Source organism: Eleutherodactylus coqui, chromosome 6 (assembly GCF_035609145.1).
Source record: "Eleutherodactylus coqui strain aEleCoq1 chromosome 6, aEleCoq1.hap1, whole genome shotgun sequence".
Classification (NCBI taxonomy): Eukaryota; Metazoa; Chordata; class Amphibia; order Anura; family Eleutherodactylidae; genus Eleutherodactylus; species Eleutherodactylus coqui.
The window spans coordinates 14,223,814-14,367,992 of NC_089842.1; the positions used below are offsets into that span (position 1 = coordinate 14,223,814).

Genomic DNA, 144,179 nt, shown 5'->3' on the forward strand with positions numbered 1-144,179 from the left:
GCGGGATGAATTGTCAGGAAGGGCTTAAATATATAAGCCCTTCCCTGCAATTCATCCAGAAAAGTGTTAAAATAAAAAATATATATATACACTCACCTGTTCCCGGCAGCCGGAGTTCTGTGCGGCCGGCCTGCAGTGGGTGTGAAGGGGGTGTGAGTCAGACCTGCCCCCTGATTGGCTCAGCGCTGAGCCAATCAGGGGGCAGGTCTGACACACCCCCTTCACACCCACTGCAGGCCGGCCGCGCGGAACTCCGGCTGCCTGGAGCAGCTAAGTATATATATATTTTTTATTTTAACACTTTTCTGGATGAATTGCAGGGAAGGGCTTATATATTTAAGCCCTTCCCGACAATTCATCCCACACTCGCCCGCAGCGCATTGCTTTCAATGGAGCGGGCTGTATTGCCGGCTCCATTGAATGCAATGCGCTGGACAGCTCCGGCCCGTTTCTAATGAAACGCGGCTAGGAGCAGATTTTCGGGCGATTTTCGGGCACCGGTCACGCGATTTGCGGATGCGCATCCGTCATGCGATCTGCAAATCGCGCAAAAAGCGCCCGTCTGACTAAGGCCTAAGTAAGAGTAGAGGGGGATAATTACCTCATGTGATCTAGACTCTATGCTTCTCCTAATACATCCCAGAATTGTGTTTGCCTTTTTGGCTGCTGCATCACATTGTTGACTCATGTTCAGTCTATGATCTATTAGTATACCCTAGTCTTTTTCACCTGTGCTGCTGCTTAGCCCAATCCTCCCATTCTGTATGTGCTTTTTTCATTTTTCTTGTAGGACTTTGCATTTCCCCCAAACCTACTTTCTGATGGATTACATGTGTGTTCTGTTTGTGGCGCAGTAGGTTTTTCTCCAGAGAACAGACATAAAGTGATTACTTTCACTATTTTGAAAGCTACAAAGAACGGCCTTTAATCACATAGTCACCAAGCAGGCAGATACAGTTGTACTCAAAATGATTCAATACCCACTGCAAATTTGGTTTATTTTCTAAATGTACAAAACTTTCACCTTTGTGCAAATAAAAAAAAACAAAAACAAACAAAAAAATTTAAATAGCTGACCACAGCAAATATAAGAAGTGGTTTCCCCAAATTCGCCATAAAATGCTACATTTAATGAATATTGAAGTCTCATAATTATTTCTCCACTTCATGACCGATGTCTTTAGTACGTAGTTTTGCTGTTATGACTGGCTGCAGACATGATGTACAGCCAGACAGCAGCTTCTGACAGCAGTCCTGAGGAATCGTACCCCGTTCCTCATGGCCAGTGGCCTCCAGTTCACTATATTTTTGTGTTTGGGGGCTTGCAAATGACTTCTTCAAATCAGTGCCTGCTGCTACCAAATCTTGCTGCACATTTTTGCAGTTACTCAAGGGTTTTTGACTACCTGCCTCCTCAGGAATCCGGTGGCAGCTTCTGCCACGTCCAGGTTATGCAGCCAGTGTTCCTATAACATTGAGATTGTGAATTGCTTGCAGCTGTATCACTAGGAACATTCAGCACTTTGATATATTTTTCTACCCTTATCTTGTTTTCTCTTCATGGCTAAGGGCTATTTCAGACGACCGTATATCGGCTCGGTTTTCACGCCGAGCCGATATACAGTGTCCTTGTCTGCAGGGGGAGGAGGATGGAAGAGTCAGGAGCAGGAACTGAGCTCCCGCCCCTTCCCCGCCCCTCTCCACTATTTGCAATGGGAGGGGTGGGATGGTGCGGAGCTAAGCAGCACTTAGTTCCGCCCCGTCTCACCCCCTCCTATTGCAAATAGTGGAGAGGGGCGGGGGCTCAGTTCCTGCTCCTGGCTCTTCCATCCTCCTCCCCCTGCAGACAAGGACACTGTATATCGGCTCGGCGTGAAAACCGAGCCAATATACGGTCGTCTGAAATAGCCCTTAGCCATATTTCTAACACAGTCACAGTCAGCAAAGCCCTAGCCAATCAAGGCATTTGATGTGTTCTATCTCAAGCACACCTGATGCAACTAATGAAGCCTTTGAATAGTTACATCAGGTGTGCTTTAGACAACAACGGATTTGAAAATGTGTACTCTTAGGAGGAATTCTATTCAGGGGGTTGAATAATTCAGAGATTGCAGGAGTCATTATAAGTGTCATTTTGTGGTGAACTTGGAGAAACCGCTTGTTATATAAGTTGTGTTGAGCTATTTAACTTGTTCTTTTTCGATTGCTTTTTTGCAAACAGCTGACAGTTTGTAAAATTCACACATAAACCTAATTTGCAATGTAGTTAAATAACTTTGATTGTAACTGTAAGGGCCCTTTTACACGTGACAACCTATCAGGCACAGATGCCCAACAGGCCGTCCTGACAATGATCGTTCTTGTGCTTTTACACAGGAATGATCATCGCTGAGTGAATGGTGGTGGAGCTGGCTGGATATCGTCCCGGTTTACACGGACCGATCGTCATTCAGTTTTTATGCATGCATAACCTGAACGACAAAACAATAACAAAACGAATTACTGTTCGTCATTCAGTCGGCGCACGCATTTAACTGAACGGCAGTCATTTCCGATTCTCGTGGGATCACTGGGAATCTGAATGATTTGTGTGCCCAAATAAAAAGGCCCTAAATGTATACAGGAATGTTTCTGTTCTTCCTCCCTGCCTTCTAGTCTTGTCTCCAGGTCTTGTAAATCTTACTCCACACTGATGTTAGAGCCCACATACACCCTGTGAGGTAGCAATGGAAATCATTCCCCAAGGGTTCCTAATAATTTCATGGTGTGAGCACTTAGTTTTAATAATACAGTAATCCGCGCACCCTGAGGCACAGATCTGTAAGAAACTTGGAACAAATAACCAAAAACTAGTTGTTCTTTTTTCACATCACGCCCTGTGAGGCCTGAGAAATAATTGGGAGACATGGATCTGACGGAGATTTAATTACACGGCACTGTAGAGCTATATACAGAGTTCTCTGTGACTGTTCCATGTCTTGTGGTTTAAGGAGACTCATGTGATATCTTGCTAATTATATTACACTATTATGGTGTCTCTAGGGGGTTCAGCCCACCCAAGATGGACATGATTGGCCGGAATATTTCATCCTTTCAGTACTGGCAAATCCTTGGCACTTGAGTCACTATCATGCTGCTCGATTAATTTCTCTGGAAGATAATGGAAAAGTAGTCCTCAGGCGCCATAACATGGTGGCTTCTGGTTACTTTTTCCTTCCTTGGATCACGGGAAGCTTTCTGCAGCAGTCCTATGCGACAGATTGAGGTGCCACCTATAATAGTCTAAGGGCTCCAAATACTGGGGGCCCCATGAGCACACAAGTCCAACTACAGGTAGTCTGCTGAAATGTACAGGAAATTGAAATGTTCTCTTCTGTGGACCACGACCCCCACTTGGACAGGCCAGTGAGTGGTCTCTGGGCTACGGGGGTTTCATCTCCAGTTTGCTAGTGGCGTGCTTGATTCTCTTGTTTTCCCGCAGATTGCGCAATCGGGCGTTCTTACTGGTGATTTCCTCCACATGAATCGATGGCATCCAGCCCCTCTCTCCATCAGAAAGCCGAATACCTTCCATCCATCCTGTCAGAGAATAGAACATACATTATATGATTGCCCCAGGCCAGGAGACGCAGTCATGCAAATGTCAACCTAGGACACCGGCAACCCTGCAGCTTTTTAATATTCACGGGATAGTTATAAAAATAAAGTGTCACTCCCAACATTCTTCAGGACTGAGAACATATTTCATACTTCCTTTACCTTGTGCACCTAGTCAGCCACTTTCGAAAAGAGCCACTATAATTCTGTCCCCTGTATACAAGAATACAACTACTATAATACCGCCCCCTATGTACAAGAATACAACTACTATAATACTGCCCCCTATGTACAAGAATATAACTACTATAATACTGCCTCCTATGTACAAGATTTACTATAATGCTGCCCCCTATGTATGAGAATATAACAACTATAATACTGCCCCCTATGTGCAAGACTATAACTACTATAATACTGCTCCCCATGTACAAGAATATACCTACTAGAATACTGTCTCCTATGTACAAGACTATAACTACTATAAGGGTCCCTCCTATGTACAAGAATATAACTACTATAATACTCCCTCCTATGTACAAGAATATAACTACTATAATACTGCTCCTATGTACAATAATATAACTACTATAATACTGCCCCCTATGTACAAGAATATAACTACTATAATTCTGCCTCCTAATGTACAAGAATATAACTACTATATTACTGCCCCCTATGTACAAGAATATAAGTACTATAATACTGCTCCTATGTACAAGAATATAACTACTATAATACTGCCTCCTCTGTACAAGAATATAACTACTATAATACTGCCCCCTATGTACAAGAATATAACTACTATAATACTGCCCCCTATGTACAAGAGTATAACTACTATAATACTGCCCCCTATGTACAAGAGTATAACTACTATAATACTGTCCCCTATGTACAAGAATATAACTACTAAAATACAGCCCCCCTATGTACAAGAATATAACTACAATACTGCCCCCCTATGTACAAGAATATAACTACAATACTGCCACCCCATGTACAAGAATATAACTACTATAATACTGCTCCTATGTACAAGAATATAACTACTATAATACTGCCTCCTAATGTACAAGAAATATAACTACTATAATACTGCCTCCTATGTACAAGAATATAACGACTATAATACTCCCTCCTATGTACAAGAATATAACTCCTATAATACTGCTCCAATGTACAAGAATATAACTCCTATAATACTGCTCCTATGTACAAGAATATACCTACTATAATACTGCCTCCTAATGTACAGGAAATATAACTACTATAATGCTGCCTCCTATGTACAAGAATACAACTACTATAATACTCCCTCCTATGTACAAGAAATATAACTACTATAATACTGCCTCCTATGTACAAGAATATACCTACAATAATACTGCCCCCTATGTACAAGAATATAATTACTATAATACTGCTCCTATGTACAAGAATATAACTACTATAATACTGCCTCCTATGTACAAGAATATAACTACTATAATACTGCCCCCTATGTATAAGTATATAACTACTATAATGCTGCCTCCTATGTACAAGAATATAACTACTATATTACTGCCTCCTATGTACAAGAATATAACTACTAGAATACTGCCTCCTATGTACAAGATTTACTATAATGCTGCCCCCTATGTATGAGAATATAACAACTATAATACTGCCCCCTATGTGCAAGACTATAACTACTATAATACTGCTCCCCATGTACAAGAATATACCTACTAGAATACTGTCTCCTATGTACAAGACTATAACTACTATAAGGGTCCCTCCTATGTACAAGAATATAACTACTATAATACTCCCTCCTATGTACAAGAATATAACTACTATAATACTGCCCGCTGTGTACAAGAATATAACTACTATAATACTGCTCCTATGTACAAGAATATAACTACTATAATACTCCCTCTATGTACAAGAATATAACTACTATAATACTGTCCACTATGTACAAGAATATAACTACTATAATACTCCCTCCTATGTACAAGAATATAACTATAATACTGCCCCCTATGTACAAGAATATAACTACTATAATACTGCTCCCTATGTACAAGAATATAACTACTATAATACTGCCTCCTATGTACAAGAATATAACTACTATAATACTGCCCCCTATGTACAAGAATATAACTACTATAATACTGCCCCCTATGTACAAGAATATAACTACTATAATACTGCCCCCTATGTACAAGAATATAACTACTATAATACTGCCCCCTATGTACAAGAATATAACTACTATAATACTGCCCCCTATGTACAGGAATATACCTACTATAATACTGCCTCCTATGTACAAGAATATAACTACTATAATACTCCCTCCTATGTACAGGAATATACCTACTATAATACTCCCTCCTATGTACAAGAATATAACTATAATACTGCCCCTATGTACAAGAATATAACTACTATAATACTCCCTCCTATGTACAAGAATGTAACTACTATAATACTCCCTCCTATGTACAGGAATATACCTACTATAATACTCCCTCCTATGTACAAGAATATAACTATAATACTGCCCCTATGTACAAGAATATAACTACTATAATACTCCCTCCTATGTACAAGAATATAACTACTATAATACTCCATCCTATGTACAAGAATATAACTACTATACTACTGCCCCCTATGTACAAGAATATAACTACTATAATACTGCCCCCTATGTACAAGAATATAACTACTATACTACTGCCCCCTATGTACAAGAATATAACTACTATAATACTGCCCCCTATGTGCAAGAATATAACTACTATAATACTGCTCCTATGTACAAGAATATAACTACTATACTACTGCCCCCTATGTACAAGAATATAGCCACTATAATACTCTATGTACAATAAGACAACTAATCAGCGTTGCTCTCGGTTACCATCACTGGTCTTGGCCGTGAGGCGTAGAATGTCGGCTTTTTCCAGGGTCAGCTCGTCGTGCTCCTGTGCGGTGTAACCCTTGATACATTGTACTTGTGGGGCATCTAGGGGGAGATAAAGTTGATAAGACTCAAGTGAATATTTGGCATGTTAAAGTGGTGCAGAACAGATATATTATTGGGGCATCATGAGACAGAGATGAAGAACTTGAATTTTGTTTTATTATAATTATTGTTTTTTGAAATGTCAGGTTGGTGGTCTTTAACCCCCTTCCGCCTCTTGATGTGTACACGAGATAACTCCAATACCGGCCATTAACCCCTTATATTCTGTGATCAGTGCCAACTATGCCATGTAATCAATTAACAGAGGGAGGGAGCTCCCTCTGTCACATCATAGGACCTCTGCAATGTAATTGCAAAGTGGTAGTAAGTTGCCATAGTTGTCTGCAAAAGATAGGAAGTAATACAAAGTAATATGTACAAGCATTGTAGTGTATTGTTTAAGTGATTTTTAGATCACCTGACCAACTTCCCTAAAAGGGAAACTAAAAAAGTAAAAAAAAAACAGAAGTGATGGAAAAAAATCTAAGCAAATTAAAAATTTTAAAAAGACTTTATCGCACACATATTCCTATTTTGGTTAAAATAAATACATATGGAATCACCACATTCATAACAACATGTACAATAAAATGAATGCATACTATGGTATCTTGTGTATTGGCGCTTTCAAGGCTTCTGATTAATTGTTGGGTGGGGGGGGCATGCCATTTCACACTTTGCCTCAGGTAGCGTAAAGGCTTGGGGCACCCCTGCTTGTGCCCCCGATCCTTTAGGACCCTAGTAGTAGAGAGCAGCGCTGCAACTCACATTCACTCAGTTCAGAAGGCGGTGCGTACAGACTGCTTTGTTGGTACAATATTTACGCTTTTGGGGCCCCACTTTTAATTTTGCCCAGGGCCACACTTTGTCTAACACAGCCCCTGTCTATCTGATATCACGAGGAGGGAGTTTATAGAATTCTGCCATAATTCCCGATGTTCGCACCTTCACTTTCGGTCAGGTTCTCGAGGTCACTGAGTGGGTTGGAAGGACACATTGCTGAGATCCAGCGCTGCTTCTGACTCCTGCGGGGAGAGATGGGGAGGTCAGCGGGGTCTTGGATCATCATAACAGTATATAATAAACTCTGCATCTATAGATCTTGCTCCGTGGTCACAAACTCAGGAACGCCAACTGTACAGTCCTCCCAGGAGCTGATCTGCTGCCAGCAGTGATGGAGACAGAAATGTCCATTAGGTACTCTAATGAAACAGCTCTGTGTCCGTCAAAGGACGAGAATCCTTCCCGTACCCCACAATAATCCTCCCGGTACCCCACAATAATCCTTCCCGTACCCCACAATAATCCTTCCCGTACCCCACAATAATCCTCCCGGTACCCCACAATAATCCTCCCGGTACCCAACAATAATCCTCCCGGTACCCCATAGCGCAACTCCTCATATACGCACTCGCTCTGTGCCCGCAGTAGAATCTGGTGCTTTGGTTTCTGCTCGTGGCACAGCTGGACGTGGAACACCTCCCCAGGAACCTCCTGCAGCTTCCAGCTCAGATCCGTCACTTTCAGGTCGCACACCTGAGCGTGCGCGAAGACCGCGAAGCGGCCCAACCTGAGGAGAGCAGAGAACATAATCTGATAGTCGAAAACTAGAGAGACACGAAATGGAAGATATGGAAGCAGCACAAATAGGACATTGACCCCAGGACAGTCATCTGCACTGGACAGTCTGTATTCATTCGGGGGTCATTATATGAAGCATGTCAGGTTTCCCGAACGTAACTCTGGTCCAAGCTGCGATCATCGCTTTTCTTATACAGTTAAAGATTTAATTATATCATTGTTGGGTTATTTTTAGCTGTTGCTTAGCAACCTGGGCCTGCGGAGGACACGGAGCGCTGACATAGATGATTACGGCTTCTGCTACTTTTAGCTCCTCACCTATTTATGAACCTGAGCAGAGGAGTACAGTGAAATGTATCACTCTCCCATCCCCCACCCATCTATCAGCCCCGCATCGGGACTACACACGGATTCATACAGCGTGATGTGATTTACATGACTTTCCCTGTGAGTCTGAAAGGCAAAATGGCTCTGTCACCACAGGTGTCATACCTGACATTGCTGTGAGTGATGGAGGTCAGCAAATCTGCTGTTGTGGGTGCATTGAGTTGTGCACTCTATGGGGGGGGAGGGGGGGGGGGGGGACGTTCGTTGCACACCTTCGAAGTCACCGTGTTGTCCCGACCTCCATGTACCACAGTAAAAAATGTGACTATTGTAATTTTAAAGTAATTCAGGGCTTCACCCCATTACTGAGGCTCCTCCCCCTCATTGAAGCTCCTCCCATCTATCTATGTGCAGCAATTTCCAGATGAGTGGGGTATTAGAAGGTTGGGGGCCATTTATCTATTGTAATGGTGCCATTATAGATCCTCCTGGCGTTGCACTTACTCTTTCTTCCTGGAAAGCAGCAGACAGTCATTGAACAGATGAAGGTACACTGGTTTTGGGCAGAGCTTAAAGCGCGATCCGGCCGTAGTTGGGATCTGCATGTCCAATTCTGTCACTTCCCCGTGCTTCACCAACCAGCGAGACTGCGAGATCAGCGGGAAAATCTGCAAATGCACAAGTATATAAGGTGCCATTAATGGTGCAGAGTAATTTAACAGCTCATCCGTTTTACCATTGGAGGATTCTGGACTCTGCGCTATGACATCACCGACCACATGATGGCGCAAGGGCTGATCACGACCCGCAGCGCACTCATCTCTCACCTTACTTTCAAAGTGGATCTTCTTATTGAGATGAATGAGCTCCTCGGTTCTCTTCATGGACTGGACACTGGAATTACACTCCTTCACCAGCTGCGCAAGAAGAGGCCGCCATTAAATAGACTACAGTCACCAGATACAACCTCCTGCTTCTTGTACAATCATTCTGATCAGAAGATAAATCAACCCAAAACCTATAATTCCATCTATTCCCGCCTTAGAAATACATTGCGGGTATGCTATAAAATTCTGATAGATGCAGGTGCCACTACCTGGGATGCACAACACATCAGGGGTCTCCTATTCCCATCCTGATGATGACATCACTGAAGATAATATGAATGTGTTTCTGGTCCTGACCAGTCAGATTATCCATCCATCCAAATTTCACGTTTGTATGAAACCGGGAAATTAGAGAATTAGTGGCGAGTGAGGGCTTTTGCATAATTTATTATATATATATACACTACCGTTCAAAAGTTTGGGGTCACCCAAACAATTTTGTGTTTTCCATGAAAAGTCACACTTATTCACCACCATGCGTTGTGAAATGAATAGAAAATAGAGTCAAGACATTGACAAGGTTAGAAATAATGATTTATATTTGAAATAACATTGTTTTTACATCAAACTTTGCTTTCGTCAAAGAATCCTCCTTTTGCAGCAATTACAGCATTGCACACCTTTGACATTCTAGCTGTTAATTTGTTGAGGTAAGCTTGTGAAATTGCACCCCACGCTTCTAGAAGCATCTCCCACAAGTTGGATTGGTTGGATGGGCACTTCTGGCGTACCATACGGTCAAGCTGCTCCCACAACAGCTCAATGGGGTTCAGATCTGGTGACTGCGCTGGCCACTCCATTACCAATAGAATACCAGCTGCCTGCTTCTGCTGTAAATAGTTCTTGCACAATTTGGAGGTGTGTTTAGGGTCATTGTCCTGTTGTAGGATGAAATTGGTTCCAATCAAGCGCTGTCCACTGGGTATGGCATGGCGTTGCAAAATGGAGTGATAGCCTTCCTTATTCAGAATCCCTTTTACCCTGTACAAATCTCCCACCTTACCAGCACCAAAGCAACCCCAGACCATCACATTACGTCCACCATGCTTAACAGATGGCGTCAGGCATTCTTCCAGCATCTTTTCATTTGTTCTGCGTCTCACAAACGTTCTTCTTTGTGATCCAAACACCTCAAACTTGGATTCATCTGTCCACAACACTTTTTTCCAGTCTTCCTCTGTCCAATGTCTGTGTTCTTTTGCCCATCTTAATCTTTTTCTTTTATTGGCCAGTCTCAGATATGGCTTTTTCTTTGCCACTCTGCCCTGAAGCCCAAAATCCCGCAGCCGCCTCTTCACTGTAGATGTTGACACTGGTGTTTTGCGGGTACTATTTAATGAAGATGCCAGTTGGGTACCTGTGAGGCGTCTGTTTCTCAAACTAGAGACTCTAATGTGCTTATCTTCTTGCTTAGTTGTGCAACGCGGCCTCCCACTTCTTTTTCTACTCTGGTTAGAGCCTGTTTGTGCTGTCCTCTGAAGGGAGTAGTACACACCGTTGTAGGAAATCTTCAATTTCTTAGCAATTTCTCGCATGGAATAGCCTTCATTTCTAAGAACAAGAATAGACTGTCGAGTTTCAGATGAAAGTTCTCTTTTTCTGGCCATTTTGAGCGTTTAATTGACCCCACAAATGTGATGCTCCAGAAACTCAATCTGCTCACAGGAAGGTCAGTTTTGTAGCTTCTGTAACGAGCTAGACTGTTTTCAGATGTGTGAACATGATTGCACAAGGGTTTTCTAATCATCAATTAGCCTTCTGAGCCAATGAGCAAACACATTGTACCATTAGAACACTGGAGTGATAGTTGCTGGAAATGGGCCTCTATTCACCTTTGTAGATTTTGCACAAAAAAACAGGCATTTGCAGCTAGAATAGTCATTTACCACATTAGCAATGTATAGAGTGCATTTGTTTAAAGTTAGGACTAGTTTAAAGTTATCTTCATTGAAAAGTACAGTGCTTTTCCTTCAAAAATAAGGACATTTCAATGTGACCCCAAACTTTTGAACGGTAGTGTATATATATAAAAATATTATAAAATTTCCTTTTTAACCCTTTGCAATCCAATTTTGGATTCAGGGTTTCCTAGGGGGTTTTCTCTTTCTGCAACTATACAATGGTGCCATCTGCTGGCTAAAGCCAGTAATGCGGTATGGGACATGCTGGAGAGGCCCCCGACAACAGAGCAGCCAGTAATATACAGTAAGAATACCCTGCCGGATGTCTTTTGACATCGGAGCTGTACAGCCTTCAATCAGAATGTCTTCAGACGTCAGACAGTGAATTGGAAAGGATTAATACGCAAGCCCTCACTCACTGAGGGCACGACCATTCCACGTAAACAGGAAGTGTAAAGGGGTCACAACTTGATTATTAAATTCTAAGTGCAAAAATAGGTGACTCCCCACATTATGTACCTGATCTAATTCTCTAACTTCCGGTATCGTACAAACTTAATATTTGGCACAATTATTGTTTAGGTCCTAAATAGGAAAAGTAAAGGGGTCGCAACTTGATTATTCAATTCGAAGCATAAAAGTAAAAGACCCGCTATGTAATGTAACTAATAACACATCTGTACCGCACTAACGTGAAATTCGCCACGACCATTCTTTAGGGAAAAATAAAGGGGTGGTAACATCAATTTAATTCTATGCGTGAAAAACTGCGAAAATCCACGATACATGATAGTTATTTTCTCAGAAACCATGAAGCCTAGGGAAATGATTTGTATTCTGAGGCGACCCTACCTCACCTCCATGTGTATCCATACGGAGGCGACCCTACCTCACCTCCACGTGTATCCATACGGAGGCGACCCTACCTCACCTCCACGTGTATCCATACGGAGGCGACCCTACCTCACCTCCACGTGTATCCATACGGAGGCGACCCTACCTCACCTCCACGTGTATCCATACGGAGGCGACCCTACCTCACCTCCACGTGTATCTATACGGAGGCGACCCTACCTCACCTCCACGTGTATCCATACGGAGGCGACCCTACCTCACCTCCACGTGTATCCATACGGAGGCGACCCTACCTCACCTCCACGTGTATCCATACGGAGGCGACCCTACCTCACCTCCACGTGTATCCATACGGAGGCGACCCTACCTCACCTCCACGTGTATCCATACGGAGGCGACCCTACCTCACCTCCACGTGTATGCATACGGAGGCGACCCTACCTCACCTCCACGTGTATGCATACGGAGGCGACCCTACCTCACCTCCACGTGTATGCATACGGAGGCGACCCTACCTCACCTCCACGTGTATGCATACGGAGGCGACCCTACCTCACCTCCACGTGTATCCATACGGAGGCGACCCTACCTCACCTCCACGTGTATCCATACAGAGGCGACCCTACCTCACCTCCACGTGTATCCATACGGAGGCGACCCTACCTCACCTCCACGTGTATCCATACGGAGGCGACCCTACCTCACCTCCACGTGTATCCATACGGAGGCGACCCTACCTCACCTCCACGTGTATCCATACGGAGGCGACCCTACCTCACCTCCACGTGTATCCATACGGAGGCGACCCTACCTCACCTCCACGTGTATCCATACGGAGCGACCCTACCTCACCTCCACGTGTATCCATACGGAGGCGACCCTACCTCACCTCCACGTGTATCCATACGGAGGCGACCCTACCTCACCTCCACGTGTATCCATACGGAGGCGACCCTACCTCACCTCCACGTGTATCCATGCGGAGGCGACCCTACCTCACCTCCACGTGTATCCATACGGAGGCGACCCTACCTCACCTCCACGTGTATCCATACGAAGGCGACCCTACCTCACCTCCACGTGTATCCATACAGAGGCGACCCTACCTCACCTCCACGTGTATCCATACGGAGGCGACCCTACCTCACCTTCACGTGTATACATACGGAGGCGACCCTACCTCACCTCCACGTGTATCCATACGGAGGCGACCCTACCTCACCTCCACGTGTATCCATACGGAGGCGACTCTACCTCACCTCCATGTATATATACTGAGGCGATTCTACCTCACCTTTATATTTACTGAAGAGAATCTACCTCACCTCTATGTGTATATACTGCAGAGTATCTACCTCACCTCTATGTGTATATACTGAGGAGAATCTACCTCACCTCTACGTGTATATACTGAGGAGAATCTACCTCACCTCTACGTGTATATACTGAGGAGAATCTACCTCACCTCTACGTGTATATACTGAGGAGAATATAACTGACCTCTGTTGCATATACTGAAAGGCAGTAAAGTACATAAGGAAGCTGCCATGGACTGCAGGAATGGAGCCTTTAAGGCCAAGAAGGGGCAGCAACCTCCAGTCTGGGGGCAAATTTGATTAAAAAGGGGCATAACTTTTAAGGGGAAAAACGTGAGGAGAGGGGGGGGCACATTTTGGAAAGGGACATCGGTACATGCAGCCTGAGGAGAATCTAACACTCCTCTATGTGTATACGTATTTTATTCCTCGGCTCCTCTGAAGTAATCATGACTTCATAAAAGTTTCAATGCAAACAGGTAAACACCTGGGCCAAATTAACTCGGATGAAGCTGGGTATATCAGCTAGTAATATATAAATTACGGTCCACTCCCCATCCTTCAGGGTCCATCAGAACAGAGGAACAAGAGACAGATATTGGAGAAGATTTAGCTCATTTATTACACTCCTGCTATACCTTATATATCGCCATTATACATAAGGCACCAGCTCCCTCATCATACAGAATCATCTGGTTCCTTCAGGTACTGCCTTTCTAGACCTTTCAATAATAGGACAGCTGTATAATACATGGTGAAAGCTCTCCAAAAGAAAATCTGCCTCTGTTGCCCATAGCAACCAATCACAGCGCAGCTTTCATTTTACCTCAGCTATATAAGAAATAGGAACTAATCCCAGCAGTGCCTTCATTTCTTATACTGCTGAGGTCAACTGAAAGCTGCGCAGTGATAGCTTTCATAAGAGTGTGGTGCCGGCCTTCGTCTCTGTGGCCCCGGCCTGCGTCTCTGTGGCCCCTGTACTATAACACTCAGGCTCCTCATTTGCTACACACTTCTCATTCATTTTCGCTTCTTGTTCGGGTTAAACAGCGATCGTTCAGCTCCTCTCAGTCATTACAGCGAAGTTGAAAGACGGAACGATTCTCGTTTCAACGAGCCAACAATGTATCTGCCCGTCTAAACGGGCTGCATGAATGTGAACGAGTCAGCGGTGACATCACTCGCTTGTTCAAACGATAATCAGCTTGTCTGGAAGGACCCTTATATTGTGATCATTGGTGGGCAGAGGATATATTATACAGGAGATAGACGGATTAGATTGTAAGCTCTTGGGGATAGAGCTGATGCTACATGCATTGCTCTGTCTGAGCTGCATGCATGAACATTGCTGTGTATACAGACCACTTGTGCTCATCTTGGGGGCCGCAGTTTTTTACATGGTTGTCTATTATTTAGCAGAATTTATAATTCTGTGCATCGCTATTAACCCATAATGGCCCGCAGCCGATTTCCCTCTTACGGCCCTGGCCTTGGTATGTTCTGGTTACCTTCTTGAGCCCACTGAAGGCTTGGCTCGCCGTCTCTTCATTATGGGATCCGGGGGCCGTGTGTTTCAAGATGTTCTGCGGAGATGGAGGAACAATAACTCAGACACAAATGTGGAAGGTGCTGGGGGGGGGGGGGGTCCTGTGTTAAATCTCTGCTAAGAACAGTATGGTGGAGGGAAGCTTTTTTCCTGAATACTCCGTGTATTCCACAGGAAAGGGGCACATATGAGGCTGCCCCTGGCGTGGCACATACCCGGGTACACCTGATCACTTACCTCCACCAGCATCTTGAGACGCATGATCCTCTGGAAGGGCAGGATGAGGAAGGACGTCAGGGGCAGCCGCTGGCAGACTTGATCCTCTTCCAGTTTGACCAGAACCCCACGGAAGCGAGTGTTCTCCTGTCTATAGAAGCGATGTGTAAGGGAAATGAAAACGTTACCTTAGCACAGTCCAATATAGGTTAAGGCATATACAGTACTCTGTAAAAGTTTTAGGCAGGTGTAGAATAAGTGCTACAAAGTAAAAAAAAATTTCAAAACTAGAAGGTGTTTGACTGACTCAGGATAACGACTCCAAACATACAACCAAAGGCGGTAAGAACTATCTTCAGTGTAAGAGTGCTTCTACACGGAACGAGCTGTCAGGTACAGATGCTTGACCGGTGGTCTCGGTGATGATCATACCTGTGCTTTTACACAGCAACGATCATCGCTAAGTGAATGGAGGCCAAACAGGCTGGGGATCATTCCGTCCGCACTCCTCCATTCACAGTAGATAGGTAGTCGTTCATAGATGAACTGCTGCCTGTTTACACGGGCCGAATCATCGTTCAGTTTTAGGGCAGTCATGCAAGCATTTAGGCTTATCGATAACATTCAGATTCTCGCTGATCACAAGAATTTGAACGACTTCTAGGACCATGTAAAAGGGCTCTAAAGAAGAACAAGGAGTCCTGGAAGTGATGATGTGGCCCCCACAGATCTCATAATCCAGTGTGTCTGTAAATACATGAAGAGACAGAAGGATCTGAGAGCGCCAATATCCACACAAGATCTGTGCTTAGTTCTCCAAGATGTCTGAAACAACCGCCCTGCCGAGTTCATTCAAAACTTGTGTGCAAGTGTACCTAGAAGAATTGGTGCTGTTTTGAATGCAAAGGTGGTCACACCAAATATTGATTTGGTTCAGATTCCTCTTCTGTTTATTCACTTTGCATATTGTTAATTGAACAAAAAAAAACTATTAACCCTTTCCAATCCAGTTTTCCTGCCACACGCCCCCTCCCCAGCTCGTATTTATTTTGGGTGGAAAAGTGCGTCGTGGGTTCCTTGGAATTACTCAACAGAAACCTAAAAATGATCATTATGATTTTATTAGCAAGATTTTCAAAATTAAACGTGAGTTAATATGTATATTACACTATATGTATGATATGTATATTACAGTATGCAGGGGAGAACTCTGATGACGGACCTCTATCCTGCATAGTGTTAGATACAGGTATCGGACTTCAGCTGACATGGGATCTTCAGGTGACATGGGATCTTCAGGTGACATGGGATCTATCCGACTTCAAAGTCGGATGAGGTTCAACACTGGATTGGAAAGGGTTAACACTTCTATTTTTGCAAGCATTCTTCCTTTACAAGATTTTTTCCACACCTGCCTAATTGCACAGTACTGTAAATGTTAACATAATGTTAGAGGTTAGGGTTTATTGTGTGTCATTAATGTGTATTACACAACTGATCCTTGTAACAATCTCTGTTGTGACCCCCGTGGACAGTACCTGAGTGGTCTTGATCCCAGTTACAATGGTCATTAGAAAATGTGCATCCCTAGCTACTGTGCTGGGCAGGGCCCGCGCGTCGGATGGACGGCGGCAGGGCAGGGCCCGCGCGTCGGATGGACGGCGGCAGGGCAGGGCCCGCGCGTCGGATGGACGGCGGCAGGGCAGGGCCCGCGCGTCGGATGGACGGCGGCAGGGCAGGGCCCGCGCGTCGGATGGACGGCGGCAAGGCAGGGCCCGCGCGTCGGACGGACGGCGGTAGGGCAGGGCACGCGCCCTGCAGTTTGATGCCTGTGCTTGACACCCAAGTGGTCGCAGCGGTGAAATGAGCAGCAAGTATGTAAGGTCCGGGCAAGGTTGGGTGTGACCCACGTCATGGATCGTGAAAGAAACCCTTAGAGACCACTATGGAAGACATTGGGTGCAGCTTGAAAGCTTGGGCTGAGAAAAACCCTGGAGCCTCTTGGTTGGAGTTAAAGTGCCCGGACAGTTATGGTCCTTTTACACGGGACAAGCTGTCTGGCAAATCATGTCCGACACTCGTTCCGGTGATGCTCAATCCTGTGCTGTTACACAGTAGCGGGCATCACTGGCATTGCTCATAGCACTGCCGGCATGGAGGCCGAGCAGGCGGGGAACGTTCTCCTCCCGCCTGCCTCCATTCACAGTCAGAGTCAGTCAAAAGTGACCGACTGCTGTTTACACTGAAGGACACGTTGTTCAGTTTTTTGTACATAACATGTGCTCCTTCTCGTAATCCAGCTGCGCTGGGGGACCCTCCACAGGTTGGTTAAGGCGAGTTATTCTATTGTATCCCGTCATTTCCCTGGAATTACAGTTCACCATATTCCTATTATCCTGATTCACATTTTAGGTATTGGGACAATATTGTCCAGCTCCTCAAGAGGAATTACAGATTGTCACGGCTCTGTCTCATACATATCGTGATGTGATCTGCTCTGCCCCTACAAGGACTGGCGGTGGCACTTACAGCAGCCGCTGGTAGGTTTGTTCCTGATAGGCCTGGTTGGTAACATATGGCAGGTAAACTCTACGCAACTCCGGACAGTGACATAACACAATGTCACACACGTCAAATCTCAGGATGTCTTCCTCCAGCCTCTCCTCCAGGTCTGCCAGGAACCTGTTGTGGTGCAGGAAAGAAGCACTTTAACTCAAAGCTCAATAGTTGGATTTAATCTTCTGCCCCCTTGTGGTTACAATGGAGATAAAAAACAATCAGTGTTCTGCAGGCTGATCCACACTTTACATGCAAAGAGGAGAAATAGAATTTAAAGCTTCATACATCTTTATTTATTGGTCTGGAATTATTTCATTTACCCTATGGGCATAAGCTCATGGTTAACGTGCCATAGGCAACCCCAGGTGCCGCTCGTCAACGATCAGCTTCTCTGCTCCAATTACTGAGCAGAAAAATTACCAAACAAGCAAAAAAGATCCAACAGATGGAAAACTAGCGACCTCTGTGACTCTCCATAATCAGTTACGCACAGCTGTTTGAAATGAGGGTGAGGGGATAATAAGAAAGTTAGGGCAAAGCGATGAAATGTCCTCACCTCTCACTGATTTCCTTCACTTCTGGGAGTTTCGAGAATAGCCACTGCTTCTCCTGCGCCCCGAGACACTCGTTCAGCTCCGGGGAGTTCAGGAAATGATCCACAACTATGGACAAACTGTTCACGTATGAAGCTTCTGAGGTCACTAACTCGAATTTAGCCTGTGGAGACATAAAGGCGGTGAATGTCGAGGAGAGACGGGGAGGACAAGTCACAGATAACACATGTACAATGACAGACCAAGTGATTGTTACACCATCATGGGAGGGGGGGGGGAGCAATACTTAGGCTCGGGGACATAATGTCACAACTTTGGAGTTATTTTTGAGGTGCAGCATGGCATTTTATAGAATCATTTACTATACAGATATGTTGATTACTAATAGTGCATCATGCCTTGTGCTTTAGACCCATCCGAGCCTGCAGTCATGATTCCGCAGGGCATTGCCTCTTACTATGGCGCTCGGCTTTCTTTGTACAGAACACACTCTGATATGCTACATTGTGGGAGATGCAGTATTTTCACACGGCACATCATGGTTTTGTAAAAATTGTACTATTTCACCTACAATGCAATGCAGATGACAATATAGGATGCCAGCTAAGCTGTTCAGGTGCCTCTGCCAGCACGGTGCCTATAGATTTTCAGATGGCAGGTAGGGAATTCAGCTCCAGATGTGACAGATGGCACAACCGCAGTTTTGCCCTTGGTGTACATGTAATAAGTGTAGACAGCTGTTGTGCCATCATATATCTTGTGCCTCTCTGATGCCACCCTGTTTCCCTGAAAATAAGACAGTGTCTTATATTAATTTTTGCTCCAAAAGATTTCACTTTTTTTACATGTATAGCTGCCTGGACACTATTTAAATTGCCTTTTTTATTAACTGTAACTAGGGCTTAGCTTTGGAGCAGGGCTTATATTTCAAGCATTCTCAAAAAGCCTGAAAAATCATCCTGCATCCTCAAAAATCCTGAAAAATCATGCTGGGTCTTATCCTTTTCAGGGAAACAGGGTATGCTGCGTCTTGTACTGTTGGATCCATGGCCTACACGCATTAGCTAGACAGGACATGATCTAGTACCTCTTGCAGTTTCCTCTCCTGGATGGTCAGTGTGTTGAGCAGGCCGCTGCCCCTCACATCTGGGATATCCTGCCACAGGGAGAATGTGGAACCTCGAGACGAGCGCTGGGAGCGGAAGGAGCTGCTGGGGGATAAGTTGCTCTTGGGACTGGCGGACACATCATCTTCCTCTCCGGTGAAGTCCTCTCTCTTCTGCCTCTGTAACTCTCGGTTTATGGCCACATCGCTGTACTCCTGATACAGGATTGCTGAAGACAAGACAGCACCAGGAATATTACTGGGGGGCACATAAGGGGGTGTATCATCAGCTGGGGATAAAGATGGAGTCACAACAGAAATAGGCAGCTATGGCTGGCCAGGATCTTGAGGCCATACAAAAGGCGAAAATACCATAAAAGCGTCAATAGGTTTGCAATTCTACCCCAAATCAACCACAAAGACACTGCTTAATTTCCTAGTTTCCATTGCATAGAGGAGTGCATTATGTATTATACTCCAGAGCAGCACTCATTCTGCTGGTGGAGTCACTGTGTACACACATTACTTATCCTGTACTGATCCTGAGTTCCATCCTGTATTATACTCCAGAGCTGCACTCACTATTCTGCTGGTGGAGTCACTGTGTACATACATTACTTATCCTGTACTGATCCTGAGTTACATCTTGTATTATCCTCCAGAGCTACACTCACTATTCTTCTGGTGGAGTCACTGTGTGCATACATTACTTATCCTGTACTGATCCTGAGTTCCATCCTGTATTATACTCCAGAGCTGCACTCACTATTCTGCTGGTGGAGTCACTGTGTACATACATTACTTATCCTGTACTGATCCTGAGTTACATCTTGTATTATCCTCCAGAGCTGCACTCACTATTCTTCTGGTGGAGTCACTGTGTGCATACATTACTTATCCTGTACTGATCCTGAGTTACATCCTGTATTATACTCCAGAGCTGCACTCAATATTCTGCTGGTGGAGTCACTGTGTGCATACATTACTTATCCTGTACTGATCCTGCGTGACATACTGTATTATACTCCAGAGCTGCACTCACTATTCTGCTGGTGGAGTCACTGTGTACATACATTACTTATCCTGTACTGATTCTAATGGCCCATTTACACATAACGATTATCGTTCAAACTTCATTCAAATGAACGAAATTTGAGCATTATCATGCAGTGTAAATACAAAAATTTTTTTTTTAAATCAGTCGCTATTTGTTTGCAAGTCATTATCGCTGACTATCACTGGATTGCTGGCTTCTCGTTTAGTGTAAATGCTCCCCGCTCAGCGCTTCACTTAGGAGGTGAAGCGCTGAGCGGGAAGCCTGCGATCCAGCGGCGAAGTCTGTCTGTCTAAAAGCTCTGCATGAGCTCTAAAGTCCTTAGCGATGACATCAGTGCTCGTTCAGTTGTTTAGCCAACTGTTGCTCCATGTAAAAGGGCCATGAGTTACATCCTGTATCATACTCCAGAGCTGCACTCACTATTCTACTGGTGGAGTCACTGTGTACATACATTATATATCCTGTACTGACCCTGAGTTACATCCTGTATTATACTCCAGAGCTGCACTCACTATTCTGCTGGTGGAGTCACTGTGTACATACATTATATATCCTGTACTGACCCTGAGTTACATCCTGTATTATTCTCCAGAGCTGCACTCCCTATTCTGCTGGTGGAGTCACTGTGTACATATATTACTTATCCTGTACTGATCCTGAGTTACATCCTGTATTATACTCCAGAGCTGCACTCACTATACTGCTGGTGGAGTCACTGTGTACATACATTACTTATCCTGTACTGATCCTGAGTTACATCCTGTACTATACTTCAGAGCTGCACTCACTATTCTGCTGGCGGAGTCACTGCTCAGGGAGTTCTCATATCTCTATGGTCAGGAAATGTCCAGACCACTTATGGATGTGTCCCACACACACACAGACAAGAAACAATGAACCCTTACAGCTTAGCAGGAAGCGTGACTGCCTCCTCTCGCAGTAGGACTGTCTCCTGTCTGTCTTCTCTGCATCACTGTGACTTGTGGGCGGTCTTTCTTTACAAGGTGACTGTCTCATGAAGGTGGGACTCTCGGCCTCCTGGCTGGGCTCCCCAGCATCTGTCAATTTGTTCCTGAAATGGTAAAAGAAGACTGGGTGAGGAGGCCTCCAGCCGCTGGGGGAGGAAGGGAGTGGAGGCTGCTGGGAGACAATTGAAGGGCAAGTGCGAAAAATTCTTTTAAATGGAGCAAACAAAGAGTCTGTTCTGTGAGCACTGGGACGAAAGACATTAGGGGCAAATCACCAAAATCCAGCAAACTCTCCCAGGAGCACATGAGCCCTGTGGAGGGAGGAAAACTGAACTGTAGGAAGGTGTAATATGTAGTATGAGAGGCGAGGAGGTGCTGCAGCTAAAACCACAGTCACATACCAATAAGTGGATGTAAGTTCTGCAGTATTCGTATGTATAACCTGTCATCCTATGTCATACAGTACAGAGGCTACACGGGCAGCTTTGTTTGGAGGCGCTGTTGGATGACACAAACCACAGTACATAGAGCTAAAAAAAACCAAAAAAAAACAAAACATGATTTAAGGTTGCCTATCCACTAGCAATATTTTTTCTAGTGATGTGAGAGCGAGTGCCTCGCAACGCAGAAAAAAGCTCTGCAATATTGCGCATTGTCTTCAATGGAGCCCGCGGCAGCAGCGCCAGCCCCATTGAAAACATAGGGATTATATCGTGGACGTCTGCCACAGCTGTCACAGCTATGGCAGAAGTCCGTGATGCTATCCCATTGCTTTCAATGGGGTCGACACTGCTGCGGCCCGATTGAAAGCAGTGGGTTGCAGGCAACCCCTGCACTGATGATTTTTGGGGAAGGGGTTGAAATATAAGCCCTTCCCTGAAAATCCTCCCTAGCTGTAAAGAAAAAAAAAAATTATCTTGCCTAAAAGAGCCTTCCGGCTCTTCTCTCCGACCCCAGCAGTTTTCTCCTGTGTTCTAGAGGCTGGGGATTGAAAAATCCCTGCCCCCAGAAAGCGCTGGTCTCATTGGCTGAGCGCTCAGCCATGGAATGACAGCTAAGCGCTGCCTGTGATTGGTCACAGCGCTCAGCCATTCATGAATTCAATGAAGCTGTGGAGTTCACAGCTGTGGCAGAAGTTCCACAATGTATTCCCTATGTTTTCAATGGGGCTGGTGCTGCTGCCGCCGGCCCTATTCAAAGCATTGAGCGATATCGCTTTTTTTTTTTTATATCTGCACTGCGAGGCTTGAGAGTAAAGACCGCAAATGAGTATGAAACCATTGAAAATCATTGGTTTCATAAATCATCGCTTTCGCATCGCAAGAAAAAAATATTGCTACTGGGTAGGCAGGCACCCTTAGCATACTGCTCCATCAGTGTAACATTTAACCCTTTCCAATCCACTGTCTGACGTCTAAAGACATTCTGATTGAAGGCTGTACAGCTTCCGATGTCTGAAGACATCCGGCAGGGTATTCTTACTGTTTATTACTGGCCGCTCTGCTGTTGGGGGCCTCTCCAGCATGTCCAATACCACAGTACTGGCTCTAACCAGCAGATGGCACCATTGTATAATGGCAGAAAGAGAAAATCCCCTAGGCAACCCTGAATCCAAAATTGGATTGCAAAGGGCTAATACTTCGGCTTTGGGGTTAGTCTCCTCACAGAATTAAAGTTGGCTCGTGCTTGACCACAGACATGAAATAGAAGCTGTCCACTAGATGGACAGGCAATCGTCCATTGTAATATTTGGCTAATTACAGTGTCTGCCTTAGGTTACATGGCACCCTGTGCAGATTTTTCCCTCTCCTTAAGAAAAGAAAATTATGTATATATATATTGCACTTATAGGTAGTTTGTCTGTATTTTGCTTGTGAAGAAAGTAGCATACCCACACCAGAACAGCTCAGTGAAAAAAATACTGTACCAGGACCAATCTAGTAACATAAATATAGCACAGGAACCAAGCTCAGTACATAAATACAACTTGAACCAGCCTCAGTACATAGGTATAATACTAGAACTAAACTCATAACAAATACAGCACCAGAATCAAGCTCCGTATATAAATACAGCACCAGAATCAAGCTCCGTATATAAATACAGTACCAGACCTAAGCTCATAACAAATACAGTAAAAACGAATCTCATTTCATAGATGCAATACAGAACCAAGCTCATACCGTAAATACATATATACAGTACCAGAATTAAGTAATCATACTGAGGGGGTGCCAATGGGCTGACAGCTGTACCTTGGATCATCAGAGGGGGAGGAGATGGAGCCAGAAGGAGGATGATTCATATAACCCAACAAGATGATACCACAAGAAAGAAGATCATCTAGTCGGTGGACCTTAGGAGGGCAATCACTCCCAGCCTAAATCAGCCTGGTGCCCTCCATATAAGCTAGTGACCAGCACTCTGAGACCGCATGGGTGGCACATAACTAAGGCCAGCCATGGCGGGTTACTTTACATACATACTCAATCATGCATAAAAATCTTCAAATGCAAAAACTTCCCTGTGTCCATCGGAAGTAAATTAACCGTTCACAATATCGATTCCAAATGACGACCAACCAGTCCAATTTGCTAGATCATTTGTTTTGATAGGTTGTGGCAAGAACATCATATGTTAATAGCTGACAATTGGGAAAAAACAGTCACATTTATCTGAGCTGCCCGCCTGTTATCCCATGTCGGTAACCGGCTACAATGTCTACCGACAACCAGATCCTGACATTGGATGCAGTGGTCAAGAAAAAGGGTGAACGCATGATAAGACAACATACAAAATCACCAAGTTGTTACAGTCAGAAGGAATTCTCCTGCTGTACTGTCTTCACATGTCTTCTAGTTCAATTTTGGGGCAGTTGCTTTATAACCTGCCCCCAAGGTTGATCCATTAAAGCGGACCTTATTGCTGCAGTTTAGGCTCATTTGTAGAGGGGCTCCTGATTAGTTAACCTCTCTTTAAATATTCCTGGCTTCTGAAGTGTGTTGCGGATTATAGTGTAGACTACATGCATTGAATTCCAGTATTCCTTGTTTGCTTCTAGTATCTTGTCCTAGTCTAGCCTTGTGATTCCTTGTATGCGTCTTGTGTTTTGTTTCCACCCTAGCTTTCTTAGTTGCTCAGTTTACTTTTCTTGTCTATGGGTCTTAGTGCCATTTTATTGTTTGCTAGGGACAGAGTTTCAGATAGGGTTTCCATTATGGATATGCTAGCAATACTCAGTGGTGTCCGGTGTTAGGGTCAGTGTCAGAAATACATTAGGGAAAGACTTAGGAAGAACTAACATTATAGTTAAGCACTGACACGTTGTTATTGCTGTTCCCATCAACCATCTGCTCCATTATTTAACTATTGTCACCATCATTCATCAGCTCCATTATCTGACTACCATCACCATCATCTGTTTCTGTTAAAATCAGATTACCATCACTACCCTGTTCCTGTCATCTATTGGCGAGTTCCTTTTTTTGCATTACCCACTAGTGTTGATACATGCTTTATATAATTGATCGTTTGTGTTACCCAGTTCAGCTCTACTGTAAGTCCTGGGGGTATCTAAGTACTAGGAGTCACTGTTACTACCTGGGAAAGGGGATTGCTACAAGTAAGGTCAAGTTCTATCATCTTGTGTCCAGCCGGCATCCCTACCCAAATATGGATAAAATAATATCTGTCAGTTGCAATAGAGGAGTAAGAGGATCAATGATTCCTCTGACGAGGGATCATTAGTGCATAAGGAGATACACCACCACGATACGAAATGTCCCCTCACTGGACACTGGCCTAGAAAATATCAGGGAGCTGTAGACTCCGAGACCTCATTGGATATGAAACAGAGCTGAACCTTGTACTAACCTGAGCCAAGAAGTGTCCGTGTCCACTGTGGCCGGTTGGAGGAGGCTGGTCACTCCTGCACTGTTGCATCTCCTTTCCCTTCTCCCAGATTTTCCTATAAATTAAGAAACAATTTGTGATTGCGTGTCAGAGAAGCGCACAACACTACAATCCCCATCGTGTGCTGCTGAGTTGGTGAATCTCAGTCTCCCATGTTTAGGCCTCCTTCACACGGGCTACAGAATCATCGCTACAAAATGCATGCATGTGAAGCTCATGGTTTCCAATGGGTTTTTTTCCAGGCTACAAAACATAGCGATGATTTTGTAGCGAGATTTTGTAGCCCGTATGAACGAGGCCTTAATACAATCTTCAAGAAGCTCACATCCTTGCAATGCTGGTGTATTTATTATGTATACCGGGTGTAGTGAAAAGGACGGATCCAGCGCTGTACCTCCATAGTGGTTATATAGTGAAATTACAGTAGCATACTCAAATAAGAAGGCATGGATGTGCTACACTATGGTATGGCCAGTGGGGCCCTGGAACACTGATTTCAATTTGGTGTTGTGGCTCCTGTGAGAGAGAAAAAGTAAAACGCAATTAGAAAGCTGAAGAGTAGTATATGAGAAGCAGGAATCCGCTTTCTGCGTTTCTCCGAGTCTGGTGGGACTGCTGCTATGACAGAAGTAAGGAAATCGTACTTAAAGTGGCCTTCTTCTATGACACATACATGAAGCCGTCGGACAGCGCAGTCCAGGGTCAATGCTATCCTTGCAGGACCCTGTTAGTGAAGCACCAATTAGTCTAGATGCAATGCGAATGACTAATAAGAGCACAACCCAATCAGAAGACAATGCAGATTTCAGAGTGAATGTAGGAGTTGGAATTTGACACAATCAACTTGTTGGACCGGTGTTTATTGAGGGATTCAGGCTGGGTTCACATGGGGCAAAATTGCTGCGGAATTTCCGTGCAGACTTTCCGCATGGAAATTTCCCCTGCAATCTTAAGCCTGAGACTAAAGCCCCATTTACCCGCAATGATAATCGCTCAAAATTCATCCTTCATTCTTCGGCTGAACGATGACTTTTAGGTCAACTTAAAATCCATCATTCAGCTGGAGAAGAGAAAACACAGACCACATGCTGTGTTCAGCATGGGAGCACTGATTACATTGTATTCAGCTGACAGCCCCATGCAAGAACATTGGAGCTGATTGCAGAGCTCAGACCACCTGTTGTGTTTTGCAAGCAGCTCCAGAAGGCTCATTTACATGCAAATGAAGCTAATAAAGTGCTAATGGGTTGAAACTGTCAATCTTTTAATTGTTTGAAAGATTATCTTTGCGTGTAAATGAGCCTTGAGCAGCAAAGTAGATGAGAGTTGTAAAAATCTCGTCCACATGCTGAAGACAGTACGCTTCAGCCAAGCTGCACTGAAACTGACATGCCACACGGAATTCAAAGCCGCGGCATATAAATCGTATCGCCGTTTCCGCTGCGGGCTCTTTCCTCTCTATGGAGAGAGATTGCCGCAGTGGAATAAGTCGCTTTCAAAGCACGTGCCAAATGTCTCGGGACTTCAGCTGCGGAATTTCCATGCGGTCCCGCTGCGGACATTCCGCGAGATTTCAGAGGGATTTTTGCCCCGAGAACCCAGCCTAAACACGGATCAGTGTCTGAATCTCCTGCAGACTAAGGACTTCCAAGATGATCTGCCCTATCGTAGCAGAAGGAGACCACTCCGAGTATACTTTCCTTACTTCAGTCATAGCAGCGGTCCCACCAGGCTTAGAGGGGCCACAGCACAAAATTTAAATCCATGTTCCGGGTACCCGGGGGACCGTGCGCCATACCATCGTGTAGCGCATCCACCATATAGAGATAGAGCGCTGGATCGGTCCTTTTGACTGCACTATGTTTAGTAGGATCACATGCTTTCATATAAGGCATAGTATGAGCCCCGTTGGGCCGTGCACATACCCTCCTGTCCAGCGGATGCCCCTCGTTCTCTTAAGGTGATCTTGGTGGACAGGGACTTGCCGAGTCTGGCAGTGAAGTTGTTCCTCCGCTGTGTGAGCTGTAGCTTTGAGATAAGTTCTGTGGCTGAGAATCTCCATCGCTCCTGTTCCACCTTACCAGGGGGCGACGTCACCTCCAGGACCTCCGGAGGCTCTTTCACCTCAGCCACTGAAGGACTGGGGTCTTCAGGCTCAGGAAGCGCTGTGTCCTCCTCTCCTGATGGAGCAGGTAGGGAGGTGCTGGCATCGGGGAGGTACAGACGAAGTTTACGCCCTGTGGAAAATAGGTGCAGTAGTTCTGTCAGCCTGTCATACTAGTCACATACGGTAGCAGGTTGACAGAAAGACTCAAGTCCATCAAGCTTAAAGAGGTTAATAAACTTGCTGGAGACAACACATTTTCCTATATACAGTACTTCTGCCACATTAAGATGCCGTAGAGTAACAGGGTTTAACCTCTTAAGGACGCTGACCTTTTTTTTCCCTCCCATTTTCGTTTTTTCCTAACAACTTTCAAGGAAAAAAAAAAGAAAGAAATCACAAGTCTTTTATATATCCATCGACGTAGCTGTCCGAGGGCTTGTTTTCTTAGTGGGGCTAGTTGTATTTTTCAGTGGTACTATTCAATGTACTGAAAAACGTTTAAAAAAAATTCTACGTGACGGGAGATGGAAAAGAATGCAATTTCGCCATCTTTGGGAAAGTCTTGTTTTTTCGGCATAAACACTACAGCAAAAATGACACAAGAACTTTATTATATGGGTCAGTACAATTATGGCGATACCACGTTTATATAGTTTTAACTTGCTGTACTATTTTTTTGCCGCCATCTTTTGACAGCCATAAACATTTTTTTATTTTTTCAATCTATTTGATCACTTTTTAGAAAAAATACTTTTTTTTTTTTGGAGACGGTGACTAAAAAAAAAAAAAAAATTCTGACATTGTGTATTTTTCTCTTTCTGACAACGTTTACTGTGTGGGATAAATAAAGTGTTACTTTGATAGATTTTACAGAAGCAGCGATAGCAAATCTGTTTTTATTATAAATATGGGAAACGTTTTTTTGAAGCTTTTATTAGCCATTTTAATAATTAATAAAACATTTTAAAACTCAGGTTTACATTTTTTTTAGTCCCCATTGGGTCCGTGAACTTGCGTCCCTGCAGACAATCTTAATCTCAGTAGTCCCCAGGCTGCCATAGCAACCGAATGGCATCCCATGATGTCATTGCAGGGGGTGGGGTGGAGGGACTGTTAGGGACCCCCTTACTCCAATCGGGGCATTTAAATGACGATACCAGAATTGGTGGCAGCATTTAAAGGGTTAACAGCCGCATTCAGTGTTCACACTGCTCGTGACTGTTGTGGGTCGGTGTTGGCTGTCAAACACCTGGAAACTGCATTGTATGGAGCGGGTTTGGCTCCATACAAACCCCCATGACGTAACTGTACGTCCTGAACCATTAAGGGATCATAGGGACCCTATCAGCTCGACCATGCTGTCCAAACTCCAAGCAGCATCTCAGAGCCGGAGGGGCTGAGCAGATCGAGATTTACTTTTATGGGGAAAGAGTCAGTATGGCTTGTATTTTATTCATTTAGATCCCTGCTCATTCTGCGCTAAATGGTCAAGTGGGCGGTCGGGCCGGTGATTCACAGCCACTGTGTCTGCAGGAATAGCTGCCAATTACTTAACAACCGCTCAACTTATACCAAATACTGATAACTTACTACAAGCAATTATCTTAAGGGCTAATTCCCACAGGCGGATTTCCGCCGCGTTGCCCCACAGCTATTAGGTTCTATTAAAACCTAATAGCGCAATGCTCGCACCGTGTAATCACACGTACTCACCCGCGGACGCCCTCCATTGCAGTTAATGGAAGCTGTCCGTCACGCTATCTTCCGCTGTAGCGCAGCGGAAGATATCGTGAAAACGCTTCCCCGCCTACCGCCAGTCGCATCATATGATGCGGCCAGAGCATCATGTGACGCTGTGGGTGTGTCACATGGCGCGTCACATGACACTGCCGACACGTCATGCGGCGGATTCGGAGGCAAGTATTGCGTCTCTGGCGGAGCCCGTCACGTCCGTGTGCACTAGGCCTAAGACAACAAAAGCCATTGAAAAGGCAAGAAAAAGTTCTGTGCTGCAGTTTATTTAAAGTGTTAAACGTCAACTTAAATTTTGCTATATTTGTACACAATGAAATTCATTTTTGTCTGAAGGCAAAGCCTGGAAATCAATACCTGCTATCAAACCGGGTCGGGACGCCAGCTCTGTTTTACAACATTTGGGTTTTGCTAAAGGTAGAAATTTTACATGAAATAATGTGCTGACAGTGAGGGGGATCAATGAGTGGAACAGGTTGCCACAGGAGGTGGTGAGTTCTCCTTTAATGGACGTCTTAAAACAGAGGCCGGACAGACATCTGTCTGGGATGATTTAGTGATCCTGCACTGAGCAGGGGGTCGGACCCGATGACCCTGGAGGTCCCTTCCAACTCTACCATTCTATGAAACACCGTAAATGGCGGCAATGGAAGTACATTGATTTTCATTGTTCCACTCACACTTGCATTTATTTATTGCGTATGCTACACGTGTAAAAAGGAATGCATGTTCTACTTTACCGTTTATTATGCACATAAGAGCCCTACTGTTCTCTATAGCTGCATCGAAACGCAGTGCATTCACAATTACTTTGCGCACGTAAAGCGTTTTTGTACACGTGTTGCTAGGAGACATGAGAAGGAAATTGAGGGGAAAAAAAACCAAGAAACCAGGAAACCAGTGCGTGACAGCATGCGTAAAATATCCTGTACACGCATACGCGAGTAAAAGTGCGCCAATACCCTCGGGATACACAATTTCATGCACTGGTAAAACACTACGATTTGTACGCAGCGTATTACCATATGATCGTGTGAACCCGGCCTTAGGCGGTATTAATATTAACGATTTCTCCTTCCATCTGATTGCGATAAGGACAGAACTCATATGGGAAAACGACCCTTTGACGTACGGGGTTAACATACATGAGCAGCTTTACGACTGCACAGATAGTGCTAGATAGGACATACAGTGAATTTTCAATTTTGGGCTGATTCTGTTCAGAAATTGCCCATTACTACCTATAGCAGCCATACGATGAGTTCTCTCATAAAGCACTGTGCAATCACGGAAAAAATTGCAGGTTTCCAGGTGTAATAATCGGGCCAAGCTTCTCAGACCAACATCGAACTTACCTGAGTGACTACAACTTTAGGTCATATTTACATTAGCCAATATGATGTCAATCCGAGACACTCGGACCCACTCTTCGCTTGTAGAGCAGCAAATTTTCTTGCGATTGCAATGCATTTTGTGAGAAAAATGCATCGTATCACTGCCTAAAGATAGGACATGCAGCGATTTTTAATCTTGCGCTCTTAGTATGAGCAAAAAATCTCATGTAAATTAACCCTTTCCAATGCACTGTCTGACGTCTGAAGACATTCTGATTGAAGGCTGTACAGCTCCGATGTCAGAAGACGTTCGGCAGGGTATTCTTACTGTATATTACTGGCCGCTCTGTTGTCGGGGGCCTCTTCAGCATGTCCCATACCACAGTACTGGCTCTAGCCAGCAGATGGCGCCATTGTGTAATGGCAGAAAGAGAAAACCCCCTAGGAAACCCTGAATCCAAAATTGGATTGCACAGGGTTAATCCACTGAAATCAACGGGGTATTTTCTCGCAAAGTTTTCGATCATACTGCAATTGGATAGAACGCACACGGGAAAATTGTATGTGTAAATAAAGCCTTAGTGACAGGCATCTGCTTTGGAGCATCAACGACATAGTTTGTGTGTTGGCTGATGGCGATCGTGGCCACTTACAGGCTGACTTGGCTCGGTCTGAGCCCTGAGATGTTCTGCACAGAGGTCTGGGATTTTCCTGGTTGGAGACACTTGGAGCTTCAGGATGGTTGCTGTCACTTTCTGGGCTGCTGTTCTTTTCCTGTAGGGTTAGGTCCTCTGAGAGTTGATGTTCGTCTCTAGATGGGATCTGGGACTCCATGATGTGATCCACACCTTTGTTGTGAAAGCCCATGATCCAATGATCCTGTATGTGGTTTGTCACTCCAGGGATCCCGCTGTTGAGAGGACTCTGCACAGTACTGAACCCCAACTGTCTCTCAGTGCAAAGAGGGGGGACACTACCGAAAGCCAAACTCTCCTGCTGGTACATCACCACCCGATGCCTCTCTCTGGGGGGTGGGTCTCCAATGCCGGGCACCATACTGCCTTCACGCCCATATGGTATTGGGCTGCGGTGCGGCTGGAAGTCAGGGAGGGCTTGATAATCCATGAATATTGTGTTAGGGAGCCCGGGCCTGTGAAGAAGACAGCAAGTCAGCTGTGGATAGAACATATGCATAACAAACATACAACATATATAGCCACAATATACAATGACCATATCAGCAACCAATTACTCAACTTTCGTCATTATTCTATTGCTGGGCCACTAAAAATCACACTGACTCCTGGAGTGGTGCAACTAACTCCTATAGTCTACAATATATTAGTCCATACAATGGCAGCATGTGTCCTCTTCAAAATTCAATAGGACACAGACCAGCATAGTATTAGTCCGAACCCATGGGTCATCTATCTGTTCTGGAGTTACTGTTTCATCCCGCACCACAGGGATTCAGTCTAAACTGCTTTTTTTACCCAGCATGTAAAAGGCTGGGATGAAGCAGACTCTATTGTGCTTGTTGCCATAACCATTATCACTAGTGTACTATCCCCTGATAAGAATAAGACCCTCACTGGAGGGATGAAAAGCATTGGGACTCCATAGGCTATGTATAGGGCATTCTTAGTGTAATGGAAAGCCCCGTCCGGGGGCCGTCCTTATCAGGACGGGTGCCCATGTTAGGTTCTTAGGGTCTTAAAGGGTTTGCCAAGAAGGAATAGGAAAAGTATCAAGTCCCCTGTGGCCCTAGTGGAAATCCACTGACCTTTTGGAACGTTCTGCAAACAATACCTGTAATGATTAATACCTGCCATGTTTCGATGCTTTGCTACAAGCACACCTGGATTGGTGAGGTTATTGCATGTTATATTTGTCATCTATTATATATAGCCTCTTATTTTAAATGCATTGATTTAAAAGTTATGTTTTATATCAGACATGTATACATACTGACAGTTTCTCAGCATTTGGCTATTTTGTGAAATATATGCTGTCGCTAAATAAAAAGTAATTATGAGGGAGGATGAATTCTGTGAGATTCACCACAGATTCAGTGCCAGTCCCTTTATTTTCCCATGAAGGCTTGGCAGGCTGATAATCCATCTTGCTGTGGGATATTCGGGTACTGGTGTATCTTGTCTCCACTACAAAAATGGGTGGAGACCTGGGTTTGTGCTGTGGAAGGTATAAGGTACGCCACAGCTGCTGATTGGCTGGGCGATACGCTCTTGTCTCAGGTTCAATCTGCTTCCGCGCTGAGCTCCCTGCAATGGCCCCGGCTGTAATTGTGTCCCAGGCCGGCCTCCATGCAATATGGCATGCCGTCCTAGCTCTCTATGTTAGCGCAGTTGCCTGAGAGGGGACTGACAGTGGTCAGGAGCACAGAGCACCGGTGGATAGTGAGGGAGTGCGGGCACCTGGAGGGGAGACTGACAGCGGACAGGGAGGACAATGACAGCGCAGCCGGACGCACAGAGGGGAAGACAGCGCCGGGGGAGAGTGAGCGCGGCTCAGTCACATGCCACGGTGCGGGGGACACAGTGACAGCAGCAGGGCCGTGAGGAGAGGATGGCGGGGGTTGAGGAGCAGAGTGACAGTGGATATGCAAGCGGGGACACCAGGGCAGAGGAAGCCGAAAGACAGCCGATGGTGGGTGACTGTCACAGCGGCCCATGGAGCGCAGGCAGCAGGTTTGGCATGGGAGACTCACAGCAGCAGTGGGGTGACGCGGAATCGGCATGGCAGATGGGTGCTGAGACACTGACCCCAGCATCTTCGGCAGGTGAGATGGGAGCGCTGTTGTGGGCGTCAACAAGCCCTCCCCTACAACTCAAGCAGGCCAACCTATGTCTCCACCCATTCTTCCGGTGGAGACAAGATACACCAGTATCGGATATTAGAATATACAGACTGCACATCCATGGCAGCCAGGATCGTTCCCTCTGGTAGGGGACCTATTGCTGATAGGTTGGTCACTTCGGTCTTGTAAGTAGCTGGCTGTATCCTTCAGTAAGGGTTTAAGAACACCTTCTACTCATCCAGAAATCTGCCAATGAAGGTGCTCACACATGATGATCAGTCTCCCTGGATTTCTAGGGTTGAATATTTTCGGAATCTTGTAAAATGTCTTGATTCTATGACTTTATGGTGTCATTTAATTTTGTTTTAAAGACCTGACAGACCGGCAACAACCTTTTTTCAGTTCCTTGCAGTCTGTAAATTTGCGTACTAGCAAGTGCCTGTTAGTTGTCTGTCTGCTTCTTCATGTAGTATGAGGTTTTCATCATGACTTTGTGAGATTCTCTTATGGAGAACAAACCAAGTAATCTTGTAGATCTGATACCTTTTAATGGCTAACAAAAATTTCGGGTTCTATCGATTCTCCGGTAGCCTGACGAAGGGTCGATAGAACCCAAAAGCTTGCTGTAACATCATGTATTTTTGTTAGCCATTAAAAGGTCTCATATCTACAAGATCACTTGCTTTCTCTTACTGAGAACAATCACACTTCACTCTACTGGTGACACTGGACCAAACCTTTTTTTATATTACATCATGACTTTTGCACTTCCTTTGTCTACTAGTTTAATTGCTTTCTTCATTACTAGTCTTTTTTTTTAAATATATTATTGCATTTTTTATTAAACATATTTACACTCTTTGCATATTACACTGTCTTCTATGCATTTGTCAATGTCTGTTTGAGCATCATGCACAAACTGTACGAACCGATTGACATGAAATTTTGCACATAGTATAATCTTGACCCAGAGAAGGTTATAGGCCAAAAAAAAAAAAAACAAACAACTAAATTTCTGTTTTTCTTTTTTTGTCTTGGCAATCTTATTTGCAATTTTCTTTTTGCCTTTGGTTGAATTTTAATGCAGCAATCCCTCAAATTGCTTTCACCAATGAATCCTACAAACTCGATTTAGTATTCCAGGTTATTTCCAACAACTAATTCTCATTAGAAGAGTCAGACTGAGCGTTGACAATTTGTGTTTCAGGAATGCCTTTTAGCCCCAAGTCTAACCTTGGTGGAGCCACCAATCATTTGGCCATTTTGTCCTTCCTAATTCCGCCTTGGATGTCCGTGTGGATAACAGTTTGTGCAAATGATCCCCAGACAGGGAGACATGGAGCAAATTGATGAACACCGGCCCTCATTCATCAAAACTGTAACAGTAAAAAACTGTTTTTGGTGCCCATAGCAACCAATCAAAGAGCAGCTTTCATTTTACCTCAGTACTAAGAGGATTAAAAGCTGTTGCCTATAGCAACCAATAGCAACCAATCACAGCATGGCTTTTAATTTACCTCAGCGGTATAATATATAGCAACCAATGACGGCACAGCTTTCATTTTACCACAGCAGAACAAATGAAAGCTGAACTATGATTGGTTGCTATTGGCAACTAAAAAATGCCAAATTTTACTCAAATCGGACCAGAACTGGGGATTTATAAAAACGACAAACAAACAGATTTTGTGTTTTAGATATAAGATGCCAAACAAGCGAAGGACCTGTTTGGGTAGAAGGACAACAGCCACACTTAAAGTAGCAGCCGCTCGAGTAGCTGCAGCGCCGGAGCAAACTAACGCCTGGCACAAGAATCAACACATTCGACAAGCCGCCGCTCGACTAGCTGAGACGCTGCAGCAAACTAATGGGCGACTCGAGAATCAACGCAACCGACAAGCGGCCGCTCGAATTGTAGAAACTGAAAGCAAAGCATGTCCGACATTCTTCAGACCGAGAGACACACTCAATTTTAAGGAGAACAGCTTGGAAATTCTTGGAGGAGGGAAGCTTTTAGATACAATAACTTCGAGTCAGAAACGCTATCTTTCCTCCTTAGGGAGAACACCTAGACAGAGAGTGAGGAGACTCAAAAGGCCATACATGCTCCTCTGGGTAATATGCAAATAAGGGAGATGGAATAATACCTCTGCAGTGCCCACTATTGGAAGGCAGCATTCCTTCAAGCCAAAGTTAGACTTTTTATACAAGCCTTGTAACAATGACTGGCAATTAAAAGCAAAGCCAGACTCCATGCACAGACAGCTGTTTCAGGGTATTTTCCCTTCATTAGAGTACAGCAGGAGTCTGGCTTTGCTAGTGAGAGCCCTGGGACGGGGGTCAGAAACGCTATCTTTTCTCCGAGTGTCATCCCCAGCTTTCTATTGGCTAAATGAACAAACCATGTTCACCATGCAATGCCCAAGGAGACCCCTGAAATATGTCGCTGTGGCGGAAAGGTTTTACTATGAAAGCTTAGAACCCCTCCTAAACCACTAGAGACTCTTATGTCAGGGTCATCTTCCAGATCTGAACACTGACATAGGAGAAAGTACAACTCATGTTTTCAAATGGCATCATCTTTTCTTACTTCAAATGTCACGTTCTGTATCAGGTACCCGGGCTAGTGAATTATATTACACTGCCTCTGACACCCACCATCGGCTCCATTTGCGGTGGTGTTGCGAATGATGAAACTGGACTGCTACTGAGTGGAACCGGGTTGGGGGCCATCACATACAACAGTCGGTCACAACTAGTCGGGGTACGAAGGACAACGATAGCTCAGCAATATGTTCAGGACATCCTGCATCAAGATAATGCTCGGCCACACACAAGGGGCTCACAGGAAGCCCCCACAACATTGTCACCTCCGTAGTCATCAATGTCACACTGGTGGGGCTCCGCTGCCGAGGACCCCTGGCAATCAGCTGACTGAAGAGAGCGCAGTACTTAGGTGAGCGCGGCGCCTCTTCTCAGGTATGTGACGTCTTGTTCATCAGTCACACGGGCTAAGAGCAGCTCAGGCTTATTCAAGTGAATGGGATTGAACTGCTATAAGAGACAGCGGATATGGTATATACAGTGAAGTGTCTGACGGCTGACTGGCGGGGCATCTGAGCAGCCGACCTCCACGGATCTGACAGTGATGAACTATCCTCAAGACAGGTAATCAATACTGAAGACCTGGAAAAGCTCTTTATTATTAGGCTCCATGTTCTCTATTCTCTATTGAGCAGACGTTTGGCAACTCTCGTCTGTACTCATAGACTAATCACAGTTTAGTGTCATGTGTAATACTCTGATCACCCTCCACACACAGATGCCCAGCGTCAGCGCCCAACAAACCCAGGCGGATGTCAAGGCCCACTAAGTCAGGGGAGAGGCACTCCACTTGGTGACCAGAGATGGGGCACAGGGGTCAGGCACAGCAATTGGGCCCCCGTAATGGTTTATTACATGACCGCACAAAGCAGAAGTGAGGAGACAGTGCGCCCATTACAGCTGCCGGGGAGCAATACATTATATACGTAGGGACATTGGGGGCATTATTACTGAAAAGGGGACAAAAGGGGTAAAAAATGAGTATTGAAAAGGGCACGATACTACTAAAATGGCGTAAACTGCAACATTTTTTTCTGAAAGTGAGAATACAGGGACATTATTTTTAAAAGGGGGCATTATTACTGAATGGAGACAAAGAAGGCATTATTGCTACCATAAGTAAGGGCACTTTTACTGTGTAACTAAGCAGCACTTAGGCCGAGTTCCCACCCATTTCGACGCAGGTTTTGGAGCGGTCTGGCCGTCGGCATTCTGTTGCAGCTTTCTCTCCCCATAGAGAGGAGTGAGGCCGCAATGGAAAAAATAAAAGAATTGACATGCTGCAGCTATCAATTCCGCGCTGCATCGCCAGATCCGCCCGGCTTTGCTGCATAGGATTGGCTGTCCCATGTGGACGAGAGTTTTGCAAAGTCTCGTCCACATGGCTGGCTAATCCCGGGATTAGGAGACGCTGGCGGATTTGTCACGCAGAAGTTCCGCACGGAATTTCCACGGCAAATCCGTCCCGTGTGAACCCAGCCTTACTGTGTGGGGCCTGCAGGGGGCACACAAAATGAAGACAGTGCTGCTGTGTGGGGTACTGCAGGTGGCATTATTACTATCTTGCGTGCTATAGAAGGGGAGATTCTGTAAATCTATACAAAAAAAAAAAAATAGGGAGGGTGATGGAAAAGCAAAGAGCCAAAGATCTTCTTTGTCTTAAATTCCACAGAGACAAGTTGTGACCAGGAAGAGATACAGATACAGAAAAGGACATCACCTGTGATCACTGGATATAATGGTACTGTAATTACATATATGGTCTGCAAAACACCTGTGTAGAGCTGATATCTACCGTTATATGGTCACTGTATGCAGTGTGGTAGATTTACTGCTGCATGTGCATTACACATGGCAAAGGGACCCCCTGAGACTCTGTCACCAAGGGCCCACATAAACCTGGAGCAGACCAGGTCCTTGGGATCACTTCTGCGAGGATTCTCTACATTTATCAGGGTGAATTCAGAGTGCAGAAAGTGAGGACACTGCCCCCTCCAGGTCATGGACATTAACAAGATGGCAAAATGGCAGATCAGGAAATACTGGTGCCTGAGGCTGCACTGACTCATTGACTCTATGAGCAGCATCAGCTTCCATTATTATACCCCTAAGGAACAAAACAAAACGCTCTTCTTGTTGTGGCAAGCTCGAGGTGTATTCCCAGGCTCCTCCTGCATGTAGGATGGCAGCTGATGCCTCTCTAGTGTCTGCAGTACAACGATTGCATAAAGGAGCATTTCCATAGAACGTGAGTAAGCAATATAATCACTTCCATTTATATATATTTTTACAGTCATTCTAATGACAGAATCTGTGGCCTTCTTTCCAATGCATGCCTCAGCTTTAAATGGCTGATAACAGAGAGCAAACGCATAGTTTGTATCTGTGCAGCATAATCATAGATTTGATCATCATTAATATTAACATCTCAGCAGAGTATAAGGACAGATAAATACAACTTGCAGTGAAGAATGATGAGGATGGCACCACACATGCCTCGGAGCGGGCCGCGGCTGGCTCCTGTCCCTAGTCCGATGCTCACAATTTCCATCTTAAGGTTTGTAGAGTATGGCCGCTGGCCCGGTACATAGTAATCTCTCTGGCTCCGGCTACTAGTAAAGTGGCTCAGACCCCACACTAAATCCTGTAATTATCAGATCACTTTCCCGTAATCATATATCCAGCAGAAATGATCTGTGTGCAGACACTTATATGTCCAAGAACACATTATATAGGATGTAGCAGCCTCAGAACATAGCAAAGAGCCAGGGATACAACATGGTCACATCTCAGGCTATATTACATGTGTGATATTACACAGTGGGAGCATCTGTATTGCATGAGTGATTACATGAAGACAGTCAATTACATGTGGGCTATCCTAATTTCATGTTTTATATTAAACTGGAGATATTTGTATAATGTGATATTACACGGAGAGTATTTGTATTACATGTGTGTTATTACATGTGATATAACATAGGGAACATCTGTATTAGGCCTCCTGCACACAGGTGGATTTGAATTGTGGAATCTGCAATCGGCACTTATGGAGGATCTGCTGCTAAAAAGTCCCCCGTAGAAAAGCATCAATTCCCGCAGCTCCGTGCGCACATGTGGATTTGAATTGCGGATCTCGCAAGCGGGAAAATAAATCGCAGCATGCTCCCTTTTAGTGCGGATTCCATGCAGACTGGTTCCATTGAGCTCTATGGAAGCGTTTGATCAGTAATGCATCCGCAATTACATGGATTTGCAGGCGGATATTTCTCATGTTGCTTGGAGATCGGTCAGGGAGGTGTGTAAAGGCACCATTGGGCTTGCGATTGTTTTTTCTGTGCATCCGTGTACATCCGTGCAGAAAACTCTCGAATCCGCGATCATCCGCAAGCATTATAAATTCATTGCCGCAATGAATCGCAGGTCTTCCGTGGCGGAGGGCGGCCTTACTTGTGTGGTGTCTTTATTACATCTAGAAACATAGAACATTGGCTGTAGAAAAAAACCCACCTGGTCCATCTCTCCCGCCCGTATATTATATAATATATATTACATTCTTTTTATCCTAATCTTAGGATAGATATAGTTTTGTTCGAGGCTTAAAAGGATTTGTCCAGTTGTAAACTTTTGGTGGCCTAAGCTCAGGATTGGTCACCAGTAGTAGATAGACTAAGGTCTGTCGCCTGGGATCTCCACCAATCAGCTGCTCTTTGGATCAACATGCTCGTTTACGGAGCTCATTTCTGCCAGAAGCAGACAGCTCCATTCTTACAGTAGTGGAGGAAGATACAAGAAATAAGTAACTCCTACACCGCTTCGTGTGCTTGTAAAACTGATATCCAAAATTAATTTCTTACTCTAAAGAGGAGACCTCCAAAACCAGCAGGTCTCCTCTCTGTCCCGGGATGCAGATGGGGAATCACCCGTAGATGAGGCATGTGGGCGGATTTACATTGCGAAATTCGGAGCCGTATTCCGCAGCAAATAGCATGCTATGAGAAAACACGATTTCCTGCCCAAAAGCGGAAATATATCTTGATTTTTCGCTCGTACTGCGATTTTTCTGTGGCCTACGCATGGCCGGCTTCCATTGAAGTCAATGGAAGCTTTCCCTCCCGCGACCATTCTGCAGTCATCATTGCCGACACATACGCAGCAGAGGAGAAGACAGCGGAGAGGTAAGCTGTGGCCACCGGCCGGACACTGAGTCGAACTCCGCTGCCGTAATCCCGCATGCGGGGTCTGACCCGCCCGTGCGCAGGTGGCCTAAAGATGTAACTTCTATGACGTTTATTCCAGAAGACAAAACATAAAAATACAAAACAAAAAACATCTATGCTGTGAAACGCGTTTCAGAAGTTACAAATTGATTCCTTTCTCCAGCACCTCACTGTGTGGTTCAGGTAGATTTGTAAAATCAATACAACCAGGAAGTGACAGTTACTAATTACACTATAATTGGCTGACGAATTAGGTAGGGCAGCCAGAGGGGGCAGTCACGTCGCCGCAGCGCCAGGAAGAGTATTTTGTAACCACAGTAGAGTGGAATTCAACAGGCAGTCGAAAACAGAGGGCCAGGTTTTCCCATTTTGGCCATAAAAATCCAAGATGGGAATACCCCTTTAAGTTGCACTGTGGTAGTTTAGTGCTGTTGGGCTTATATTTTGTGTTGCACGGTGAAAGTTGTTTGGCATTGCCCGGGTAATGCCATTTTGTGCTGCACTTTGGTATTTGGCGCTGTTGGGCTATTTTTTATTGCACTGTAGTATGTGCGCTGCATGGTAACATTTGTTTGCTCTCCTGAGGGTAACATGGGAGCTTCATGGTGGTATTTGGTGCTACTTGGTAGCATTTGTTCCCTGGTGAGGTCCAGTCATCACCAGGGATTGGCTGGTGAGACACACACAGTAAACGTTGGCGAATACCTGGATTAGACCAACACAACAGCAGGTGATGCCATCCTCGTTCCTGGCCTCCTACAGTAAACCCAGGTTCAGACAAGCATATTATGGATGCATCTATGCTCCTGTAATAGAGACAAGTGTCCCGGCCCGACAGCGGGTCTACTGATCCCCATGATACTGGGATTTATGGTGAGTAAAATCAGTCAACACTCGTCCATACGACGGGCAATACGCTCATCTGAAACTAGCCTTAAAGGCAGGGGTGCAGAGCATGCCGCCCACAGTGCCATTCTGTGCTGCCCCAATCATCTGGGCACAAAAATATCTGTATGTGGCTGCTCACATGTCAGGGTGAAGAGGAGTAATACACATAACAGGCAACAGAAACAGACAGGTACTAAGAGTGTCCTGTGTATCCATGTCTGGGTCCCCTATATATTAGGACACGTACAATGGGTGTCCTGTGTAGCCATGACTGGGTCCCCTGTATATTAGGACAAGTACTATGGGTGCACTGTGTAGCCATGTCCCAGTCCCCTATATATTAGGACAAGTACTAGGGGTGCCCTGTGTAGTCATGTCCCGGTCCCCTATATATTAGGACAAGTACAATGGGTGTCCTGTGTATCCATGTCTGGGTCCCCTATATATTAGGACAAGTACTAGGGGTGCCCTGTGTAGTCATGTCCCGGTCCCCTATATATTAGGACAAGTACAATGGGTGTCCTGTGTATCCATGTCTGGGTCCCCTATATATTAGGATAAGTACTATGGGTGCATTGTGTAGCCATGTCCGGGTCCCCTATATATTAGGACAAGTACTAGGGGTGCACTGTGTAGCTATGCCTGGGTCTCTATATATTAGGACAAGTACAATGGGTGTCCTGTATATCCATGTCTGGGTCCCCTATATATTAGGACAAGTACTAAGGGTGCACTGTGTAGTCATGTCTGGGTCCCCTATATATTAGGACAAGTACTAGGGCTGCACTGTGTAGCCATGTCTGGGTCCCCTATATATTATGAGAATAAAGTTTCCTGACCCGTTTGGCACCTATGAGTAAAGGCCCATTTAGACAACGAGAATTGCTAAAGAAAAAAAAAACGCTCAAGGCCGTCTTTTGAGCGATTCTCGTTCTGTGTAAATGCAGGGACATCGTGCAGTTTTCGTGCACGAGTTGTTGATCGCTGAATTCTAGTTTGCTAGAATTGAGCAATCATCTTTTATCAGAAGAGCAGACTTATCAACTGGCTGCGCTGATAAGATTCTCTCTACTAGTTTCATGCAGCGTAGACACACAGTCAGGGCGGAGAAGAATACAACTGTTTGCTTATGTAAAACAGCTGTATTGTTCTATTACAGTCCCAGGCTGTGTCCCGCCCTAATTATATATAGTAGCTACTATAAAGTATGCAAATATGATCGCTCAAAATGGTCAAACTATCCTTTGAGCGAGTTTTGAGAGATTATCTTTAAGTGTAAATGGGGTCTTAGAGGCATCGTAAAACAGTGGATGCTATTATCTGCGTATTGCGCGCACAAACATGCCCATGTGAATAAGCCCTAAGGCCTCATGTCCACTAGAAAAATACAGTCCATGCAGAATCTGCTGCGGATTTCCACAGCAGATTCCGCGCGGATTTGCTTTAAATGTTTTTTTTTTTTCCTTCATGCGGATATCGGCACCCATTGCTAGCAATGCGGCCGATCCACGGTAAATTGAGCATGCCGCGTTTTTTCTCGCGCACGTGAAAAATCGCAAATCTATTAAAATGCCATCCGCGGGTGCAAAATTCTATTTCATTGACCGCGGATGGCCAATGATTATCTATGGGCAAAATTGAACGTGGATTCCGCAATTCAATTCTTTTAGTGGACATGAGGCCTAAGAGTTACGCCGTGCTTGGGCATTGAAAATGCGCAGCATAACTAGATTCCGCTGCAGATTTCTTCCACTGTGAGCGAATGCGGCTTGTTAAAACCTCGTTCACCGAGCTTGTACTGTCATTTGTTGTAGCTTTTTTTAACCGAAATTCTGCAGTACAATTAGGCCAATTTCACACAGGCGAGATGGACATTGGGCCGTGAAACACGATATTGCGATCGCCAACGTGTGAGGTGCCCACGAATGCAAAGCGTTTTTGTTTCAAAAATGCCTCCCGTCACTTTAGTACACTTGCTGAAAGCTGCGCCGGAGGATCGGCAAGTGTTTCCCATTGTTCTTCGCGCCGTGTGATGCGTTTTCTGGCTCCTTTGAAAATAATGAGCAAAAAATAACGCCCAAAGATAGGACGTGCTGCGATGCGCGGGGAAAAAAAACAAATAGCTCATGTATATGACGCCATTGAAAAGAATGGGGTTCATATTCGTCTCGCAACGCGCAAATCTAGCACAGTTTTCTCGGCAGTGTGAAAGTGGCCTTAGGCTGCATCTCAAATGCCACCCGGTAGCGCGGCCGCCACAGTGTGGGAGTTTTAGGCCTTTTTCACACAAGCGTTTTTGCGACGTTTTCTTGCTAGTAAAAGAACACATTTGAACCTTATTAGCAATTTTAATTAGTGTTTGTTTACAGTGCGCAAAATGAACATGCCTTGTTGGGGTACAAAAGTACAGTAAAATACGCCGATGCGCATGCAAAAACACATTGTGCATTCCGCAAAAACGCAGAGCTGAGGCGCACATAAATACGCTGCTGCTTGTGAAGCTGGCCGCAGATACATCAGCCCAGGAGATTAGTTGTACAGAAGAATCCCCAGCGAGCTGCACATCACACTATTTCCAGCGCCGAGGGCCATGAGTCACGTCGGGGTACATTTCCGATGTCTCGCTTCCATGTGGTAACCCTCATTACTCATCCATATTACCGCACGTTCCCCCTTCCGCAGCCTTTCCTGTAGGTTTTGGAGCTGAAGAGTTTCCAGGTGTTGGTGCCAAATTATTTCCTAGTAGGATGCAGAATTCTAGAAGTGACTCCTAAATCACGTGAATTACTCCAAACCCCATCAGCCCGCCACCAGAGCAGGTCTGACCCGCCGAGGCATGGGCTTCTCAAGACCCCAAGGGTCCTGTGATACTTGGCACCAAGACGTCAGCAGCAGATCCTTTAAGTCCTGTAAGCTGTGATTGGGCCATTCCAGCCCACATTGAGATCTGGCAATCTTGGAGGACAATTCATCAGCTCAATCGCTTTGTCCTTATGCTGTTGATAGAGTACCCAGCAGAACATTGCCCCTCACACTGCCCCTGCCAACTTGTCTTCTTCCCATTCTGGTGTCCTCTCTTCTCTATGGAGGAGGTTTTCTGGTTAACCATGATATGTTACAAAGGTCATTACTGGGTACGATGAGATGGCAGAGAGTGAGTTCTGCCCAGTGATGGACTGGTTGGCAGCAGCAGCTGATTGGCTGAAGAAAAATGGCGGGAAAATGCCTGTGGTTGTCAGGCAGAATCATGTGGCCTGACAGTGGCTGGTGATTGGTCCAGAGGAACAAGCTGAGAGGAGCAGCAGTGAGATATGGAGGTGCAGAGATGTGGGCCATCATCATCTAGAAGGGAAGCAGCATCCCGCCCTCCCTCCCTTAGGTTTGTCGCGGTGTAGTTAATGGGGGATGGTCGCCCGCATTAGGCGGGTGGGCAGGTAAACTTGGGGAGAGTTTGGTGGTGGTAAGCTCGTGTCTGTAAGACAGAGTTCACATGAACTGTTATGGTTATTGATTGGTTAATAAACTTGGGTCTGTAAAACAGGTTAATAAACACCGCGGCCTTCTTTATCCAATATTGGGGTCTGTGTCGGGTATTTATAAGAGTTTGGTAAGGTTTTAATAAAGCGTAAGATTCCATGGCTGACACCTTTCTATCATCACCAGCAGGAACTATTCCAGCTGTTTGCACTATCGTCGCTCTTCTTTGGGATCGGACCGATGGGCGGCCTTCGCCCTGCACATATATAATTAGCTTTGGGTGCCCATCATCCTGTTGTCAGTTCTTCCTTGGAACACGTTTGGTAGTTACTGACCACTACATACTGGGAACACCCCACCAAACCGGCCTCTACACATCAAAATTTGGCTTCATTCACACAGGCATATACAATTTGATACGCATGTGCAATTTTGATGCGTATGTGTGTCTTTTTAGGTCTGTGTTGTATCCATAATTACTGCAGTTTTCACGCACGCATTTAAAACAAAAAAAAAAAAACGCGCAAGACGACCCAATAGATGTTACTTTTTCCACTGTTTCCTGGCAACATGAGTAAAAAAAAAAAAAAAAAAAAAAAAAAAACACACAATGAATACACATGTAACATCCATTTTCACAGCTTTTTTCCCCACTTCCATAGACTTTTATGGGCAACTTTGGTCCATGATAAAGACCAAAATAGGACATGCTGCGATTTTCTTTTTTGAGCATAGAAAAAACACATCTGAATACACCAGTTTAATTTAATGGGTCCATTTTCAGTCCGTAAATATCTATCCGTTTAGTCGGGGCCGACTCTCGGACACTGTATGGGCCGTCCCCACGCGGTTCCGTTTTTTACGACTTCTTTCAGTTCCATCATTTGCATGTTGGTGTCGGCTTTGATAGTATCAATCCAGCACATACTTTGGCGGCCGGGTCTTCTTTTGCCGCTCACTCACTCCAAGCATTCAATGTTTCTAGTGAATTAGCTCGGTCAGTCCAAAATTTCATCTTCCTTGGATCCAAAAATCAATTACCATGGGCAATCTGGACCTCAGATCAAGAGACAGATTACACTTGGTAGGATTGCAATGTAAGGAATGGAAAAGATCTGGAAAAGCAAGGATATTAGCATCGCAACAAAAACCAGACTGGTCAACACAATCGTCTTTCCCATAACGACGTACGGCTGCGAAAGTTGGATGCTCAGAAAACCAGACAGAAGGAAAATCGATGCATTTTAATTCTGGTGCTGGAGGAGAATGCTGCGGATACCTCGGACCGCCATGACAATGAACAAGGCAGTGTTAGATCGCGCCAAACCGAGAATATCACTAGAGGGCAAAATCACCCAACAGCCACTCTCTTTTTTTGGCCACGTGATGTGCGCGAACTCTCTGGAAACAGAACTGATGCTTGGCAAGGTCAGTAGGAAGAGAAGATCAGGACAAAGAACAAGATGGCGAGATACAATCAGGGCCACCAACATGTCAATCGGAAGAAGCGGTGAAAGATAGAAACGCGTGGAGAACATTGATCCATAGAGTGACCGAAGGTCGGATGCGACTGCACGGATAATCATCAGCTCACATTATGTGGCCAACGTATGAAAGTCTGTTTCATAATTTTTCCCTCCAATGAAATCTTTGGTTTGATGCGGTCTAGGGCTGTTTTTATCATGTTCTTGGCGGTCCAAGAAATTCATGGGAATTTCCTCCAGCACCAACGTTCCAAGGCATCAATCATCCTCCAGTCGGTTTTCTTCAGAGCCTAACTTTCACAACTGTAAGACCATTGCTTTGTCTATCCAGCATTTCATCACAATTCTCATGTCTTTGTTTTTCCATGTCTTATCCATACTTAACATCGTGCTGCGACTTAGTGTGATTCTGCATTTTATTTCGGGACCTGATTCTCTATTGCAGCTGATTTTCGATCCGAGGAAGATAAAGTCTTGAACTGATTCAGTCTCACAGAATACTGACTGAATATGGACAAAAAATAAATAAATATGCCAGTGAGAATGGGCGCTTATACTTCTCTAATTTTCCTGCTTCCAATGTCAACTTCAAGAACTGACTGGTCCCTTGCTGCATAATACACCCCATTATATATACACCACAAAATATATGCCCCCCGACTGGCACCATTGTTACCAAATGTTCAGTGCTATTCACTTTACCCATTAGTGTTTTTAGGTTACGGCTGATCGCTGTATATATCCGAACGAACAATAGACTGGATGGATTAGACAATTAGACCTCACAACCAATCAGGCACGGATTACATTCTGTCACTCACTGGACACATGTCCTCAGGCAACACTGGAGCCCGTGAGAGAGAATAATCCTAAAATAATACGACTAGGTTCACACAGTGCGATTTGCTGCGGTTTTGCCGCGGTTTGCCGTTGCATATCCGCACTGCGGCAAAACCAGTACTGCAGTGCAATGCAGCACAAATGAGTTTTGGAAAAAAGCTGTTCTCACATGATGGATTTTTTCCGCACAGCCACAGTGCGGAAATGCAACTGAAAGAAGCAGCTTGTCCATTCTTCTGTCTTTTCCGCAGCGCTTTTTTGTCCATAGACCTCTATGGACGCAGCAAAATCTGCACCAAAATACTCGCAAAAAGTAAAAAAGCGCTGCGGAAAAATCCGCAAGCCAAAATTAACCTTTGAAGCAGTTTTGCCGCAGAAGCAGTTCTTCTACGGCATAACCGCAATGGAAAAACCGCAGCAAATCCGCCCTTTGTGAACCCAGCCTACAGGTGCTGCGCAAAGCAACCAATCACATTCTTGCTTTCAGTTCTGTTGCCCACTAAGGGGAAATGAGAATTGAAGTCTGATTGGCTGCCGTGGATCACACCTTAACTCCTAGTCAGGTCAAGGATATTTTTTATAATTTGGTGTAATGTCATTGGGAAGCTCACATTGAGCGGGGGCTTGGACCCGATGACCCTGTGGGTCCCTTCCAACACTGCGATTCTATGATTATGCTTCTTGTTTGTGAAGAGTGCCAATCTTATGATGCCAGTCTTTGGTGTAATGAGTTTTTTTAAACAATTTCCTAGCCCTGCTGCCTTGTTAGACTTTCTAAGCCTCATTTGTGAAATATAGATGTAGGATCATTGAATACAATCTGTTCCCTGTCAGCCACTTCAGTCAGGGGAGAGGCTGACTGTAGTAATCTGTCATGCAACAAGCAGCTCCAAAGGAATTTACATCCATATGTGTGACACTGTTCCAGTGGATAGTGTTACGACCAGCGAGTGTAGACCCACTGTGCCAACCAACCGGTTTGACTTTGAGCTAATCCTGAGGGCGCTATCCTGACGGGTCCCCAGTATTCACCCTTTAACCCCTGTACAGGGGGCCTTCACAGGGGGGCACCGAGCAGGCCGCTACCTTAGGAGTAATCCCGATGTGATTGGCAGCTGACCCACGTGAGCCAGAAACATCGGTGCAAGGCACCGTGAAATAGGCCAACCTATAGCAGGATCTTGTGCAAAGTGAGGAAGCCAGTGAACAAACATATACAGACAAGAGTACAGGATAAAGAGCAGATAATCAAGTCAGAGACAGGAGAGCTATCCTGGATGACAGAGACAAACTCTCACCAAAACTCAGGCACAGAGGGAAGGTCCCCAGCTCAGCTAAATGTGAGTGCAATAGCCATTTACCCTGCAGCTGGGCTAAGAGTCCATTCATACAAGAGGAGCAGAGCGAAGTCTGCGTCTGCCCAGAACGGCAAGAGGGCGGAAGACACAGGTAGCCGACCCAATAGATAGGGGATAACATGCTGAGATGGGAATACCCTTTTAAGGCTGTGTTCACACTTATGATTGTGTCGCCCGATCATTCCCAATGATGTTGCGGGCAGTTTGTCAGCAGAATTATTCCGTATTCTATGCCTATGTGAAAGCATTCCAAGGGCATATTCACATAAATTATATTCTCGCATGGGTTTTGTGTGATGCGATGTACATAAAACTCGTTAGAATAGGAAATCCATTCTTTTGAATGGATTCATTCACTCAAGCAACTTTTTCCTTGTAGCATTGTCTCGCCCATTGTTTTCAATGGGACCTTGAAAGATATCGCATAGCGCTCGCCCATGTGAATGTAGCACAAGGCCACTCTCACACAGGTGTTTACAAAAAAAACTGCGTTTTACAGCTTGTTTTGTGCAGTACCAAAAGCAAGAGGATGGCATTACCAGGTGGCAGAGTAAGCAACGTTTCTAACGGACCCCATTTACATAAATGGGAGATGCAGGGCATCAAAACTGCTGCAATGACCGAAAATAGAACATACAACGTTAATTTTAGCGCACGTTACAAACGCTGTGCTAAAAGGCATGTCTGAGAAACCAACTGAAATGAATGGAGGCTTAGTACAACATTCTACGCTGTAGATAACGCCTGTGTGAGAGAGGCCTAAGGGCGCCTTCACACGGCCGAGAAAAGTGCCTGAGATTTGTGCGTTTTTTTGAATAGGGTCATATACATGATCACAGCATTCCTATCTTTGGGCATTCCCGCAGAATGGGGCCAGAAAAAGGATTGCTACTTCCCTGAAGTGATGCTAGACGTTTTTGACATACAAAAAAATGCCACTTTTAGGGCTCATTCACACAGGGGAATTTGCGCAGCTAACTTATGTTCAGATGAAGGAATTGTAGCTGCGAAAAAAAAAAAAGTGCACTTAACAAGATAGGACATCAGCAACTGAAATTCCCTGCTGCACGAAAATATAGCTTTTGACCTATCTTTGGTGCGTAAAGTGCATAAGCCCCCTATTGGAGACTATGCAAGGCAGCCAGCAAAGGTAGATTAAGGGATTCCCCAGCAGCACGCATGCCGGGGTTCCCCTGCAGGGGAGATTAAGGGAAATCCCTCCATCTCCCCTGCAGGGGGGGGAACCCTGGCATCCGCGCTGCGGGGGAATCCCTCCATCTCCCCTGCAGGGGGGGGGAACCCTGGCATCGGCGCTGTGGGGGAATCCCTCCATCTCCCCTGCAGGGGGGGAACCCTGGCATCCGCGCTGTGGGGGAATCCCTCCATCTCCCCTGCAGGGGGGGAACCCTGGCATCCGCGCTGCGGGGGAATCCCTCCATCTCCCCTGCAGGGGGGGAACCCTGGCATCCGCGCTGCGGGGGAATCCCTCCATCTCCCCTGCAGGGGGGGGGGGGGGAAACTGGCATCCGCGCTGCGGGGGAATCCCTCCATCTCCCCTGCAGAGGGGGGGGAACCCTGGCATCCACGCTGCGGGGGAATCCCTCCATCTCCCCTGCAGAGGGGGGGGAACCCTGGCATCCACGCTGCGGGGGAATCCCTCCATCTCCCCTGCAGAGGGGGGGGAACCCTGGCATCCACGCTGCGGGGGAATCCCTCCATCTCCCCTGCAGGGGGGGGGGGGGACCCTGGCATCCGCGCTGCGGGGGAATCCCTCCATCTCCCCTGCAGGGGGGGGGGGAACCCTGGCATCCGCGCTGCGGGGGAATCCCTCCATCTCCCCTGCAAGGGGGGGGGAACCCTGGCATCCGCGCTGCGGGGGAATCCCTCCATCTCCCCTGCAGGGGGGGAACCCTGGCATCTGCGCTGCGGGGGAATCCCTCCATCTCCCCTGCAGGGGGGAACCCTGGCATCTGCGCTGCGGGGGAATCCCTCCATCTCCCTTGCAGGGGGAACCCCAGCATTCGTGCTATGATAATGGGAGTCCCGGAGATGAAGGGAAGCCCTGGGTGGAACCAGTCATCTCCACAGTGGGGCTTCCCTTCACTGGAGAGAGGGAGAGAGAGATGAAGGGAAGCCCCGCCGTAGAGACCAAGTTGGTTCCCCCAGGGACTCCCTTCATCTCTCTCTCCATCAGTGCATTTTTTTGGTCAGTGCTAGACGTGTGAACAGCCCAGACACTCACTACTAGCAATGCAGAAAATCGTCCATTTAGACTATTTTCTGCAGCGCTGGCTGTGATTTTTTTCGTGCAGCTAGCTTTTGGGTGTTTTTCACGCCCGTGTGAACACACCCTTACTGACTACTGCAGTCTCAGGATGATTCACCCCGAGTCAGGTGAGATCTCAAGCACAGCTGATGCAACTAATCAAGGGTTTCATTAGTTGCACCAGGTGTGCTCGAGTTAAACCACATCAAACACCTGGACTTGCTTGGGCTTTGTTAGTTATATTTCTAACATGCAATCAAACATTACAGTCAAGACAGCAATCCAAAAAGTTAAGGCGGCTCTCACACAGGTGGTGTTTATAAACGCGTTCAACAGCGTTTAACGCACCCCATCATTACAATGGGTGATGAGGTGCGTTAAAAAAACCTGCTGAAACATACTAAAATAGAGCAGACAGCGTTCGAAAATGTCAGCATTAGAAAACGACGCATTTAAACGCTCGTCTAAGAAAACCAATTGAAAAGAATGAAGGCAGCCCTTATTGAAAGCAATGGGAGAACTCTGCAATCCTCCGTTGCGGCTGCGACAGACGCAGTGGGGAAATCCTTCAGCCCTGCATTGATGCGAGACTATTTCCACGTGGAAATGCCTCACATCCAGGGGCTTCACATGGATTGTGAGGGCGATATTGGGCCATGAAACACAATCTATTTTTCGCCCATGCCAGTGTGAAGGAGCCTCAACAGTAAGGGCTCAGGTCACGGGCGTATTTGTTAAACGCTGCGGGTCTTCCCACAGTGAGTTACCTTATGACTGAGCGTGCTTTGTGCATGCGCAGTGTGACTTTTTTTTTTTAATTCTCACGTAAATTTGAAACACATTTTTTTGAATGGGTTCTTTTACATTTGCACAAGAAAATGCTGCCAGTATGCAATGTATTGCGTATGGACATATACAGCCTATACCAATATATAGGTCTCACGATGCAGGGTACACAGAGAAAGAGAGCATGCTGCGATCTATTTTAATGCGTATCGATACGCAGTGTCCACACACACACACGTGCATAGATCAATGAAAGTCTATTGACTTTCATTGACTCCATTCACCATGTATCACGTGTCCGTGGAATGCACGTGTGATACACGGTCGTGGACATGAGCCCTAAGCGGAAGTCTTGATGGAAAAGAAATATGGAGAAATGTAAACAGAACAGGCGGCATTTATGTATAGACTTTCACCATTTTCAAGGCTTAAAAAAGTTGCAATGTAATTTTCGCAAAAAAATGTATGACTTTTTGGCCTTTGTGTGCCCCACTTGTCTCTTTTCTAAAAGTGGGTGGGGCTTATGAAAAGGAGGGGCCTGATCTCCCACACATTTACTAGGATTTACACCTGAAGCTGAATAGATTTCACAGACTGGCCAGACAGGCATGGGTACTTGTGGGTTATCTGTCAGCACTTCTTTGATATAGACCATTTCATGCCATCTTGCAGGCTATTCCACCTGAATAATATTATAAATATTTATGTTTTGGAGAAATAAAAAGACTTTAAGAAATAAATAGTGGGGTTTTTTTTATACATCTGTGAAACATTTGTGAAATTTTAAAAAGTGGTGACCAATAGCCCACAAGTACCCATGCATTGCTTAATAAATTTGGTGTACTTCAGTTCAGGGCACTTTGGACTTTCAGACTAGCATATAAAATACCAGTAGTAGTGAATGACCCCCAAAATCTATTAGAACTCAAAATCATGCAATAATAAAGCTCTATTTACAGAAGACTGGATGGTGGCCCCTAATATTCTATCACTTGCTCCTTATCAAACAGTCTACTGCTGTTAGACCCTACACTGTATATATTATGTTATATACATTGTATCCAGCAGTCGTTCCCTAGATCTGACCGCAGTAACATCCCATATAGCCGCAGCGCAGGACGCCCCTCTGCACGTTGTCAGTATGTATCACTTCTGCCGAGTTTCGCTCCCTGTAACGCGAGCAGCGAGCCTCCTATTCATTGTCCAAGCAGCAGCGGGGAACAAAAGGATTAACAGGGAATAACAGTGACAAGTCTGTCAGGCAACGCTTTCACTTCTCCTTACAAGCAAACAAAAGTAATGGACCCCCCACCCCCATCATTTCATTGCCCCCCTACAATTACTCCAACCATAAGTGCCCCCCTCCATCTGCCTCGGGCTCCAAACAGAACTTGTAAACTCCAGGCCGGGCCTTTCTAACTGGCTGAAAGTTTTTCGGATCAACAAGTGGAGGGTGGGGGTGAGTGTGGGAATCCACTGGACTGCGGCGGGGCCCTGCACACAACAAAAGTATCATTGATGGGGCCCGACTAATGTTCTAGCAGATACACACAGGACACAGTACCTCATTGTGCGAGTCCTTCACCGGCTCCATCTGCTCGTGGGCTCTGGGTCTTCATGGCAGAGGGGCTGCAGGGGGCCACCATCCCAGGGTCTATGGCACCAAGCCCCCGCCTGATCAGGCCTCACTTGCCTGGGGTGTCCCTTCTTTTGGCTTTTCCTTTCCAACAGGTGCTTCCCAGTATCTCGCTCTCCATGTAAGTCCCTCTCACATCCCCTTTGTCTTTTTCCCTCCCCCAGATGCTTATGTGGTTGACCCCTTTTCTTTCATCCTTGCTGCAGAGCTGCTGCACAATCTCAGGCTGAGTTTTCGGTGATTTGCGGTGTCCCCCCCCAGCATCTCCTGCGTCCCCCCCAGCTAGGTCATCCTCAGCACCTGTCGCTCATCTTTGGCCTGTGTGTGCCCGGCCTGGGTGCTGCTGTGTACAGAGTGCGAGTCTGGGAGTGTGTGTACACTGGGGACACAGCGCAGGGGGAGGAGGGAGACCTGACTCCTAGTGTTGTGCTGACATGCCCCAGCCCCCTCCCTTCTTCTCCCAGTCCCTCCAGACATGTCTCTGCTCACAAGCTCAGAACTGGTTTGGCAGCTCCCGAAATAACAGGGAGATTTTGGGAGGAAGAAACGTCTCATCACACAAGAGACGGAGCACTTTGCCAAGTGGAGGGGAAGAAGAGGGGGCATCCCGCTCAGTTCTGGCCAAAAATGGGTTAAGGTGGGTCACGCTGCCAGCAAACCACACAAAGTGGCTGAAACTTTCCTTTTAGGCAAACAGTCTAAAAGCAAACTCAGCAACTCAGACCCCCATCCCCAGAGCGGCTGTCAAATCCTCTCACCCCTTAACCACATAGTGGATTGGACCCGCAGGCCCCGGTGCTATCAGGGTTACTGTTATGGCGTATAGGGAAAGCCTTTCCACTTTACACAGTGATTTGCACTATGACACAATGAAGCCAGATACAAGTTATATACTGCAGGGAAGGCTCGTGCAGATTGGCTGGCCGCATGCTACCAGGGTATATGGGGATTGAGCCTTCTGTGCACTATAGATCTTGGATCTGGCTTCATTTTCTGCGAGTTGTATCTTTGTGCATTTTTTTCCTCATCTCTTTGATTTGCGCTATAGGCCGTCCATGGACACAACGACAAAAGAAGAGAAAGTATATCACCAAATTAATTTTAAGAGGATCACACACAGATGAACAAAGTTTAAACTTGACACTTATAGGGGCTTTCATGATTGTAGGCGCAGCTCTCATTGAAGTAAACAGGAGCTGCGCTTGTAATTGCAGCGCCAGCCACTCCACCGTGGTCCGGGCAGCAGCTTCCACTCCAACGCCAGTCTATCCTCGAATGGGCAGCTGGCGCTGCCTAGAAAACCCCTTTAACGCATATAAATAAACTGGCACTGGACTTTTTCTTGCCTTTTTAATTAATTTCCAGTGCTTTTTGTTGTGTTAACATGACTTGTTGCAATAATGTATCAGTGTTAGTAAATTATAGATGTAGCAAAATTTAACCCAACGGCAATAAAGAGTGATATTCACAAATAGAGAGAATCTCTATAACTAGCGTCCCTCCAGTACTATATTCCAGAGCTGCACTCACTATTCTGCTGGTGAAGCCACTGTGTCTATATATAACTTATCCTGTATTATACTTCAGAGCTGCACTCACTATTCTGCTGGTGGAGTCACTGTGTGCATACATTACTTATCCTGTACTGACCCTGAGTTACATCCTGTATTATACCCCAGAGCTGCACTCACTATTTTGCTGCTGGAGTCACTGTGTACATACATTACTTATCCTGGACTGACCCTGAGTTACATTCTGTATTATACTTCAGAGCCGCACTCACTATTCTGCTGGTGGAGTCACTGTGTACATACATTACTTATCCTGTACTGGTCCTGAGTTACATCCTGTATTATACTCCAGAGCCGCACTCACTATTCTGCTGGTGGAGTACATACATTACTTACAGAGGATTCACATCTGTGCTCGGAATTCCGCTTTTCTTATCCATTCGCGGAGCAGGATAGGGGAATCTCCGTGGCTGTATGGTTCAGTTTCTGGATGAAACAGAACAGCGCCCGACAAGCCCTAACTGTCCGGCTTTTAGATGGATGAAAATGCACTGCGTTCTTTCAATATTTTGAGCTAAATTTGATGATTCTGATCACTTGACCATCTACACATTAGGTCAGATATAAAATCCTAGTAAGGCCGCCTGCGGACGCAGACCCGTGCCCCTGCACAGCCCTGCGGCTCACCCGCTCCCACCGTCTCCGAAACTCTGATGTGCCGGCTGCTGTCCAGCCGGCGCATGCGCAAAGCGGAGCCAGTGGGGGTTTACTGACATTTCTGTGTGGGCCTCTGCGAGACCCACACAGAAATAGAACATGCCGCAATTTGTTTTCCGCGTGTGTTTTCACGCGGATAAGTCGCGGCTGTGTGCATAGGATTGTGTCTTGCAATGCAATCCTATGCAGGTGGGCACGGGCAAAAATTCTACGGGAAATCCCACTGCAGAATTTCTGCCCGTATGCAGCGGGCCTTTCCGATGATGTGGGAAGACTGATAATAAATAGATCTATAGCTGAAAAAAAATCTAAGGATGGCAATAAATGCCCCGAGCATCTATAGTTCCACTAACTATCCTTCTAGGAGGATTCTCCTATCTCTGACGTAACAGTGAATATCAGCCACAGATTTAACGTATAGATGGTCAGGTTATTAGCAGAGTATTTAGACTTACGCCTGACTTATTTAACTTCCTTTTTTAGGAGGGAAACAAATATCACAGAAAGCGGCCATATACTTACTGATATACTAATGGAGGAGAGGTAAAACCAGGACATACCTCAACATGCAGGCAGCCAAACTGCTTTATGGAGGAGCCACCGAACAGGTGAAGGTACTGATGAACACCCACTCACACACCTTGCTTATATTTGGGGGGAGGGCTGTTTAGTACTATTCTTGCACATATACAGGGCGTCAGGGCACGTGGTACTAGAGTGCACTATGCAGGCTTGCAAGCTATTAAAGGGGTTGTCCCGCGAAAGCAAGTGGGGTTAAGTACTTCTGTATGGCCATATTAATGCACTTTGTAATATACATCGTGCATTAAATATGAGCCATACAGAAGTTATACACTTACCTGTTCCGTTGCTGGCGTCCCCGTCTCCATGGTGCCGTCTAATTTTCAGCGTCTAATCGCCCGATTAGACGCGCTTGCGCAGTCCGGTCTTCTCCGTGTTGAATGGGGCTGCTCGTGCTGGAGAGCGCTCCTCGTAGCTCCGCCCCATCACGTGTGCCGATTCCAGCCAATCAGGAGGCTGGAATCGGCAATGGACCGCACAGAAGACCTGCGGTCCACCGAGGGTGAAGATCCCGGCGGCCATCTTCGCAAGGTAAGTAAGAAGTCACCGGAGCGCGGGGATTCGGGTAAGTACTATCCGTTTTTTTCTTTAAACCCCTGCATCGGGTTTGTCTCGCGCCGAACGGGGGGGCTATTGAAAAAAAACAAAAAACGTTTCGGCGCGGGACAACCCCTTTAATGATACCATGTTTCAATCCAGCGGGCTGCCATGCACCTCATAAGTTAACCACCCTGGGCTCCCCCGGCATTCAAAGCCGCACTGCATGTTACTTATTTCAGGGAGAATGAGGTGAGACTAGGTCCTGGTATTCTTTTTTTTTTTCTAGGAGATCTGAATGGTACACTAAAGGCTCCATCACACTAGCGAGCGTGATATCACACTTGCCAACATGCGAAAGCCCTGTGCCTGTGAAAACAGCCTCGCATCACTGCAGGCATGCAGGGAATCCCCACCGCGGCTGTCACAGCGGCGGCAGAGGATTGCTGAGTTCTCCCTTAGCTTTCAATGGGGCCAGCGCTGTGGCTATTGGCCCCACTGAAAATAATGGGCGATCTCGCAGAAGTCCTATCTTTCGGCGATCTCGCAGAAAAACATCGCTAATGTGAATGAACCCATTCAAAAGATTGGATTTCATATTTTTGCGCATTTTGCGATGCACAAATCTTGCACAATTTTCTTGCCAGTGTGAAGGCAGCCTAAGGGCTTATTCACACGAGCGTATATTGGCCGCCATTTTCATGGTTGGCTGATATAGGCTACCATCTGATTCATTGTATTCCAAAAAGACGGCTAAGGGGCGACCAAATAACTATGTATAAATCCATGAGGGAACGATACAAGGATCTCTGCCATGATCTGTTTATACCCAGGACTGCGATGGTAACGAGGGCATCCGCTATCTCTAGAGGAAAGCAGGTTTCATCACCAACACAGAAGGGGGTTCTTTACTGTAAGAGCAGTGAGACTGTGCAACTCCCTGCCTGAGGACGTGGTGATGGCAAAATCCATAGAGGAGTTTAAGAGGGACTAGATGTATTTCTAAAACGCTATGATATTACAGATTATAGACATTAGGTGACCAGCGGAATGGTGATTACTCTGGCTGTCATTATGGTGTCAGGAAGGAATTTTTTCCTCCAAATGTTTTTTTTTGGGGGGGGGGAGGGGGATTGCCTTTCTCTGGACCAACAAGGGGGGTTTGAAACAGGCTGAACTAGATGGACATTGTCTTCATTCAGTCTAACATACTATGTATGTATTTCAGCAGTGTAAAAGCGCCCGGCCGGCAAATATAGCGCCAGGCAGCAAAGATAGCCCTGGAACTTCTTTGTGCCCGAAATATGTCGGCCGCTGCATAGAATCCTATGGGAGCCAATGACAGCGGCCAGAGAAGGGAGGTGGGAGGGAGTTTAGCAGCGTGACTGCTAAACTTCCTCGCCCTTCTCTCCTCCTCTCTCTTCTCCTCTGGCTGTTTGAAATGGGAGGGAGCTCCGCCCCCTCCCATTGCTGGCTGCAGACAAGAGTCGGGAGGGGGTAGGTGCTTAGCTCCACCCCACCCACTGCCATTGCAAACAGCTGGAGTGAAGGAGAGAGGAGGTGAGCCGGCAAGGGAGAGTGAAGGGTAGGCAATGGCATTGCAGTCTCGGCGTATATGCGCCAGGCCCGTGCCATCTGAACGGGCGCACAAACGTTAGATATGTGCGCCAGTTCACGCATTTTTATGGCATCGGCGGGCGCACGTTAAAACGCCTATGCTCGTGCGAAAGAGCCCTTAGGTGGATGTGAGATTTATCAACATCCCCCAACATGCAATAATTCAGACTCCACATCCCAGTTCCCAGTTTTACAGCTCAAACTAGCTGCTCTGGGGGAATAGATGTTCTTCTTTGGAACAGCAGTCTATTATCTTGATCTGTTGTTTCTTTTTTAGGGTTTTTTTCCCCATGTGTCTATCTTTGATAGAGATGCAATACCTTATCTTTATCCTCTCTCTCCATTGGGAGGGTCACCTTATATATTTGTGTTTGGATTATATAGTGTTGGTATTTTTGAAAATTGTCCATTTAGTATTTGCTTCCTTTTTTGTAATTTTATTAAATAAAAGTTAAGTTTTAGAGGAACCCTTTCAGTGATTTCGAGATGTGTTAATTGGTTCTTCACTGCCTTTTTGTGATTAGTTACATGCTATATTATACTCCAGAGCTGCACTCACTATTCTGCTGGTGGAGTCACTGTGTACATACATTACTTATCCTGTACTGATCCTGAGTTACATCCTGTATTATACTCCAGAGCTGCACTCACTATTCTGCTGGTGGAGTCACTGTGTACATACATTACTTATCCTGTACTGATCCTGAATTATATTTTGTATTATACTCCAGAGCTGCACTCACTATTCTACTGCTAGAGTCACTGTGTACATACATTACTTATCCTGTACTGATCCTGAGTTACATCCCGTATTATACTCCAGAGCTGAACTCACTATTCCAGCCTGTATTATATTCTACAGCTGCAGGCATTAGAGTACAAATCTCCTAGGACTCCCTGCTGGTTCAGTGTCTGCACTGAGCTTGCTCTGGTGATCTTCTGGGATGCGAGGATGAATGCTAGTGGCACCAGATGGACTTAGTTGATGCGTTTATGTATATAGTAACCTATGTATTCTTTACTGTGTCCTAAACTTGCATTATGATCCCAGGCTTTATTCTTGCATCCTTCGGCTAGTTGTGCACAGTAGCGGGCTATACTTTATTCTCTTTTATTTGCTGTGAACTTTCTCCTCCCCCCCCCCTTGAACATGGCGTGTAACGTGGCAGACGAGCCAAGGATTCGGGAACTGAACACAGATGAGGGCTTACAGGCTGCAGCTCTGGATGTTACTGAAAGTGCAGAAAGGCGAGAAAATTCTACTAAAGGCGTTTTGACAAGTAAAAGCCGTTAGTGGCCGCAAGAAACATCTGGAGGATGTGGCGGTTACTGAGTGTTCACTGACAGGGGGCACAAACTATCATGCAGGATAAATTAGCATAGATGGACGTATAATGTGCCCCCTGTATTCAGCAGAGAAACGGGGTAACTGGTCGCTTCATCCTACTAGGACTGTTAGCAGGAGAGCGCAGCGCTTCAGATGTTCCATAAACAGTAAGGCTGGGATGACACAGAGAGGAATTGCCGCGGAATTTCCATGCAGCAATTCCGCCCACGGCCCCTAATCCCGGGATTGTCTAGCAAAATTTGCAAAAAATCTCGTCCACACGCTGCGGCCAAGCTGCACGAAAACTGACATGCGGCGCGGATTTGAATTCCACAGCATGTCAATTCTTTTCTCTTTTCCGCAGCGGCCTCTCTCCTCTCTAAGGGGAGAGAAAGCCGCAGCGGAATGCTAATGCCGAAATTGCTCCAAAACCCACGGCTAAAGACTGCGCTTTTCCGTCGGAATTCTCATGTTTTTTTAGTGCGGCCATTCCGCGAGAATTCCGCTGAAATTCCGTCCCGTGTGACTCCAGCCTTAGGCTATGTTCACACTGGCGGTTTCTATCTAGGGGTTCCATTGTGGGAGCAGCTAAACGGAATGAAAACCCTTCAGCTTTTGTGCCTATAGACATGCATTGAAACTGAAGACCTTTACGCCGTTCTCACAGTGCCGCATTTCAATCGCTGCGCTAATCGCAGTATAACACTCCCATTGATTTCAATGGGGCTTCACAGAACAGCGTTCGAACGCGTCGTTTCTAATGCCGCAATTTTCAAGCTCTCTCTACTCTATCTTTGCGCGTTTTAGTGCTTTTTCACGCACCTCATCTCCTATCGCGCTGATATGCTGAGTTAAAAAATACAGTGCAAATTCACGGTAAAATGCTGCAGTTTCGAAAGGGAAAACATGGAAACATTTGATGTAGTTTGATTTCCGTCTTTCTTGTCCAAAGGTTGATCCAGGAACGGAAATCAATAATGCAGTGTGAACAAGCCCTTAGCTGCACTGATACATTGTAGCAAGCGATCAGGAAGAGATTTGTGCTGCTGTTTAATGTCCCTTTCGTACAGGACGACAGTCGTCTGAACGACTACACGAGCGCTAATGTCACCGCTAAGGTCGTCAGCGCTCGTGCAGAGCGTTTCCACCGAGAGACTTCATTGCTGGATCTTGGCCTTGTCGCTCAGCGTTTGACCTTTTACAGGGAGCGTTTACACGGAACGACAAGCGATGGTTTTTATGCTGATTGATAGTCAATGATAACGCACAGTGAACGGATTGTAAACAATTTCATGTATTTACACTGGACGATTATCGCGCAATCTAGTTAGTTTGAACGAATTTTGATACTGGTACACTGTAGCAAACCTGTAGCTGTGAGAAGTACTGGGCTGTATTTACATGGGCAAGTGTGATATTGGTCTGAGAAGCTCAGACTTATATCGCACCCATAAACATGCAATGTTCCCCATGATGGCGATGCGTTTTGTCAGACGAGTGTATAGCACTGCATCTTTGCTCATGCGATTTACACAGATGTTTTTCACACATATGAAAATCACGTTTTAATAGGAAAAATGTTTTTTTTAAAAATCGCATCAGGTTTTCATGAAAATTGGATTTGAGTGCGATGCAATATTTTCTTTGCTCCCATAGAAAATAATAGGCAAAATTGCCCTAAAGTAGGACATGCTGTGAGAGAAAAATTGTCCAATATACAAGTTGTGTGCATATCGCGATCACACAGAACTTGCATGCTTCTCTCATCCATGTAAGTACGGCCTTAGGTTAGGGTGGTTTTTCACCTTCTGGATGTGCAGTAAACTTAAATGTATCCATTCAATTGCAGCAAGCTGAGATCCTGCAAATGGCGAGAAATTGTAATACAAAGGGGCATGTTAATTCTTTTTTTTGCACAACAGATTTTTGGCATAGAAAAGTCCCAATGTTGCGACTTTTTGTGGGTCTACGCCAGGCCTAGGTGCTTTGTTAAAAGTGGGTGGGGCCTAGTGTTAGGGGGCGTGGTCATGCACAGTTCATTGGATTCACTATAATTTATGCCAGAAACAAGTGTAAATCATAGCACAAACCTACTTCAGCTTGTAGCACGGAGGGATGCCACATGCAAGAAATGTGTTAAGAGACTCTTAGACTGGCATATAGTTTACTTAGTCCAGTGTATGGAACGTCGCTCTAAGTAACTATGCCTTATAGACCATTAGAAAGTTCCTGAACCTTTCCTTAAGCAATGATTTGACTTTATTTCCAGGAGAGAAGACCTCGGCCCTTTAAATGGTCTAACATGGGGCGCAGCGGTGATTTCGCATGTAATCCTCCTGCCAGTTTGTGATTCTCACTAGAAAAAACTTCAAGCACCTGAAAAGCCGTGAGATGTGAGGACGCCGGAGCGGCAATTTATATTCAGAAGTTTATAGTATTATTATTATTATGATTTTAGAAGTATGTGCCCGAGGCCGTGATATGAGCGAGGCGCAGCGCAGCACCTGGACTCGGAGGCTCCGCAGGAACATGTTCTCAGTATACTGTTTGTGGACATCACATGGAATCGGAAGTCACAAAACACTCAAAACATCACATGGATACTGAATGGCCCCATTTTTTTAAAGGTACACTGAGCCTTTATTAGATCCCCCGGCTCGCTTACGACTGGCGCTTCCCTGTATGGAAATTCTCCCCGTGACCCCGGAGTGCGGCATAAAATCACGTGAAGTTTTCTGTGAATCAGTTTCAGTTGAATCCACGTTAAATGGGAATCTGAGCGACTTGCAACAAGGCTCAGTCATTGGTGCTAGACTAGCCAGGGCTGGGATGTCACTGCCAACCGTGGGGGGGGGGTTCTCGTGTAACGGTGTTGAGAGTATACAGAGAATTGTGTGATTGAGGAAAAAAGTCCAGCGAAAGGAGAGCCTGTGGATGGAAACAACTCGTCACCAAAAGGGGTCAGAGGAGGATGTCAGGAATCAACAGGCGCTGCACAATGAAGAACGCGTCCGAATGCACAGCCAGCCGTTCCTTAGCACAAATGGGCTATAAAAACAATCTATCGGTTTCACCACCATTGTGTCTTAAGGAAGCAGAAAGGCGAGACTCCAGGGGTAAAAAAAAAAAGATCACTGAACAATAGAAAAACATCGCCTGGTGAGATGGATCCCGATATCTGTTGCACTGTGCAGAATTTGGTGCAAGCAGAATGAATTGTCAGGCTGGTCAGAACATGCCAGCACCTCCATCTAATCAGTGGCAACTACAAGAAACTTCCTGTCCGCAGGGGCCGTAATTCCTGCAGGATGATTTTATCACCGAGTGGAATCTACGTCACACCCAACTGCTGGGGTTCTGTAGGCCAAAATGACCAACGAACTACTAAATGGGGGGATTTAATAAAGGGGCCCTTCAGTGTATGTTATAATGAACTGTGGCTTGGAAGATAATGCATATCAATAAAGACTGGTACAGATCATCAGTGGCAAAATGTACAATATATTACGCAGTAGGCGGAGCCACAACATGTGTGTATAAATGACTCCAATTCTGTAATTGTCACAATTAATTCAGGACAACGTGGCAGACATGACTGCAATCTCTGGCAGCCTCCAGCACCAGGCCTGCTGACGGCTCCCATCCTCCACCACCCGTGATTGATATCTGGGATCTCCGTCACTGTGTGCACTTCATTTCTGTGATTATAGACCTCAGAGAAACATCAATGACATTTTGGGGGGTGAGGGGCACAGCGGGGGCTGTCATAACCTGTTTGTGGCACTCAGGCCGTGCAACCTGCATCAAGATCAAAAGCAGTAAATTGGCCTTGAACGTGTGACAGGGTGTCAGCGGATTACTGGGATGTCTCACTCAGCAATGCCAATCGTGCGCCCTCTCCCTGCGCCTCATGCCAGTAGCTTCTAATGAGCGACTTTTACGTTACATTATATTGCTGAATGGTTCCACAAGACGTGGAAAATAGTAAATAAGTGAGAATGAAAAGAAATTCAACACAGCAAAATAGAAAGATGAAATAAATATTGTTTCCCTTTATTCGCTCGGCTTCCTCTTCCGTCGGGCCGATCTTTCCATTTTTGCTCATTTTCTTCTTCCTCTGCTTATTAAATTACAAGGAGGAGATGTGAAATAGACGACTACACATTAGTGAGATATAACTTGTAATACGCTGACTATACTCTGCATGCCTGAGGGATCGCTACAGCAGCATTCACACGTCTCTTCCAGCAATCGGTGCGGTACGTCGGGGTCAGGTCATGCACTGATGGCTGTAGGATATGCGGACTGTATGGTAGAAATCTACAATGTACCATACATCATTCCATATGAAATGTTCACTTGTGCTTGTGACCTCAGGATGACTGATCTCAAGTCCCGAGCCGGGTTCACATAATTATTATTGCAGATCAGGACTTATGTACTAGTGTAATCCCCTTCATTGTGGCAGCATGAGGAAGTCCATATAATGACGGTCAGATATGGCTTCCCGTAGTTACCAGACTACTCCCATACTGACCGCTGTAGAATCCGTATATCACAGCATCCACATCATGAGACCGGACCCCTCATCCTAAACAGGTGGAGCATCACATCCCCCTTCTTGTGCCGCTCGAGTTTTGATGTAGATGGATGCAAATGCTTAAGGTCTCTTTGTGCTTTTGGTGCCTGCTTGGTAAAAGTTGCAGTACGGCGTAAAGGCATCTATATGTTCAGGAAGCGAATGATTGTCCTGGTCCGTGGCCAGAAGGACGTTGTGCTTTCTACAATGAATCCGTTACTACATTAACCTTCGGGAGGTTGTGATGATGTTCAGCTCGGTTAGTGGAACACATTGTCCTGTGCTTTGGATGGAAGACTTAGGTTTAGCGGCGGTGCAGACAGGTCGTCCAATGACTTCGCTCTGACTCTTCTCTCACCACCAGACCAAAACGCCAATCATAGAAGCCACAACAGATGACTCTGCCCCGTCCACCGTCATCACCGGCGCTCAGATTCTGTCGTTCAGGCCGCAGGGTGAAATGCAACTTGCTGTCAAGAAGGAAAATCAGAAAGGACTGATGAAGGAAGATACAATAACACAGAGTAGCAAATCCCCTCCCCCGATACACAGATCCCCCCCGCAGTGCATAGAACACAGGGGCGATCATTCCCCGTATTATTATAAAAAGCAAAATAGAATATTGATTCGACCGACTCATCGTAATCGCCAACTAATCAGCGACAATGCAATCTAAAACACCACGAAGCAGCAAGACGTCCGGCGATCCCATCCACTTCGCCTCTACTCTAATATGTTCGTATCTGCCGCACGCAAATTCGCATAGGAAAATACGTAGCATATACACTACAGCCGCGGCCGTAAGCTTTGAGACTGACACAAATTTCGGTTTTCAGAAAGTTTTCTGCTTCAGCATTCTTAGATCATTTAGTCTTTTGTTTCCATGGTTACTGAAGTACAATTATAAGGCTGGGTTCACACAGGACAGAATTGCCGTGGAATTTCCGTGCGGAATGTCCGCACTGCAATTCCGCCCGCGGCTCCTAATCTCGGGATTAGCCAGCAAAGTGGATGAGATTTTGTATGGTATAGATTCATGATGTATCTGTGCGGTATAGCGGCACAATGTATGTATGGTATAGATTCATGATGTATGTATGGTATAGATTCATAATGTATCTGTGCGGTATAGCGGCACAATGTATGTATGGTATAGCGGCACAATGTATGTATGGTATAGATTCATGATGTATCTGTGCGGTATAGCGGCACGATGTATGTATGGTATAGATTCATGATGTATCTGTGCGGTATAGCGGCACGATGTATGTATGGTATAGATTCATGATGTATCTGTGTTGCATAGCGACACACTGTATGTATGGTATAGATTCATGATGTATCTGTGCGGTATAGCGGCACAATGTATGTATGGTATAGATTCATGATGTATGTATGGTATAGATTCATGATGTATCTGTGCGGTATAGTGGCACGATATATGTATGGTATAGATTCATGATGTATTGTGCGGTATAGCGGCACGATGTATGTATAGTATAGATTCATGATGTACAGTATGTATGGTATAGCGGCACGATGTATGTATGGTATAGATTCATGATGTATCTGTGCGGTATAGCGGCACAATGTATGTATGGTATAGATTCATGATGTATCTGTGCGGTATAGCGGCACAATTTATTTGTGTGGTATAGCGGCACAATGTATGTATAGTATAGATTCATGATGTATGTATGGTATAGAATGATGATGTATCTGTGCGGTATAGCGGCACGATGTATGTATAGTATAGATTCATGATGTATCTGTGCGGTATAGCGGCACGATGTATGTATAGTATAGATTCATGATGTACAGTATGTATGGTATAGCGGCACGATGTATGTATGGTATAGATTCATGATGTATCTGTGCGGTATAGCGGCACAATGTATGTATGGTATAGATTCATGATGTATCTGTGCGGTATAGCGGTACAATGTATGTATGGTATAGATTCATGATGTATCTGTGCGGTATAGCGGCACAATGTATGTATGGTATAGATTCATGATGTATCTGTGCGGTATAGCGGCACAATTTATTTGTGTGGTATAGCGGCATGATGTATGTATGGTATAGATTCATGATGTATCTGTGCTGTATAGCGGCACAATGTATGTATGGTATAGATTCATGATGTATCTGTGCGGTATAGCGGCACAATGTATGTATGGTATAGATTCATGATGTATCTGTGCGGTATAGCGGCACGATATATGTATGGTATAGATTCATGATGTATTGTGCGGTATAGCGGCATGATGTATGTATGGTATAGATTCATGATGTATCTGTGCGGTATAGCGACACACTGTATGTATGGTATAGATTCATGATGTATTGTGCGGTATAGCGGCACAATGTATGTATGGTATAGATTCATGATGTATCTGTGCGGTATAGCGGCACAATGTATGTATGGTATAGATTCATGATGTATCTGTGCGGTATAGCGGCACAATTTATTTGTGTGGTATAGCGGCATGATGTATGTATGGTATAGATTCATGATGTATCTGTGCTGTATAGCGGCACAATGTATGTATGGTATAGATTCATGATGTATCTGTGCGGTATAGCGGCACAATGTATGTATGGTATAGATTCATGATGTATCTGTGCGGTATAGCGGCACGATATATGTATGGTATAGATTCATGATGTATCTGTGCGGTATAGCGGCACGATGTATGTATAGTATAGATTCATGATGTATGTATGGTATAGATTCATGATGTATCTGTGCGGTATAGCGGCACAATATATGTATGGTATAGATTCATGATGTATTGTGCGGTATAGCGGCACGATTTATTTGTGTGGTATAGCGGCACAATGTATGTATGGTATAGATTCATGATGTATCTGTGCGGTATAGCGGCACGTTTTATGTATAGTATAGATTCATGATGTATGTATGGTATAGATTCATGATGTATCTGTGCGGTATAGCGGCACGATGTATGTATAGTATAGATTCATGATGTATGTATGGTATAGCGGCACGATGTATGTATGGTATAGATTCATGATGTATCTGTGCGGTATAGCGGCACAATGTATGTATGGTATAGATTCATGATGTATCTGTGCGGTATAGCGGCACGTTTTATGTATAGTATAGATTCATGATGTATGTATGGTATAGATTCATGATGTATCTGTGCGGTATAGCGGCACGATGTATGTATAGTATAGATTCATGATGTATGTATGGTATAGCGGCACGATGTATGTATGGTATAGATTCATGATGTATCTGTGCGGTATAGCGGCACAATGTATGTATGGTATAGATTCATGATGTATCTGTGCGGTATAGCGGCACAATGTATGTATGGTATAGATTCATGATGTATCTGTGCGGTATAGCGGCACAATGTATGTATGGTATAGATTCATGATGTATCTGTGCGGTATAGCGGCACAATTTATTTGTGTGGTATAGCGGCATGATGTATGTATGGTATAGATTCATGATGTATCTGTGCTGTATAGCGGCACAATGTATGTATGGTATAGATCCATGATGTATCTGTGCGGTATAGCGGCACAATGTATGTATGGTATAGATTCATGATGTATCTGTGCGGTATAGCGGCACGATATATGTATGGTATAGATTCATGATGTATTGTGCGGTATAGCGGCATGATGTATGTATGGTATAGATTCATGATGTATCTGTGCGGTATAGCGACACACTGTATGTATGGTATAGATTCATGATGTATTGTGCGGTATAGCGGCACAATGTATGTATGGTATAGATTCATGATGTATTGTGCGGTATAGCGGCATGATGTATGTATGGTATAGATTCATGATGTATTGTGCGGTATAGCGGCACGTTGTATGTATAGTATAGATTCATGATGTATGTATGGTATAGATTCATGATGTATCTGTGCGGTATAGCGGCACGATATATGTATGGTATAGATTCATGATGTATCTGTGCGGTATAGCGGCACGATGTATGTATAGTATAGATTCATGATGTATGTATGGTATAGATTCATGATGTATCTGTGCGGTATAGCGGCACAATATATGTATGGTATAGATTCATGATGTATTGTGCGGTATAGCGGCACGATTTATTTGTGTGGTATAGCGGCACAATGTATGTATGGTATAGATTCATGATGTATCTGTGCGGTATAGCGGCACGTTTTATGTATAGTATAGATTCATGATGTATGTATGGTATAGATTCATGATGTATCTGTGCGGTATAGCGGCACGATGTATGTATAGTATAGATTCATGATGTATGTATGGTATAGCGGCACGATGTATGTATGGTATAGATTCATGATGTATCTGTGCGGTATAGCGGCACAATGTATGTATGGTATAGATTCATGATGTATCTGTGCGGTATAGCGGCACAATGTATGTATGGTATAGATTCATGATGTATCTGTGCGGTATAGCGGCACAATGTATGTATGGTATAGATTCATGATGTATCTGTGCGGTATAGCGGCACAATTTATTTGTGTGGTATAGCGGCATGATGTATGTATGGTATAGATTCATGATGTATCTGTGCTGTATAGCGGCACAATGTATGTATGGTATAGATCCATGATGTATCTGTGCGGTATAGCGGCACAATGTATGTATGGTATAGATTCATGATGTATCTGTGCGGTATAGCGGCACGATATATGTATGGTATAGATTCATGATGTATTGTGCGGTATAGCGGCATGATGTATGTATGGTATAGATTCATGATGTATCTGTGCGGTATAGCGACACACTGTATGTATGGTATAGATTCATGATGTATTGTGCGGTATAGCGGCACAATGTATGTATGGTATAGATTCATGATGTATTGTGCGGTATAGCGGCATGATGTATGTATGGTATAGATTCATGATGTATTGTGCGGTATAGCGGCACGTTGTATGTATAGTATAGATTCATGATGTATGTATGGTATAGATTCATGATGTATCTGTGCGGTATAGCGGCACGATATATGTATGGTATAGATTCATGATGTATCTGTGCGGTATAGCGGCACGATGTATGTATAGTATAGATTCATGATGTATGTATGGTATAGATTCATGATGTATCTGTGCGGTATAGCGGCACAATATATGTATGGTATAGATTCATGATGTATTGTGCGGTATAGCGGCACGATTTATTTGTGTGGTATAGCGGCACAATGTATGTATGGTATAGATTCATGATGTATCTGTGCGGTATAGCGGCACGTTTTATGTATAGTATAGATTCATGATGTATGTATGGTATAGATTCATGATGTATCTGTGCGGTATAGCGGCACGATGTATGTATAGTATAGATTCATGATGTATGTATGGTATAGCGGCACGATGTATGTATGGTATAGATTCATGATGTATCTGTGCGGTATAGCGGCACAATGTATGTATGGTATAGATTCATGATGTATCTGTGCGGTATAGCGGCACAATGTATGTATGGTATAGATTCATGATGTATCTGTGCGGTATAGCGGCACAATGTATGTATGGTATAGATTCATGATGTATCTGTGCGGTATAGCGACACAATGTATGTATGGTATAGATTCATGATGTATCTGTGCGGTATAGCGGCATGATGTATGTATGGTATAGATTCATGATGTATCTGTGCGGTATAGTGGCACAATGTATGTATGGTATAGATTCATGATATATCTGTGTTGTATAGCGGCACAATGTATGTATGGTATAGATTCATGATGTATCTGTGCGGTATAGCGGCACAATGTATGTATGGTATAGATTCATGATGTATCTGTGCGGTATAGCGGCACAATGTATGTATGGTATAGATTCATGATGTATCTGTGCGGTATAGCGGCATGATGTATGTATGGTATAGATTCATGATGTATCTGTGCGGTATAGTGGCACAATGTATGTATGGTATAGATTCATGATATATCTGTGTTGTATAGCGGCACAATGTATGTATGGTATAGATTCATGATGTATCTGTGCGGTATAGCGGCACAATGTATGTATGGTATAGATTCATGATGTATCTGTGCGGTATAGCGGCACGATGTATGTATGGTATAGATTCATGATGTATCTGTGCGGTATAGTGGCACAATGTATGTATGGTATAGATTCATGATATATCTGTGTTGTATAGCGGCACACTGTCTGTATGGTATAGATTCATGATGTATCTGTGCGGTATAGCGGCACAATGTATGTATGGTATAGATTCATGATGTATCTGTGCGGTATAGCGGCATGATGTATGTATGGTATAGATTCATGAATATCTGTGCGGTATAGCGGCACAATGTATGTATGGTATAGATTCATGATGTATCTGTGCAGTATAGCGGCACGATGTATGTATGGTATAGATTCATGAATATCTGTGCGGTATAGCGGCACAATGTATGTATGGTATAGATTCACGATGTATCTGTGCTATACAGCGGCACAATGTATATATGGTATAGATTCATGATGTATCTGTGCGGTATAGCGGCACAATGTATGTATGCAGTATAACGGAATGATGTTTCTCCGCAGTATAGCGGCATATTGAGTGCGCGGTACAGTAAAATGGTTTATGTGTGCGGTACAGTCTTGCTATTTGTGATGTAAAATCACTATGAATGTATTATTTGTAATCCTGTATTATTGCTGGAGTCCCGCCCCTTTACATGGGGATGCACGATAACTTTTGTCGGGGGAGGGGAGACACACAATCTTCGCCCCAGGTGAACAAATGTCTGGCTATACAGTAGCTCTGGTATAGGAGACAATATCCGGATCTTAGAACGTCTCTCCTGAATCGTGCACCTGCGAGCGGCCGGGACGCGAGGCGCGTCAGCTGGACATTAGATCAGGAATGTGTAGGGGGATGGAGGAATGCGCTTCCATTATAGGATTTGGAAAGTGAATGTTTAAATTGTTCCAAAACAAAAGAGGAGTCAGAGTGCAAAGTGCACAGCGCACAATGCGGCCGCACAGCCGGCGAGAGGAGCCCTGGAAAAAAAACACCTCAAGTGCGTGGAATAAAACAGCGGCAGAAAGAATAGGATTAGCGGGATAATGCCATTACCCCAATGCTGCGCTCAGCATTCCTGTCTGCTGCGGAGCCCCTCACTGCCTCCATTGTCCGGCCAGCCCATCACATTTAATTTATGTTAATCTGTTTGTCCTAAAAGTGTCTATGAAAGCGGCAAACTGTGACGGGAGGAGGTGACTGCAAGAATCCCACAAAGTTCTGGAGGAAACCCCAAATAATTACTATGGTTTATACATATACTTAAAGGGCCAGTAACCAGTTTTTCTGTAAATATGTAATTAATAGTGAAAGTTCAGTTCTTATGTGCGCTAGAGGGTTCCGTTGTTTGGCTTTATCAGAGGAGCCAAACAACGGGAAAAAAAGCACTGTCAAATCTAGTATTTCACTGACATGAATGGTGCCTAATGGACCTCATCGACTAAAATGGGACCCACTGCATGTCCTTCAAGGCACCTGACATCTTACTGGCATAAATAGCACAGCATGATGCACTACTCTGTCCGGGATTTGGGGCTGGATCTGTGCTGGATGCTTTGAACGAAGCCCCTGACACAGATGTGAACCCAACCTAATAGACTTTCTTTCTAGTTTTTTTTTTTTAATTAATTTTTACCATTTTCAAGATCTCTACTTGCTGTCACTGAATGAAAACATTTGTTGTGTGCATTCAGGAGCTGTAACCTCATCCTGACATGAACATCTTGAAGTTTCCTTATAATCTGTAATTAAGGGCTAACAGCCTGGAGTCCTGCTGATGTGACTTATCTACAGAGAAGTATTAGGTCAACAAAGATTTTTAGCCTCTGGATACAAGCAAGAATGTTCCCAATCACTGACAGCAAGCAGGGATCTTGAAACTGTAAGAAATTGACACAACTTTTCATTGCATAGCAATTAAACTTTATACTCAATGGCCACTTTATTAGAGACCCCAGCCCTCTCACGATTGGCGCTTCCCTGTAGGGAAGTTAGCACCGTGACCCCGGAGTGCGGCATAAAATCACGTGACGAGTTTTCTGTGGATCAGTTTCAGTGTGAATCCACATTAGATGGGAGAATGCAGCAATCTGAGTGACTACCAACGAGGCCGGGTCATCAGTGCTAGAATAACCGGGGTCAGGATGTTAGTGCCAACTGCGTGGGGTTTCACATTGAGAAAAACTATCTAGCGAAAGACAGACGAAACCAACTCATTATTAAAAGGGGTCAGAAGTAGTCTTGTTTGTTGTGATCGGCTGGCCGCTAATAATTGGGCCAATTTTTGCCAAATCGGATCATTCCGATCCATTTTAACAAAAATAGCCAAAATACTTGAAATCTGCTTTGAGCAGAAAGGACAGGTGTGTTGGGCTAACACTGAGCCTCGCATTCCTGGAGTTCTTAGGTTTGAATCTGACCTTGATGGGGATTTGAACCTGGGGCCCCACCACTGCAGTGCAGCAGTGCTAACCAATGGGCTGCTGCCACTAATTCCACTGTTATTCAAGGAGCCAAATTAGAGAACCCGATTTTCACTCCTATTGATTTTAATGGAAGTCGTTATTCGGAGTCCCGATTCACAATAATTTTTTACAATTGGGTCAGTCATTCCCGACCCAATTATTTCAATAACTCACTCAACACTACTCAGAAGAGGATGTCAGGAATCATCCTGACCAACAGGTGCTGCAGTTAGGAGCAGCCATATAGAATGCAGAATTTGGCACAAGCAGCATGAATCGATGAGCCCTTTCTGTCAGCTGGACAGAACATGTCAGCACCTCCGTCTAATCGGCAGCAACTACAAGGAGCTTCTTGTCCACAGAATGATCCCATCACCTAGTGAATCTACACCGCAACAAACTCCTGTGGTTCAGATGGCCAAAAAAAGGTCCGACGCCCTACCAGGGTTTCCAATAAAATGGCCATACAGTGTATAGAAGACTGAACTAGGCCTTTAGGAAACACAAATGGCAGAATTCACGAAAGTGGGGCTGTGGCAAAATTCAAAAAAAAAAAAGAAAAACGCCTTAAAATATTAATTGGATACACAAAAATATATATATTTTTTTGCCATGTCCTGATGATGGATCCTCTTAGGCGCTGAAGTCATGGATCTGAGCTTTCAACACTCTCTGTAATAAACCTTTCCTCCATATACAGTAGCCACAGTCAGTAACACCTCTTTCGTGAATTCCAGGTCCCTACACTTACTGGTAGATACATAATTGTGGATTCCAGTTTCCAGACAGAAGACGTTTTATGAGGAGACTGAATTCCACAACAGAACTCACCTGGATCCCCGGAGACTGCTCTGACCCCTTCTCAGACGTAGAGAAGAGATTCCTGTACAACAGCCAACATAACACAGTGATACAACCACAACACTAGGACACCATCACAGCACCATACCCCACATCACCGTGACACCACCACAACACCGTGACACCATCACAGCACCGTGACACCATCACAACACCGTGACACCACCACAACACCGTGACACCACCACAACACCGTGACACCACCACAACACCGTGACACCACCACAACACCATGACACAAACGGCCACAACACATGCCCAACGTAGGCTTTGACCACACAACACCAACACATCCACGCACATTGTGCTGCTGACTGACCTGGAGAGCTGGAGGACGGACTCACCGTCAGGAGTACCTCCTGGTTATCTGCCAGCGCCTGCTTAGCCAAGTACCGCTCTCTCTTCACTTTAATCTCCACCGACTCGGGAATATCTGGGACCATCCAGTCGATACAACGGAGACTGAAGAAGACCACGTGCTAGAAGGAAAGAGCGAGACAGATACAAGACGGAGTCAGAAGTGCCAGACACTGGAAGATCTTCTTATACTCTTCTGCTGTTACCATAGAAAATGCTGAACGGATTCATTGACCGTCATCGAATGCTATAGGTAGTATCCACACCGTTCTCAGACCTTTTAACATGTAAACAGACCTCATTATCGGACCTTGGTGTCTCACCTCAAACGCAATGATGAATCCGAGCCTCACGGCAAGGAGCTTCCAGTAGAACAGCGTGTATTTGCCATCTTCATCCCGGAAAGCTTTGTACCTGTAGAATAAGGAGCAGGACACTGGAAGAGTCTGCGGTGTTACACGAATTCATCTAAAACAGTATTCCACAGAAACAAAAGATGGCTTCTTCTCACATTTCTTGCAAAGTGTGAGGTCAGGTGTCACGCACCAACCAGTCTCACCTGCACAAAGTGTGGTTTGCCGAAACATAGCTATGTGGGGAGTAGGACAGACTGAAATTTAGGTATCCTTCCAGGTGACTGTCATACTCATACTGATAGAGGAGACGTGGGAGAAAATCCGAGGTGAAAGCAATGAGAAAAGCCTGCAATGAGGAAAGAAAGGCCAGTCCTCCTGATGACCATGATCTTGGTGTCACATGAATCACTACTCCATGTTGGGCACCAGTTACTTACATTGACTATAACAGAAAGTTGAGACAAGGCCTCCAGAATCAGAAACCAGACCCCGATATGCTGTGCCCGCTCTGCCACCGGACGCCGGTACTCACATACAAACTTCTGGGCATCAAGACGAATTTCAACCCAGTTATTGAGCAGGGCAAAGAGAGGAGCCAGAGGGAAGGCAGCCACGAAAATGGTGATAAAACCAAACTGTATAACTGGGACATAGAAATAACTAGCAGGTCAGTTCATCCATATAATAGGTACAGTGGGCATGATGACGATGGCGCCAGTCATGTAATGCAACGCAATAAGCTCTGAGCAGATGCCAACTCCATCCGGTTGGTATCTGTAACCAACTGTGCAGAATAAAACTCCAGCACTTCCTTGGATTCCAGCATAAAAACAGCATTTTATTCAAATATCAACAATTAAAAACATCTTCCCAAAGTAGCGTAATTTTTGGAAACGCTGTTTAATGCTGAAATCCAAGGAAGGGTTAGAGTTTTGGTTCTACTGCTATTGATGGTGCCCCTGCACCTGGCCGTGCACCCAGTGGGCAGTATATCTATGAGCTGGTATCTAGTATTGCAACCTTGCAGATTGTATAAGGCCAGTCTCACACAAGCCAGTGTACCAGCCCAAACACGGGTCTACTGACCCAAACTCAGAGCACCATAGTGATCTAGAACGCTCGACTGTATTAAGGGTACATAAATGCACCTGTAATACACTTGGGCAAAATTTGGCTAAGACTCTGGCTCATTACTCACCCATCTCCAGGTACTCCTCAAAGAGACCCTCACATTCAATGAGCTCATAATCCTCTTCCCAGCGCTGAGGTTCCTCCAAGATCTGGGTTCCTCGCACCTTCGCCAACTGCCTCCTCTGCCGCCAGGATTTCACTTTTCTGTTCAGAGATAGAATGGGTGGGGGGTAATATATAATTAGACTAGTGTGGTATGGGAGATGGAAATGTAGTGCTGTGAATCCCAGCTGACTGGCTGTTCAGGTGTATGGGAAAGCTGTATATTAATTGTGGATCGAGACGCTAGAAAGGCTGGTCCCTGCTCTGGAGGAGTCGCTGTGGCAGTGTAAATTGATGGGCACCATGCAGTACTAGATTTCCATTGCAGCAAAATTTGTGTGAGCATTTTCCAGCGATCCCAGCAGAGGGTCCGTTCTTAGACAAAAGGTTATCCTGATGCGACAAGAGCCACTGTCAAGGGTCTGTCCCACAAAAACAAGTTATCTCCAACATAGGAGATAACTGGCTGATCGGTGGGGTCTGACCATTGGAACCCCCACTGACCGTGGACTTCATCTTAGTTATTTACAGCCATCCCTCTGACATGAATGGAGCAGCGTTGAGCATGTGCAACCCTCGCTGCATTCATTTGAAGGTGCTCCTAATTCACAGGGGTCCCTGGAGTCTGCCACCAACTTAGCCCAATATCTTGTGGGTAGGGGATAACTTGTTTTCATGGGACAATGCCTTTAAGGAACTTGATAACAGAGGAAAACTGCAGATCCTCATGTTCACAGGTATTTCTTTTGCAGGCAGGAAAAGATCAGTATAAGGCCAGACTCACATGTTTGTATGTATTTGCGCCCAAGAGACTTGGGTGTAACGTGTACCAGGCAGCACATGAACACCCGTCCATGTGCTGTGTGATTTCCATGGACCATGCACATTGCATGTCCTGTTCTTGTCCATGAAAACGGATAAGACTAGGACATGCAGCGATATTTTTTCACACTGCCCAAATACATACCCATGTGAATGGGTGGCCAGATGTAGTTGATGGAGGACTGGAAACCTCTCAGTCACTGCCTGGGCCAAAAACATTGAGCAAACTTACGGTACGAGGAATTCTTGCACATTGCTGACGATCTGCTTCCCAACCATTATAATGAAGAGCTGCTGAGCAAGTTCTATGAGACAGCCGCCAGGACCACACTGCACAAGACAAAGACACAGTAAGTAAAAGGACGATCCATGGTTTGGGGGGTTTTTAAACTTGTTTTATTGAACTTAAAGTATACCATACAGTATAAGAATAGAAAACTTGGCATACATCATAGGTTTTTCAAGCGAAGGGATTATTACACTGCTACATTGTTTACAACCGACACATAAGTACAATACATTGTTGCATTAGAATCTGCCAGCTGGCACCCACATTACCGACCAGCCCTAGATACAGCTCTATTCAGTAAACCTTGGAGCAAATCCTGTGTGGAAGTCGTGCCCATCGAGTCACACTATCTCACCCACACCTCATGGAATTTTCCCGGGCATTTTCTATTTTTATAGACTATGTTCTCATACGGCAAAGTGGAATTAACGATTTTCTGCCACATTGAGAGCGTTGGGGAACGCCTATCCATCCAGCGTAAGGCTATTGTTTTGTGAGCCAGGAACAACACCTTAGTAAGGAATAGCCGTTCGTGAAATTGCCAGTGCTCCTCATCCAAAACACCCAACAGGCATATGATCGGGTCAAGTGCAATTGGCATCCCCATTAGCTGGCATAGAAATTCTGCAACCTCCCTCCAGTATGCATAAATATCTGGGCAGCTCCATATTAAATGGTTTAAATTTGCCCCCAGTGCTTGGCATCGATGGCATTGGTTGGTAGATACCCTGTTCATTTCATACAGCTTAGTCGGCTTTAGATAGCACTGGTGAAGTATATACAGTTGAGTTCATTTATTGTTTGCAGCTGGTGATAGCATAGTATATGATGACTTTGCGAAGATAATCCATGTTTAATAGCTTAGCATTAAATATTATAATATGTCCATGAGCCTGGTATTCAAGTGGCTGGGGCCTAACTGCAGTACCAGAAATAGCCAGCAGGGGCGCTGTTTCTGAAGAGAGAAAAAGCAGATCCCTCTCTCTAATCAGAGACAATGAATCATTTGTGAGATCTGTAACTTCCCTTGAAGTGTTACACATCTTGGATCATTTACCAAAAACGAAAGAAATTAAGAAATGGAGGACTTGGTTCCTCCTGTACTCACATCTTCGTTCCTCATGCCCATCAGTTTGCCGTACTCCCCGGGATATCCCACAAATCTGCAAAACACAGACAGACTTTAATGTTTAATGTCATCACATATTAAATCTAGTCCATGTTCACATATTGCAGCAAAAACCATGTGCTGTCAGTGATGCTTTACAGCGTGTAGTGGCGCTATACTGCGTGTTTTGGTGCTACACAGCGTGTAGGGGTGCTATACTGCGTGTTTTGGTGCTTTACTGCGTGTAGTGGTGCTTTACTGCGTGTAGTGATGCCCAGCTTGCTATGTAACAAAGGCTCCTTCCAGCATGGACCTTAGGCCAGAAGCACACTAGAATATTTACAGTTCGAGTCTATAACAGACTAGACGAGGACAGCACAGGGACCCGTAGAAGTCAACGTGTCAAATCACACATCTGTAGTGGCCCAGAACACCATCCTGGTCCCCTCCATAAATATCATACATGTTTGTCCTATGTTGATGCACTGTGCAAAGCTTGTCTTGTCATATCCAGTGTGTATGTTGCACAGCTGTGGCGCTTGAGAGGTTAACTAATAAAATCATTGCCTGCCTGTGAATGTATCAGTCTGTCATGTCATGTGGTATAGGTGAAGTTATAAATGGGTGTGTTGGAGAGCGGGAAAAGGTCTTCATCTTGAGTGCTAACACAGAGCCATATGGAAGCACCATCAGCTTCCATGTAGGCTAGGATGGAGGAAGAGGAGCAACATCCCGTAGTGTCTGGAGAGTGGGTGTGAGAGGAGTGAGTTCCTGCCATAGAGAGGGCGCACCAAACCCCAGTTCCTAAAACAGGTACCTCTACACACCACAGGCCTTTCCCGTGTGGCCGTCCATAACTGTGATCACCGCACAGGGGTACTTTAGGCTTCTCCTTTAATAATTGTTTCTGCCAGAGTGTATGCGGTGTGCCCATACTCCTTTTCCTCCTCCGGAGTGCTCCCAATCCAGGACCGGTGACATACAGATAACGTAGCCTATAGGGCCGTATTAATCCTGTGTATCCTCCCTACCTCTGAGCTTTACCCTGTAACAATTGAAAGTGAATTGTACCTGTATTACCTATTATACCAAGTTTATTCAAGTAAAACTTATACCGGGCCCTAACCGTTTCTAGGGACCCGAGGTACTGCACCCAAGTCTCTGTTTGTATTACTCTGCCACATAGAATTGAACATCTCACCTGCCCTTGAAGAAAGCCACGTAGAATGGGGATGAGTAGAAATTCACAAACTGGAAGATGAAAACTTTGAAGGTGAAGGCGTCCTCATGTAAGGACTGCGTGCGATGCATCTCTGCAAGGACAAACCACAGACATCAATATATCAACCGCAACTGGCTTCATTCATTCAATACACAACGCAGAGCATTCAGCATACGTTAATACGGCAGATTTGTGACACGTCCGGTTTGATCTCGCTGCCTCCTCCTCCTCCTGTGTGCCAGTCAGTGTGGTGTGGGTTGCTGAGCGGCCTGAACATATATGCATCCCACATGTGTCCAAGTCTCAGTGTTTGACCTGATGGTCGTCTGCGTCTCTTCTCATATTGTTCCATCTCCCTTATTTGTATATTACGCACAGGAGCATGAATGGCCTTATAAGTCTCCTCACTCATTCACCTTCTAGGTGCTCTCCCTAAGGAGAAAAGCTAGCGTTCCTAACCCACATTACAGGCCTCTCGCTAGCCAAGCCAGAAACCTGCTGTACACTGATGAGGGGCAAACACCTCGAAACAGCTGTCTGTGTATGGATTATTGCTTGGCTTTCAATTCCCAGTCATTGTTACAAGGCTTGGATAAAGTCAAACATTCACTTGCAGGAATGCTGCCTCCCAATAGGTGGCGCTGCAACAGTATGGTTTCATCTCCCTTATTTGCATATTACCCAGAGGAGCATGAATGGCCTTATAAGTCTCCTCAATCATTCACCTTCTAGGTGCTCTCCCTAAGGAGAAAAAATAGCGTTCCTGACTCTTCTCACAGGCCGCCTGCAGACGTGCGGAAATTCCACGGCGGGATTTCCGCAGCTGGAAGTCTGCATAGGATTGCGTTAACAAACGCAATCCTATGCAGGCGGCAGCAGTTTGGCTGCGCGAAATCTCGCGCGGCAAACAAACCACGGCATGAAACGTCACCCACCCGCTGCCGGCCCCTCTCTGCGCATGCCTTGGCAGCCAGCACATGAAAGAGCCGGAGCCGCGGGGCGCGGGTGAGTACGCGCCGCTCTCTGCAGGCGGTCGGGTCCCGCGGCGAGAATCCTCGCTGCCGGATCCGATCCGCCTGTCTGCAGGTGGCCTTACTTCCATACACTGTCCTGGGTGCCATTTCTTTATAGCCAGCTCATTCTGCACAATTAAAGGGCTGGTGTCAGTCTCCTGCTATTAACGTTCCTCTGTACAATGAAGAAATTTTACCAAACTGTTATATCAAACTTTATGTTTCAATTAGTCACCATTTTCAAGATCACAGAGGATAAAAAAAAACGGTCCTGATCTAGTCTTACTCACATAGCTCCAGGTTTGGTACAATGTATCAGTGATGGCAATCCTACGTGACCATCAGCAGCACAAATCTAGCAGCAAGCAGAGATCTTAAAAATGGTGAAGAAGTGAAAAAAAGTCTATTAGAAAATCGCAGAACATTTCCTTGCACAGACAATATGTCGTCATTAGAGTTTCAGGAATAGAGGAAAATGTTTCGGATTTGTAACTTTCTGTGTAGTTTTAGTCGATGTACAGAATTTACTGGAGATTCAGCAGACTTGATGAGGGGCGGCTGCCTGCAGAGCACAACTATATATTAGGAACCGTCCACAGTAAAACTAACAATCCCAGCACCTGTCAGCTCATTATGGATCATGTTTTATGTCTGAGCCTCCAGCAAGACCTCTCACTGCACAGCCATAGTATATAGCGCCCCCTACAGATCTGTGAGCCTTTCACTGCACATCTATAGTATGTAGCGCCCCCTATTGTCTATCAGCCTCTCAATGCACAACCATAGTATATAGCGCCCCCTACAGATCTGTGAGCCTTTCACTGCACATCTATAGTATACAGTGCCCCCTACAGCATTGTTGGTGTCTCACTGTACATACAAGGCATGTAGTACCCATATTAGAGGATGGTTATAATGATGAAGAGACATCAATATTGACTTTTGGAAACAAGAAGGTGACACCCCACTGTTACATATCACACATACATGTAACGGTCATGGCAGACAGAGCTTTCGTGTTTATCTGTCACTTTAGAGGAAAGATGATAACTTATATATTACAAGTCTTCAATATGTATCTGTAACTGAAGACAGTACTGGGAATAACCATCGCTACCGGATCTCCACTCCGGACATACATGCATAACCAAAGAAGCGACACCAAATCTTCTTATATGCGGAGATCATCATTTTCCAAGGTATATCCACCCTACTGCAGTATTGAAGTCCATTTTCATATAACCCCAGTACTCCAAATAAAAAGGAAGCGTGCGTGGGATATCTGCATATAAAAAAGAAGGTTTGGTGTTGCTTCATTGATTATGCACTACAAGTATAATGTTCTCCAGCACACACCCGCAGTTCAGAATGAGATTTGCTTCTAAGGCCGCTTTTACACGGCCGAGAAAATTGCGCAAGATTTTGTGCATTGCGAGAATGGAATCATATACATGAGTGATTTATACCCGCATCTTGGCATGTTCTATCTTCAGGCATTCGCTCGGAACGCATCACCCATTGTTTTCAATGGGGCTGGAAAACACATTGCATGGTATGCTATGTGCACCCGAGTGCGATGTGAGGTTCCCCATTGAAAAAAATGGGAAACACCTGCTGATCACAACTGTACTGATATGAGGTGTTTTTGACACAAAGATGCCTCGCATCCGCCAGTACATTGGAAGTGCACAAGCGCGATATCGGGCCGAATTTATTTCTCAGCCAGATATGGCGCTCGACTATGTGAAAATAGCCTAAGGAAGTATGTAGATTGTATGCTTCTGTGGTGCAGGGATGATATGACTATGCATTAGTTTCCTGCTGTCAAGGTCATTAAATATTAGGAATACCAGGTCCACATGTATACTATTCCCCCATCATTTATCACATGTATACAACCCCTCCATCATGTAGTACATGATTGCCATATATATACATATACTTCTCACCCCAGCGGGTCAGCTTCTCAGCCAGTGCGGTGTAGACCTGACTCATTAGAAGGATAAGGACTAAGTTCACCATTGAGCTGCTGATATTTGCAATATTTCCAGCCTGAAATCAAAGAAAACAGCAAAATACAAAGTCACTAATAAATGGGGTAATATTTAACCTCACCCAGATCAATAGAGCCATACACGATGCCACTCATATCAAAGAGGCCGTACACAATGCCACTCATCAATGGGCTACATACAATACTATTTATTTCAATGGGGCTATACAAAACGCCACTCATATCAGTGGGGCAGTATATAACGCCAGTGTATCAGTTTAAAAGTCCATACAACTAGTACTTGACAGGTTTGGCAGATGGGACCCCAGTATTGTCCAGTGTGTCATACCTGTGTCATTAGGATGCTGTTTCCTGTGTGATACATCATCATACTGACTATTCCCCGATACATAATGACCGACACTAAGAAAATCATGACAACGCAGAGCTGTGAAGAGAAAAAAAAAAACAAGAAAAACAGAGGTTGAGATTTTACCCAAAGACTTTCCTATCTGAGGCCACCTGCTTATTATCCAGAGCCCTTCATATCATAAGAATGACTGATGACATCACTGATGGAATATCAAAGGCGATGATGTCAGATCTTACAGGTTGTAAATCTGGGAAGATCTCAGTGGTAATCAAAGGCCCAAATACCTATAATATACAACAGTGCAGATACAGTATCTATCAGCCTACATGTCACATGGTCTCACCATGATCACAATCACCATGGAACCGGTGACGATCCTCGAGAGACGGTCCCTCTCTGGAAAATATGGTTCTTTGACTCCAGTGATTGGGTTCTGCTCCATCTGTGGAGCCATCGCAGCAAACTCTGGGCGGGGGCGTTCCTTGTTAAAAAGAGAAAAAGAGGATACATGAGCTTTGAAGAAAACACTAAGATAAAGGGGGTCCTGATCCATGGGCATATACCATCATATCCATGGTTGCCTAAAGTCAATCATGTCTTCATGCCAGTGAACAGTTATATAACTCTACACTGATCAGTGATGACATATAACCACATGCCGGTGAATCAGTTCTCTGGTGTCTTTACTGAGAGTCTTCACCTCATCTTCTTGAAAGTCCATGCAGTCCCAGTGATGAGCCAACGTGGCGTTCTTCCTCTTCCAGTACTCTAAGAAGGTGACTGCCCAGAAGGACATAAAGATGCTGAAGAACACAGTCCCAGGGTGGTCAAACAGGTACCCAACCTAAAGAAGGCACAAATAGATAATGCCAACTCTAAGGAATCTTACGATTGTTAGAAGTGATCAGAAGGCACGTACCTTGGCCATGGGGCAGATTTCAGAGATGTACCAGTTTTTGCAAGTGTCACATAATGGACACATCTGATACTTCTTCCCACTTTCACATATCTCCTGCCTGTAGAGCACAACACACAGTTTTCTATTACTCTCCCCTCTCTATCACCTTTTGGGTGCAAGACTCGTCAATGTCCTCACACTCACGCTGCTGTGTTACTACCCATGGTCAGGACACCGGAGATGAAGACACACGTCCCAATCACAGCTGCTGGAAGGAGCCAGGCTGTGTAGAACCCTGGGAGATGAAGAGAAGGATGAGGATACATTACACCAACCACCCTAGAGATGACAATAGACATGGCGATGTCTTCCCTGGTGGAAGAAGCTTTCTTCAGCAAGGAACACTGGTGGGCTGTGAATAGCCTCACTGGACCAGAGTATCATATATGACAATGAAGTTAGTGGTCAGTGCCACTAAATCATGAGAGACAGATAGTAGAGTCGTGTTCACACTGGGCGTTAATGCTGCAGATTTTTTGCGTTGAGTTTCCGTACAGAAAATCTGCAACATTTAAATGCGTTTAATACACAGTGTGCTGCTTGTGGAATTAGTCTGCATGGTGTGGATTTAGGTGTGGAATCTGCGCTCAAATCCCCGGGAAAATTCCACCATGTGAACAAGACCTAATAAGCCTAAAACGCACAGTACTTCACGAGCCGGAGAATGTTGTGTGTTACACTGTATCATTTGGTGCCTCCCAGTGTTATTTCCATGTCATGGCACCAATAGGATAAATTGTGGGATGATCTAATGAGGATTCTACTTGCTGAAATATGTACATAAGAATTGAGTTAATGTATATGATGTACCCAGCCAGGCGAAGTATATAGCCACCTTCTCCCCGAAATACTCCCGAATGTGGTCCAACGGCTGATACTTATACCACAGGGACCAGCGGGACCAGTACTGATAGAGGATCTGGCGCGGGTTGAGGCTTTCTGGGGCCACCTCATACTCTGGTAGTTCATAAGGGCCCTGAAAAGGAGAACAGGATAAGGAATTTGTACATTTCTATAAGAACGGTTTTAAAGTCTACGTAAAGGATGTGTATATTTTTGAATTTTTTAATGCTCTAATACATGAGAAATGAAGCAACTTTAAAAATAGACTTAATTGAAAATCTATTGTTTGGTGACTAGAGCTTTCCGGAAAGAGTTTGCCTGTAGGACCAAATGACACATGGTTTGTTTATAGTCTGTTACTATGGAGACACACTGCTCTGCATAAGAGCTGGAGACACAAAATAGTCAGATATTTACAATTAAAACACCCTGTAAAGCTGCTTCATATTTCATTTGAAATGCACTGGAGCGATAATATAAGTTGGCTTGTGAAGACGGAGTATCCCATTATCCCCAACAAGAGATATCAGAATGGTTCATCGTTGGCGGTTCTCTCCTGCTCACCTCATGAAGGGGAAATGCTGCCGTGTATATCCCTTCCTTTACCATCCGCTCAATGCCGACCTCTGCATGCTTGCGTTTCCCGTAGAGAGTACGTGAAAGGATCTCATAAAGCTGTGCCAGAACAAGGGGGGGGGATATGGGGAACGTTACCGGAGGCTCATCAATGTATGAATGATGCTGCACTGCAGAGATAACGACTCACAATCCGGCTTCTTTGTGTGTTCGTAAAATACGTTGCCTGACACTCACTGCCCAGAAACCTGAGAACCAACAAATGAAGCTAATTATTCAGAATCTGCAGGATACAGACATTTTACCAGCAGCATAGTGAGTGCAGCTCTGGAGTACAATACAGGCTGGGACTAAAGGCCCAGTTACACAGAGCAATGATCACTCAAGCGACAGTTTGAGTGACAGCTTTGAGCGATCATTTTGCATAAACTATTAAGTAGTTACTCAGCTACTTAATAGCAACTTGGTGTGCAAATGAAGCCTTCGCTGAATGCAGTTAATAGCCGGAAGGCTCTTATCTGCTTTCAGTTCCTTTGTTCCCCGACGGGAAACAATGCTATCAGCACTACCCGTGGAGTAATGTATGGAAAGTTGAAAACAGATCCCACGCCGTAGAAGAAACTAATCTCTTTTTATTCTTGATTAAGCAACGCGTTTCGACATAGTTGTGTCTTCATCTGCTTTCAGTTCCTTTGTTCCCCGACGGGAAACAATGCTATCAGCACTACCCATGGAGTACTACTGATAAGGCTGAATGTCGATTTTTAGGTTGGACTGAATTTACCGATCAGCTAGCAGTGTGCGAAAAGTGCACGATGGCTGCGCATTTAGACGCAACGATGATCGCTCAAACTATCGCTTTTTAGCGATTTTTGAGCGATCATGGCTCCGTGTAAAATAACTATTGACTATCCCGAGGATTGGGTTATCCAAATAAGAACCGTTCCTCTAAGGGCTAATGCCCACAGATGGAGCGGGATACGCCCACAGATTTACGGCGCGGGAGTATGACGGTGGTAAACAAAAAGTCCCCGCTGGAGATCGCGGAAAAACACATGTTTTTCCGCGGTCTCCATTAATACTATATTAATGGAGACATCCGCTGCGGAAAAACGCGGTGAAATAGAACATGCCACAATTTTTTTCCCACAGCGGAAATCTACAGCAGTATCACGCATGTGAGCACTGACAGGCAGAAAAGCTATTAGCTTTAATAGAACCTAATAGCTGTGTTATTTCGCCGTGGGGAACGCAGCAGAAATACGCCCGTGGGCATTAGCCCTAAGGGATGGAAAACAAGAGGACCTAAAGGGTATACATACTGGATAATAGATTAGAATCGTATTGTAATCCCTATAAGCAAAACGAGGAAAATAACAACAACCGTTGGGTTATGGCAGTCCCCATAAAGAATACGTCGCTGCATAGGCAAGAAATAGTGCTGGATACCAATGCTTTGATCCACTATATTGCCTATACAGACTGGTCCCTAATGATATCTCCGCATTTGCATAATAAAGAATATCTCATATTATTCCCAAGATTACTAATGAGAATTCACAATTCAACCTACCCAGTATTCCCTAATCAGCTAATCGGACAAATTTCCATTACTAGATGGATAAACTAAGTGCCATAGATGTAGCACTGCAGATAATACTTATATTTTATATTATAGGGTTCTTATTCTGTGGGCATTTATACTTATTACATCCCTCTGCCTCGGTGTTTTCGGAGTATAATACAGGATGTAGCTCATGATTCGTACAGGATAAGTGGCCGGGTCCTTGCCTACCTCTGCAGCTTGGACTTGCGGAATGCACAGGTGTAATAGTCCAGCGGTTTGTTGGGTACATGGTGGTACAAGGGGTTGGGAAGGTACAGTCTCTGGAGGAATCTGTCTGAAGCGTTGTTGTCTGGATTTGGCTGAGCCTGATGGAAAACACAAGAAATGGTTGAGCCAAAGATTGCTCACAGTAGTTGTCACTGTCTCTCCCCCATAGAGAAGAGAGGGGCAGCAGATTCCTCCCACCGCAGACACGTCATTTTATAATCATTCATTTTATTATAGTGAATAAATCCATCTCGGGCCACAAAAAAAAAAAAAATCTGCTTTCTGTCTATACAGCACAATAGATGCACATTGTATAAACAGTCCTCAGCATGGTCCCTCCACCTAGTGTTCATAATCAGTACAGCACTTTTTAAAGTTTGCATCTTTAATGGAAGTCTGGAAGTAATCTTGTAGATATGACACCTTTTAATGGCTAACTACAATACATGATGTTATAGCAAACCTTTCGAAACCTACTTAGGGCTCTTCCTCAGGCATAATGATGCAGATCTGGATGGTGTATATATTATATACACACACGTTTTAAAAGGCAGAGGTATAGCAGGATTAATTTGCACTTAAAACAATACCAGACAAGATGAGCATAGAAGTAAATACTTAATTAGTCCACTGGTAAGAAATACGACAGTTTTATGGCCTCTAAATTGATGTTAGGTGGTCACAGGCCTGTGCATTATCTTTACTTCAGATTTTTTCCTATTCTCCACTGATGCAGAATGCCCCCTCCGAGGTTCATTCCATTCTTGAGGGTATCAAAGATGGACATAAATTTATACTCCCAAATTCTGTGATGCTGCGACTTGGGTTGCCCTTCAGTATGATAACTCTCATATGTTCTATGTTGTGTCCGTGAGTAGAAGAATGTTTAGCTACAAATAATTCTATCTTTCCCCCTCTAATTGTGTAGTGGTGAGATCTCATCCTGGCTCTCAGTTTTTGTCCTGTTTCCCCAATTTAAAGCCCCCCCAACAGGACATTCCCTGTACAGGATCAGGTACACAACATCAGATGTGGAACATGTGAATGTCCCTGGGATCTTATAGTCCTGCTGTGTGTTGGGGATCCGTATCCTGTCCGCGGTCCGTACATGTCAGCAGGTCTCACAGCTCCTTACATTACAGGGATAAGTTCTTTTTTGTGTGTCAGAGGGCAATGCACTCCTGATTATAAAGTTCCCCAAATTTAGAGATTGCCTGTAACACAGAGGGGGACGGTCCGGGAATATGGTATTCAGACGGTCATCCTTGTTTAGGTATGATGGAGTTTCCTTGCAGTCTTCCTTAGTACCTCTAGCTGTGGATTGTAGGTTGCTACTAGAGGCACATGTTCGTTTCCTTCCCTCTCTGTGGATTGGACTAGTTGATTCCTGGGTATCCTGGTGGCTCTGGTGATTTGGTCATCCATTGAGGTGGGATGGTAGCCTTATTTAAAAAATGTCCTTTTGAGATGGTATAGATGTTCCTCTCTGTCTGTTGGGTTGGAGCAGATCTGGTTGTATCTGATGGCCTGGCTGTAGACGATGGACTTTTTGATGTGTTTAGGATGGTAACTGTCCCATCTGAGGTATGTGGGCCGATCAATCGGTTTCCGGTATAGGGATGTTTGTATTTATTTTGTTTGAAATTTTTATGTTGGTGTCCAAAAAGCTGATATGAATAGCTTAATGTCAGGTTTATGGTAGGATGGGATGCATTGAATCTCTCATAGAACTTAATTAGTTCTTGTTCTGTGTTGGTCCGGATGATTATGAGGTCATCAATGGTTTGTTGCGGCAGGAGGCCAAAAAGTCACTCTCCAGTTTTGCCATGAAAAGTTTGGCATATTGCGGTGCCATTTTACTGCCCATGGCGGTTCCGGTGAGTTGCAGGAATATGTATTTGCAAAGGAGAAATAATTGTGTGCGAGGATGAATCTTGTGAGTTGTAACACCGATTCAGAGGCGACCCCATTGGCCTCAAGGTGTGCCTGGCAGGCTGTTAGTCCATCTTTGTGTGGGATTTTAGAATATAAGGACCCCACATCCATGGTGGCCAGGATGGCGCTATGGGGAAGGAGACCTACAGTTGACATTTTTTTCAGTAGGTCCATGGTGTCCTGCAAGTAGCTGGTTGTATTCCTCACCAGTGGTTTGAGGACACCTTCTACCCATTCTGGGATTTTTTCTGTGAAAATTCCCACACCTGAGATAATTGGCCTCCCTGCGTTGCCAGCTTTGTGTAGTTTGGGAAGTATATAGAATACTCCAACCCTGGGGTTCTCTGGTATCAAGTCCAAAAGTTTTGTGGAGACCACAGACAGACTTCTGATGACCCTTCTCAATTCTGTCACATTTTTATGTTCATTAAGTTTTTATTGATTTTACAAAACCGTAAACATCATATACAGTATCCTAACAATATTAATAACAATATATCGATGGCAATATAGGGCATCTCTCACATATTTTTGAGTTGGGTCTTGATCCGGTTTTTGTAGTATCTGGTGTCCGTCAGCTGTCTGTGTGCTTCTTTCGTGTAATCTGATGTGTTCATGACTATAGCACCACCTTTATCGGCCGGCCTAATGGTGGGCTCCTTGTTGTTTGAGTGCGTAGATGGCCCTTCTTTCCTGCATATTGATATTAAAGGTTTCCTTTTTCTGTTTGTCCGGTATAGTAGATTGCACCACGTCTAAAGGAGTCTATATAGTCATCCAAAGTGGGGTCGCGGCCAGAGGGGGGGGGGTCAAATCAGACATCTTGTTGGCCTCTAGTATCTCCTGTGTTTGAGTGCTTGAAAGTCCTCTGTCCTCTTTGTAATGGAAGAACTAAAAGTAGAGACAACACAGAGGTCTGTAACCCCCCAACACCAATTTAGAGACAATAAAACTGTCACAATCCTTACCAGTGGACTAATTAAGTATTTATTTCTCTGCTCGTCTTTTCTGGTGTTGTTTTAAGTGCCTTTTCATATATATCATTATGTCTGTAGTAGAGCCCTGAGAGGTTGGAAAGCTCGCTATAACATCATGTATTTTTGTCAGCCATTGAAAAGTATCATATCTACAAGATTACTTGGTTCCTCTTACTGAGAACAATCACACATTGCTCTACTGGCGACTCCGCACCAAACCTTTTTTTCGTTTTACTTAAAGGAAGTCTGTCATTTCCATTTATCATAATAAAGTAACCCTAACATATGATGTGCCAACAACAGATAAATGCCTCTATACCTCTTTATCTTCCCCAGTGCTTTCAGTCCCTAATAAAATCTGATTTTCTGCACTTCTTGAACAGTATGCTAATCCCATAAAAAAAAAAACTGTCTGATGGGCAGTTCCAATTCCAACTCATCCAGGCACTCTGCCCCTCCATACTCGCAACCTTCCCCTGACGCTGATGACTGACATTCCAGAAAACTGCGCCCGCACTGCACTTCCAGCTTCAGGCATGCGCAGTGAAGTTCATTCATCTCTCCATAGCATTGACGTTAAGGGCACATGCCGAAGCTGGAAGTGCACCACTGGCGCAGTCTTTCTAGAATGTACAGCGTCTCCAGCTCAACCTTGATGGTGCTCACAGCAAAATAGGGCCCTATTCCAAGTTTTGTTATGGGGCCCAGTGGCTACCTGTTAGGCCCTGGATAGGATACAGTGCAATAACTTGAAGCAAGACCTGAAGTGGAGCCCTCAAGCATAGCTCCTCAGCGTAGTACACCAGGATTTCCCAGGGGGCACTGAGTTTCAGGTAGTGCAGAGATCTTCGCTCGCTGAGGGTCTGCTCCTGTAGGAAAGACATTCATGTTGTTACAACATACATCATCTATATAACCAGACCTTGCATGTCGTGCACAGAAGAAATCTATTACTGGGTATCATCACCTTTAGGGCTCCTGTCCACGGGCGGGTCAGACCCCGCATGCGGGATGCCCGCAGTGGAGTTCGACATGATGTCCGGCCGGTGGCCCCAGCTTACCTGTCCGGCGTCTCTTCTCTGTGCTGCGGATGTGCTGGCCTGCATGCGCAGTACAGAGGACAATGTGCTGACGCTATGGCGATGACGCGGCTCCTGTGGCCATTCTGCAATGATGATTGCAGAATGGCTGCGGGACAGACGGCTTCGATTGACTTCAATGCAAGCCGTCAGTGCGTAGCCTGCACAAAATCACGGCATGCTGCAATTTCTTCTCCACGAGCGGAAAATCATAGTTGATTTCCGCTCATGGACAGGAAATCGCGTTTTTACATTGCATGCTATGGGCCTGGATTTGCTGCGTAGTCCGGAGGCGGAATCCCACTCCATACTCCACAATGCAAATCCGTCCGTGGACAGGAGCTCTTATCTGGATGTTTGTGTCACTTTTGTCCCCCCACATACTGTAGGCCACAGCTTCACAGAAATGCCCATGTGCAGACTTAGAGGAAGACTAGAGGTTTCCCTTCTACTCTGTGTTTAGGATCTGCTCCCAGGACTGATGCAAATTATATGGATCACATCTCTGCAGCGTGAATGATGTCTCACAGACTGAAGCACTAACTTACTATGGGGTAACTTGGGGACTCCCCATGGGCCACTTACAGGCGACTCACCTTCTCACACAGTAGTCCGGCCTTCAGCAGGTTGCGGTGGTAGCGTCTCCGGTAGTTTTCGTAAGTGGTTTTGCCCCTTGCTCTGCCCTGCTGTCCCCGCTTCTCAGACCCCTTGGAAGAGCTCTGCGTTTTGTGCTTCTTGGAAGAAACTTTCTCCTCCCAAACCAGGACAAAGTCTACAGAAAACCAAGAATGTCGCAGGACAGAACTGGATCAGCTTTCTAGGATTGTGTCCTGAATTTGATTTTATTCTTAATCACTATATATATTACATACTGCACATTATCACTTGTCCTGTATATATGTGTGTGTATTCTATACATATTCCATATAAGTTGGGGCGTAAAATATCTATCTAGAGGATAAAAGAAAGCAATGATTTGGAGATCTCATAGAACCATATTTTCTTCACAGTAGAACATATCAGAGGGGGAGGGGAGACATTGGTCCATTTCATTTTTAAAAATTAGCTTAATTAGAGATTGATGGCAGCAACACATCTCACAATAGTTGGGCGGGCCGTGTCTACCCTTGTGTAGCATCTTACAACAGTCTGTAAACCTCTGGGAAGTCAGGAGACCAGTTGCTGGAGTTTTGGGAGAGGAATGTTGTCCCATTCTTGTCTGCTGTCGGATTCTCGCTCCTCAGCAGTTCACGGTCATTTTTGATGGACTTTTCATTTTATAGTGCGCCAATTGTTCTCTACTGGTGAAAGGTCTGCACTGCAGGCAGCTGGTTCACCCCCAAACTCTTCTGCGAAGCCATGCTGTCGTGATGGATGCAGTATGCAGCCTAGCATTGTCTTGTTGAACTATACATGGTCTTCCCTGAAAGAGACGTAGTCTGGATGGAGCAGATGTTCTAAGACCTCAACATACTGCTCAGCATTGATAGTGCCTTTCAAGATGTGTAAGTTGTCCATGCCATAGGCACTAATGCAACCCCATACTGTCAGAGATGCAGGGTCTGTGGTTTCCAAAAATAATTTAAAATTTTCATTCATCTGACCACATAACATTTTTTTTATTTAGCCTCACTCCATCTTGAATGAGGTTTGGCCCAGAGAAGCCGCTGGCATTTCTGCATTGTGTTGATATATGGCTTCTTCTCTGCATGATACAGCTTTAAGCTGCATCCGCACAGGCTACAAAATCTCACCAGAAAACATCGCTACAATGTGAAGCTCATGGTTTCCAATGGGTTCTTTCACATGAGCGATGCTTTGTAGCGAGATTTTGTAACCCGTGCGGATACAGCTTTAACTTGCATTTGTGGATTGCATGGCAAACTGTGTTCACAGACAATGATTTCTGGAAGTATTCCTGAGCCCATGCAATGATTTGCATTACAGAATCATGCCTGTTTTTAATGCAGTGCTGCCTGAGGGATCATAGAGCTCGAGTATCCAATACTGACTTTTGGCCTGGTCATTAGTGCACGACTTTCTCCAGATTCTCTGCACCACTTGATAAGATTATGTACTATTGATGGTGGGATATTCAAAGTTTTCACAATTTTATGCTGAGGAACATTTTCCTGAAACTGTTCCACAATTTTTAGATGCAGTTTTTCACAGATTGGTGAACCTCGGACCATCTTTGCTTCTGAGAGACTTTGCCTCTCTAACCTGCTCTTTATGAACAGTCACTGACTCAGTAGAAAATTGACCTTCCAGCTGTTTTTCATTAGTACCACTTACTTATCCAGCCTTTTGTTACCCCTGTCCCAACGTTTTTGAGATGTGTTGCTTTCTAAAGTGTTAACTTTTTTTTTTTTATTAAATGGAAAAATGTTTCCCTTTCAGCTTCTGATGTGTTCTGTATTCTATTGCACAGATGTCAAACACAAGGCAGGGATTTCAAGAGGCATTTTCCAGGAAGATAATGTTTGGCCGCACACAGAAGGGTGTCACAGGAGTACTTCCATAACACTGCCACACTGCCGTGGCCTGCCCGGTCGCCAGATTTATCGCCTATGAAATATGCATCTGGGATGCCTACGAGTTTGCGCAATCTAGTGGCTGTTACAGTAAGTGGGCAGTGACATGCTGCAGGATACTATAAGGAACCTGTATGCCTCCATGCCCACATCACATCTTCCATCCAAGCTAGAGGTGGCCCCAACAGGGTACTATAGCCTCCATGCCTGCCTGAATCACATCTGTATCCAAGCTAGCCGTGGTCCAACAGAGTACTAGAGCCCCCATGCCTTCCCGTATCACATCTCCCATCCAAGCTAGAGGCAGTACAACAGGGTGCTAGAGCCTCCATGACCCCCTGTATCACATCTTGTATCCAAGTTAGAGGTGGTACAACAGGGTGCTAGAGCCTCCATGCCTGCCCATATCACATCTTGTATCCAAGCTATAGGCAGTTGTACAGAGTACTAGAGCCTCCATGCCTGTCCGTATCAGATCCTGTATCCAAGCTAGAGGTGGCCCAACAAGGTACTAGAGCCCCCATGCCTGCTCGTATCACATTTTGTATCCAAGCTACAGGCGATCCAACAGGGTACTAGAGCCTTCATGCCTACCCCTATCAGATCCTGTATCCAAGCTAGAGGTGGTCCAACAGGGTACTAGAGCCTCCATGCCCAACTGTATCGCATCTTGTATCTAAGCTATAGGTGGTACAACAGGGTACTAGAGCCTCCATGGCCACCTGTATCACATCTTGTATCCAAGCTACAGGCAGTCCAACAGGGTACTAGAGCCTCCATGCACACCTGTATCACATCTTGTATCCAAGCTAGAGGCAGTCCAACAGGGTACTAGAGCCTCCATGCCCACCTGTATCGCATTTTGTATCCAAGCTATAGGTGGTACAACAGGGTACTAGAGCCTCCATGGCCACCTGTATCACATCTTGTATCCAAGCGAGAGGCGGTACAACAGGGTACTAGAGCCTCCATGCCCACCTGTATCACATCTTGTATCCAAGCGAGAGGCGGTACAACAGGGTACTAGAGCCTCCATGCCCACCTGTATCACATCATGTATCCAAGCGAGAGGCGGTACAACAGGGTACTAGAGCCTCCATGCCCACCTGTATCACATCATGTATCCCAGCTAGAGGCGGTACAACAGGGTACTAGAGCCTCCCTACAAGGGGTCAGTTTCCCACAAACAAATGATCCTTTTGCTCTGATATTGTAATAACTTACTTATATCTACATTACAGTTTCATCCCTTCCAACAACTTCTAGGGGGGGGGGGGGATTGGTTTTTACAAGGAGTGTGTCTATATATTTGCACACTGCTACATCCATTCTTCTCTTTGCCGGGTACATCTTACCTTACCAGTTTCATTGATTACTTACCAATTAGTGTTTTTCCATCTTTGAAGAAGTTTCCACTGTGTTGAGGTTTGTAGAACTCTGTACATGGGATGTATATTGGATCTTCATCATAGTCATCCTCCTCTCCATACTGCACATAGAACAGATAATATATAATGTCAGGAGCCCTCCCCGACTCCTCAGCAGAAGGTTAATACAGAGTATATTAAAGGGACCCTGTCACGCCCCCACAACACCATAAACTAAAAATCTGACTCTTTTCAGAGTCATATGCTCTACTATACAAGTCTATGGGAGAGCGACTTCACCAGGGTTCACCGTTTTTTGGTTTTTTTTACTCACCCACTCTTGTGATCCCTCACCCGCCTCCGTTGCATACCCTAACAGCACTGTAACTTAGTTTATGGAGCTATGGAAAAGTGACAGGTTCCCTTTAAGGGTTGTCCACACTATCTTCTGCCCTATTTGTTTAACGTACGGAGTTGATACGCGTGTCCTGGCCTGGCTGCGGGTCTCCGGCCGGCACACACTTCTGAACTCTGTAAGTTAAACGGATGGTGCAGAATGCAGTGTGGACGGCCCCTGCAGAGTGCTCCCCTGTCAGTATACTGCCCCTTAGGGGCTCATTCACACCTGTGTCAGGGCTTGCTGTCTCTCCTTTCCCTTTTTTGGAGCAGAGAAACAGAATTAAACACTTTTATTTTTTCCACTTGATTTCAATGGGTTTTCAAAAAAATTGAAAGCACATGGAAAGCTTCGGTCGGCTTCTGTTCCATTAGCTTTCCGTTTTAACAGAAAGAATAGGGCGGTCTGCAGCGCTACCTAATGCAGGTGTGAACGAGCCCTAAGCAGCGTCACGGACATCCCGTTCGTGTCACATTCTCCGCTTTCACCCATCACTTGTGTATATTTTGTTCCTTACATATCCGCTGCCTCCGTTAGGTGCCGCTCCTGGGGACTCGCCAAGTATTTCTTCACCTTCTCTCTCCAGTTCAACCAGCGAACTGGTGTCCAGATCCGACCAGTCTGAGAGCTTCCTCCGAAACATGTCCGCCACTCTGCTACCTGCCTGGGGTACGGAGGCTGGGGGTGCCGGAGTGGTGAGATAAGGAGTAAAAATAAGACATCTGTACTCTACTTATCAGGTATCTGTATATGAGCGCTATAGCCAGCACTGGGCGGGGAAGAAGGGGGTTGGGGGGGCTGTAGCCTGCACTGGTTGGGAAGGGCCTGTAGCCAGCGCTAGGTGGGAGACCTACGGCCAGCGCTGCGCGGGAGACCTACGGCCAGCGCGGCGCGGGAGACCTACGGCCAGCGCGGCGCGGGAGACCTACGGCCAGCGCGGCGCGGGAGACCTACGGCCAGCGCGGCGCGGGAGACCTACGGCCAGCGCGGCGCGGGAGACCTACGGCCAGCGCGGCGCGGGAGACCTACGGCCAGCGCGGCGCGGGGGACCTACGGCCAGCGCGGCGCGGGGGACCTACGGCCAGCGCGGCGCGGGGCACCTACGGCCAGCGCGGCGCGGGGCACCTACGGCCAGCGCGGCGTGGGGGACCTACGCCCAGCGCTACGTGGGGGACCTATAGCCAGCCCTACGTAGGGGATCTACAGCCTATGTGGGGGCCCTACAGCCAGCTCTGCGTGGGGGCCCTACAGACAGCTCTGCGTGGGGGCCCTACAGACAGCTCTGCGTGGGGGCCCTACAGACAGCTCTGCGTGGGGGCCCTACAGCCTGCACTATGTAAGAGCCCTATAGCCAGCACTATGTGGGGGCCCTATAGCCAGCACTACGTAGGCTCCTACAGCTAGCACTGGGTGGGGGCCTATAGCCAGCACTATGTAGGGGTCCACCAGCTAGCACTGTGTGGGAGTCCTATAGCCAGCATTATGTGGGTGTCCTACAGCTAGCACTGGGTGGGGGTCCTACAGCTAGCACTGGGTGGGGGTCCTATAGCCAGCACTATGTGGGACCCTATAGCCTGCAGTAAGTAGGGCACTACAGCCAGCACTATGTAGGGGCCCTACAGCCAGCACTACGTAGGGTCCTATAGCCAGCACTATGTGGGTGTCCCATAGCCAGCACTATGTGAGGGCCCTATAGCTAGCACTGCGTGGGGGTCCTACAGCTAGCATTGGGTGGGGGTCCTATAGCCAGCACTATGTGGGACCCTATAGCCTGCAGTAAGTAGGGCACTACAGCCAGCACTATGTAAGGGCCCTACAGCCAACACTATGCAGGGGCCCTACAGCCAGCACTACGTAATGTCCTATAGCCAGCACTATGTGGGTGTCCCATAGCCAGCACTATGTGAGGGCCCTATAGCTAGCACTGGGTGGGGGTCCTATAGCCAGCACTATGTGGGGGCCCTACAGCCAGCACTACATAGGGTCCTATAGCCAGCACTATGTGGGGGTCCCATAGCCAGCACTATGTGGGGGTCCCATAGCCAGCACTATGTGGGGGTCCTACAGCTAGGGCTGGGTGGGGGTCCTATAGCCAGCACTATGTGGGTGCCCTATAACCAGCACTATGTGTGGACCCTATAGCTAGCACTATGTGGGGGCCCTACAGCCAGCACTATGTGGGGGCCCTACAGCCAGCACTATGTGGGGGCCCTACAGCCAGCACTACGTAGGCTCCTATAGCCAGCACTACGTAGGCTCCTATAGCCAGCACTATGTGGGGACCTACAGCTAGCATTGGGTGGGGGCCCTGTAGCCACCACTATGTAGGGTCTTATAGCCAGCATTATGTGGGATTCTATAGCCTGCACTATGTGGGGGCCCTACAGCCTGCACTGTGTGGGGGCCCTATAGCCTGCACTGTGTGGGGGCCCTATAGCCTGCACTGTGTGGGGGCCCTATAGCCTGCACTGTGTGGGGGCCCTATAGCCTGCACTGTGTGGGGGCCCTATAGCCTGCACTGTGTGGGGGCCCTATAGCCTGCACTGTGTGGGGGCCCTATAGCCAGCACTGTGTGGGGGCCCTATAGCCAGCACTATGTGGGGATCCTATAGCCAGCACTATGTGGGGATCCTATAGCCTGCACTGTGTGGGGATCCTATAGCCTGCACTGTGTGGGGATCCTATAGCCTGCACTGTGTGGGGATCCTATAGCCTGCACTGTGTGGGGATCCTATAGCCTGCACTGTGTGGGGATCCTATAGCCTGCACTGTGTGGGGATCCTATAGCCTGCACTATCTGGGGATCCTATTGCCTGCACTATCTGGGGATCCTATAGCCAGCACTGTGTGGGGATCCTATAGCCAGCACTGTGTGGGGATCCTATAGCCAGCACTGTGTGGGGATCCTATAGCCAGCACTGTGTGGGGATCCTATAGCCAGCACTGTGTGGGGTCCTATAGCCAGCGCTATGTGGGGTCCTATAGCAAACGCTATCTGGGGATCCTATAGCCTGCACTATCTGGGGATCCTATAGCCTGCACTATGTGGGGATCCTATAGCCAGCACTATGTGGGGATCCTATAGCCAGCACTATGTGGGGATCCTATAGCCAGCACTATGTGGGGATCCTATAGCCAGCACTATGTGGGGATCCTATAGCCAGCACTATGTGGGGATCCTATAGCCAGCACTGTGTGGGGATCCTATAGCCAGCACTGTGTGGGGATCCTATAGCCAGCACTGTGTGGGGATCCTATAGCCTGCACTATCTGGGGATCCTATAGCCTGCACTGTGTGGGGATCCTATAGCCTGCACTGTGTGGGGATCCTATAGCCAGCACTGTGTGGGGATCCTATAGCCAGCACTGTGTGGGGATCCTATAGCCAGCACAATGTGGGGTCCTATAGCCAGCACAATGTGGGGTCCTATAGCCAGCACTATCTGGGGATCCTATAGCCAGCACTATCTGGGGATCCTATAGCCAGCACTATCTGGGGATCCTATAGCCAGCACTATCTGGGGATCCTATAGCCAGCACTATGTAGGGATCCTATAGCCTGCACTATCTGGGGATCCTATAGCCAGCACTATGTGGGGATCCTATAGCCAGCACTATGTAGGGATCCTATAGCCAGCACTATGTAGGGATCCTATAGCCAGCACTATGTAGGGATCCTATAGCCAGCACTATGTAAGGATCCTATAGCCTGCACTATGTAGGGTCCTATAGCTAGCACTGTGTGGGGATCCTATAGCCAGCACTATGTAGGGATCCTATAGCCAGCACTATGTAGGGATCCTATAGCCAGCACTATGTAGGGATCCTATAGCCAGCACTATGAAAGGATCCTATAGCCAGCACTATGTAGGGTCCTATAGCCAGCACTATGTAAGGATCCTATAGCCAGCACTATGTAAGGATCCTATAGCCAGCACTATGTAGGATCCTATAGCCTGCACTATGTATGGTCCTATAGCCAGCACTATGTAGGGATCCTATAGCCAGCACTATGTGGGGATCCTATAGCCAGCACTATGTAAGGATCCTATAGCCAGCACTATGTAGGGATCCTATAGCCTGCACTATGTATGGTCCTATAGCCAGCACTATGTAGGGATCCTATAGCCAGCACTATGTATGGTCCTATAGCCAGCACTATGTAGGGATCCTATAGCCAGCACTATGTAGGGATCCTATAGCCAGCACTATGTAGGGATCCTATAGCCAGCACTATGTAGGGATCCTATAGCCAGCACTATGTAGGGATCCTATAGCCAACACTATGTGGGGATCCTATAGCCTGCACTATGTAAGGATCCTATAGCCTGCATTATGTAGGGGTCCTATAGCCAGCACTATGTAAGGATCCTATAGCCTGCACTATGTAGGGTCCTATAGCTAGCACTGTGTGGGGATCCTATAGCCAGCACTATGTAGGGATCCTATAGCCAGCACTATGTAGGGATCCTATAGCCAGCACTATGAAAGGATCCTATAGCCAGCACTATGTAGGGTCCTATAGCCAGCACTATGTAAGGATCCTATAGCCAGCACTATGTAAGGATCCTATAGCCAGCACTATGTAAGGATCCTATAGCCAGCACTATGTAAGGATCCTATAGCCAGCACTATGTAAGGATCCTATAGCCAGCACTATGTAGGATCCTATAGCCTGCACTATGTATGGTCCTATAGCCAGCACTATGTAAGGATCCTATAGCCAGCACTATGTGGGGATCCTATAGCCTGCACTATGTAAGGATCCTATAGCCTGCATTATGTAGGGGTCCTATAGCCAGCACTATGTAAGGATCCTATAGCCAGCACTATGTAGGATCCTATAGCCTGCACTATGTATGGTCCTATAGCCAGCACTATGTAAGGATCCTATAGCCAGCACTATGTGGGGATCCTATAGCCTGCACTATGTAAGGATCCTATAGCCTGCATTATGTAGGGGTCCTATAGCCAGCACTATGTAAGGATCCTATAGCCAGCAGTATGTAGGGTCCTATAGCCAGCACTATGTAGGGTCCTATAGCTAGCACTGTGTAGGATCCTATAGCCAGCACTATGTAAGGATCCTATAGCCAGCACTATGTAGGGATCCTATAGCCAACACTATGTAGGGTCCTATAGCCTGCACTATGTAGGATCCTATAGCCAGCACTATGTAGGGATCCTATAGCCAGCACTATGTAGGGGCTGCAGGTAGGAAGAAAGAGGTGACAGACGTGCAGGGTGACCCGCGGCCGGCTGCGCTCTCCTCACCTGAGCTCCGGCATGGATGGCGGTGAGGTGCGGCCGCCGCAGTCCTCCGGGGGAGACGCAGCAATTATACAGATGGAGGAGAGCAGCTGAGCCGGCGGAGGAGGAGGAGGGAGGAGGGAGCCTCCCCTCACACTGCTACATGTGTACATCCTACTGTATCTAATCCTGTCCTGAGTGATACTGCCTGCTGAGCTATGTATCTAATCATCAATGATACTGCCTGCTGAGCTGTGTATCTAATCATCAGTGATACTGCCTAAAGAGCTGTGTATCTAAGCCTATCCTGAGTGATACTGCCTAAAGAGCTGTGTATCTAATCATCAGTGATACTGCCTGCTGAGCTGTGTATCTAAGCCTTTCCTGAGTGATACTGCCTGCTGAGCTGTGTATCTAACTATTAGTGATACTGCCTGCAGAGCTATGTATCTATTCTATCATGTGTGATACTGTCTTCTGAGCTGCTGTATCTAATCCTATCATGTGTGATACTGCCTACGGAGCTGCTGTATCTAATCCTATCATGTGTGATACGGCAGAAGGAGCTGCTGTATCTAATCCTATCATGTGTGATACTGCATACAGAGATGTTGCATCTAATCCTATCATGTGTGATACTAGCTGCTGTGCTGTGTATCTAACCATCAGTAATACTATCTGTCGAACTGTGTATCTAATCCTATCCACAGTGATACTGCCTGCTGAGCTGTGTATCTAATCATCAGTAATACTGCCTGCAGAGCTGTGTATCTAATCATCAGTAATACTATCTGTCGAACTGTGTATCTAATCCTATCCACAGTGATACTGCCTGCTGAGCTGTGTATCTAATCATCAGTAATACTGCCTGCAGAGCTGTGTATCTAATCATCAGTGATGCTGTCTGCTAAACTGCTCTATCTAATCCTATCATGTGTGATACTGCCTACGGAGCTGCTGTATCTAATCCTATCATGTGTGATACTGCCTACGGAGCTGCTGTATCTAATCCTATCATGTGTGATACTGTATACAGAGATGTTGCATCTTATCCTTTAATGTGTGATACTAGCTGCTGTGCTGTGTATCTAACCATCAGTAATACTGCCTTCTGAGCTGTGTATCTAATCATCAGTGATACTGTCTGCTAAACTGCTTTATCTAATCCTATCATGTGTGATACTGCCTTTCGGAGTTGCTGTATCTAATCCTGCCACGTGTGATACTGTCTGCTGAGCCAATATATCTAATCCTATCATGTGTGATACTGCCTTTCGGAGTTGCTGTATCTAATCCTGTCACGTGTGATACTGCAGAAGGAGCTGCTGTATCTAATCCTATTATGTCTGATACTGCCTTTCGGAGTTGCTGTATCTAATCCTCTCCTATGTGATACTGTCTGCTGAGCCAATATATCTAATCCTATCATGTGTGGTACTGCCGACGGAGCTGCTGTATCTAAGGGCACATTGATACCTGCATCCACAGTTCTGGTCTATTTCCTTTCTTCAGCTGCATCCTCGGAAGTGAACAACAAAAATGTCGTCACTGCCAGACCTGATTGAACCACCGAGTATAATGGCGTCCGACCGCCCTGCGGCACTCCAACCGCTATTTTCTCAGATGAAATAGTGCTTTGAATGGAACCTCCAATGCGTGATACTGTCTGCTGGGTCATTGTATCTAATCCTGCCTTGTATGATATTGGCTGCTGAGTCACTGAATCTAATCATCCCATGTGTGATACTATGTACTGAGATGCTGTATCTAATCCTAGCATGTGTGCTACTTTCTGGTAAACTACTGTATCTAATCATATCATGTGTGATATGGTCTGCTGAGCTGTGTATCTAATCCTGTCATGTGTTATACTGTCTGCTGAGCTGTGTATCTAATCCTCTCATGTGTGATACCATCTACTGAGCCACTGTATCTAATCCTATTATTTGTGATACCATCTACTGAGCCACTGTATCTAATCCTATTATGTGTGATACCATCTACTGAGCCACTGTATCTAATCCTATTATGTGTGATACCATCTACTGAGCCACTGTATCTAATCCTATTATGTGTGATACCATCTACTGAGCCACTGTATCTAATCCTATTATGTGTGATACCATCTACTGAGCCACTGTATCTAATCCTATTATGTGTGATACCATCTACTGAGCCACTGTATCTAATCCTATTATGTGTGATACCATCTACTGAGCCACTGTATCTAATCCTATTATGTGTGATACCATCTACTGAGCCACTGTATCTAATCCTATTATGTGTGATACCATCTACTGAGCCACTGTATCTAATCCTATTATGTGTGATACCATCTACTGAACTGTTGGCTAAACCCATTCTGTGTAAATTACAGAATATCATAAAATAAAGTAAAATTCCTTTGATCCAGAAATAATGGGACTGGATATTCTGGATTATTGGAGAGTTGTGAAGTTGTATAAAGCCGAGCCCTGACAGGGTCTGTCATTACTTCATTGCTTCTCTCCTTGCAGTTTTGTGGTGGGTGCTGGATTATCAGACATTCTGCTCCAGTGGATGCCGGATTACAGATGTTGTGCCGTCGTCTTCTCCACTGATATAATTGGGTGATATTGGTATAATTGACTCCTCTGTTTATACAATGTGACTAATTTTGGGATGAGGAGGTTTGTGGGTAATGAGGTTTCCCCGCTCTGTGGGTCAGCGCTTCCATTGTTCCACTGCCTGTGATACAACACCCAGGATTGTCACCCTCCTGCTGTAATATTCAGGAATCTGATGGCAGGAATGTCTACATTGTCTTCAATAATTATCAGCTCTTATCACACCACTATCTGATTGAAGGCGACTCGCTGCATGCAGACCCCACCCATGGCGCTGGTAATCTGTAGGTGTAGGGCATCACACAAGATGTGGCGTATACACTTTGGTGCGGAGTTATTCCGGTTTGGGAGGTTTATGTTTTGTTTTAAAGAAACGTGATGTGAAAACATCCAGATGTCACAATGTATCACTCCTGTCGTCCTTATCCCCAGGAACTCACAATCTAAAGGCACCTTACAAGGACGATTGTCGCTCAAATCAATTGAAATAGCGAATTCAAGCAATAGTTGTTCCGTGGACGCGCAGCCACTGACGGGGCTCTGAGCGAGAAGTCGCTCAATTGTCGGAGTCACTAGGTATTTAGCAGAACTAACATTGGAGGATTGGCAAGATGTGCTGCAGTCACGTTTATGGGTATCCCCAGTAGTAAATAACAGGCTAGTACAATTATACATAATACACCGATCTTACCTTACACCAATACGACTACACCAAATGGGTAGAACTCGGATATCAGAGTGTCACAGATGTCACCATTTTAATGCGGACTTTTGGCACACGATGTGGGACTGTTCACACAGTAGAGATTTCTGGGTTGAGGTAATAACATTCATATCTGCGCTCTTGCCCTCTCCATACACACTTACTTTGGATCCCAAGATAGCAATATTTGGCTTGCTGGATGGACAGCGATGTTCTCACCACTTGCAAATGTTTCTAAGGGAGGTATTGTTCTTAGCTTGGAAGGCGATTGCCCTGAAGTGGATGGCCACTGAATCTCCATCCATTGCGGGGTGAAAAGTGTGGTTCACATTGTCCTACCTGATGTAAAGGTCATCTATCAGCACAGAGGTTGCCCTAATAATTTTTTTTTTAAAGTTTGGGAACTATGGGTGGATGGCTGCACCCCTCTACATCAGCACTGATATTATTGTATAACCACATAATGCAGACTTGTTTATTGTTTATAGATTGGAAAATGCTTTATTGTTATTTTCCTGATGCCCTATGCTCACATAATGGACAAAAGAAGCTGTAAATGACACCAAGAGACCAATCTGATCCCTGTAAACGAGTTTATCGTCATCACACCACTAATTATATGTGAAATGTACCAAATTCATAAAGTGTTCAATAAAACGAAGTAAAAAAAAAATAAGGGACTGTCGGCTCAAGGAAACAGGTAGTCATTCAACTATGAACGACTGCCTGCTTACTGTGAATGGAGGCAAGTGGTCAGAATGATCCCCGGCCCGCTCCACCTCTATACACAGAATGACTGTCGCTCCTGTGTAAAGGCACCTTAATCCCCCATCTCACATAAATTGTATCACTCTTATCATCCTTATCCCCAGGAGCTCAGTATCTAATCTCCCAGTCTCACACACAATGTGTCATCCCCATCATCTTTATCCCCAGGAGCTCACAATCTAATCCTCATTTGTAGATCACTCCCATTATTACTGTCTCAAGGAGCTCACAATATACTCATGTATCACTCCCAAATATCCTGTCCCCAGGAGTTTACACTGGAATGTCCTTATATCACACGGTGTATTACATCTATCGCCTCTGTTCCCAGCTTATAGGAGGTACAGACATACTAGGGCCAGTATAATTGTCAATATGTTGTTGGATGTAGGGGGTTGTAGTACATGGAGGGGTAGAACATAGAGATCCCAGCAGATGTCCTTCTGGTCAGATTTTAGGTACAACATTTAAGGGGTTTTCTTGGAATCAGATCCTGATGACTTGTCCTGTAGATAGGTCATCAATATCAGATCGGTGGAGGTCCGCTGCTCAGGATTCCCATCAATCGGCTGTTTGAAGAGGCTGCAGCGCTCCCATGAGCCTCAAGACAGAAGCTGGCCAGTTAATGAAAATGGCTTTCAATACAATAGCAGCCCCGTTTTAAAGTACAATAGCACTATTTTCAGATTTCACAAGGAGCATCAGTCTTCTGTGACAGATTGTCCCTCATATCCCTTAGGGTGCGTTCACATGAGCGCATAAACAGCGCGTTTTTGCGACCAAACGCATATACGTGACCATCTGTGCCGATGGTTTCGAATGTATTCGTTCACATGGGCGATTTTACGGCGCGTAAAAACGGCAACCCGCAGAAAACCGAACATACGCGACCGAAATACGTGCTGACATATATTCGATGGCCGAAAAGATCGTTTGAAAAGTAGGAAAAAACGAAAATACGCTTTCTAGCTCTGGTCGTGATCGGCGAAAAACGTTCTTTCCGGCGATTAGACGCTGCGCACGTGCGAACGTAAATACGCCTACGCTCGTGTGAACGCACCCTTAGGGTGACTACCCACTAGCGTTTTTTTTACTGCAAAATTCGCAGCATTTTTTTTTTCTGCAGGGGTCTATGGGCTATGGGACTTGTAAAAGCTAAAATCGCTATCACGCAAAATTGCAATTTTGCGGTAAATCGCGATTTTAACCTTAAAAGTCCCATAGACCCCTGCAGGAAAAAAAAACACAGCGAATTTCACAGTGAAAAAAAACGCTAGTGGGTAGTCACCCTTATGTATCGGCCTTGTCATTGAGAAGAGCGCCTCCTATAGACCTATAGTGTTTCTCTGCCTTCTCCCCCGCAGAGCATGTTCTCAGGATTTCCTCAATATTATGTAGGTGTCTTCTCTATGCAGATCCCCATATCATGTTCCGATGACTGCAGCTGAGGACTGGACCCAAGGACCGGAGCTGAAAATTGGACCTAAGTAATGAACACCTGGTTTGGAGGTATGAACTGGAGCCCAGAACTGAAGTTGAGGACTGGAGTGCAAGGACTGAAGATGGTAACTCAATTCTCAGGGCTCTTTTATACAAACATAAATATGCAGCATATTACTGGCATATTGTTTCTGCGTGTAGTATGCAGTGAATAGAGCCCATTGATTTCAATAGGTTCATTTACAGCTGTGTATTTTTCACACGACTTTCAGTCACGTGAAGAACAATGCAGCATACCCTATCTCGGTGTGTATTACGCATCGAAACAGCCCATTGAAATCAATGAGGAGAAGAGGAGGAGCTTCTTTAACTTATAGGGTTAATATTCCTTATAAAAAATGGAGTGAGGTGCTACCGATCCACTAACACCAACCATATACATGGCGTGTAGCATGTAGGCTGGGGGGAGAAAGAAAAAATTGTGGCCTTAATTGGCGCAACTTACACAAATATTTTAACGCGTATTATACCCGGTTCTTCGTTTATTAATAAATATAGAAACAGACAGTATAACGCTTTTCAGGGATACACTCACTGGCATAACTATAGGGGATAGAGAGGATGCAATTGCACCCGGGCCCAGGAGCCTTAGGGGGCCTATAAGGCCTCTCTTCCCCATATGGGGAGCACAGTTCTATGGATAAGGCATTATAGTTGGGGGCCTTTTACAGGTACTGCATTGGGGCCCAGGAGCTTTAAGTTACGCCTGTGCGTTAAGGTGTTAAGAGAAGTTGGGGGTAGAGATGAGCGAACATACTCGGTAAGGCAGTTACTCGAGCGAGCATCCGTCTTCTCGAGTAACTGCTTAGTGATCCGAGCAGGCTCGGATGGGCTGCGGGGGTGAGAAGGGGGGGTAGCGGAGCAGACCGGGTGGAAGAGAAAGAGAGATCTCTCACTCTTCCTCCCTCTCCCCCCCCCCCCCCCCCCCGCAGCCCACCTGAGCCTGCTCAGATCGCTAAGCAGTTACTCGAGAAGAGCGATGCAACTGCCTCACCGAGTAGGCTCGCTCATCTCTAGTTGGGGGACCTCAAGATAAACTTTTGCACCCAGGCCCATGAGACTTTAGCTACGCCCCTGGACCCCCTTCTTCAGAAATGACTGTAAGGAGCACGGAGTGTGTCAGAGGTTTCTCCTGTCTGCTCTCCCGTTCAGAGGAACAGCTGAAGAAGGGGTGTATCTCCGAAACGCGTTATATTGGCTATTTTTAAATTTATTAATAAAAGAAGAACCTGGTCTAATACTCATTGAAAGATTTGTGAGAGTTGCGCCAATTAGGTCCTCAATTTTTTCTTTCTCCTCTCAGTCACCAATGAAAGCAATCAGTGTATATAAATACGTAGGAAACCTGTGTATTTGCTACATACTTACAAGTGTCAAAAAACTGCCAGTAAGCAGAAACAGGCAGGGAATCAGCATATTTTGGTCTGTGAATATGCAATATTTTATGAGGACTAGTTCCAGAGGCTGGAGTCAAGGTTTCAACTAGAGGAATTGATTTGACAGCTAGAGGTAAGGACTGGACCCAAAAACTCGACCTGAGGACAGAGGATGAGGATTGAACCCGTGGACAGGTCAGAGGACTGGTGCTGAGGAATAGAGGTGAAGACTGGACACAAGGAGTAGACATGAGGGCTGGACCAGAGGTCTAGATCCAATGACTGGACCTATGGACTAGAACTGAAGAATGGACCTGACTGGAGCTAAGAACTCGAACAGAAGAATGGACTGGATGCTATAGTAAGACTGGACCTCAGGACTAATGTTGAGGACCTGACCAGTGGACTGATGATGAGAACTGGACTAGATAAATCCAGCTAAAGACCTGAAATGAGGACTGGAGCCAAGGACTGAAGCTGTAGACTACACCTAAGGAATGGACATGAAAATTGGAACCAAGGACTAGACCCAACAACAGCAGCTAAGGACTGGGGTCAAGGACTGCAGATAAGAATTAGACCCAAGGAGTTGAGCTGAGGACTGGATCTAAGGACTGAACTCACGGCCTGGAGCTGAGGACTGATTCAGGAACTGAGGTGGAGAACTAGACCTGAAGAATGCAGCTAAGGACTGGACCCAAGGACCACTGATCTATGAGACCATTAGTTGCTATGGTTTTGGGAGGTTGTCTTTGTGGAGCTTTTCTACAATCATCGGTTACCTTTATTCTAATTCTGTGTCCCTGCTTATATGAATTATTTATGAGGTTTCCGCCTTTACGGCCCAAAGGAAATTCTTGACAATTAGAAACGCGTAAACAACTGCAAACAATGAAGTAAATAATAACTCAGATCTTGTGGCCCCTGCACGGGGGAACAAGGTCCTGAGGAGGTTTAATAAGTCCTGGTGCACCAAGGACTCCCTCTAATGGTTGTCTCCCTTCCGGCCTCCTGCGACTTCCATTGTGTGAGATAATTGGTGTCCTCATTCTGTAATGTAGTCATCCTTCTGTCATTCCTCTCATTGTTTTCTGCACGTGACCTGATGAATAAAAGTGTGGCCCTGGATGGGATGGATTCAGTCATCGCCTGCAGGTCGTGCTCCATATCTCTGGGAAAGTCTCCTAACTGACAGCCATGATCTGCTGCCTCCTCCATATCATCGGCATCCTCTCAGGGGCCATTGGTATGATCCTGACCTGGATCGTCACCTTCATGCCATACTGGAGGTTGGTCGTCTTGGCTGAGAACAACAATCTGATCATTGACGGTGGCCGCATTGATGGAGAGTGGATCAGCCGCTGGGATGGCCTGTGGCTCACGTGTCTGAAGCAGTATCGTATAAGTATGGAATGTGACAACTATGGCTCCATGGTATCCCTCACCACCGACCTGAAAGCCGCCAGGATGTTCATGTGCATAGCCATCACCTTGGCTGTCATTGCCTTCATATTCTCCATTGTTGGCTGCCTTGTCGCTCACTGCTGCCGATGCTGCAATGACAAAGGAGGTGAATTCCAATGCTTCACCCTGACTGCTGGAATTCTGTATTTCTTCAGCACTGCGCTAGTCCTCGTCCCTGTCATCTGGACCACCGTCAGAATCGCTCGCCGTTCCTATGATGCACAATTCACCAGAGGGGCAGTCCGCATTGAGATAGGACAATCTCTATATCTAGCATGGCCCACCATCGCCTTCCTCCTTGTAGGGGGGCTAATACTGACCTTCCTCTGCTGCTTATGTTCAATCAGCACTTGCTGCAACAAGGATCCCTGCATACAGAAGCCCGTGTGCAAGAAATACCAGGCTGAAGAGGAGCGAGTAAGTTGTAGCCCCCGCATGGAGTATTTATGAGTATAGCCCGAGAACCAAATCTAAGACCCACCACTCAGGACAGACTCATGGACCTCACTTGTCATGCATGCAGATGTAGCAGAATGTATTGCAGCTGAGCCAGGTGAATGCACTGGTTCAGCATAAATTTCATTGCAGCCTTTGGTCAGGCTCACGGGGGCTGTACTGGTCACCCCAAAATCATCCTACTGACATTGACTGGACTTTGATGTGGCTGCAATACGAAAAAAGGTTCTGGGCCCTAATGCAAAATCTGCGTTTATATAGTAACTTTGTTTTTGTGCAGTGATCACAATCTACTAAAGTGCTGCTGACTCCTCATATGGCCCCTCGGGGGCAGGTGCACCTGAAGCTGCAGCTCCCCCTATAGTAGCACTACTGTATAGCAGCATAATGTGTCAGTATAGGGAGCTGTATTGTATATAGAGCAGAACCTGCAGAACTTGTAGAGTTTTGCAATGTTATTTATATTAACCTGTGAACATTCTAAGTTCTTGTGATAAGCTGTGAGTGGCGGATCTGTCGACGCTCCCATTCCTGGCGCCTCTTATGTGATCATTAGGAGCAGCAGATGAAAATTCCAGAATCTTCATTACATTTCTATGCAGTGTTAATCTGTTGTTACCTGGAAACCATCAACAAGTAGGTCAGGTACTTCTAGTGGACCGTAGTGCCTTTAGTACTGTCCTACTTATGTCTTGTGTTCATACCTAGGAGAGCTCAGTACATTATGCACAAGCCATAATTCTTGTATTCACGTATGCAGATTTTATATTAGTGTGGGAGCGTTATAAGAGGAGCGGCTGATATCAGTCACATGTGATGTAAATGTCTGTGGAGGTTATATCACTGCTGGAGCGGCTGATATCAGTCACATACAGTATATGATTTAAATGTCTATGGAAGTTTTTATGCCTGCAGAAACTGAACGACGAACTATAAACAAACTAATTATCATTCGCCGTTCAGTCGCCGGCAGCGTTTACACTGAACAATTATGGTTCAGCTTTGCATGATCCAGTGAGAATCTGAACAATAATTGTTTTGTGTAAAAGGGCCCCCAGAGGTCTATCTACACGGGAAGAGCTGACAGCTAACAATGCCCGACACTCGTCCCAGTGATGCTCGCTGCTGTGCTGTTACACCGGAGCGAGTATCGCTGGCATCACTCAAAGCACTACCGATGCGCTCTCCTCCCGTCCGCCTTCATTCACAGTAAGCAGGCAGAGGTCCATTTACACGGGTCGATTATCGTTCAAATTCCCGCAGGAGCGCAAGAATTTGAACGATTCTGAACAGTAATCGTCCCGTATAAAAGGGCCTATGGAGGTTATATCAGTACTGGAGTGTTATAAGAGGAGCAGTTCGAGACATGGGATGTAAAGTAGCGATCATGGGCAGGAAGGATTCCACACGTCCCATTGATGAATACTACAGTCAGCCTCTCCCCAGCCTGATATGGCTGATAACAGGGAATAATAGATTGCATTCACCCATACAAAGACAGACTGCAATGTGTTCTCAGTTCCAAACTTTCCCATGTGCCGCGGGTGTCTCAGGAATTCTGCAATGATTTATTTATTTCTGTGATTGATTATAATGGACTGATATGTAATATTATTAAAGATGATGACATGAGTATTCCTGTGCAGTCGTCTTCTTCTTTTCATACGTCTTCCAACATGATTAATGGAGTTTTTTGATTCTTTAACCCCTTAGTGACCACACATCTGTGTTTTCACGCTCTGGGTGCCTGGGCTTTATTCTACAGGGCCGTGAACACGCGTTGGCCTTGTAGAATAAAGCTGCAGGGTTGGGGAGTGTCACACCTCCTGGGTATCAGCTACCAGATGTTAAAGCTTCATCTCCTCTCACGGATCCGATCCGTTACCTGAGGCCAGCGGCGATGTCCCCCGAACGTGATGTTCAGTCCCGGGCACCTCCGCTGATCTGCACATGATTGGTCCCTGCTAACATGGATGCCTATGATACACCGATCCCATCCATGTCCTTTGTTGAGTGCTGTGTATGTCTCTCCCCCTAACTGAGAGCGTTTGTGAGAGGAGAGAGATATAGAGCGATTAATCTTGTGCTGTAGAGAGTTAAAGAAAGCACCCCCATCACCCCGTTATCACCCCCATCATCCACAAAGTGAAGAACACCCGTGTCCATTCTTATTTTTTCCTCTTCTAACTAAAGTTTCAGTCCCTGAGTTGCCGCAGCGTCTAGCATCCCGGGCCGCCCTTAGGACCTGTGCAGAATTGTCCAAGACATCCCAGGGATTAGTGAAGAACACCCGCGTTCATTTTTTTTCTTATTCAATGCATTTCGTTGGTCTTATGCGTCTAATTTAAAAAAATTTGTTCTAAAATGGCGCATAGGAGGTAAAGGGCAGAGCGAGCCCGCGCAGTGCTTTGTTCCAGCAGTTCTGGTAGAAATACCGAAACTACGTCAGAGGCAGAAATAAATTCCGGCAGTGGCGACTCTACTTCTACCGCTGCCCTATGGTGGTTGAAGCATAGGCCGACTACTGCGATGCTTTCCATAGTGGGATTCTGCAGTTCGATTTCCCCCCCCCCCCCCCCCCCCCCCCAATACCCCAATTTGCAGCGACTTCGGGTGTAAATGTGGATTGCACCTTTTTTGCACCATTTGGTTTTTTAAATTTTATTTGTTAGCGATAATGTCACGGAATGAATTGTCCGGCAGTCAAACCCCTATGCTGGACAATTTATTGCAGATATTTTATTTTTTTTAACTACCTTCTGCGCGTAATAGCTTTTTTAATTTTTCCGTCAACATAGTTGTGCAAAGGCTCACCTTTTGTGGGACGTCCTATAGTTTGCGTTGATACAAATTTGGAATACATACGACTTTTGGATCACTTTCTTGCATTTTTTCTTGGAGACAGGGTGACCAGAAAAGCGCATTTCTGGCGTTCTTTATTTTTTTTTACTGACGACGTTCATCGTCCAGAGTAAATAATGCGTTACTTTGATGGATCAGACTTTTACGGACGCAGCTATACCAAATATGTATTTTTGTCTTATTGTTTAGATTCTTTTATTATAAATATGGCAAAAGTTGTTTTTTTTACTTTTTTTTTTAAATAATTAGTAAAACCTTATTGATCTTATTTTTACTTCATTTTTTTTTAGTCCCAGGAGGGGACAACAACTTGCGATGCTTTGATCGCTCCTGCAGTATAATGTAATGCTATAGCATTACATCATCCTGCGATCGGGCAGGCAGTTTATCAAGCCACCCCGTAGGCATGGCTTGATAGGCATTCTGCCATGACAGCCCTGGGGCCTTTCAGAAGGCCGTTGACTGCCGTCACACGTGCACGGCTCCATTTGATCTAGTCGCAGAGAGCTGTACGGGACCCCCAAACATCGTTCGGGGAATTTAAATGCCACTGTCAGAACGGACAGCGACATTTAAAGGGTTAACAGCTCCAATGAGCCATGCGGTTAATCGGAGCTGTTGCTGCCGGGTGTTAGCTGTAAGAAACAGCCAGCAGCCACGATGGATGGAGGGAGATCGCAGCGCGATCTCTTTTCATACATAGCCCAGCGATACAGGACGTAAAAACACGATAGGCCGGTCACTAAGGGGATAAGACACCATCTTGCGTCTGTGCTGAGGCGCGGTGCATTGGTGTGCTGCGCGGACGTAACAGAAAGACTGGAATCAATGGGATGAAACTGAAAGGGAGGAGACACAGATTAGATATTAGACAGTGAGGGGACCTTTACACTGGCATCAAAACCGTGCGAGATTTGTGCTTTGTGTGCATGGCACCGCGATGCTGTGTGGGAAACACATCACAGCATATTCTATCTTTTTGTAATATCATCCATTGTTTTTAATGGGGCCAGTGGGGGGTTCATATGGATTGTGAGGGCTATATCGGGCCATATCACCCTCGCCTGTGTGTAGGAGCCATGAGGCTGATCACTGAGTGGAACAGGTTGCCACGGGAGGTGATGAGTTCACCTTTAATGGAAGTCTGGACAGACATCTGTCTGGGATGATTTAGTGATCCTGCACTGAGCAGGGGGTTAGACCCCATGACCCCAGAGGTCCCTTCCAACTGTACCATTCTATGGACTGTTTTGTCAGGTCCGTCACTGGGGACAAATTTCAGACCTAATACTCTCCAGCTTGTTGCCTGGACACACAGGTGCCAGGGGCATTGCTAGGATAGAAATTATACATTAGTGTATACACACACACTAATTATAGTCTGTAGACCGTATAATTTTAGTACAAATAAAATCAGTGACTTGTTGTCTGATGTCGTCACTTTTACTTTTCTTCTCCATTCGGCCCAGACTGCCATGATGACTTGAGGTACAAATCTTCGCTGAAGAATTTAACTTAGACATTTTTGGCTCCTCCATTTTTCAGCACATCCCTTTATACAAGCACTCCACCCATAGTGGCTGAGATGATAATAATGGCCTCCTTCAGGCCCACACAGTTATAGCACCTCCTTTTCCCTTGTTTTTTGTTAGTCACTGCAATAGAAGTACACTAATTAGGGCTAACAAAAAAATCATCGTTTGTTGTTTTGTGGTTATTTTAAAGTAACAAAATGTTTTTATGGGATTATTGTTGCTGTATATCACTTCAATAGCGTCTGCTCTGTGCCCCCATGCAACACTTATGCTTCCATATAATAATAGTTGCCCCTATATTGCCCCCATACAGTGACCAACATATTACTAGTGGGCCCCTTATAATAATATTGGCCTCTATAGTGCCCCTTTATACTAATAGTGCCCTAATAGCAATAGTGAACTTTTATAATAATAGTTGCCCCCATAGTGCCTCTTATAGTTGCCCCCATAGTGCCCTTTTGTTTTAATTAACCACTTATGTCATCAGGCCATCTGAGCTAGAAAGCCTTAGGGACCTTTCACATGGGATGGAATATTCCACTACAGGGTTGCAGTATATGCCGTTCAACAGCTTTTTTAACGCACACCATAACTTCATTGGGTGATGCGGGTGGTAAAAAAAACAAACGCTGAAACGCAGTAAAATAGAGAAGACAACGCTTGAAAATGCTAATTGAAATCAATGGAGGCTCAGTAGAGCATTTTTAGTGGACATTTCAAACGCCCGCTAAATCACCTGTAAAAACCGCGAGATTTGTCGCAAAACGCACAAATATCACTCAAATATGAACCCCATTTTACTGATTGAGGTCATACACATGAGCGATGTATTCCTGCATGCGATGCGGGAAACAAATCGTAGCATGTTCTATCTTTCTGCGTGATCTTGCTCATTGAAGCACATGCTAGGTACACGCGATGCGAGGTCTCATAGGTCTCAGAACATCCGCTGCCCCCCTGAAGTGATGCGAGGCTGTTTTGACACAAAACCTCTTTGCATCCTTAGGGAATTCTCATGGTGGGGAGTGCGATACGGGGACGGGATTCACAGCCCCATATCAGGCCAACTTCACACCGGCAGCACAGTGCAGATTTGGGGGCTGAATATTCCACGGGAGGGTATAGTCCGTTCTGTGTAAAAGCCTGTCACTGCGATGCTATGTGTGAAACAAATGATGGCATGTTCTATTTTTCTGCATGCTCTTCCATGGCACCACCTATTGTATCCACTGGGGCCGGCGGCAGCAGCGCACCGTGATTCTCAAGGTGATACGGGGCTGCTTTACCATGAAAACACCTCGCACCCACGGGGAATTCAAATGGTAGGGAGCGTCATATGGGGGCGGGATTCACAGCCGTATATGGCACTCGGCCGTGTGAAGTTAGCCTTATGCAACAAAACAGGAAAGAACACCAAGGGGTGAATACTTTCATAATGCACTGTGAGAATTGGACACAACGCTTGTAGTGTGAAGCATCTGATGGAGCGTGCCGCAGGCGCCGCACACCGCCCAGGAATAGCAGCACATGCAAGCGCCATATGATGTGGGTCATGAAAATGACAATGCTTCACTGAGCAAGGGGGGCAGCAAGGACATATATATTTATTTTACATACACTGTTTAAGGGGAAAAAAATATCAAGCATCCAGAGGGTGTTGTTGATAAGATACTTGTCAGTAAAACTCAGCATGCAGTTCCATCTCGGGATCAACAATGGGGGGGGGGGGGGGGGGGGGTAATTGGCTGAACTACATGGAAATAGTATGTCAGGCTGAAGAAAGACCTATGTTATGTTAGTGTTGTGGCGATTAGGTCACCGGAGGCCCTAAAAGTGGTTCCCCCTTGGCCTATACGTGTAGTGAACTCTTCTTCCGCTTGTGTAGAGCTTGTTGGCAACTAGACGCCTCTAAATCAAGCTATAGCAAAGTGTATCTGTATCCAATTTAGGTGCAGTACAACATAGTACTAGAGCCTCTATGCCCGTATCACACCTAGCTAGTGTCCAAGCTACAGGCAGTACAGCAGGGTACTAGAGCCTCCATGTCCGACTGTATCACACTTTGTATCCAAGCTACAGGCAGTACAACAGAGTACTAGAACCTCCATGCCCACCCGTATCCAAGCTAGAGCTGGTACAACAGGGTACTATAGTCTCCATACACACCCGTATCACATCTTGTATCCAAGCTACAGGCGGTACAACAGGGTACTAGAGCCTGCATTTCCACCTGTATCACACCTTGTATCCAAGCTAGAGGCGGTACAACAGGGTACTAGAGCCTCCATGCCTGCCGGTATCACATCTTGTATCCAAGCTAGAGGCAGTACAACAGGGTACTAGAGCCTCCATTTCCACCTGTATCACACCTTGTATCCAAGCTAGAGGGCATACAACAGGGTACTAGAGCCTCCATTTCCACCTGTATCACATCTTGTATCCAAGCTAGAGGGCATACAACAGGGTACTAGAGCCTCCATTTCCACCTGTATCACACCTTGTATCCAAGCTAGAGGCGGTACAACAGGGTACTAGAGCCTCCATGCCCGCCTGTATCACCTCAAGTATCCAAGCTAGAGGCGGTACAACAGGGTACTAGAGCCTCCATGCCTGCCCGTATCACATCTTGTATCCAAGCTAGAGGCGGTACAGCAGGGTACTAGAGCCTGCATTTCCACCTGTATCACACCTTGTATCCAAGCTAGAGGCGGTACAACAGGGTACTAGAGCCTGCATTTCCACCTGTATCACATCTTGTATCCAAGCTAGAGGCGGTACAACAGGGTACTAGAGCCTCCATGCCTGCCTGTATCACATCTTGTATTCAAGCTAGAGGCGGTACAACAGGGTACTAGAGCCTCCATGCCTGCCGGTATCACATCTTGTATCCAAGCTAGAGGCAGTACAACAGGGTACTAGAGCCTCCATTTCCACCTGTATCACACCTTGTATCCAAGCTAGAGGGCATACAACAGGGTACTAGAGCCTCCATTTCCACCTGTATCACATCTTGTATCCAAGCTAGAGGGCATACAACAGGGTACTAGAGCCTCCATTTCCACCTGTATCACACCTTGTATCCAAGCTAGAGGCGGTACAACAGGGTACTAGAGCCTCCATGCCCGCCTGTATCACCTCAAGTATCCAAGCTAGAGGCGGTACAACAGGGTACTAGAGCCTCCATGCCTGCCCGTATCACATCTTGTATCCAAGCTAGAGGCGGTACAGCAGGGTACTAGAGCCTGCATTTCCACCTGTATCACACCTTGTATCCAAGCTAGAGGCGGTACAACAGGGTACTAGAGCCTGCATTTCCACCTGTATCACATCTTGTATCCAAGCTAGAGGCGGTACAACAGGGTACTAGAGCCTCCATGCCTGCCTGTATCACATCTTGTATTCAAGCTAGAGGCGGTACAACAGGGTACTAGAGCCTCCATGCCTGCCGGTATCACATCTTGTATCCAAGCTAGAGGCAGTACAACAGGGTACTAGAGCCTCCATGCCTGCCCGTATCACATCTTGTATCCAAGCTAGAGGCGGTACAGCAGGGTACTAGAGCCTCCCTACAAGGGGTCGGTTCTCCACCATAAATGACCCTTCTGCTCTGATATTGTGATCACTTCTAACAACGTTACAATCAGAGAAAGTTTCATCTAGTCGACAACTTCTAGGGGAGGGATTGGTTTTGACAATGAGAACATATATATCACACAGGACACAGTTGGGCTTCTTCTGTCCCGTGTTCCGCTCTTGTTCTATATATGACATATTTCTCTATATATAGATCTAGAACATAAATATTGTGGCACATTCCAGGTCGGATATCTGAGGTGTGATGTCACTTTACAAATGAGATACGAGGCATTGTCACTCTGCACATAATGGGATGCTCAATATTGTTGTTTCCCGCAGTCTGAGTCACCCCATAAGTGGCTGAATCACATCTGATATGAAAGGGCCCCGGGGCCGGGTCCTGTGTGTAGAGATGTCATCACGGGGAGAGGCTGGTTGTAGAATGCTCTGCACGTGTCGCGCTCGCTGAGCTCCCGGCATCCATAAGGAATATCAGAACATTCGCAGCAGCGCAGAGTATTTCTGGATGAGATTGTGTCAGTGAGGGCAGGCGCTGCAGTGAGTGGCGTTATTTACTGATGATATAAGGTCAGAGCAGATATCTGTTATGTATCACACACACAATGTGGGTTACGGTGAGAGGGTTAATAATGTGTCACTGACAGTCAATCATTAAGGAATGTGATCCGAGGAGGAGCCAACACAGAAGTAACTTCAGCGATGTCAATGATCTAATGTCATAGGCTCACCTGCAGGCACTGTGTCCTCCCATAATCCCCTGCTCTACGGCTCACCAGCTGGGAGGGGCCTGTAGCTTTCTGGTCCATGAATAAAATACCAAAACTACAGTGAAGACTGACACTAAGTAGCAGTATCAGGGTCATCTGGGTGTCATTTACATCTGATCAGGTGGGAATGGAAGCGATGATACGAGGGGAAAACAACAGCAAAAGGACAAGAAAATCAAGCAGAGTAATCGCTCTATTCTGCTGCTCTGACCTAAGATCGTCACCACAACCCTAATGACATAACAAATGTAATGAGAGGAGCTCCTCTCCTACAGCGCTGTGCGATGCAGGACGACCAGGTGGTTTCATTGGTAATATTTGGGGCTACAGATGACTTTTTGAGCAAGGGTCAATACAAGTACGGCGATACCAGATCTATGTCGTCTTTTTTCACTTTTACTACTTTTACACAAAAAAGTTTTTTTTCATTTTTCCACCAACAGAGCGATATCAGGTCTTGTTTGTTTTGGTAGATGAGCTACAAGCTTTCATAGATGCCATTTTGCGGAACTTGTACCTTTTTGATTGCTTTTTGCTGCATTTTTTGATAGATGGATGACAGGATTATTTTTTTACATTAATCTTTTTTGAAGTTTTTCCACTGCTTTTTAGTCCCTCCAGGAGACCTGCAGATACGATTGTTTGATGACTAGCGCATTACTCACTCATTTGAATGAATTTTGAGCGATAATAATCATTGCGTGTAAATGGGCCTTTACACTGCATTACTTATACAGTGCAGTGTACTATGCCTATTACAACAATCTATTAGACTCTGCCCAAGGCCGGGTCTACATCACATGGAGACACTGAGGCCTTTGTCAGAGCTCAGGCTGCCATGGGAACCCAATGGCACCATGCGATCTTATTGTGGGGTGGTGATGGTAAGAGCCCGCTACCTATCACCCATTTACATGCTGCAACTGCTGTTGATCAAGACATGGAAGGGGTTAAACGGTCATGAACAAAGGTTTCTACGCTCCCCGTCAGGAGCCCCAGCTATAAGTAGACAGCCAAACCCCATTGTTTCTTGGCAAAGGACACCCGTCTTGTGTAAAAGGCACATGTGCTAGTTTAAAGCCCAACAGTGACGGCCGTAAAAAGGTGGATTAGCAGTTACGAAGGGTTAACTGCTGATCAGGCAGCGATCAGCGAAAAACAAGGAAGAGGCTCAAGGAACCAACAGGTAATAGAAGAAGATGCAAAACAAAGATCACTGAGAGGGCTTCTCAAAGGGGAACACTTCCTCGATGTATATTCTGAGAGGTGGGGGCTGGGACCCCCGTTGCTCTATAAAGCACTCAGAGACCTCCGGCCCTAACAAGTCCTCATCATATGTGAGTGCATGGCCTAGGGGACCAGAGTGTTGGGCGATGTGATATCAGAAGCTGCTACAACCTAGGAATCATCACCCTCGATATGAGGGGTGGACCGAGGTAAGATTGTGAGAAGGTCGCAGCCCCCAAAATATTCTAAAGTATCAGATTAAACAAATTCTGACAAATAAAAAACAGCAAAATAAACAAATTAATTCAATAAATTAACGATATTACATCCAATGGAAAAGTCACATGATCGGGCGATCACTGCAATCACGATCACTAAAGACAGATCACTTCCTGGGATCCACACTGTCCGACATCAACCAGGCTGGCAGCGATCTGGTCTCTGTGCCAAAGGACCTCAGCCAACCCGTTCAGGAGCGAAGCAGCATCCGCCAGTTCTGCCCGTCCATCACTGAGCCGCGGACCACTGACACTCCTCACCCGCATGACTGGCAGCTGCCATGTCTGCTGGAAGTCCCTGATGTCCTGCTCTGTGACGTCTGTATGCATGAACTGGTCCAATCTGGTAGGGGGTTAAGGAAGGCACCGGATCTAAAGACGAAGCGATCAATACACACACCCATGGGCGAGAGAATTACGTCACGGTGTGCTGCAATGTGGAAGGATACTTGGTGCCAATCACCACACGTGCCGCATTCTCTTCTTGGCTCAGCGTCCGGGAGATGAGGCCTGGCACATCCTCAAACGAGGAGCGGTCAGTGAAGGAGAAGAGGAAGAGGACTGCGTCAGCTTTCTCCTTACAGGCCTGCGGAGACAGAATCCAGATTATTGAAGCATCAGTCATTAGAACTGGAGTAGAACCCTAATCATCCACTGATCAGTCATTATAGAAGAACCATCCCAGCAGCGCTGCCACCTACAGGCAGAATATGATCAAACTTCTTCAGCGCAGACTCTCCGCAATCCCAGAAGTGGAAGGCAAAAATGATGGGGCGCTCACTGTCTCGGGGACGCACCGGCCAATACGTGGAGGATGTCTGGATTCCTGAGGGGAGACATGAAGTTACACAAATGACAATTTAAAATGATCCTGTCCTCCTACACTTCATGTACAGCAGCCAATCTGAACAAGCTGGGCTGCAGTGTAAAGCAAGGAGAAGTGCACAAGAAACTGAATTGTGCACCGCTATGAACCAGCATATATGTTTATGCCAGGTTCTGGTATAAATTATAGTAAATCTGTTTATAGCGACCCGCCCCCTCAGCTAAGCCCCACCCATTTTTCTCTCCAAATTTGATGCATTGTTAAAAAACAGCAAAGTGTTGCACAAATTGACCTGCATCATAATTTGCAACTCCCCCAATAGCTGAACTAAAGTCTCGTCCTGCAGGGGGACACGAGCTGCGTTATCCTTCAGTACCCTCCGGACCTCACCGGTGGTTTCATGGTGGACGGTGGGCACCTCCAGGCCGCACAGTTTAGCAATAAGAGATGTCTTGCCAACACCACTTTTCCCAGAGACAAAGATCTTGTAGCTGGCGACATCAGCAGGAAGCTGCGGGGGAAGAACCGGCCTCTCGATGAGCCCTGCGGAGAATACGGAGCGCAACATCAAAACAACATCAATGGTGTCAACTGTAGTATCATACAGACCAGCAGAGGGCAGTGTGGATATAGAAATAGAAGGAAGCTGCAATACCAGATGGACCAGCAGAGGGCAGTGTGGATATAGAAATAGACTGGAGCTGTAATACCAGATGGACCAGCAGAGGGCAGTGTGGATATAGAAATCGACGGGAGCTGTAATACCAGATGGACCAGCAGAGGGCAGTGTGGATATAGAAATAGATGAGAGCTGTAATACCAGACGGACCAGCAGAGGGCAGTGTGGATATAGAAATAGACGGGAGCTGTAATACCAGATGGACCAGCAGAGGGCAGTGTGGATATAGAAATAGATGGGAGCTGTAATACTAGACGGACCAGCAGAGGGCAGTGTGGATACAGAAATAGACGGGAGCTGTAATACCAGACGGACCAGCAGAAGGCAGTGTGGATGCAGAAATAGACGGAAGCTGTAATACCAGACGGACCAGCAAAGGGCAGTGTGAAAATCGAAATATATGGGCGCTGTAATACCAGACGGACCAGCAGAGGGCAGTGTTAATATAGAAATAGATGGGCGCTGTAATACCAGACGGACCAGCAGAGGGCAGTGTGGATATAGAAATAGATGGGCGCTGTAATACCAGATGGAACAGCAGAGGGCAGTGTGGATATAGAAATAGACGGGAGCTGTAATAGCAGACGGACCAGCAGAGGGCAGTGTGGATATAGAAATAGACGGGAGCTGTAATATCAGACGAACCAGCAGAGGGCAGTGTGAATATAGAAATAGATGTGCGCTGTAATACCAGACGGACCAGCAGAGGGCAGTGTTAAAGGGGTTGTCCCGCGAAAGCAAGTGGGTCTATACACTTCTGTATGGCCATATTAATGCACTTTGTAATGTACATTGTGCATTAATTATGAGCCATACAGAAGTTATTCACTTACCTGTTCCGTTGCTAGTGTCCTCGTCTCCATGGTGCCGTCTAATTTTCAGCGTCTAATCGCCAGATTAGACGCGCTTGCGCAGTCCGGTCTTCTTCTTTCCTGAATGGGGCCGCTCGTGCCGGAGAGCGGCTCCGTGTAGCTCCGCCCCGTCACGTGCCGATTCCAGCCAATCAGGAGGCTGGAATCGGCAATGGACCGCACAGAAGAGCTGCGGTCCACCGAGGGAGAAGATCCCGGCGGCCATCTTCAACCGGTAAGTAAGAAGTCACCGGAGCGCGGGGATTCAGGTAAGCGCTGTGCGGTTTTTTTTTTAAGTCCCTGCATCGGGTTTGTCTCGCGCCAAACGGGGGAGCTGTTGAAAACAAAAAAACCCGTTTCGGCGCGGGACAACCCTTTTAATATAGAAATAGATGGGCGCTGTAATACCAGAAGGACCAGCAGAGGGCAGTGTGGATATAGAAATAGATGGGCGCTGTAATACCAGACAGACCAGCAGAGGGCAGTGTGGATATAGAAATAGATGGGCGCTGTAATACCAGACGGACCAGCAGAGGGCAGTGTGAAAATAGAAAAAGATGGGAGCTGTAATACCAGACGGACCAGCAGAGGGCAGTGTGAAAATAGAAAAAGATGGGAGCTGTAATACTAGACGGACCAGCAGAGGGCAGTGTGGATACAGAAATAGACGGGAGCTGTAATACCAGACGGACCAGCAGAGGGCAGTGTGGATGCAGAAATAGACGGAAGCTGTAATACCAGACGGACCAGCAGAGGGCAGTGTTGATATAGAAATAGATGGGCGCTGTAATACCAGACGGACCAGCAGAGGGCAGTGTTGATATAGAAATAGATGGGTGCTGTAATACCAGACGGACCAGCAGAGGGCAGTGTGGATATAGAAATAGATGGGCGCTGTAATACCAGACGGACCAGCAGAGGGCAGTGTGAAAATAGAAAAAGATGGGAGCTGTAATACCAGACGGACCAGCAGAGGGCAGTGTGAAAATAGAAAAAGATGGGAGCTGTAATACCAGACGGACCAGCAGAGGGCAGTGTGAAAATAGAAAAAGATGGGAGCTGTAATACCAGACGGACCAGCAGAGGGCAGTGTGAAAATAGAAAAAGATGGGAGCTGTAATACCAGACGGACCAGCAGAGGGCAGTGTGAAAATAGAAAAAGATGGGAGCTGTAATACCAGACGGACCAGCAGAGGGCAGTGTGAAAATAGAAAAAGATGGGAGCTGTAATACCAGACGGACCAGCAGAGGGCAGTGTGAAAATAGAAAAAGATGGGAGCTGTAATACCAGACGGACCAGCAGAGGGCAGTGTGAAAATAGAAAAAGATGGGAGCTGTAATACCAGACGGACCAGCAGAGGGCAGTGTGAAAATAGAAAAAGATGGGAGCTGTAATACCAGACGGACCAGCAGAGGGCAGTGTGAAAATAGAAAAAGATGGGAGCTGTAATACCAGACGGACCAGCAGAGGGCAGTGTGAAAATAGAAAAAGATGGGAGCTGTAATACCAGACGGACCAGCAGAGGGCAGTGTGAAAATAGAAAAAGATGGGAGCTGTAATACCAGACGGACCAGCAGAGGGCAGTGTGAAAATAGAAAAAGATGGGAGCTGTAATACCAGACGGACCAGCAGAGGGCAGTGTGGATATAGAAAAAGATGGGAGCTGTAATACCAGACGGACCAGCAGAGGGCAGTGTGGATATAGAAAAAATGGGAGCTGTAATACCAGACGGACCAGCAGAGGGCAGTGTGGATATAGAAATAGACAGGAGCTGTAATACCAGATGGACCAGCAGAGGGCAGTGTGTATATAGGAAGAGATGGAAGCTGCAATATCAGATAGACCAGCAGACGGCAGTGTGCATATAGAAGTAGACGGGACGGAGCTGTAATATCAGAGGGACCAGCAGAGAGCAGTGTGGATAGAACTACAAAAAATGAGCTGTAATATCAGGTTGACCAACAGAGGGCAGTATGGATATAGCGATAGAAGGGAGTTGTAATATCTGACAGACCAGCAGAGGGCAGTGTGGATGTAGTAATAGAAGGAGCTACAATATCTGACAGACCAGCAGAGGGCAGAGTATCAGGTTTACCGAAGGTTCTCCTCTTCTTCTTCCGCAGGATACAGCTGGCATAGTCCCGGCCTTCGGGTGACTGCAGCCATTCTGGGATGATCAAACTCCCGGATTTGGGGACCCCGGACATGGCCAGTCGTACGTAGAATGGAGTTGTTCCTAGTAGGTGTGATGTCATGGGGTGGGCGGGGCCTCTTGGGGTTACCGGAAGTGGCGGCGCAGAGCTCGTGTACAGTCCGTAGGGGTCAGCCGCTGTATGGAGACGGACCCCGTTATCACTATACAAGATCTAGAAGTGCCGCCGTCTTTCTCCCTCTTGAACTCCAGAAGGGAATCTGTCTCCATGTCCCTGCAGCCCTCACTGAGCGCCCCATAAAGTAGTCCCGTCACACTGATGACATGAGGAGTCTGGGAGAATGTGTTTTGTTAGTAGCAACCAGACAAAACTATTGCTGCATATATTCATGAGCTGCAGCTAGCCACACCCATTCCGCCCTCCAGCCAATGATTGGCAGCGCTCTCTATAAGCAGAGTTGTCAATCATTGGCTGACGGGCGAGGTGGGTGTGGTAAGAGGCAGGAGTGGGTGTGGCTAGCCTGTAACTATAAATCTGCTGGACTGTCGGGTCTCCCGCAGCGCCATATGTAAGTTCTAGTGCATTTGGTGACATGATGGATTCTCATACTCGCCCCTCCTGTGACCCCGCGGTGTTCTGCGCATGCTCCCATCCTGTTGGAAGATGAAACCTGGGATTGGACGCACCACCATTTATTCCCGTAACGCAGAATGGGGTTCATATTCGCACAAGATTTGTGGGTTTCGCAATGCAGAAATTTCGTGCGAGTTTCTTGGGCGCGTGAAATTGTCCAAACGGATGCAACCATCTTTTTAAAATTGGAGTACCGCTTACAAGTTGTGCGCCCGCTGGGCGGAGCTTCGCAAAACCTTGAAGCCCGAGGTTGCAGTATAATGACCGACCGGTTGACGGACACAACGCCCTCGTGTCGTCGCTGGCAGCCATTTTCTCTCTTATCCTCCTAGCAACGACTACGGCAGAATAAAACTTTTTGGACCCCAATTTAGCAAAACTGTCTAATGGTGAGACGTCCTTGTTGCCCCTAGCAACCAATCACAGGGCAACCTTCATTTGTCGTCAGCAGTTTGTAGTAAGAGCTGCGCTGTGATTGGTTGCTACGGACAACAAGGACGTCTCACCATTGGACAGTTTTCCTAAATGAAATTTTTGAGTTTGTCTTCATCTACATCAACCGTCTGTATCCGCAGGTCAATAAACGGAGCGGCGGCGGCTCTGGGTCAATAAACGGAGCGCCGGCGGCTCTGGGTCAATAAGCGGAGCGCCGGGGGCTCTGGGTCAGTAAACGGAGCGGCGGCGGCTCTGGGTCAGTAAACGGAGCGGCGGCGGCTCTGGATCAATAAACGGAGCGGCGGCGGCTCTGGGTCAATAAACGGAGCGCCGGCGGCTCTGGGTCAGTAAACGGAGCGCCGGCGGCTCTGAGTCAGTAAGCGGAGCGCCGGCGGCTCTGGGTCAGTAAGCGGAGCGCCGGCGGCTCTGGGTCAGTAAGCGGAGCGCCGGCGGCTCTGGGTCAGTAAGCGGAGCGCCGGCGGCTCTGGGTCAGTAAGCGGAGCGCCGGCGGCTCTGGGTCAGTAAGCGGAGCGCCGGGGGCTCTGGGTCAATAAGCGGAGCGCCGGGGGCTCTGGGTCAATAAGCGGGGCGCCGGGGGCTCTGGGTCAATAAGCGGGGCGCCGGGGGCTCTGGGTCAATAAGCGGAGCGCCGGGGGCTCTGGGTCAATAAGCGGAGCGTCGGGGGCTCTGGGTCAATAAGCGGAGCGTCGGGGGCTCTGGGTCAATAAACGGAGCGCCGGCGGCTTTGGGTCAATAAGCGGAGCGTCGGGGGCTCTGGGTCAATAAGCGGAGCGCCGGCGGCTCTGGGTCAATAAACGGAGCGCCGGGGGCTCTGGGTCAGTAAACAGAGCGCCGGCGGCTCTGGGTCAGTAAACGGAGCGCCGGCGGCTCTGGGTCAATAAACGGAGCGCCGGCGGCTCTGGGTCAGTAAACGGAGCGCCGGCGGCTCTGGGTCAGTAAACAGAGCGCCGGCGGCTCTGGGTCAATATAAACAGAGCGCCGGCGGCTCTGGGTCAATATAAACAGAGCGCCGGGGGCTCTGGGTCAATAAACGGAGCGCCGGGGGCTCTGGGTCAATAAACGGAGCGCCGGGGGCTCTGGGTCAATAAACGGAGCGCCGGGGGCTCTGGGTCAAGAAATGGAGCAGCGTCGGCGGCTCTGGGTCAATAAACGGAGCGCCGGGGGCTCTGGGTCAATATAAACGGAGCGCCGGCGGCTCTGGGTCAATAAACAGAGCGCCGGGGGCTCTGGGTCAATATAAACGGAGCGCCGGCGGCTCTGGGTCAATAAACGGAGCGCCGGCGGCTCTGGGTCAATAAACGGAGCGCCGGCGGCTCTGGGTCAATAAACGGAGGGTCGGGGGCATCAGATCGGGAATATTGCTGGATTTTGCATCGTTATTTGTCATCCAAAACCTGAAGATGCGCAAATCTTTCCATTCTAGTTTTTTTCTAGACTTCAGGTCTGATTTACAGCGTCTGACGCAGAATCCCCAGCAGCCGGCGCCGCGGGAACATTCATTTCCTTGTATCGTGATCCGTTTTATATTAGAAGATGTTTTACTGAACGCGATCTTGTATTTTCTCTGTGAGGTTCGTGATGACGTTCACGAGGGTCGTGTCGCACGTAACCATTTGCGTGGCGCACCAGGAAACAATGCGGTAAACAATCCATGTTTTTTATGGCAAAGTGGGTTTGTGCCGCAGTTTTCAGCTACATGGAAAGAACAGAATGTGGTTTTTATGCAATGACTCGCAGTTCGCAGCGGAAGGTTTACCGGATGTCACAGGCTGACCACGGCCCGTAAACATTAGGGCACCAGGGAGACCCAGAGCCACCGGCGGGGGACAAGCGAGGCGCCAGCGCTTTATTCATTTATTGCCTCTGCTTTAAGGGCTTCAGATACGCATCTGCGTAAATATGTGCGCCTTGGCGCAATGAACTATGTTGATTTGCGTGTATATCGGCGCATAGTGCTGTACTTTTTGTGCCCACAGGGCCTGTTCACATGTGACTCCCCCCATATGACATAAAAGGCTATTTCAACCAATGATGTCCACGTGTTACTTGCACCATGTATTGCGTATTTTCGCACCTCCTGTAGACTTCTATGGCGCTCTTGGTGCGCAAAAGCGAGAGCAGATCCTATTCTTTTGAATGCAAGAAATATGCGTGTAAAACCGTTACTGAGAAGGAGCCTCATGACATGAAGGCGTTCCCGTCTCCGTATACAGCGCACAAATACGCCCGTCTGCAGAAGGCTGCAGTCTGACAGGGCGGCGTGATGGTCATGGATGTTGTACTGCAGAGCGCATTCACCTGAGACGCGGAAACTAGAGTGTAAGCTCTACAGCCTGATGCGAGTAACAGACATCAGCGCAGCAGAATATGTTCTAGATCTAGAATTCCATGTTACAAAATTGAGCCGAACTCAAAAAATAGCCGTGGGGGGAAAAAGTTAAAAATGATGAGACAACTCTACACGTCTGCCGCACACGGATGCTGGGGGGGGGTCCTTGCTCCATCGTAATTGTAAACTGCTCTGCAGCAATACGTATACACACGCCTCATTGGAGCTCAGGGGGCGCTCCACGCTGTTGTGGAGAGTCGAGTAGGCTGGAGAGTCTCAGCTGCTGCAGCACCTCCGTTCTGGTCCTATCAGTAAACTGCTGTATATAAAGCAGCGCCCTGCTTGTCAGCGCACCAGTGAACCGTTGAGGAGTGGCTGCAGGGGGAACCAACTCAAAGTAAAGCTGCTCTCACATCTGTGGCGGGGTCCGCTTACCTGTTCAGTTCAGGAAGCAGGAAAGGAGAAGCTCCTGGCCGAACGGATCCCATTCACTATAACGGGGGCTTCCGCTTGGTTTTCGCTCAGCTGCCCAGCCTTCTAATAAAGGAAAAAGTGTTGCATGAAGTTCTATTTCTTCTGGTATTTTGTGCCAAATCTGCAGTGGAGGTTCCAGCAGCGATGGGCAGCCGGCTAAAGCAAGTCTAGGAGGACATAAAACCACCGCCGTACAAGACTTGTAAGAAGGTAAACCGCCGAACCAGGGGAATTGGCCACACAAATCTACGGCACCAGGAGCCACTCCAGTCTAGACGTCACCATCCAGAAGCAGCGATCACAGCCGGATGACGTCACGGCTGCGGTAGATCATGGGATTCATAGAGCGGATGACGTCACGGCTGCGGTAGATCATGGGATTCGTAGAGCAGATGACGTCACGGCTGCGGTAGATCATGGGATTCGTAGAGCAGATGACGTCACGGCTGCGGTAGATCATGGGATTCGTAGAGCAGATGATGTCACGGCTGCGGTAGATCATGGGATTCGTAGAGCAGATGACGTCACGGCTGCGGTAGATCATGGGATTCGCAGAGCGCCATCAGCGTTCATCACATGAATTATGTGAATTTAATAAGACATTAGTTTTTAAAACAAATGTGATATGTAAGATGTGCACATGTATGTGATCTGTGCTGTGTATATGAATAACGTATTCTAGCATTAGCCTGTGTACATGTATGATCTCTAGCCAATGTATACATGTATGTATCTGAGCTGGAGTCAGAACATACATGTAGTGTGTGTACAGAGAGTTGTAGAACGCGTCACGCAGGTGTAAATGGATGCCGGCAGGGGTTTGGTTGGCGCTCTCCCATGAAAGGACCCCTGTAGTGGTTTCTGCTTGAGCCCTGAGCCCCGCTACGGATGAAGCCTGCGAGCCCTGCTGTGTTCTGGATCTTCAGGGCAGGAACAGTCCTCTACGTCTCCTGATTCGTCCTGATCCCCCGGGTGGAGCAGAGCGCTCATGGACGGATATGCCGCTTCTGGCAGACAGCTGCTGATCAAAATGTCAGCAATACCTATTTGTGCATACGTAGAATCGACCTGCGTGGGGCGCCGATCACCTCTACAAACAGCACTATAATCTATTGCTGCAGATTTCCACTCCCGTTGCCCACGGGTGGATTTTGGTGTTTTCTGCATAGTTAGCTGCGGAATACAGAAATATTTTGCCTGTGTGAAAAGCCCCAAAGGACCCGGACGCCGCTTGTACAATCAGACCTGCAGACGGTGCGGCCATAACACAGGTGGAGGAATCGGCCCGATGAGGAGATCGGAGTCACGGCCATTTACCTCTTCAAGGTCCTTACGCTGGCGGCACATCTATACATACTTGGTAGTGAACCGTGCAGACATTGCTGTGAGCCTCCATTGTGGACGTGGTCCAGAGCGGTCAATCCTTCCCTCGGCTCCGGCCAGCCGCCATTGCGCTGCTATTAAATGGGTTGTCCAAGTTTATAAGGCGGTGGCTTTTGAGAACAGCATCATACCGGGGCGCAGGCCGAGTGCGGTAGAGTCAATCAGCCCCATTCAGTACAACGGATCTGAGTTGCAATACTAGACCCAACCAGTGACCAGGTGTGGCACTGTTTCTGAAGATAATCAGCCATGTTTTTTGACCCTCTACAAGCTCATTAACAAGAACTATAAAGGCGAAAGGAAGTCAGTGCAGAGAGGATAGCGGAAAATCAGGGAACTTTATTGCAATCCATCCCCCTATATAAGGGGCAGATACCAAATGTCAAAAAGATACCCACGTCCAGTGCCAATGCCTGCGTGTGATTGGCTGCAGCAGCTGCCATCTGACTGCTTAGGTGGAAGGAACCCGGACTGAGAGGAGGGAGGACCATGCAATAAGACCTTACAAAATAACGTGGCAATAATTTAATAATCCGCTGACGCCTCTGCATTGGTCAGGGGGTCAGGAGCGGTAAACCACTCTGTAGTTTATGTCCATAGTGTATGCAGGCTCAGGCACCATAGACACCAGCATTCCAATGAAAGCACTCCGCCCTTGCTGCCCTCTGGAGGTTATCCTCCTCTCTGCACTTGGAAGTTGCAACACAAAACAACTGCTGGGTGGCTTCACAGACCTTCAATTCCATATGAGCCCTTTGGAGCCACCACTGTAGGAGAATACAAGTCCCTTGGATCTGGGAGGGGAACAATAATGCACAACTCTACCGAGCCGGTATTGCCCACAAGCTTGAAGAGTGCCGTCGCCTTATTACATGCTGCAGGGTACAGCGACAAGACTGGGGGGCCTTAGAATAAGTTCCTACAGGTCACAAGTCACTTCTCAGTCAATCCGCGGGGCAGTATGGCTGCATCATTGTAATGCGATTGGTTGGGAAGCTGCACATGCTCAGTAGAGGCGACTAGTACAAGCAGCGCTACACGGCCACTGCGCTGCCCTATAAAAGGTGTATATTTCACCTTTACCTGCTGTAGGGTAGAAGAGACTCTTCATACCCACAGACACCTGCTCTTAAAGGGCCCCTTCCCTGTGCCATCAGATACATTTCTCACCTCGCGCTCCGAGCTCCTGCACCCCCAGCTCCTACGCTACATACCCTGCATGTCAGAGGGATGATGGGCACTGTAGTTTTAGGAACACTGGAGAGCTACCGTTAAGCATTAAAGTGATTGACTGGTTACCAGACATCCCTTTAACAGTGCTCCCTGCATAAAATAAACTGATCATTACTTACACCACCTCTTCCTCCGGCATCACCAGGATCCAGCGCTGCAGCTCCGCTGTGTACCCAGCATTTGTTGTGGCAGCTGACATTAAGTGACGGCTGCAGAGTGACAGCGCTCGGTCTTCTGGTATCAGAGGTCACCTGACTCCATGTGACATCAGCTGCCACCAGGACCACAGCGTGGCTGCAGCGCTGGACCTCGGTGACAGCAGAGGGGTAGGTACTAAGCAGGTTGCTATTTTACTGCAGGAAGTGCTACTAGAGGAATGCTGCCTGATAACCAGACAATCCCTTTAAAAGGCAGACTGTAAGTGATGGGATTTAAAGCTACAGTAACTTCCCCCCCCCTCTATAGGAATACCAACACAGGCTATAAAAATAAAGCACTTTGAGGGGGGGGGGGGGGGCTTGGCCTCGTCTCACCTTTACGTGTATTAGGACCGGACAATGCATGATGAATTGTGGATCGTGGACCTGAACGACAAGGTCCTGAGGATCTCACAGCAGGCAACCTACCATCCCGGTGCTAAGCCTGTCCACCCCCCTATACCACAGCACTAAGCAACGTTGCAGAAGCCCATAGCAGAGAGGGGTCCCATCAGGAGGGGAGCAGGGAGAGAGCTAACCCCCTCCACACTCATTTTATTCACTGGCTCGTATCCAAGATCTAAAAGGGACAATATCACAAGGGATCAAGTAGTGTAAAAATGGAGCTGGGAGGGGAACATCCCCAGTGAGTCTCTGGCATCCATTGTCCACATTATCTCTTGGCTCTTACGAAATACAAGGCGTTGGTTTTGGGGTAATATTTGACGTTCTGTTTTTTGTCCATGAGACCTCCGAAAATTATGAGCTCTCCTCGACCCTGCACAACAGTGTGTAAACTGGTCTCAGGGGGTCCCACCACAGAGCTGTTACTGAAAACCTTCCATTTTACACGGCCCCGTTCCCGGGTCCCCTGAATGTCCAAGGCATACATCTGCATAGGCTTGCAGTTCAAGCTCTGATATAAGGGCTTCCCCACATTCAGCGACTGGGGTGGGTGATGTCCTAGACGACGGGCGATAGGGGGCAGGGAATGGGCATCACTTTGGGCAGGGACTGGCCGTACTGAGGCCGCTTCAGAGCCGCTGCTGGGAGAACCTGGAGAGGTGAGGGTTGGAGGGCTGACAGGGTTAGCGCCCCCCTGTGATGAGGATGGAGGTGAGGAAGTTACCAGGGCTCTAACAGCTTCCAGTCCTCGACGAAGCGCTCCAGGTGACACCGCTCCCGAAAGGGTGGAAGTAATGTGTGGGGGGGTGTGGACTCCGTTTGTCTGTTCAGGTGGGTTTCTACTTGTATCCAGATCTACATCCCCCCTTTTCCAATCTTCTGAACCAAGACATAAATCCTTCTGCTCCGGCAGAGAGCCGCGTCGCGGAGCCATTGGGGCAGCTTTATGTTCACAGCTCTCAGCAGCCGAGGGTGAAATGACCTGCAAGGGGCTGTCCAAAGCTGCAGCAGGCGATATACTGCCCCCATTAAGGACAGGAGAAAGGCCATCACCCTTAGCCGGGGACAGGCTGCCTTCCCGGGAACCACCGCCACTTTGCCTCTGAGGCCGAGGCCTGAGAGTCCCCCAGCGGCCATTTACACAAGGGGCTTCATCAGGTGCTCGGACCGGGGAGTGTGATCGATACTCTCTCGTTTCCGGAGCCAGGGAAGGTGGAGTTGCACTGATTGGTGAAGGACGGGAATTCAAGCTTGGACTAAGAGGAGCCCGGCCGCTGGGTGCCTGACTGAAGACCACCACACACTGGCCCACCTACAAGAGATGGAGGAAAACATGGTTACTACTCTGTACCTATATGTGAGGGATAACAGAGTAACTACAGAAATAACACAGCGTTATTTCCTCTGAGATAAATGGCCTCAGAATCCACGAAGCTGCAACATAGTAGCCCCACCGCCCGTGACGCAGCATCAGATGCCCATGGGGCATCACAGAGGACTTACTCTACAAGCAGGATGGCACCACAATTCTGGGGCTCCGTGCTCCTCGTTTTCTACTTTCAGCTGCTGCCAGGTCCAAGGAGAAGTATTCATGTGCAGCAGCCAGGCATCCTTAAAAAGCTGAAAAAGGGTAACAATTATGATGGTCACTGCAGAGCTGTGGATCATAAGAGAGCATATTATTAAAGGGACTAGGATATTAATGACCTATGCAATACACGATCGGTGGGGGTGCACTGCCTGGGACCCTCAGCAGCCAGTTATTTGAAGAGGTGGTAATACTTGGGTGAGCGCCATGGCCTCTCCAGGGTCGTCACACGATCTTTCAGCAGCTCACCCCCATTCACATATGAAGCTGCGCCTGGTATGCGGTGAAGAGGCCAAAGTCATCACCCGAGCACCGCAGCCTCTTCAAATAGTTCATTGCAGGGGTCCCAGCTGGCAGATTCCCACCGATCGGATATTGGAGACCTATCTTAAGAATATTCTAGTCCCAAAAACCCTCTCTAAATATATAATGAGGGCTGGAATATGACATAGTGTACTCACAGCATTGGGTCCTCCGCAGCCACCCAGGATCAGGATAGTCTCACTGTCAATAACGATCTAGGAGGTAAGGACGGACAATTAGATGCTCATCCCACATTATCCAGTGAACAGGAAGGGGCAGGAAGACACTTATACCAGGCATACCTGCGACTGTCCTCCTCGGGGGTGGGGGCTGGGTCCAGAGATGTTTGGTTTGGACCATGACCACTGCTCCATGTCAAGCACCCAGACATCATTGCTCCTGAAAGATGATCCCATTGTCATTATCTACTAATTACAAGAGCGGTTTGCATAAATTCCAAGGGAAGTAGAGGCGCAGCAAGACCAGCCGAATGGACATGTGGCAGTAAGAAAGGACTGCAGGAGTGGTGGGTGACGAATCAGCCCGCTCATTCACGAGGACATTCCCAATGGGTGAATACGGTGAAAGTCAACTTACATTTGACGAGAACCAAGAGATCCTCCGAAAACTATCATCTTATCACGAATAACACAGGACGAGTGCCCAGCCATCGGTGGGGGCCCATGGGTGGTCACAATGCAGTTCCACCTGGAAAGACAACATGGTTATTACAGTAAAGCTAATGCCAGCCAATTAGGGAGATGAAGGAACCCACCAATCACCTCGCTCTACGCAGGCCTCAAGGACGCTGAACTGCCTGCACACACAATACATGGAGACTAGATCTCTGCGGTCGCGGGTATAAACGGCTCCAAAATAAAACCAATGGCAAGCGATGTTAGATGTCGGTTACCCTCCCTGCAGCCATGACAGCCGAGATCCCTTCTTACCAATTCTTAGATGGGGAATATGTGTGAATCTCATCAAAGAAGCGTTCTGGCTGATGTAAGGGATATGGGCTCGGCCGCGTCCATCCACCAAACAGAACCAGCAGCTCCTTGTATACAACAAGTGTGGCTCCTGCCTTCGGAGAGGGATAGGAACCTGTGAAAACACAACAGAAGTGATATGGCAAAGTGATTATATGTAACAAGCATACACATAATATAGTACATATGTGCGTAACGAAGGGGGGCGCTGAAACGCCCTGAAGACCAGCGGTACACCGTTATGGCCGCCTTCATACATAGGTGCAGTATGGCTCCTCCGCAGAGCAAGGACTAAATACAGCAGCCGCTTCCCAGATATCGGCCGTCCCCAGACAGGAATTCAGACAGAATCCCTCATGGCAGAAACTAGTGGGAAAAATTCCTGCGAAGTTCCCGAGGGAATATATATATATGTATGTATACATACAGACACACATACCGTCTACAGTTGTAATCAGCATTATTCAGCCCTCGTTTCACATGAAGTTTGTCAAGTTTACAAAACAAACAAGAAAAATGTAAAATCGCTCAACACAACTAATATAATAAGCAATTTACCCAAATTCACTACAAAATGCCACTTTTAGGGCTCCTTCCCACGGGCGTACTTGTGTGCATAATACGCAGAGAATAGAACCCCCTGATTACAATGGGTTCGCTCATATGCATGTATTTTGTACGCGCAAAAAAAAAACCAAAAAAAAAGACAACATGCAACAAAGGTCCTCAGAGGTCTATGGGGGGTGCGCACGCAATCCACAACAAGATGCGCAATACGCTGTGCAATTCCATGGGAAAAAAAGAACACATCTGCAACTCATCAGGCTAAAAAGCCATTTAATGGCGGCGTGTTTGTCTGCCGCACGCAAATGTACAATAAAATACACCTATACGTGCGCAGAAAAAAAAAAATAACATTCACTGCGCAAACATGTTGCGCTGAGGCATGCACAACTGTACATATGCCCGTGTGAAGGAGTCCTGACCGACTCCTGTAGTCTTAGAATTAACCCCCTTCATGCTGAGCGTCCTTAGTACATAGTAGGTCACCTTCTGCTGCTATGACCGGCTGCAGACGTGATGTACAGCCAGACAGCGGTCCTGAGGAGTCTTACCCCGGTCCTCATGGCCTCCTGCTTACTACGGTAATATACTTGAGTGGAGAAAAACAAGCAGCAAACAGTTGGTAAATTTGACAAAAACCTTATTGGCAATAGAGGTTGAATAATTTCGATTACAACCATTATATTACCCCCCCCCCCCCCCCCCAGTTCACCCCTCTGGAAGATGGAGGACCACCAGAGGGACCCCTCATGTAACAGGTGGTTGTATTCTATAACCTGTTGCTGCTCCAGAACGGGGTGAGATGAAGGGATCCTCTAGAACGATCACCAAACGTTGGAGATCAGCGGAGAATTGCCAGAAGATGCCGATGGGAAGGAGACGATCCCAGAACGACCCAGAATTAGGGGGCGATTCCCAGTAATCCCATACAGCCTAGATTGGGATTGTTGGACTGTGAACTAGGATGACAGGCAGCACTTTCAGAGGACAACCGCCCTGGGGCCCCAATGACTGGTAGGTGGCTCTACAGACCACCAACATTCTCACAAAAACCCAAAGGTCAGAATTCCAGCCCTAAAGTTCAGTCGCTTCACACCGACTGCAATGAATTCTGCTTTGTTAAAGCCAAAAACTGGCAGCTCCGTTATCTACTGTGAGAAAACCATCATATCTGCTCTGCGGGAGGAGGACGGCCGACACACAAGATTATCCACCGGGTCCTAGACATACAGCTGGGGAATTACATCATTAACGCTGCAGATATTCTGCACAAAAAAACTGCGAAAGAGCTTAATCAATAACATCTAGATATTGTCTATAAGGGAAACCCATCCGCTATTAACTCCCCCGCCGGCCTCCGTCCGAAGTGACAGATCTGCTTCCCATACCAGCAGTCATAAAACAAGCAGGAACGGGTAAGACACTACCTGGGCACAAGTTAGGACAACTCCTGGGCAGCTTTCCAGAGACATAAGCTAATGACAGCAAACCTGCCGGCAGCCCGGCCTGGTCCTGACAGCGGGGTGGGATTGTGTGGGGCCCCTCCCGTGGGATAGCGATCAGCAGCGTATTCTCAGGGAGAGCGCTGGGAATAATCAGGCAGGCGGCTCACGCTGAGATGGAAGCTTTAATGGAACCTGTAATCTCTGCCTATAAAATCAGCGGGTCACCTGAGGACCACGAGCAAGGAACCCCCCCCCCCCCCCCGAGGACATGTCACTTCCCCGGGGACATTTACCAGAAGGTATACAGGGGACAAGTAATGTCCCTGCAGTGCAGCAGCATCCAGATCACGAATAGGAGCGATGACGTCACAACTGTCACATGACCAGGAACCTATTAATTGGGTCTGTACTCGCTGGTCATAAAAAGCGCATCACTCCCTTTGTCTCTATGCTTTAAATAGATTTGTCGGGACTTGACTATTGATGACCCATCTTCATCAATAGTTTATTGGCAGGGGTCCACCACTAGGGACCCCCGGTGATCGGTCATTATCTGGTCCGCTGTCAGTATGGATGGCACCAGAAGCTGACAGCTCCGTACCCAATGGAGCGTCCCGAGCTTTAGGCTCCATACACACTGACGGCGGACCAGATATCAGCTGATCGTTAGGGGTCCCAAGTGTCAAACTTGCCAATCAGCTACTGATTGCCTATCCTGAAGACGGGTCAATGTTTCAGACCTGAACAACCCTTTAATTTACTAAGGTCAACACCACAAATCCCATGAAATTGGCCTCATGACAACTTCACAGCGCCAGCGGGCGTCGCACTCACCTGACGCCAGGGGGCGGATCCATTCTTTGCTGTTGAGGTCCAGTCGCCACAAGTCATTGAAGGCCGCGTTACAGCTACTCTGCGTGCAGCCGCCAAACACGTACATGGACTGGTTTGAGTCGTAGTAACACGCACCTGACAAAAGCAGAAGGAAAACTGTGGTGGTTGAAGGTGGCCACGTCCTACGAGACCCCAATATATAACATGGCAGCGGCGGGGACCGCATCCAATATACGCAGCAAACTCATCTCACCAACACCAGATCATCCAGCACACTAAACTGAACGCCAGAAGGCCGAGCAGAGGCGCGCAATTCATAAATGCATCCGTAAAACATTCAAACACATTAATGATGGCAGCAGATTGTATGTTAGCATTGAACTGGAGCCGTCTTCTCTACTATTACATGTAAGATATGGATTATCGGACGGTCATAGTAAGCATATACAACATGTTTAGCCATCAGAAGTTTACCTAATTGTACGTCCGGGGCCGGAGAGCCGCACGGACTGCTGAGCAGTGTGCCCCTTTCGCTGTGACTTAGGGCCCATCTAGACAACGATTATCGCTCAAAAGACATCTTTTAACCCTTTCCAATCCATTTATTTTTTCTCACCCATTCTCCCCAGTTCCAAATAAATTGGAGCTGGGGAGAATGGGTGAGAAAAAAAATACATTTTCCCTGCACCCTCCTGAACTGACAGAGTTCAGGAGGGTGCAGGGAGGGACCTGCTTACCTGTCCGGCGTCTTTCGCATTCTCCTTCTGCCTCCCAGCTCAGCGATCATGTGACCGCTGGGGTCAGGTGGCACCTGGCAGTCACATGATCGTCGGGCCGGGAGACAGAAGGAGAATCCGCAAGATGCCGGTCAGGTAAGCAGGTCCTCCCACAGTGCAGGCTCCCGGCTCGGCGTTCATGTGACCGCCGGGGGTCAGGTAACACCGGCGGTCACATGATCGCCGGCCGGAATCTCTATGCATTACATAGCGCTAATTGAGCGCTATGTAATGTGTAAAGGAGAAGGCAGAAAGGGTTAAAAAACCTTTCTGCCTTCTCCTCGGGGGTCCTCGATGAGGACCAGTGCAGGAGTGCATCTGCACCCGATGTGTCTGATGATCGGGTGCAGATACACTCCTGCACTGCAGTGTCGGGCCTGCCCCGACATCGAAGCTGTGGAGGGAAATTAGGATGTCGGGGCAGGCCCGACATTGGACTGGAAAGGGTTAAGCGACAATCGTTGTGTGCATTTACACAGCAAGATGATCGCTCAAAATTTGCTCACACGGCAGTTCGAGTGACAGTTTTGAGCGTTCACTTTGCATAAGTGTGTAAATGAAGGCTCATGCTGTATGCAGAAGACAAGCGGGACCGCTATCTTCTGCATACAGCTGTTGTCTTCTCGGAGCGCTGAGCTGGTATAAAGCTGAGCGCTCCAAGCAGGGTATATAGAACACAGCTGGAGCGTTGTCTTCTGCATACAGCTGTTGTCTCCTCAGAGCGCTGAGCTGGTATAAAGCTGAGCGCTCCAAGCAGGGTATATAGAACACAGCTGGAGCATTGTCTTCTGCATACAGCTGTTGTCTCCTCAGAGCACTCAGCTGGTATACAGCTGAGCGTTCTGAGCGAGGTATGCAGAAGACAAGTGGGGCCGCTTGTCTTCTGCATACTCCTGCTGTGTTCTCCGAGTGGCATACCAGCTAAAACAATAGTATCCTGCTGAGAACTCAGCGCACGGCACTGATAAGACTCATCGTTAACGAAATCTGCACAATGTCCGCGAGTTTAGACAACGATTATCACTCAAAAGATGCGTGAGCGATAATCATTGTGTCTAAATGGGCCTTAACTCTCCTCTTGGTACAAGAGCTCACAGTCTATACCCTCTCCTCCGAAGAGAGCAGAAGCAGCCGGCAGAGATTCTCACAGGTCCAAGAAGCAAGGAGACTCACTGTGCGAGAAGCGCTGGGTAATCGGGGTCCCGGGGTAGGGGTAGGTTCGGCTCTCCCACTGAATGTTTCCATCATGAACAGCCTTAATGAATCCGTGATAACACTGGTGAGCGACCCCTGGTGGCAGAGGAAAGCATTATTACAGGGATGCCTCATGGCGCCCACACAGAGCAGAGCCCACCTATCCTGGGTGAGAAGCTGTACACCGCACCCCATTATATAGCCCATCTATTCAGGCACCGCAGGGTCCGACGTTACACTGATGTAGGACTCCGCTGGTGCCCGTATGCCGCTGCCAGCTTGCCAATGTTAGGCCCGGGCTCCACGATCACTTCTATCATGAATCTGCATAGCGATCAGTGAGCCGCACAATGGTGGTGGTGACAACAGTTATGGGGTGGTCTCAGCCCGGCAGGATTAACCCCTAAGAGACAGCTAAGGTTTGGTTTTTCATCCCTAGATAGCCCTAAGAGCCAGAAGTTGGCATAACCAAGTGAGGGCTTGTATATTACAGGACAACTTGTATTATTCAATGGCACCATTTATGGTCTATACAAATGGTACAAAAAAAAAATGAAAGCTTTTAAGTGGGATGAAAAAATGAATAAAAATTATATATAAACCACACAGTTTGCTACATTTTTAGGAAAGGGGTTTATTTTTACAGCATTCACTATATTCTGTGGGTCAGCGCAGTTGTGGGGATACCAAGTCGTCAGCGCCACATTCTGACCGCTGTAACTATTCTGATCACTTACTGTAGACAAAAAGATGAAAGAGGCTTCCAAAAGTGAACAATTCAAAAGCACCCCTTATAGCAACACCCCACCCCCTTATATAAACACCCCCCCCCCTTATATAAACACCCCCCCCCTTATATAAACACCCCCCCCCTTATATAAACACCCCCCCCTTATATAAACACACCCCCCCTTATATAAACACCCCCCCCTTATATAAACACCCCCCCCCTTATATAAACACCCCACCCCATGTCTTTCCCAAAAATAAACCTTTAATTCTTAAAAACTCGACAACACAAATAAAAAAATCAGCTACATAACCCGATACAAAGTAATATTGCAAAGATATAAACATGCAAGAAGCTACGGAGACCCCCTAGATAGATGGTGGGGGAACTTGAGAGAAAGATGGAGCGTAGCGAGGGTTTCACACTGAAGGACCTCTTCACTAGTTGTGGCACCTAAACAAACAAGTATATAAAAACCACAACCCAACGGGGAACCCGCAGGCCGACTACATGTGACGCTCGCAGATCGGTGATGTTCTTTGTGTTATACTCACACTTTTGAGGAAAGAGACCCCGAGAGACCAAACCCAGATGATAAGTTCATCAGAGGGTATGAAAGACCAAGAATCACGATTGCCCATCCTCACCCTACACTCCCCCTGCCCGACCGCGGGGGCTCACTGTGAAAAGGGCGAACCCGCAATCCCAATACTTGCCGCCACACAATATGCCATCATGCCCTTACAGGCCAAGCGCTGCCCCATCCATAAGTTACTATTGGGTACGGCGGTGCTTAAAGGTTTGTGAACCCTTCAAATTTTCCATATTTCTTCTTATATTTGACCTAAAACTACATAAAATGAAGTCCTAAAAGTAGCAAAAGTATGTGAACCTTTGCTTTCAGTGTCTTGTATATCAATAACGGCATCTAAACCTTTCCGGTAATTGTTGATTAGTCCCGCACATCGGTCTGGAGGAACCTTAGCCCGTTCCTCCGTACATTAGAGCTTCATCTCCGATATGTTGGTGGTTTCCTCCCATAGACGGCTCCCTTCAGGTCCTTCTGCAACATTTCATAGGATGTGGGCCTCCTTCACACGAGCAGCAAAGTCGCATTGCTACAAATGGCATGTATGAGAAGCCCATGCTTTCCTATGGGTTCCTTCGCACATGCGATGTTTTGTAGCATGCAACAACCCGAGGATCCCGCAATATGCCCACGACTCGTGAGGTTTTGTAGCCCATGTTTCCCTATGGAGCCTTCCTCTCTGTTGCATCGCATCAAAACGAGATTTTTGTGCGATGCAACTTTGACAGTAGAAAATCCTCCTGTCATAGCCATAACATAAGCCCTAGCTGCAGGAAAGAAAAGGATACATCACCTAGAAGCGCTGTCTTTACCGGCGCGTCTTCTCCCCGGGTCTCCGACACTATTCTCCATATCTTCTGGCTGGGAATTGAAAATTCACCACCTCCTGGAAGCACTGCTCCTGATTGGTTGGCGCTTAGCCAATCACGGTCAGCGCTCAATGAACCAATCACAGCCATTCATGGAGCGCTGGTTCTGCTTGGCTAAGGCCGCCTGCAGACGGGCCGGTCGGATCCGGCGGCGAGAATTCTCGCCGTGGGACCCGACCCCAGTGCCTGCAGGGAGGATCGCGTACTCACCCGCGCCTGGCGGCCCCGGCTCTTTCATGTGCCGGCTGCCGATCAGCCAGCGCAAGCGCAGACCGGACCCGGCGGCCGGGTGAGTGACGTTTCTGTGCAAGGCTCTGCGAGCCCCGCACAAAAATAGGACATGCCGCGGTTTGTTTGCCGCGCGGCCAAACAGCGGCCGTCTGCATAGGAGTGCGTATTGTAATGCACTCCTATGCAGGCTTTTAGTGGCGGAAATTCCGTGGATAATCCCGCAGCGGGATTTCCGCCCGTGTGCAGGCGGCCTAAGTGTTAGCCAATCACAAACAGTGATTTCAAAAGGCAGGGATTTTTCAATCCCTTGGCCAGAAGAGATGAAAAACAGAGCCGGGGACCGTGGAGAAGCTGCCGCATAGCCTGGACAGCACTTCTAAAAGTAATGTATACTTTATTTCTGCAGCTAGGGCTTATATTTCAAGCTACAAAATCGCAGTATCACTGCGGAAAAACTGCAGCAATATCAGCAATGTCGCACGGACCAGCAATTCAATATCACTGTGATTTTCTCGCGGCGATGCCGTGTTGCCGGAGCCTTAGGCTTGTTTCACACGGGCGACAGATATCGGCGCTATAAAATTGCAGCTTTGTACACGATTTTGGAGCGTCAGTGATGCTTTTTCTTGTGAAAAATCTCGCATCGCGCCGCTGCTACATGCGATTTTCTCATGAGGAAGTAAATAGGAGTTTCTAATGTTAAAAACGTATCGCAAAACACGAAAATCTCAAGTACATCCCATGCGATACATGAGGAGGCTCCATAGGAAAGCATGGGCTACAGAACATTGCAAATCGCGGCAATATTCAGCACGACGCAACATAGCATCAGACAAAACATCGCTAATGTGAAGGAAACCACTGGAAACCGCGGGCTTCACATACAGGCGTTTTGTAGCCTGTGTGAAGGCAGCCTAAAGGGAATCCGTCATAAAGTAAGTTCTGGTTCTGTTAGGGGACACGCCAAGGAGCCGGGTGATGTATTTCTTATATTCTCCGGCTTCCGCAATCCAGCACGGTCACCCGGGGGAAGAATGTCCGATGCATGAAAATGTGACTTTTCCAGAGTCCCACACATGCGTTCGCCTATATAAGTATACAGGAAAGCACACAGAGTCGGATTTTCCTGCCACACGCCCGCTTCAGAGGGCGACAATGCCGGATCGCGGCTCCGTGTCACGTATGCCAACAGCACCATAACAGTTCACGGCACTGTGGGGTCATTTGACATTTTCTTCAACCATCCTCCTATAAAACGACTTGTGCGGGTTGTTCCCCCGCTGCGTGACCCACATTCTCTTGAGATTCGGCTCACGGACGGACGCCCCGGCATTTTTAAAGTGTGTTTTGGGGTGCGTCTTCAAACGCAGACAAAAACACTGTCATGTAATAGCAGCCTGAACCGCACCGGTCACCTTGTCATCCCCGATCAGTCAATGGCACGACACACAACTCTGATCTCACCTTGAAATTACCGGCTAATCCTAAGCGAAATTTCAAATGGGTCAGAATACGCATGACGCGACGCAAACCGCAGTAACTGCTGCGCCAAAACCTGCAGGCTACCTGTGGATTTTAGTATAGAATGCCGCAGCCGTGGATTTGGCTTCGTCTTGTGGCGTAATTCCGTCCCGCATGAAAGATCCCTAAAGGTTAATATACATTTGCCACTAACAGACACGTTTTCCTCAATCTAGTATTTTTTCACTCATTTGTGTAGTAGATATTTTCAAGACAAATATTAGCAAAATATGGAGGATTCTGAAGGGTTCACAAACTTTCATGCACCACTGAAATCATTCCAAAAAGCCATCCCGACGCGCTTCCCTGGTCAGATAAGCAGGGTTGACACCGAGCGAGATAAATATTATATTCCATTAGTTCAGATGAACACAGAGATACCAATTAGGTTTGGGGTTTTGTTTAGTTTATATTTTATAAAAACATTTCCCCCTGTGAGACCTGAACTTACATTGTATTTCAGAAACAATCAACAGACTGGAATACTTCCGCATTGTGATGTTGGTCCAGCGCTGTCTATTACAGTCGGCCACACGGAGCTCTAATCGTGGCATCTAAAGGGTTAAACTGCCAGGACTGGCATCCTCTTGGATTGTGTCAGCCGTGTTTTACACCATATTTACACGTCAGAGTTCAGTGCCTTTGCACAACGTGTAGAACTCGCACGCTGCATTAACCGATTGTTTCCAAGGGGTTCATTTACACAGGCATTTTAACTCTTGCAGCAAGACATGTCCGATTACTGGGGGTCCGACTGCTGAGACACCCAGTGATCAGAATGGTGTACCCCAACTTCCTCCTGTGAATGTAGTCTTGGTGCACATGGGTGACCAGCGCCCCCCTATGGGATGGTGAGCGATTGAGAGAAAACAGATTGCATCAAAGTGAAGAATCGCTTGCCCCATATTATGCCACTCAATTCACAGGATGGATTCAGGGTGCGCCATTCTCGTGATCATTGGGGGTCCCAGCAGCGATCCTGACTGCAAAATGCAACCAAGAAGAAGGAAACTTTATAGGCGTCCAATAAATTATACAGGAATGTTATCCCATGAAGAGACAAGCAGGTAGAAAGCTGCGATGTCCACGATAAATCCGGCACCCCAGCGCCTCCGCCCTCATTTATTACAGGCTATATAAGGAGATTTGTGGGTTTCCCGAGCTGATGGGGGAACAAGGAACTCGCAGTTACATTCTGGAAGTTCCCCAAAAGTTAGGATAAAATAAGAAGTTGTTGCGTCTGGACGATGTGCAGAATACGAGCAGTGAAATAGCTGCACGGTTATTATTATATACTATAAATGGTAACGACCACAAACATGTCAATGGGAAAAAATAAACCTGCGGGAAAAACAGGTCTGAATTGACAACCGCGGCACAGAACCACGAGGAACTTATTTCAGCTGCACCGCGACCAGTAAAATGGGCAGACGTTTTGCTGATATAAAAGGGACAAGTAGAATTTTGCAAACAATATTATTATTGCACCAATGCATCAAATACAATAAAGAAACAGGAAGAAAAAAAACAGCCTTAGGCCGCCAGCAGACGGGCGGGTCGGTTCCGGCGGCGAGGATTCTCGCCGCAGGACCTGACCCAAGCGCCTGCAAGGACCAGCACGTACTCACCCGCGCCCGCGGCTCCGGCTGTTTGATGTGCCGGCTTGCCGGGCAGCCGGCGCATGCAGAGACCGGAGTCGGCGGCGGGTGAGTGACATTTCTGTGCGGGGCTCTGCGAGCCCCGCGCAGAAATAGAGCATGCTGCGATTTGTTTGCCGCGCGACCGTCTGCATGGGATTGCGTTTGTTAACACAATCCTATGCAGGCTTCCAGCGGCGGAAGTTCCGCGGGAAATCCCGCTGCGGAATTTCCACTCGTGTGCAGGCGCCCTTTGGCTTGGTTCACACAGGGCAGATTTGCTGCGGTTTTTCCGTTGCGGTTTTGCCGCAGAAGAAATGCTTCTGCGGCAAAACCGCTTCAAAGGTTAATTTTGGCTTGCAGATTTTCCTGCAGCGGTTTTTTACTTTTTGCCGCGTATTTTGGTGCGGATTTTGCTG

At 46.4% G+C, this 144,179-nt stretch overlaps 5 protein-coding genes across 8 annotated transcripts in view; 1 reads left to right on the forward strand and 4 right to left on the reverse strand.

Moving 5' to 3' along the window:
* Positions 1–2,906: 2,906 nt before the first annotated feature.
* Positions 2,907–53,353, reverse strand: LOC136631864 (rho guanine nucleotide exchange factor 19-like). The gene is made up of 16 exons (XM_066606321.1): positions 52,908–53,353; positions 31,256–31,752; positions 27,335–27,646; positions 25,371–25,464; positions 21,435–21,601; positions 19,455–19,702; positions 18,370–18,530; positions 17,784–17,936; positions 15,276–15,405; positions 15,001–15,075; positions 9,361–9,450; positions 9,038–9,201; positions 8,037–8,195; positions 7,571–7,650; positions 6,521–6,625; positions 2,907–3,579 (listed from the first exon to the last, which is right to left on the reverse strand). Exons 1-16 carry the CDS (start codon positions 52,910–52,912, stop codon positions 3,422–3,424), a joined length of 2,598 nt encoding a protein of 865 aa, XP_066462418.1. The 5' UTR covers positions 52,913–53,353; the 3' UTR covers positions 2,907–3,421.
* A 9,949-nt stretch (positions 53,354–63,302) lies between these two features.
* ANO7 (anoctamin 7) lies at positions 63,303–99,837 on the reverse strand. 2 transcript variants are annotated; one of them, XM_066606323.1, is made up of 24 exons: positions 99,752–99,837; positions 94,995–95,155; positions 94,094–94,202; positions 90,776–90,951; positions 89,862–89,969; positions 86,150–86,286; positions 84,545–84,602; positions 84,343–84,453; positions 83,746–83,911; positions 83,080–83,170; positions 82,897–82,993; positions 82,678–82,821; positions 82,321–82,458; positions 81,954–82,052; positions 81,561–81,663; positions 78,578–78,689; positions 77,377–77,431; positions 76,212–76,309; positions 75,123–75,259; positions 74,362–74,567; positions 74,128–74,270; positions 73,892–73,982; positions 73,556–73,690; positions 63,303–64,319 (listed from the first exon to the last, which is right to left on the reverse strand). In XM_066606323.1, exons 2-24 carry the CDS (start codon positions 95,118–95,120, stop codon positions 64,293–64,295), a joined length of 2,667 nt encoding a protein of 888 aa, XP_066462420.1. In that variant the 5' UTR covers positions 95,121–95,155; positions 99,752–99,837; the 3' UTR covers positions 63,303–64,292. The 2 variants fall into 2 exon arrangements, with proteins under 2 accessions (XP_066462420.1, XP_066462419.1); XM_066606322.1 differs by having other exon boundaries at positions 73,531–73,690.
* Positions 99,838–107,877: 8,040 nt separating this feature from the next.
* Positions 107,878–108,594, forward strand: LOC136633491 (claudin-8-like). Its single transcript, XM_066609251.1, has one exon. The coding sequence runs from the start codon at positions 107,878–107,880 to the stop codon at positions 108,592–108,594; it is 717 nt and encodes a 238-aa protein (XP_066465348.1).
* A 10,279-nt stretch (positions 108,595–118,873) lies between these two features.
* Positions 118,874–123,742, reverse strand: CPLANE2 (ciliogenesis and planar polarity effector complex subunit 2). 2 transcript variants are annotated; one of them, XM_066606324.1, is made up of 5 exons: positions 123,296–123,742; positions 120,086–120,238; positions 119,571–119,695; positions 119,319–119,455; positions 118,874–119,212 (listed from the first exon to the last, which is right to left on the reverse strand). In XM_066606324.1, exons 1-5 carry the CDS (start codon positions 123,480–123,482, stop codon positions 118,966–118,968), a joined length of 849 nt encoding a protein of 282 aa, XP_066462421.1. In that variant the 5' UTR covers positions 123,483–123,742; the 3' UTR covers positions 118,874–118,965. The 2 variants fall into 2 exon arrangements, with proteins under 2 accessions (XP_066462421.1, XP_066462422.1); XM_066606325.1 differs by having other exon boundaries at positions 123,323–123,741.
* A 5,232-nt stretch (positions 123,743–128,974) lies between these two features.
* The window catches only part of FBXO42 (F-box protein 42), a 24,344-nt gene continuing 9,139 nt past the window's right edge, over positions 128,975–144,179 (reverse strand). For both annotated transcript variants that reach the window (XM_066606326.1, XM_066606327.1), the window contains 8 exons: positions 138,163–138,279; positions 136,214–136,348; positions 133,332–133,485; positions 132,979–133,089; positions 132,684–132,780; positions 132,540–132,596; positions 131,994–132,110; positions 128,975–131,802 (listed from right to left, as the gene is read on the reverse strand). In XM_066606326.1, the coding sequence (XP_066462423.1) occupies positions 130,759–131,802; positions 131,994–132,110; positions 132,540–132,596; positions 132,684–132,780; positions 132,979–133,089; positions 133,332–133,485; positions 136,214–136,348; positions 138,163–138,279 (1,832 nt within the window). In that variant the 3' untranslated portion in view covers positions 128,975–130,758. The remainder of the gene's footprint in view (positions 131,803–131,993; positions 132,111–132,539; positions 132,597–132,683; positions 132,781–132,978; positions 133,090–133,331; positions 133,486–136,213; positions 136,349–138,162; positions 138,280–144,179) is intronic.

Coding starts and splice junctions, on each gene's coding strand:
- LOC136631864 (XM_066606321.1), bottom strand. Junction 9,451..15,000: donor CCTTCAGTGGGCTCAAGAAG/GTAACCAGAACA, acceptor CTTCTTGCGCAG/CTGGTGAAGGAGTGTAATTC. Junction 9,202..9,360: donor AGATCCACTTTGAAAGTAAG/GTGAGAGATGAG, acceptor GTGCATTTGCAG/ATTTTCCCGCTGATCTCGCA.
- ANO7 (XM_066606322.1), bottom strand. CDS start 95,120: ATGTTTCGGAGGAAGCTCTCAGACTGGTCGGATCTGGACACCAGTTCG. Junction 82,459..82,677: donor TGGACTTTCAAGAAGATGAG/GTGAAGACTCTC, acceptor CTTTTTAACAAG/GAACGCCCCCGCCCAGAGTT. Junction 74,271..74,361: donor AACTTTCTGTTATAGTCAAT/GTAAGTAACTGG, acceptor TCCTCATTGCAG/GCTTTTCTCATTGCTTTCAC.
- LOC136633491 (XM_066609251.1), top strand. CDS start 107,878: ATGATCTGCTGCCTCCTCCATATCATCGGCATCCTCTCAGGGGCCATT.
- CPLANE2 (XM_066606324.1), bottom strand. CDS start 123,482: ATGACATCACACCTACTAGGAACAACTCCATTCTACGTACGACTGGCC. Junction 120,239..123,295: donor TGATACTCTGCCCTCTGCTG/GTCTGTCAGATA, acceptor TATTCTCCGCAG/GGCTCATCGAGAGGCCGGTT. Junction 119,213..119,318: donor CGTGTGGTGATTGGCACCAA/GTATCCTTCCAC, acceptor ACCCCCTACCAG/ATTGGACCAGTTCATGCATA.